At 37.7% G+C, this 119,505-nt stretch overlaps 3 protein-coding genes across 8 annotated transcripts; 1 reads left to right on the plus strand and 2 right to left on the minus strand.

Annotated features, from left to right (window-relative positions):
* Nucleotides 1-30,045: 30,045 nt before the first annotated feature.
* Nucleotides 30,046-35,454, minus strand: LOC306886131 (cell cycle control protein 50B-like). Of its 3 annotated transcripts, XM_079443020.1 has the most exons (9): nucleotides 35,325-35,443; nucleotides 34,413-34,500; nucleotides 33,141-33,337; nucleotides 32,709-32,816; nucleotides 32,515-32,622; nucleotides 32,315-32,405; nucleotides 32,082-32,225; nucleotides 31,786-31,992; nucleotides 30,049-30,919 (listed from the first exon to the last, which is right to left on the minus strand). In XM_079443020.1, the coding sequence occupies exons 3-9, from the start codon at nucleotides 33,324-33,326 to the stop codon at nucleotides 30,738-30,740; spliced, it is 1,026 nt and encodes a 341-aa protein (XP_079299146.1). In that variant the 5' UTR covers nucleotides 33,327-33,337; nucleotides 34,413-34,500; nucleotides 35,325-35,443; the 3' UTR covers nucleotides 30,049-30,737. The 3 variants fall into 3 exon arrangements, with proteins under 3 accessions (XP_079299145.1, XP_079299146.1, XP_079299147.1); XM_079443019.1 differs by lacking the exon at nucleotides 34,413-34,500 and having other exon boundaries at nucleotides 30,046-30,919; nucleotides 35,325-35,454; XM_079443021.1 differs by lacking the exon at nucleotides 34,413-34,500 and having other exon boundaries at nucleotides 33,141-33,327.
* A 1,652-nt stretch (nucleotides 35,455-37,106) lies between these two features.
* On the plus strand, nucleotides 37,107-49,557 carry LOC306885989 (lysine-specific histone demethylase 1A-like). 4 transcript variants are annotated; one of them, XM_079442834.1, is made up of 21 exons: nucleotides 37,107-37,165; nucleotides 38,076-38,360; nucleotides 38,719-38,884; nucleotides 38,996-39,129; nucleotides 40,020-40,098; nucleotides 40,240-40,332; nucleotides 40,742-40,848; nucleotides 40,922-41,003; nucleotides 41,131-41,225; nucleotides 41,572-41,589; nucleotides 42,096-42,238; nucleotides 42,375-42,465; nucleotides 42,550-42,684; nucleotides 44,715-44,788; nucleotides 44,892-45,003; nucleotides 45,191-45,323; nucleotides 45,417-45,604; nucleotides 46,625-46,739; nucleotides 47,484-47,611; nucleotides 47,846-47,992; nucleotides 48,078-49,557. In XM_079442834.1, exons 2-21 carry the CDS (start codon nucleotides 38,097-38,099, stop codon nucleotides 48,264-48,266), a joined length of 2,493 nt encoding a protein of 830 aa, XP_079298960.1. In that variant the 5' UTR covers nucleotides 37,107-37,165; nucleotides 38,076-38,096; the 3' UTR covers nucleotides 48,267-49,557. The 4 variants fall into 4 exon arrangements, with proteins under 4 accessions (XP_079298960.1, XP_079298959.1, XP_079298958.1 ...); XM_079442833.1 differs by having other exon boundaries at nucleotides 37,123-37,211; nucleotides 38,719-38,896; XM_079442832.1 differs by having other exon boundaries at nucleotides 37,124-37,165; nucleotides 38,719-38,896.
* A 2,289-nt stretch (nucleotides 49,558-51,846) lies between these two features.
* LOC306886164 (leucine zipper protein 1-like) lies at nucleotides 51,847-109,370 on the minus strand. Its single transcript, XM_079443071.1, has 4 exons — nucleotides 109,097-109,370; nucleotides 63,526-66,663; nucleotides 56,743-56,926; nucleotides 51,847-56,587 (listed from the first exon to the last, which is right to left on the minus strand). Exons 2-3 carry the CDS (start codon nucleotides 66,454-66,456, stop codon nucleotides 56,771-56,773), a joined length of 3,087 nt encoding a protein of 1,028 aa, XP_079299197.1. The 5' UTR covers nucleotides 66,457-66,663; nucleotides 109,097-109,370; the 3' UTR covers nucleotides 51,847-56,587; nucleotides 56,743-56,770.
* Nucleotides 109,371-119,505: the final 10,135 nt, after the last annotated feature.

The raw sequence follows: 119,505 nt of genomic DNA on the forward strand, positions 1-119,505 counted from the left end.
TGCCGTTTCGATGCTTTTGAACCTATCAATCTCCAGGAATTGAAGGAGGTGATTGGCAAGCTTAAACCCTCATTCTGTTCTAGCGATATCATTCACCCAAGATTTTTTTAATTAATTATCAATTCAAGTGTCTCCAAACTGGCTCTGTTCCTGCCAGTCTTAAAGTCGCTACGGTCACTCCTCTCCTCATGAAGCCTTCACTGGATTCCTCTGTCCTAAAACATTTTCGGCCAATTTCTGTCTTACCTTTCATTTCAAAAGTTTTGGAGAAAATTGTGCTGAATCAACTTCAATGTTTTCTGTCAAGTAATTGTATTTATGAGGTTTTTCAATCTGGTTTTAAGTCTGCTCACAGCACTGAGTCTGCCCTGTTGATAGTGTTAAATGATATTTACCTCTCTACTGATTCCGGAGACTCTGTGGTTCTTATTCTTCTAAATTTATCGGCCGCTTTTGATACTGTAGACCTCACTATTATCTAGATTGGAGTCTTGGGTAGGTCTAGAAGCTAACGTCCTGAAATGGTTTCAGTCATTCCTGTCTGACAGAAAGTTTTTAGTGAAGCTGGGTAATTTTACCTCTTCCCCTGCACCTCTGACCTGTGGCCTTCCACAAGGCTCTATTTTAGCTCCCTCTCTATTTTCTCTCTACATGCTACCTCTGGGCTCTATTCTGCGTAAACATGGCGTGTCTTTTCATTTCTACGCAGATGATACTCAGATCTATTTACCAATCAAAAGAAACAATTCCACTGCGATTACTTCTCTTCTGCAATGTCTAGAGGAGGTTAAATCATGGCTAGCCCAAAATTTCCTCTTCCTAAATGAAGACAAGACCGAGGTAATTGTTTTCGGTCCCAATGAGAACTCTCATTAATTCTCATATAAGCCCTGAGTTAGAAAGTTTATCAGTTTTTTTAGATCTTTGCGGGTTCGGAACCTAGGAGTTATTGTTGACCAGCATTTAAAATTTGATAAACATATCTCTTCTGTTATCGGATCCAGTTTTTATCAGCTTCGCTTACTGTCCAAAATTAAATATTTTCTCAATCCTAAAACTCTAGAAATGGCTGTTCACGCTTTTGTTATGTCTCGTCTAGATTACTGCAATTCTTTATACTGCGGTATATCTAAGTGTCAAATTGCACGTCTTCAGCTTGTTCAGAATGCTGCGGCCAGACTTCTTTTAAAGTGTCGTCAACATGAACACATCACCCCAGTTCTTAAATCCTTACACTGGTTGCCGGTTTGTCAGAGAATAAACTTTAAAATTCTCCTCTTTGTATATAAATCCCTACACAACCTAGCCCCTGTCTACCTCTCTGAACTTCTTCATCTCTACACTCCGTCCAGAAGCCTACGATCCTGTGAGCAGGTTTTGTTGGTAGTCCCTCACGTTAGGCTTAAGCGTAGAGGTGAGCGCGCATTTGCAGTGGCAGGGCCTCGACTTTGGAATGCCCTGCCTCTAGAGATTAGAATGGCCCCTTCACTTTCTGTTTTTAAGTCCCTGCTAAAAACGTATTTGTTTTCCTTAGTGTATTGACTACTGTGATATGGCCATTTTTCATTTTTAAACGGGTTGTATAAAATTTTTGTTGGGTCTGTTTTCTGTGTATGTGGTATAATCTGTAAAGCACTTTGGTCAGCCTGGTGGCTGTTGTAAATGTGCTATACAAATAAAATTAACTTGAACTTGAACTTGAACATGTGCGTCTGTAAAATTATAGAAACAAGCTGTCTTCGGGGTTGCCATGACAATACCTGCTATACAGGAGCATGGTGTGTGGGCAGCCAGCCCACCATTCACGCAGATCTGTGCTGTCTGTAAGGCATAAGTGATATTTTCTTTGAGTTGAAGAACCTTTGCTGTAAACTTTTGCTGACCCTTTTCATAACGTTGGACCTGTAATCCTGAATCCATACAGTCATTCTAAAATAACAGGATTTTCCTTTCTGCAATGACCCTGCCTCAGTGGGTCAGTCAAACATTGATATATGACTGTCAGACTGGCATTCATGTGAATGAATCACTGAAAATGACTAGAGTGCTGAAACTCATCGGACTAAGTTTACATAAACCCTTTATATAACATTTTATATGTATAAATATGGGTTTTAAATCAATTAAAACTTCCAATTTAGTTAAGCACAGGCTGATTAATTAAATCACAATGAACTGCATGTCAGTAATTGCTCAGAACAGCCCTAAGCTTTAACTAGGGCTGGACGATATGAGCAAAAATTCATATCTCAGTATTTTTTGGCTGATTTGCGGTATATATATATATATCACATTACATTCTAACATTGCAACATTGCAATCTAAAAACAAAATTAATGCTTTTAAAGAAGTTGTTAAATTTACTAAATTAAAAATGAAAATAATAAAAAAGCACAGACTAATTGAGTAAAAAGGCTGTTTTGATTACCCCATTACAGTCACTTTACAGTTAGTGCTATCATACAAATACACGTACTTGTAGGTTTAAAATTATACATATGTCACATTTATTGTTTATTAACTACAAATATTTCAGCAAAATGTATATTTAAGTAAGAATTATTGCGCTCCTATTACATTGCGCGTCTGTTCGGCCCTCGTTCTAAATGAAGTCTGTGAAGTTTAGCGGAGAATCTCAAAGCAGAAGGCACATGCACTTCTGACAGCAAAATGGAAATATTCCCATGGCTTTCTAACATTTACAGATGGAGAATATATCTGTGGAATGTAAGTTATGCATTTTGAAAACAGCCCATCTCAAACACGTTAAACAGCGTGAGTCTCTGTCAGCGGCACACGCAGCCTTTCTGTCAGAGCCCTTTTAAACTGAAACTAAACTATAGGCTTCTATATTTAACAAGTTTTTTAAAGCCCTTCATATAAAGTTTGTTACATGTTTAGAATAAATTGTACTATGCACTTTCTCCGCAGCAGCTCAGTCTGTGTCCTCCGCTATATTTCCAGATTTCAAACTACTGTATATGGAAAAGGTATCGCCTTATATCGTATCGCTTATAAAGAATATATCGATATATCGTACAAACTCAGTATACCGCACAGCCCTAGCTTTAACCCAAAAGTAATACAATTAATTTAATTAAGTGGAGTTAATTAATTAAAGCTTGATGCTAATGCATGCATGCAAATACCAAATGTTTAGCATATGGTGGAAATTTGCATATCGGGACAAAAAAAGAAACAGTAAATCACTACCTTATTTTACTCCCTTAAAGGCATAGTTAAACCTTAATATGAAATTCCTGTCATCATTTTTGCACCCTAATGTTGTTTTATATGATAAACAGATTTAATTTATTTTATATTGCTCAACAAGACTTGGATTAAACCACTCAATTTATATGGATTCATTTGCACAATGACTTTTTGAAGTTTTGGTTACCTTCCAGTGGAGGGACAGAAACCTTTTAGGTTTTAAATAAAAATATCTTAATTTGTGTTTCGCGGATGCACTTAGGGGTGAGATGTTAGTTTGAGTAAATAACACTGTTTTTTTTGGGTGAACCATCCCTTTAAACATATTCCACTGCAACACTGACTTATCACATCAATAATAAATTTGCTTGAAAGAAAAACAACAACTCAATTTTTTCCATCCCTGCACTGAGGCTATTCTACAGGGCACCAGACTAATTTACCAGGGCTCTAGACGAAAATTACTATAAATTACTAAATGAATTACTAAAATTACTGAGTTAGTGGCTCCTATTTCTAGACTGACCTGAACCATTCAACAATGAACTGACTGGAGCTGAAAAATAAGTGTATTTTCTTGCTACATACAGCTGCTTATCAGAATTTATCTCATTTTTGACAGTTGCACTGTTACTTTCCTGTTTAAAACTGTAGAACTGTCCTTTGTAATACTGTGAATCTCTATTGTATAAACACTATGAAAATAAGGGTGACTGGACTTGAATTGACTAAAAGGAAACATTTATAAGTCAAAAGAATTTGTAGTTGCAATATTCAAGAAATTGCCATATTGGCATTGCCCATTTTGAGAAGGTACTGTACTGTAATACTATTTTTACTCCCCCCATCACTTTTCAAAACACCAGCAAACATTTGCATAATATCATTATTGATCACACTGAATGTTTTCGAGTGGATCTCTGGGATTGGTGTGCTGGTGTACGATGCAGTAATTTTGAGATTACTGTCTTGATTCATTCTTAGCCAATATGAACTTCACATGCCCTTTTCTGAACTTTCAAATTCCCAGATGTGATTCATTGATTTCTTCATTGATATCTGTCCTCAGCCTTTTAGTGATTACTATTCTATTGCTCTTGCACACAATCAGAGCATTAACAGACAATTCAGCTCTGCAGTTCCAGAGCTCATGAACATTTGCAACAAGCAAGCTTAGCAGATGGTAAACATCTTATACAGTCATTCTGTGCTATCTTACAACTCATAATAGCTTCACACAGTAGCTTTTTTACTGAAACAACTGCACAACTTTATCAACACAGTACTCGAAACCTTGAGTAAGGTTGCCAGTACAATCTATAGAAGCCAGTTGTCACTACAAGCACTTGTGTAGTTTTCCTCATCAGCCGTTAAATCAAAATAGCCTATTTCATACATGTGTAGTCAACACCCAACATTTCCTTTACCTGAAATAGTCAACGAGACTCATTCTGTACAGGTAAAGTGAATGTTAAATGGGCAGAACATCTAGAATGGCAGAACAACTAAATATCTCTTACACAATAATGGCCAAATCCACATAGCAAAACAACATGTGAATTGTTTTATTCCCACTGGGCATCGGAGTGGTCATGTACTGCAAGAAATGCAAGCCTTCATTAATTTTGATCTCAGTTGGTGTTTCATTATGGTCCTTTGGGAGGTTGATGTGTTTGAACAGGCTCAGCTGATCTGCCTTTGTCTTGTGCTTTGTCCTTTAGAATAGCATCAGTAAGTTAAAGCAGCCAACCAGCAATGAATTTTACTGCATGTTAAAAAATAATGTAGTTTTGTGTAGAAACATCTACCCCTTACATGAAAAGTACCCTGTGAGAGAAGGCTTTGGGTACTGGATTAGCAGGTAAAGTGTGGAGATTCTGACATTCTCAGAGGCTGCTGGTGTGATAGTGATGCTCATTGGCGTCACTGCCACTGGGCTGGATCAAGGGGGCTTGACCCAGGAAGACTGGGAACTGACTGCATTGCTGATAGCATGTGGTACAGCACCAGAGAGAAAAAGTACAAATCGGTTAAGGAACACCATTTATGTATGATATATTTTACATGTGCAGTACATTACTTTTTTTAAATAAAATGTTATATATTATGAACTCTTGGGATTTTCACACAGAAAAGTGAGTATGGCTTGAAATACAAAATCATTCAGTAAGCGGCAGTTCTCTCTGGGCAAAAACACCTTGTTAGCGAGAGAGGTCAGAGATGAATGGGCAAATTGGTTCAAGCTAACTGTAAGATGACTAAAATAACCGCATGTTACAACAAAGCTGTGAAGAAGAACATCTTTGAACACACCAAACCTTAATGTGTATGACCTACAGCAGCAGAAGAGCACACCTGAGGCTACAGAAACTCTTCAAAACTGGACAGAAGCCTGACTGGTCCTAATTTCTGCTTGACATAAACCATGAAGCCTAGCTTAGTCTGGCAGTTATGGAAAGCTTGTTTCTGACACACAAAAATTCCTTTTTATCTCCCAATTCTAACTTGTTGTCTTGCAATTCTGAGAAAAGTAAGTCAGAATTGTGAGATGCAAATGGCTTGAGCATTATTTAAAAAAAAAAAAACCTTGATTGTTGCTGACCATGTGCATGCCTTTATGGCAACTCAAGAAGGATAATTGAAATATGATGATTTCAGTTTTAATGAGTCTTTGGCATGTGGCTGAAAATGTAAAGTATAAATGTACAACCAACACAACTACTGAAACTGAACTGTAGATTTGTCAGTTGAACTCACTTGAAAGTTGAATTTTTATAGAATAACCATTAGTTTACGTTACAGTGCTTCAAAACCATAATTTGTTACTTGCAAATGTTAATTGTTAATACTAATTCTCATTCTTGAGTACAAGATTGTCATTTTTTTAGCTAAACTGACTTGAAATTTAAATTTTAAATTTAACATTTATTAAATGTAATTTTATGCTTCCTTTTAAAAAATTTGCGGTCCGTAAGGTTTTTAATGTTTTGAAAGAAGTCTTTTATGCTTAACAAGTCTGCACTTATTTAATTACAGTAAATCCAAAGTTCTGTCATGGAATTCTGACAATCTCAATCTGATATAATGACATCTTTATTTATATGGCATAGCTGATTGGTTGTTTTTGTATCAGCAGCCAATACGCTTGCTGCTCAACATTCAAATACATAGTGTTTGCTGTTGCAGCGCACTTCAGAAATCCTCCACCTTCCCCAGCTCCACCTGTATAGATCTGGGGTGATTTAATGTGTTATATATGGGGGTTATTTTGTATATGTTATACTGAATGTGCAGCAGCAGTATTTCTTACATGCTCACAGCAGCATGTCTGTGGATGTATTGGCAGTAGCAAGTCTCAGTACTTGCAGTGGCGTGGCAGCAGCAACGTAGCAGATCAAAGACATTAACATTGTCATGATTCATGTACATTACCATGCTACTCTCTCAGAGATTTGTCATGACAGAAAAATAGTAATATTGTGAAATATTATACTTTAGAAAAAAAAACTGTTTTCTTTGAGAATATATTTTAAAATGTAATTTATTCCTGGGAGAGCAAAGCCGTTAATACAGTCTTCAATGTTACATAAGGTTTCAGAAATCACTTTGATTCTGATGAAATGCTCAAGAAACAAAAGCTTTTTTTTTTTTTTTTTTACTGATAGACATTAACTTAAGGCCACAATACTTTACATTTTGATGTCCACCAATGGGAGCACAGGAAGTAATTTGCCTCATGACAAATTTGAATACCACAGCAGACCTCACAGCAATATAATCACAGTCTGTTTGAACAGGGCTTAACAAACTGACACTTTAACAGCTGAAATCTCAGTGTTCTCAATCTCGATGAGGTTTGTGTGTGATAATCCTGACAGGGAAATGTTCTTGTTGGAAAAATCAGACACAGGCATTTACTCTCCCAGACACACTCTCTGAGATATATAATACATGTACATGCAATGGATGTTTTAAAATTGATCTTGAAGACATTCCATCATACTGAAGCTTTTAGAGAGGACCACAAAAGCTATTAAAGGTGCTCAAAAACCCACAGCAGCACACGTCTCTCTCCTGAACCCTGACCACTGTCTCACCTGGAATCAACACCTTTCCATTTAGCAGAGCCTCTTCTGAACTGAACACTTTAAATCTGCCTCTCTCTCGTGAAGAAGATCGGTTACAACTTTGGAGATTGCAGAAACCTTTGAAAGACCTCCTATAACTATATTCAGTTACATGTTAAAGTGCCATTTAAACATATTCACAATTACTGTCTTCTCTGTTAAACATATAAAATGTCTGGGATCTAACTCTGTCTACTCTGTGGAGTAATGTTTCCTAAAAACACAAATCCAAATTGCTTCAGAGCCAACAGTTCATAAATAAACTATGATGTGCTTAGACCCTTACAGAATATGTAATTTTTTTACACTGGACACACCTGCGCCAAATCACTTTAGATTCAGCTGCTCATGAATTAATCATCCTGGATATTTCTGCAGTGTGGTTTTTACAGTATGTGCAACATTTTCAATCCAGTCACACTTGCATTTGTGTTCAAGAGACTCAGGCACAATGTTCTCGTATAGATCCCAGGGCACACTGCACTGCATAAAAACTGATTTGAAGCACAAACAAGTTAAACGCATGCTTGAGGACTCCTGCTGCGCTGGTTTTGATGTTGTGTGAATTCCATTGTGTTTGAAGTAGCTTGTATCAAACGGTATCACTGACTGAAATGGAAAAACAGTGTGCCGTAATGCACTGATTTAAGTTCATAAAAGCATGAAAAGCTAAAACTGCAATTTTTTTAAGCAATAGAAGAGCTTTAGTTGGGCAGATTAGGTGTTGAATTTCCTCTGTTGTGACACCTGAGGAGAATGTAGACTGTTTGATAAGACACTTGGTCCCTTTTGTTTGTAAAAAAAAAAAAAAAAAGTATTAGGGTTGGATAAATAAGACTATGAAGGACTATACCAGGGTTGTCCAAACTCGGTCCTGGAGGGCCGGTGTCCTGCAGAGTTTAGCTCCAACCCTAATTAAACACACCTGAAGCAGCTAATCAAGCTCTTACTAGGCATACTAGAAGCTTCCATGCAGGTGTGTTGAGGCAAGTTAGAGCTAAACTCTGCAGGACACCGGCCCTCCAGGACTGAGTTTGGACAGCCCTGGACTATACTGTAAAGGTCAGGGTTAAAAGAATATTTGACCCAAAAATTTAAATTCGCTGAATATTTACTTACCCTCAACTTATCCAAAATATGCGTGTTACTTCATCGCAACAGATTTAGAGAAATTTAGCATTCCATCAGGATCCTCTGCAGTGAATGGATGCCGTCAGAATGAAAGCCCTGTTGATAAAAACATAACAATCCACAAGTAATCCAAATGACTCCATCAATTAACATCTTGTGAAGCAAAAGGCTGCGCATTTGTAAGAAACAAATCTATCATGAAGCCATTTTAACTTCAAACTTTCACTTGTATTTCAAAATACGAGTGTGCACTATCCATTATATGCCCTTCTTCCAAAGAAAAAGTCTACCCCTTTTGTCTTCTCACATCAAAATCCACTAACATTTTTAATTAGAATTGTTTTTGTGTGTAAACAGCAGTGCTCCATCTATCCATATTTCTCTTCCAATCAAGACAAAACAACTTTTTTCAGTGGAGAAAGCAATATTATTAAGGCAGGTCTTTAACTGAAAGCAATGATTCCAAATCTGTCGCACAAAATGAATAAACCCTTCTACATCTTGGATGGCTTGAGGGTGAGTACATTTTCAACCAATTTTTATTTTTAGGTGAACTATTCCTTTAACTAGAGACACAATTTCAACCACTGGCAATTTTCAGACAAATAATAAAAGAAACTCAAAATGAAATGCCATTTTTAATTTTCTGACTGAAGAAAAATTACCAGACATTTTGAAGAGGTAAGTTGAACGGAACCCATTACTTTGAAACATTGCCATGGAGAAAAAGCAGTGAGCATAAAATGATCCTATTTTAATGCACGTTTAATGCATAACAACACTCTGTATGTGGTGTGAGAGTCTTGTGGAAAAATATAGACATTCACAACAAACACAAAAGAATTTCCAAATTCAGTTTGTTTTAAAGGTCCTTACTGTACATTAGTTAGATATTGGTACAACATCAATAATGGTATTCACACGCTTGCACATACACACAGGTTGTACTATTCCCCATGCAATACTGTATATATTAAATAGTAATACAGCAATGAAAATGGGTTTGATTCTCAGGGAATGCATGAACTGGAACGTACACCTTGAATTGTAAGCTGCTTTGGATAGGAATGTCTGTCAAATGCATAAATGTAAATGTATATTATATAATATTTTTAAAAGCTGTTGGATACTAAATGACAGACTGACATCCTTTAGTAGCAGCATAATGTAATCATTTTTTTTTAATGACAGTACAGTTCTTAACATATTTGTACAGCATTTAGGTGTTTGGGAGTAAAAGTCAGAATTAATTGTCATAATTAATTTAATTAGTCATAACGAAAAGTAGAAAGTCTTAAGTTTATTACAAAGTGATTAGAAATGTATTTGCATAATTTGAATGAAAAATGTATCATACTGTTCTTGATGAGGTCTTGAAATGAGGAGCTAAAGCCACAAGTACATAATAATAAATAGCTTTTGATCAGTGAAGTTTTGTTTGATGCAATACAATCACACAACACAAAGTGTAATCATAAAAGAATTCATGGGTAATTATGTTTTGACACCAGTGATTATTATTCTAAATGAGCTTATTAGAATAAATTATCTTCTGCTAAGAAACCAGAATGTAAAAAATATATATATATATTTACACTACACATAGTGGAATATTATGCACTTGAAAAAATAATGAAGCACAGAGCAAACACACACACACACAGTCATACAATGCAAAATAAAAGGATCATCAATATTGAGTTTGTCACACCATCCTAATTAAACTAAAACCAAAACACTTGTTCCATGCATAAATATTGTCTTTCAGCATAGAAATCTCAAGCTGCATTATTGTATCGGCTGTTATACAGTACATCTCAGTACATGAAGCTCATTAATCACTTAGAAAGAGGTTCCATCATTAGGCTGCTGTCAGGCTGTAAAATTCCCAGTATTCTCTCCCTGGTCTGGTTTCCTGTCAGTGATCATCTCTCTCTCTGTGTGTGTGTGTCGCTCCCACTCTCTCTGCCTGTGGGTAGGTTTAAACATTGGTATGCACAGAGAGCAGTGTAGAGTCGTTCTGCTCTTATCTGCTGTGCGGATCTATCTATCTATCTATCTATCTATCTATCTATCTATCTATCTATCTATCTATCTATCTATCTATCTATCTATCTATCATGTATGTATGTATCTCTTATCTGTCTATCCCTCTTTTTATCTGTCTGTTCATCTGTTCGTCCATCTTTCAGTCAAAATTGTTAGAACACCTAAAAGATCTGAAAATATCTATCTATCTATCTATCTATCTATCTATCTATCTATCTATCTATCTATCTATCTATCTATCTATCTATCTATCTATCTATCTATCATGTATGTATGTATCTCTTATCTGTCTATCCCTCTTTTTATCTGTCTGTTCATCTGTTCGTCCATCTTTCAGTCAAAATTGTTAGAACACCTAAAAGATCTGAAAATATCTATCTATCTATCTATCTATCTATCTATCTATCTATCTATCTATCTATCTATCTATCTATCTATCTATCTATCGATAAAGGCACCAAAATAAAAATGCAAATGAAATAGCACATATTTACAGTATTAGTATTAAATATGTAAACATTTTTTGTTGCACAGTGAAAAGTGAACAAAGTGAGATCACTCTTCTTGTTCGCCCATTTCTCTGTCTCTTGCGAAACTGATTTAATGCTTAAGCCTGCAGGAACAGAGTTATTATGGAGAAAATATGAATTATGCTGCAACTGATGGAGGTGGAAAGTTGAAGTGCTGAAGTGCAAGATAGACAGAGACAGATGGAAAGAGAGAATACACAAAGTGATAACTTTATAATAGACCTTGATGTGAAACACATGGTCCAGAGCTCAGGTTAATTCATATGAACCCAGTTTGGCAATGGATGGTAGTTTAGGGAGCATCAGTATTACATATAAATGCTTTTGTATTGGCCTGCCATCCATCTGAGCTGAGGTCTGCTCCATATTAGATGATACAAGAGGAGGGATAAGGCGACTTCTGGCAAGCCCTTCATCAAAACCACCAGTCACAATAATGAATGAACTGCAGCCATCTGTTGTCAAACTTAGCTTGATGTTGTGCTGATTGGAGAAATCTCTGCTCCTTAGTGTCCATATTACTCCAGACAATAATCTCTAAAGCTGCACTTGAACTCAATGTGGTTTCAAATCAGGATTTCAAATCTTTGCAATCAAAAAGTCATACACATAATGACATGACTCAAGTCGCCATGTGGGACATCTGAGAATTTTAGAGTTTAGGTTTGTTTCACAAATATAAAAGAAGTTATCAAATTAAATTAACAAATTGTTAGTGGGAATAATTTGTATATTTTTGGCATCACATACCACAGGTGTGTTGCAGATCACCGCAGTGTTCCAGCACTGAGCTGCATGGAAAAACAAACCTAGAGATCATTTCACAACATATGACTCTTATGAATTCAAGATTTTTTATTTGTGACATACACAATTATACAGGGTATAACCAGCAGTGAAATGAATTGTGAATCGGTTCATTGAATGAATTACTCAAAAGACTCAAGACTTGCCAGTTTACTAAAGACTTGACAGTTTAAATAAATTTGATAAATCCTCCACTAGATAAACTAATAAATCCATTACAGCAGCAAGCGAATCAACACTGAACTGCAACTTACTCCAATATAGCCATTAGGCTACTATTACTTGCTATGCCAAGAAAAAAAAACAAAAAAAAAAACGTTTTTTTTCTCATTATGTATTTGATTTTTTATGTTTACTTTACATTCATGCATTTGTTTATGTTTATCTTCATTTTATAGCTTAAAGCACTCACGCTTAGGCAATGAAATTGATGAGCAGACCTACCCAATGTAATACTGTGACAAAGAAAATAAAAACACTAAGTTAAAATAGAACAAATGCATTTCCCTCATGTTTTATTAATGTTTTCATTGGGCCCCAGGCCCTGTACTTTTAAACATCAGCTCTGTGACTGTATAAACATGAATAAATTAATGTTTTTTTTTTATTTGTCTGTATTCAAGACAAGGCTATTGAACAAACACTGCACAGCAGACTCTGATCTGAAGTTTATGAATAATTCTGAACTAGACAAGAGTTGTCTTCTATTATATGGATTCCTTTTGAATACACAATAGATGGAGTTCATATCTATAAAAATAAATCTTTCTAATGAATTTACTGAAACATTAGCTCTGTTCCAAAACCTATTGAGCTGCCTCACTGTCTGTCCTTATGACTGCAAACTAACTGAAATGAAACCCATTGGTGATTGATTTGAAAGACTCTACATAACCATGAACTTCATACAAAAAGCACTCATGCTCCTTACAGATGAGAGGAACTGTACTGGGCATAAAAACATAGCATGCACAATTTAATTTTACATTATTAAAAATGTATTGTATATTTATCTACCTCCTCAGTCTTTTATGAATTAAGAGAGTAAAAGAGATAAGAGAATGCCTCTATTTCAAGTTTGTAACCTTACAGAAGGAAGTTATAAAGCAGTATTTATTTTCGTTTTGTATAATAATACATTAATACTTGTTGGATTGCGCTAGTCAGATGAAGTACAGAGCAGAGTTCAGACCAAGTCTGGATAAAGTTCAGACAAAGTAGGGATGAAGAAACATTCACAGCTAAGATTGTTCAATAAAAACTGTTCATTTATTATTATCACTTTGTTTTCAGCATCTTGCTACTTCAGAAATCTGCTGACGGTTTTGGAGACCAGACAATCTAACAGGATCTGGAAAAAAGACTATCAAATATTCCTGGTGTTGAGTTTGATCTAACATTTTTGTTCGACAGGATGTCTGCATGATCTAACACTACTTTTGGAACAGGCTTGTTGTTGGAAGCGTGCCTGTGATACCTCAAAATGCTGCCTTCAGAAGCAGATAACTTGGTTATTGACAGAGCTAATCTACGCTTAACAGAACTAACATGTTTCGCAGTGATGCATCATGAAGAGTGGGCTTGCATGTACTGAATCATTCTCATCTTGTTTGTTAAGGGCAAAGAGAGTGCAATTTTTCCAATCTATCGTGAAAATGTTGAACATATCTCCCCGGCAGAGACCCGCTGGCATGAGAGGAAATTACAGAAGCCTACCCTACTTTTCTACATGCATGTTATCGCCCACCTGCACAAACAGGAAATGAGGCATGCTGAAGATACAACTTCCATTATGGCGTCACAGATGAGTGTTCATGTGGAGACAGGGACGCTCACATACTTGACTCACCCTCACCATGAAAAAAAGACCTCACACTTCTTGTTTCCATCAGCATAATTGCCATGGAATTCTGATAACCTGCCATTTAGCATGATGGGATTAATTAGATTGAAACAGAGACTCGTTTGTTACTGTTACCCTTTTATTTTCCTGCTCATTTACCTCCATTCACCCTCTCAAAGTCAGTGCAGTCGTCGAAGACTGGCACTCCGTCAAACAACAATACTTCATCACTCAGACTAGGTCTGAACCTGAAAGTCCAGAGAGAGACAGAAAGGATTTATGCACTAAGCTCATGTTCAACCACAGCCAAATCTACCGAGAATCATGGAGTAAAGGCCAGTGTTTCATGTACAAAACACTTTTGGGATTCTACTGAATAATGATCGCAGAGCTTGAGAAAGTTGGAGTAGAGTCAAGCTTTAGATTTCAGGTAGTGGAAGTTGTTTCTGCCATTTTGCCCTAAAGTATTCTCAACTTTCCTTTTCCTCAAGCCTCCCTAATGGCGTCTGAGTGCAACAAATCATTATTAATTGGTTACAAGCCTCAGAGTTGGTAAACAACCTTCATGCAGGCTAAATATTCATCTGCCTCTAATGTGCTTCGCATTTAGGGGAAAGTGTAAAGAATGTGTCTGTCAAAGGACGCTGCAGGAGAGAAAGAAGCGCCATTCGCAGTGGCCACCTGAAGGCTGTTGTAAACAATAGGCATCCAAATAAGGCTCATCTATTGCATCTGAACTTTGTGGATAAAGCATTTGGAGAATGCTGTATGACAAAGATATTATAAATACATGAACATAGTCATCAATGCAAACACATTCAGTACTGAAAATCCTCAACAAAACAGCCTGAATAAAATGTTTGTGTGCTATTTAAAGTGAGTGAAGTGACATACTGCCAAGTATGGTGACCCATACTCGGAATTCGTGCTCTGCATTTAACCCATCCAACTTCCCCAATTTATTTGTGTGAATACAGCCTAATACACCAAATCCCAACAAATGTTAACCATATAGGTAATTGTTGGGTAAGTAAACATGAGAGTTTCTCAACATTCTATATCCAAAATCCAACTTTAAAATGATTGAACTGTTGTTATTTGTTTGGCCAGTTTGAGTCAGCATCAGAGTCTGTTATTAGCTTAGCCAAGGGCGTAGGTTTGCTTTAAACATTGGTCGGGACATAAACCGACTATCCCTTTAATCACACATCTCTTTATTTTAAGGCAGCGGCTATTTACACTAAGTGCAAATAGCAGTATTTTTTAACGATATGCTATTTACACTAAGTGCAAATAGCTATAGATTCTATTTACACTATGTTAAAATAGCAAGGTTTTCTGCTATTTATACTATTTATTCGTGATACCGGGTTGAATAGTGGCAATTATCTGCACCTCAGTATTGTAGTACATTATAAAACAGTATGCAATAATAACATATTGAGTGTAAATTATAGTTTTAATTCAAATCCCTCCCTAAACCTACCCTAACCCTACCCAATACTTTTATTTTCAAATTTTTGATTATTCCTTCATTTTTATTGAAAATAAATTACTTTCTGATGCAATGTGAGATTTTAAAAGGGAGAAAAAAAAAAGTTCGGCAAAAGATTTGGACTAGGTCGATCGCATCAAAAAGCACAAAAAGCCTTATATCATCTACAGCACTGAAACTGATGCACAGTGAGCGTCTTTTATTAATGTTAACTAATCCAATCAAACGTTAGTGTGCGGAGTTACTGTAGATAGCCTTTGCCAACAAGGTGGGCTATTTGCACTTAGTGTAAATAGACACTCCGTTATTTTAATATTAATTGAATTGGACCCAGGATGATTCTGAAAGAATACTCTGCTGTTGCTGTAGTAAGGAAACTCGTGCCCAACTGATTGACAGATAAACTGCACGCTCTTATATCAGTGTTGTTTTTTTATTTTGTGGGTATTTCAGCTAACAGTTTGATTTGTACATTCAGTTGAACAACATTAATTTAAAGTAAAAGACATTCCAAAATGTTCCAAATCCTGCTGCTGCACCTGTGCCACTTAAATAGTTTACCAAAAAAAAAACCAATAATAATCACATTATATTTGTTCCAAATTATTGTTGATGTTTATGACTTCATCCTAGGCTGAAAGATATTGTGTATCTTTCCGCACAACGTTTGTCTTTCTATCCGTATGCTTTAGGGAGCTAATATGTATTATTTACAGACTAATAGCCTAAATTACAGAATGTTTAGCAAACACTGAGGAATCAAATAAATAATATTTAAAAAAAATAATGAAAGCCTCTATAGCATAATGTGAGGTAAACAGCAAAGATAACAAGCTTTTCAAAACGAAAACTAAAAGAAAAGTAAAAACTAAACTGGCTGTTGCTGACAGGACTTGCATGTTCTTTTGTTTTGTTAACCTGTTAACCTTCTCTGTTTTAAGAAGCGGTCTTTTATTTAGTTTGAAAACCAAACTCTCCATTGCGCTCAGTCCTCTGCGCGCACCTTCACTGACTCTACACCTGAAGCGCTCGCGCTGAAAGCACCTCTCTTCACGTGATCAGTGAAATCTGACTCCTGCTACAATGTACCGCTCTGCAGCGCGCGCTGTATGAAGCAGAGGCTTTGGAGCAGGGCAGACCATGCACTCGCACAAGTGCAACCACGTCAAATTTTAACTCGCACATTCTCAAAAAATGGTCACAGTCTAGAGCCCTGCCATACTTGCTATATTGAATAAATGTTTGCAGGAATTTCCCTCATTATATACTTGAAAGCTGCGGGGATGAGTAAAACTGTGATATACACACAATCCCCCCAAAATTTTTAGACAGGAATAATTATAACTCTATTACAGAGTTTTGTGAAATAAAATTCCATTATTTTTTAGTAGCCTACCACCCCCTCCCCGGCCTGGAAATTGCTGTTTCAAAATTTCATGGCTTTTTCAAGTTTTTCATGTGCGAACCCTAATAAAACCAACTGATGCACGCTGTTAATCTCTTAAACTTGTCCACCAATGTGATCTGCTGAATGCTCCGTTACCTTTCCCTCCTCTAATCACATGCCGGATCCATCAACCCGCTTTGTTCCGGGACCTCGACATTTACAAATTAAGCACAGCATATATTTAATTATTTGATCAAAATATTGCTAGGGACAGTCTGGTAGGAACACGTCCCTAGGGTTTTCTGGCACTTTTTAGCTGGCCAAAACCAATTAATTCCACTTTACATCAGCTAAGCAAGTAACATTGCTACTTTTAGCAAGTTACTTGCCAGCAAAGGATTTGGAATGGAGGTTGTGTGTTTACTCAACACATCGAAGCAAACATATACTGAATCACGCCCATAAAGGGACTCAAGATATTTTTGTGTCCTGGCTGGTTATCATTTTTATAGGTCAAATACCACACTCCACACTTCCAATCTTCTGTCTGCCTCTTATCTATTTTGAAAGGCTGGCCATTGCTTAAACCTAAACTTCATAGCTTGCTGCACAACTCAGATTAGGCCAGACAGCCACTTAATCTCAGAGCCGAGAGCTCTATCGGCCAAGAGCCAATGAACATGTGATGAAACTCAAAATGACAGAGGAGAGACGGAAAGGAATGGTGAATTGGAGAAAGGAACTGAATAAACAGGAAAAGGAGAAAAAAGGGGAGATAGACTATGAGACAGCAGGACAGACTGAGAGCGGAGAGATGAAGGGGAGAGTCCGGGAAAGTGTAAATGGAAACTCAAATGACAGAGGGATAAAGAGATGGGCCATTACACAGATCAGAGGAGGGAGAGGGCAGGTGAGCAGTACTTTATAGTTTGTGAACTTTATCTGGGCGCAAAGAGCCCAGAACTTCACAGCGAAGACGAAACAGAGAGAAATCAATTCCACTATTTCCACTCCAACTGTGATCAAAACAACCTGGAGATATAGAGGACCACCAACACAACTACAACTACCAGGTTGACAACCATCCCATATAATACAAAATTTTCCCATAATTGAAAGCAAAGAAAATGGGTTCTGTATTAAATCCATCAAAATACCAAAATCAAACATTAAAATACACTGAACTGCACATACCTCTCTGCCAAAATGATTAACATGCCACAGGCTAAACAGGAAAATTGACAATTTTATAAATGCAAACAACAGCAGAAGTGTGATTGACATTCTTTATAGCATGTGTTTGGTTTGTAAATGTCAGTTGAATTTAAAACTTGATGCTCTTGGCAGCCAAACAAAATACTTTTTCATCAGGTTTGTCATCAGCACAAACCATGTTTAAAATTGGTGCAAGTGAACATATTTAATTTAAGGCCTGCTCACACCAAGAACGATATCTATAAAAATAACTATATCGTTTGTTTATTCTAAGCGCACACTCATCTGCCGCTTTAAATTGTCGAGCTGGTTATAGCAGGAATGATTTTGATTGGGTGTCATTTTTTTAATTGTTTATCAGCTAGAAAAAAATCGTCCTGAAAAAATCTGTGCCTTTATTGGTTTAGCTGTAGTGTGGACTATATCTTATCTTTATCATTATCTTATATTTCTCAGCTTTGGTATGAACAGGGCTGCGTTCAGCCCTGACAAAACGGTGCAAAACATTTAATTATTCCTAATTATTGTGATCCAACATTTGGCTTGCATTTCAGGATGAAAAGACAAACATTTCAGGAGAAGGATAATCCACTTCTTATCTCCGAGACTGTGTTATAGTCTATATGACCTTATTATTTTTATTGTGAGTATTAGGCTTATCATTATTGCTGATGTTGTTGTGCTATGATATTGTAATATTTACCATTATATAATCAGAGGAGCATAGAAAAGTTTATGAAAGTGTCGCTCCACAATACAATAGCAAAATATATAAATACAGTATTTTTATGTTACATTAATCAGTGTCTAGCCCACCTTCCTAAGGAAAGGAAATGGACCAGAAGACATTGCAATTACATGATATTTAGACAAACTTAAATAAGTTCCAGATCTATACTTGTGCTCTTATTATTTCAGTTATTTTGCCTTTAATGTAAATAAACATGTGCAAACAATGTAATTGCGCTTGTGAATTTATTTTGATGTTAATTACATTTACTTACAAATTCATCATCATCATGTTGATATGCTATGTTACTTTATACTACGGGGCCTTTGAATGCTTGAATCTGATTGGCTGAAGAACGTTCTAAGGTGTGCAATTATTTTCTGGGAAACGCACAGCGACTTAAAATAACGTGATAGAAGCTGCCTCAAACTCAGAACTATAAAGAAATTAAGAATGTTGTGTCTGAAAGCCCGGCGGTAATGGTACTGTCCAACACGAGCGCAAAACACAGAAATAAAGAATAATGAGTCATAAACCCACCCATCTCCACCCCTAAACCTACCAATCTCCACCCCCTAGATGTAGATCCAACCACGCCCCCTGGATCTTGTGGACTGCAGCGAGACCTACTTTGGGATGCGTTTAATACAAGATCTGGCAGCCGGACAAACTTGGAATATATTGACGTGATTATTCATATAATGAGGTTTGGACCATACAAATTACTGGAGTTTTTCCTGGAGGTGAATGTAGCAAACATAAAATATGCCCCCTGGGATTTTTTTTACGGGAGAAATACGGGAAAATATTTAAACGGGATGATAGCGGGATAGAATGGTATAGGCTACGGGAGAATCCCGGGAAAAACGGGAGGGTTGCCAGATATGCATATGTGACAAACACTGAGAAGTTCTGGGTTTTTTCATATTCATTTGTCATATTTAAGTTGGGATGTCATCAAAAAAAAAAAAAAAGAGGAATAAGTTTTTTTTCCTACTTCTACAAAATTATGAATAAAACGAATGTGCAACAGGCGTGTCTGTGCTTTTTTTATTCAATTTATGAAGGTTATGTAAACAGAACTGGTATTCAATCATAATTGTACAATACTATTATATTTACCACAAGAGCTGTATTCATTTGCACCCACCATGTTTTCTCATAGACACACCTCATCTCATGAAAATGAAGAGTTCCCCACTCGTAATGGCATTGTGGTGGCATTCATGTTTGTTCAACGTGAATATGATCTTTGCGACATGTCTCGAACACTCTATGGTTCTAAAGTCCTCTGATGTTATTTTAAGCTGAGCCAACTGAGATGGTACCACTTGTGTTTGTATGAAACGAAAAAGAGAGAGTGTGAGGCCGCAGTGTGATCAGATACAGGAGACATTATAATAGAGGCAGTTTCAGCAATCAAGCAAAATCATACTTATCAGAATCAGAAACATCTTAGAAGCAGTGGCTGACCAATCAGAATCAAGTATTCCAGTGTCTTGTATAATAAGCCTGTTTATTTAGCTATCCTACCTATACGTGTTTATATGGTTGAATTATTTGCATTTAAGGTCGATAATCCCTGCTGTCAGAGCAAGCCAGCACACCTGTATTTTCTCAGGAAAGAGCTATCATTTTTTATCTCTTCTGAGCTCAAACTGAGCACAACACAACAATAAACCTGCACTTCTCTCTTTCTCCATGTCTTTTAGGTCTTCACTGTGAAAGGTGAATAAAGATGGAGTCCTCGAAGAGTGAGTAAGACACACACGCACACCTTGCTGCTTTGGAGTCCAGGGGATTGATGCTTGACAGTTCTTGCCCAGTAAAGAAGAGGAGTTGTCATAACGCTGTTAAAAGACTGATGTCACGCTCATTGTGGTGAGCTCCTGCCAGATCTGAGCCCTTAACCAGAACGAGGGAAAGCCTGACCTCTGTGACACTGCTGTCAGCATGGAGGAAATACAGCTGTCCAGCTCTCCACTCACAGTGGTCCAGCATTCGTGCTGCAGTCAGGGGTTACATGGACTGCTGTGTACATGTGTGTGAAAACAGTGTTAATAGACTCGGGTCAAAGCCTTAGGTACTGCGGAGATGCAACACACACCACTTAGCATTCTTTCATGACTTACCCAAGGTAGCTGTTGCCTCTTTAACTATGTCTACTGGTCAGTATGGGATGTGCCACAGAGGCTCTTGGGTACGAGAATATGAATGTAACTCCATGCCCTAACCAGGCATGATAAATTTCCAGTGACAAGTAATTTATCTATGCACACTGTGTGCAAAAATACTGCATGACACAAAGTACTTTACATGCGCAGTTATAATCAAGCTGCAGTGGGTTTTGCATAGTTAAGTTTCATATGCTTGTCTAAATATACGTCACAATGCACAATTAAATATTTGAAAAATTAAATATACATTATGCACAAAATATTGCATTGCGCCAGTATGATTTCAGTCAGACTTGCTTGAATCACATTTAAGATTTATTGCGTTAGTTTGACTGAAATTAAACTCAAAATTTAAAAGTACTTAGACTCACAGCCAATCATGCATCAAAAAGATGCATCTTTCAAAGAAATGCTGTTCTTTTGAACTTTCTATTCATCAAAGGAGCCTGAAAAAAAGTAACATGGTTGGTATAAAAATATTAAGCAGCAGTTTTCTGTTTTCAAAATTGATAAAAACGAGATGTTTCTTGAGCACCAAATCAGCATATTAGAATGATTTTTGGTGGATCATGTGACACTGGAGACTAGATAATGGCTGCTGAAAATTCAGCTTTGCCATCATACGAATTAATTACATTTTAGAATATATTAAAATTGAAAATAGTTATTTAAATTGTAATATCTTATATAATAAAACTAAAACTAGTTATTTTAAATTGTAATAATATCTTATAATATTACTGTTTCCCCTTAATCAAATAAATGCAACTTTATCTTATTTATTGATTTATTTTATTATTATTATTTATTTTTTATTTTATTTTTTACAAAACATTAAAAAAAAATTAAAAGCATTAAAAACTCCAAAATATTGACTGGTAGTATATGTAAGAAATGTTATCAATTTATTACTTGTTGCATTTTCCTGCTAATTTGGATATGGCGTTAGGGTATAAACTAAACATTAATTGTCCAGATTATGAAAAACTGATATTATTTTGCAGGAAAGCTACTATTCTGTATTTTCCTGCCAGAGGGCAAAGCTGCTGGTGTTCACACCATTATACAGGTGTTGTACAGTGATCTCTTTAAAACTTTAAAACTTAATAGAGCAACAAAAACAAAAGAACACTGCTTTTTTTTTTTTAAGTGTAGGGAGGAAGATTTTTATGTTATAAAAAGGAGTAGAAGGCAATTCACCTGCTACCCACAGAAAAAAACAGTTGACAGCTCTTTGGGCTCATGTAAACAGACACTGGTGGGTTCATCAAAAGCTCTGGGCTGAAAATGCTTTAAAGGGATAGTATACCCAAAAATGACAATTCTGTCATCATTTACTCACCCTCATGTCACTCCAAACTTGTATGAATGTCTTTCTTGTTTTGAAGAGTATGCTGGTCACTCTTTTCAGTATAATGAAAGTCAATGAGTACTGGAACCGTCCAACTCCAAAATAATAAAAAGGCACCATAAAAGTGTTATACAATATTTCAAAACTTCTGAATTTATGCAGACCAAAAGTCACTATTCCTTGAAAATCAGTCATGAGAGAAGTAGCACAGTCTGACTGGTGAATGAATCATTCTTTGAATCAGATCTTTTCAGTGAATCGATTTCATCCAGTTTACAAAAGCACTGTGTATGATTTAAGAATCTACAGTAGTTCTTAAGTTCAACTCAAAGACTCAATGATCCAGTTGCAGCAATTAACAGCCCACTGTAGGGAAAGATTATGAGTGAACAACAACTTACATTTCAAAACTATCGTGTTTCTTATAAACACAAATGATTCGCTTGGACCACCTTTATGATAGTCTTATGGGCCTTTTATCCCCTTTTTGAAGTCTCCATTCATTGCAGTTTCATAGAAGGGCGCCCAACACATCACATCACTCAAAATTTCCAAAGAAGCAAGAAAGTCATGAGAGTGAATAACTCCTTTATTTTGGGTGAACTAATTCCTCAAATACAACTTTCCCCTCAATGCCTACTGATGTGGTTTCACAGTATCATACATTTCCCGCAATGTCACAGCATTTCTCTCTTTGCTGTCACTCCCTATAGCACTCCAGTCATTCTCCAAAATGCAACAACATGCCAACTGCTCCGTCAGTCCAATGGGACTGTTTGAGAGTGAGACAGCCTCAGGGTTGATGGGCAGAGGAAGACAGAGTGTGTGAAGGGCAGTGTTATCTGCTCAGCTCTGAGTGGATGTGGCAGCGTTTCCATGCTGCACACCATCAAACACTGGCACATAAATATAAAACTACACTTATGAGGCTCAGGAATACATGAGAGGTATGAAAATTGCAAAATGCGGAAAGATGAGCGAATCTATTCAAGGCTGTTGCATCACATAAGTATAAGAAAAATCCCAAATGAGACCTCTGTAATATCTCAATTGTTTCTCCTAGACAGCAATGACATCAAAAGGAGGACAAAATAAGAGATACTTGGAATAGTCCACCCAAATTCTATCATCATTTGAGTCACCGTCATGTTATTCCAAACCCATATGCTGTTATATTTTTCTGTGGAGCAAGAGACATTTGGGCTCTTGTCCACAAGTACAATTCATCTACAATTGCCATGCTCTAAAAAGGACCAAAAAAGGCTATAAAAACCTGTCTGTATGACTAATTGAAGCCATATGGCAGCTTTGTGAGGAATGGCCCATCAATATTCACAGAAAATATACCCTTTTGCTAAAACTCTAACATGTTATATGCATGTGTGCATAGATTGAAAACTTTCAACCTAAAAAAAAACTTTAACCTAAAAGATCTTAAAAGGTAAATATCAGCAACTCGTAAAGTGTGTGAAGCTGTGATGCACAAATAAAGATTCAGACAATGAATCTTTATCAATTTATCAAACCTTTGGCCAATTTCTACACAGTCTTCCCTGTTTGTGTTCAGAAAAATACTTGTAGACCTGAAGTCATTACCGATGTTATCGTAACACACTTATTGAGGGAGGCTATAGAAAAGAAAGGCAGCATCAGAGTGGGAGATAAATATCAGTCATGTAGTAGATTAAAAGCAGTGTGAACGAGAGATAAATGCACATAACACAGACACTGCATTGGCACAGAAATAGATTTTCTAATTAAAGATTTCAACTTGTAAATTGGCTTTCAATAATCGAGATTTCCACAAAGCAGCTTAGGATGTCAACCCTAAGCCCCCCGGTGACCAAGCACAAGGTCACTGCAATAAAAAGTCTAGAACTGCCAGAAAGAAACCTTGGGAGAAACGAGCCAAATTTGACAAATATAAAACCATTTTTAGCCCCGAAGCGAAGCTGTCTGTTCAGAATGATTACTGCTCTGAACTGCAGTAATCTTTGGGTCTGAAAAAGAAACAAAACAAAAAACAAAATCTATGACATTGCATCATATACCACTGGGTAAGTAATAACTAAAAGTTACATTTCCAATGCAACTTTATAAATGTGCAGCATTTGCTTCAAGTTCCACTGACTAAAAGAATATGACGATATCACACCAATAAATTAACTTGTTTTTATAGCTTATTTTCAAATAATAATTAATACATTAACATTTCATAATATAATGATTATAACATACATAAAATATAACAAACACATCTAATATGTTTATATTCTTTAATATTTAAATGTATTATATTAAAATAATATAGTAATATTAATACTTTTTAAATAACCTATTCCAAAGGATAGTGAAAGATCAGAAGGAATTGTTTGCAAAAGCACATTTACATCTCTTGGTGGCTTCATTTTTACTGTGGCCTGACTGAATTTTTATGCACATGATTATCAGTACAAACAGAGAAAGTCAAGTCAATATTATTTGTATTGCGCTTTTAACAATGCAAATTGAAGTAAAGCAAAGTACATCATGAAAACACTTTATACATAGATGCATACTAAATCTACTCTCTTACAGATTTGATAAGTGCATAAAAACAGCACAAAATCTCAGGAGGACTGCCACAAAAGCAGACAAAGTCACGAGGCAACCTAGAAACCACAAGGGCCTGAATCCCAAACTCAGCCAGCGAGTTTATGTCTATATCGAAGACAGTGAGGTGACACGAAGAAGCTAAATTTATCCATGCGGACTCGCTGCTTTGCATAGAGTCAGCCCATCTCTCTGGCTCTATGTGACATGAAAGAAACAGAACGCAAACACAACGATCAGTCCCTTATCTTAGAACAAACTTTTGTGTCCCTCAGCCATGCAATGAGGGGTAACCGTTGGGTTCTCGCAGGATCCAAAATAGAGATGCCAATTCTCATTACTGTCACACAGAGCAACGCAGCAAAGCACTTCCTCAAATCTGTTGTGTAGGTTTACTTACAGATTCACTCGGGAGAAAAAAATAACTAATTCAAATCAAGCAACTCCACATACAAACCTGAGGCCAATTCAAATAATTGAATTTAGGGCCACTGCAGCACTGTAACAGCGTTTCTGCGATGCCCTCTGAATCTGTATGACAGGGTGTTGTAAAACGCATAAATTGTGCCCTACTTTAAATCAATAATAATTTTAAAAACACACACACGGTCGACTGGCTGAATATAACTCAACCTCTCCTCTGCATTTGGGGGGCTGATGAAGTCAGAGCAGGCCAGTTATCAAGCACACCAAATGAGACCACAATTACAGTGATTAGCACTGAACTGCCAGCCATTTACTTCCAATTAGAGACAAATCAGGGTTTAATGAGAGAGACGATGTAGAAAGATGATACAAATCGAGAATGTTAATGCAAATTTAAGACTGTATCCAGACCTGCTTAAAATGGCGCCTGAGGTCAAGACTCTCAATCTTTCTTATTCCCACTGCTTAAAATGTATCATCCCTCTCCCAGTTTAAGCCTATCTTTCCTATCCATCACATCTCTTTCAGATCAAGTTCATATATTCATGTGTACATCATAAATTTGGCTACTTTGTCATAATGTCTAAGACACTTCTGTTCAGTTTATAATAATTATGGGCATTTATAATGTTTTATGACATTATGGAAAATGTCTTTCCCAAAGGGATGACCAGAGAGAGGAGTTCTTGTCCAAATGAAGGTCGCCAGAGGGTCTGAGGACCAGAGTCCACTTGTGTGGGAATCTTTCTCTAATTAACGTCAAGATTTATGATCACTTGCAAAACTCAGCTGCAGGGTGCAGTTCTCAGACATTTCATTTCGTATTAATGGAAAGCCATTTAAGAGGAATCTTTAAATACTTCAGGGTATTATGCGTATTTTAGGGTTTTTGTCATTTTTGTAACTTCACTTTAACTCTGATTGTCCTTTTGAAGCTATAAATCAGCATTGAACATGCAAATGAGTCAATGCTGACTGGAATACCACAATATCTAATCCAATTCATGAATAAATTGAGCTTTATTTACTCCACATTTTCGGTTAATAATTACATTATATATGCATGAAATGCAAATAATTGATCAAACTCAACCCCCAGTTCAAACGAGAAGGCAATGTATATAACCTTTTCTTATTTTAAGCATACGCTGCCATTCAAAAGTTTGTATAAGATTTTTTTTCTTCGTGTTTTTGAATTAAGTTACTTATGCTTACCTTATATGTTTGATCCAAAATACAATAAATATAGAAATATTTTCATTAACATTTCAAATTTAACATTTTAAAATGTGATTTATCTTTTAGAAATCATCATTATTAATTATCAAAAATAAATTAACATAAATTATTTAATACATATTTTTATGAAAATTGTAAGATGCTTGATGGAAAGAAAGTTAAAAACAGCATTTATTTTAAATAGATCTTTTGTAACAATGTAAAAATCTTTATGGTCAGCTTTGATAAATTATTTATATGTAACAAAATGTAGAGATGTTTATGCTTTTTAAAAAATAAAAATAAAAAAAACTTTCAAGGATCAAGTTTTTTGATCAGTTTTGCTTCTTAAGAAAATCTGGTTTTACAAATAAAGAGTTCAGATGCGAAAGCCTCTAAGTGCCATTTGAAATTTTCTTCTAAAATGGTCATTTTTATCAGGCTCCTATGTGTAGGCTCAGTTATTTCACTTTAATGGCAATGAATAGGTTCATTTCATTGCCATTAAACTGAAATGACTGAGCATAAACATAGGAGGCTGAGAACAATGCTAATTGTACAAGAAAATTTCAGACGACACTTAGAGGCTTTTGCATCTGAACTCTTAAAATGTTTAGATTGAAAAACAAGACACATAAACAAGACAGATACATTTTGACAGTCCAGTCAATACCCACATCTTCAGATGAGTGTTTCTCTCCTATCTGACATCCATTATTGTTAAAAAAATATATATGTATATATATATATTAAAAAAACGAGTAAAAAAGAGCAAGCTGTTATCTGTGTGGAACTGATGGGTGCTTCCAGACACCCAGACCATCACTGGATGCATCTGCTCATGTCTATTTTGCATAAAATGCCTGCAGTCACGTTGGCTGTCTAATTGTTCGACATTCTGCATTCTGTGATGCAGAATCCACACTAAAAACCCTCTCTAAACGTCACAGGCATCACAAAGTCGTCCCGTCACCTCAGAAACCATAAAATGGGTTCATAATTGCTTGATAATGTGGAATCAATCTATTATTAGAGCCTGAGGGAAGTTGTGCACTCATTTAAATAAGGGTGTTGTCGCGGTAGGATGTGCTTGAATTCTTTAGAATTGATGTTTGAATCATTGTGAAGACATAGGGCTAAATGTACACTCCATTGCGCTAAAATTTCCTCCACTCACTTCCAGCATCGATACCACCGACGTGCACTAATAAAGTCCTGGTGAGTCAGTAAAGATTCGACTTTTCACTTTCAGTTAAGTTGTCCGCTCTACCTTGCTTGGTAATAAAAACCTTTTGTGCTTGTTACAATCATGAAACTGGTCATTACATACAGGATCTGTCGTTATGGCAACACTTATCACTTAAATAATAACACAGTGGTTTGCATTATTGGTCGGGGTCCGACAAATTAAATGACTATGGAGAGTAAAACAATATATGGAGCTTTCCAGAAGGGCGGAAACAGTAGGATAATGTCTAATAAAAATCTGTTCTGTTCATAAAGATCCTCGCTCTCTAGAATAATTTTTTTTTTTTTAAACACCCACACATGAACCATCATCACTTACACTTATAATGCAATGCCTATATTAAGAAAAGAGAGAGGAAGAAATGAAAGAGAGAGATCCATCTCTGGCCTTGTTGTTGTTTTTTGCTCTCTCCTCTCAGCTTTTCCAATATCAGGCCTGCTTCAACCATCTGAAAGAACAGGAAATGAAGGCACCCATATCACAGGCTAATAATACAAAAACAGTGATAGCAGCCCGGCCAGAACAGTCGGTGTAGACGGTACAGAGTCATCATCGGGAGAACTGCCACTATACAGACACTCTCACACTCAACACATCCACATCCTGCTGCACCTCACATCTACAAACCTAACAGCCGAGCAAAGTGAGGCTTTCAATCCTTCTACTGAGGTTAAAAATCAAAAGATAGGGATTCAAACTCTAGCTTTAATAATAAAGCCATCATGTAAGGTAAAATGGTTAGTTAACACTTAAGATAGGCTATTTAAACAACAGTTACAAGTTTATAAAGAAGTGTAAAAGAAGTGAGAGATGGAAGTAGCCTATCTTTGCAGCAGGTGTACTAACACATCACCTTGACCCAAGCATGCCACCTAGTGCACATACTGCAGTGTTACGAATTTCATTGCACATCATCTCATTTGCTTCTTTATAATTTAGCAGCTATTAATCAAAATCCATTTACAGTTCTCTTACTATACAATACTGTTCCAAGGTTTGGGGTGAGTAAGATTTTTTATGAAATCAATACTTTTATTCAGAAAAGATGCATTAAATTGATCAAGTATGGGAGTAAAGAAATTTAGAAAGTTACAAAACATTTCTATTTCAAATAAATTCAGTGCTTTTGAATATTCTATTCATCAAATAATCCTGAAAAAATGAAATAATGATGGTCAGCACAACTGTTTTTAACATTGATAATTATAAGAAAAGTTTCTCAAGCACCAGCACATTAGCATGATTTCTGAAGAATCATGTGACACAGAGGACATAATAGCTGAATTTTCAAGGAGCATCTCGCTGTAGCCCACAAGATCCAGGGGGCGTGGTTGGATCCAGATCCAACTCCTCCCACCTTACATATACCTAAACCTACCCATCTCCACCCCCTGATCCCTAAACCCACCCATCTCCACCCCTAAACCTACCCATCTCCACCCCCTGATCCCTAAACCCACCCCATCTCCACCCCTAAACCTACCCATCTCCACCCCCTGATCCCTAAACCCACCCATCCCCACCCCTAAACCTACCAATCTCCACCCCTTGATCCCTAAACCTACCAATCTCCACCCCCTAGATGTGGATCCAAACACACCCCCTGGATCTTGTGGACTGCAGCGAGACCTACTTGGAATTTTCCAGTAGCCCCTCACTGCAGGACAAAGATCCGGGGGCGAGGTTGGATCCACATCTAGGGGGTAAGATGGTAGGTTTAGGGGTGGGGATGGGTGGGTTTAAGGATCAGGGGGTGGAGACGGGTAGGTTTAGGTACATGTAAAGTGGGAAAATTGGGACCTAGATCCAACCACGCCACCTGGATCTTGTGTTCTGCAGTGAGAACCATCTTGAATTTTCAGAAGCCTTAAAATGTAATGTTTTACAATAATACAATTTTTACTGTATTTATTTTTGATCAAGTAAATACAGCAATGGTGAGCATAAGACTAATTCATTAACCGATTACCAGCCCCAAACTTTTTTAGGGATAGTTACATTGTAAGTTCTTTCCGAAGCAGCCTAATGTTATATGATGTATACAAAGATGATGGGTTTCAGTAATTCACTAATACTTCTTTTGAATTTATCACAAATCTTGATAACGTCATCTTTACTTGCCAAACCCATGTGCAGACAATAGCCTTTTTTTATTATTATTATTTTAAGTTACATTAAAAAAATCAGGTCCAGTCCAAACTGTCAAAAGTTTTAAATTTTAAAATATAAACAAAGCAATATTTATGAGCAGATTTAATCTGAATATAGTTCTGTCCTCACTCTTCAAACATTTTACTTCAAAAGACACTGAAACAGAGTGCAGAATTAGAGCTAAACTCTGCACAGAATACTGCTCCCAAATAAGATCTGCTTCACTAACAGGGATCAATATCACCGATGCGTGCAAACAAAGTCAAGATTCGCCCTTCACTTTCATTTAAGTTGTCCAGTACAATTAGGCACTGTAAAAGCACACCATTCCCCTTGCTTGGAAATAAAATATGTCATGCTTGAAACAAAAACACTGCTTTAATATTATAAAACAGCATTTTTAGTTTATTACAGAAAATATGCAAGCAACAATACATTTTAATTCTCAATATATTAAACTAAACATACTGTACACAAAGCTTTAACCAAGCTATGCATCTGATAGGTAGATATGGCACCTGAGACGGTCTCTGCCCATATATCTGTTAAACATTTCCTGATTAGTCAAGAAATCTAAGTTTTAAGCAAATTTAAAAACCATTATTCGCTTTGTTTTATCTGTATTGTCCAGAAACTAAAAGTAACTGCTAATTTATATTTTATACCTGAGACAGTCAAAATAGAATAAAAGAAACCTGTAACATTCCCTGAATGATGACCTCCAATAATCATTTTGATCTTCAGATTCTAAGACATTTGAACAAACTCTTAGAATATTAGCCTATAGTTTTTTTCCCTTAAGCCTAAAGCATATCCTGTCATAGCCTTGTTCTTTTAGTAAACAAATAATTCCTGGTTTAAAATAAATAAATAACCTGAAGTTAAAACTTTCTAGCATGTGAATGCAAAATGATTGATTTAGACCATGATGTTTTTGTCTGAAAACATAATTTGGCTCCATCTTAATGAACCCCTTATTTCTTTTCTTTCTTGTTTTTAAGATGCATGTACAAGGCGGTCTTTATAAGCACAGCGGCCTTGCATTATCATGCATCACCATCTGAGAATTTGAATTTGGCATAAACTATTAGCATAACCACTGACATGACCACACACAAGGAGCCAACTACTAAATAAGCAATGCCCAAGAAGTCGTTCTTCCCTCCCATCCAAGACACGTTGCTGAAGACCACCTTCTTACGTCCATCAAAACTCAGTACTGGGTAGTCTGGAAATTATGTGGTTAAGGAACAAACATGCTGCATATGTATAAAAAAAGTGTTTTTTTTCTGAAAAAACAAGTGCTTCTGAAAACTTTGCCTTAAAGGTGCACTAAATGGGTTGTTAAGTTGCGCAGGCAGTCATTTTGGACAACATTTTTCAGTGTTTTCAGCCACTAATACCATAGTAGAAATCCTCTATTCATTAATAGCCATTAATAATTTATTCCACGTTCAAAAATGGCAATAACAGGGGGGTTAAAAATATAAAGGAAGATTTCAGCAGTCATGTGGTAATACTTGTCTCAGCAAGTATGAATTAAATTGATCAAAAGTGGTTGTAAAAATGTTACAAAAAAATCTTTAAAAAAAACTGTTCTTTTGAACTTGGTAAGCATAAGAAACTACTCTTAAAAACTTTTTAAAGAATCTTACAAACCCTAAACTTTTTCAGGGTAGTTTACATTTAAGTTCCTTTTAACTTGTGTAAAAGGGGGAAAAAAAATACAAAAGTGCACCTTTAAGACAAATTTCATCTGCTCTTTTGACTGTCACGCCCTTTCATCAATTTACATATTCAAAACCCTCTGTTTGTTGCTTCTGCACTCTGCTCTGTACCAGCTAAAAGCCACACCCAACCTGTAAGACCTGTTAGCCTGGATCACAGGCAAACATGGTCAAAAGAAAGACATCTACGAAACAGGACTGACAGCATATGCAGTCTTGAGACTAAAACATCTGAAGACTTCCTAATTGAAAGCATGATGAGGCTTTAAGTCCTACAAACTTCAGAACTTGGTAAGATGAATAAAACATGAAAATCCTATTATTAATCCCCGTCTTAAGTGAGCTTTGACTTTCATGAGAAGGATACTGTAATGGACTGTCAGAGAGTAGTTTCCAGCAGGGAGCCCCGTGGCATAATCCCCCTCTGTGATTCGCCGGTACAGCTTCCTGAACTGAGGAAGTGCAGCTCTCCTCATCCACACTAGAAAGTCCTGGTTCAGGAAACCGTTGTTGTTTGGGTCTGTGAGGTCCAGCTCATATGCTGCATTAGGCCAGTTTATGGGCTTCACTGTACCTGTTAATCAGCATTCATAAAAAATTTAAGTCTATTCCAAGTCTCAAATCCTATAGCTACATTTACATTACAACTTTAAGGCAAATTACCATCAAATGCGCTTGCAAAGGAGCCATTCACAGACGAAGGGTTCCTGTACTTTATGTTGTAATCAGTCCACCAGGAGATTCCTTTACCATCTAATGGAACCTTCTTCATCGTTCCATTGATTATTTGGTAGAGCTCAAATGTGTCTGCACAAGACACAAATAAATTATTAGTAGTCCATTTCAGAGCTTAATACATACATATGTAAAGTTAATCTACAAATCAGAAATGATACCATTGAACAAGCTATTCGCTATAGCTCCACAAGGGACAATGGGGTTATTTTTGGAGTCATGCGAAAATGGAGAACAAACACCTTGTGGACTCTGAAAAGTCAGATGAAAATAAAAACAAGGAAAGTGGGATTCAATACATAAAATGAAAGATCCAAAAGTTAAAACAACATTTAAAAGATTGTTCATGCCAAACCCAAACCTTGAAATATTGCGTATCGCCAGTGAGCTGATAATCGTCTTTTGACACACCATATTTTCTGAAGTTCTGGTAGTAATTAGACAGGCCATAATAAAAGAAGACAGGGCCCTGTAAGCACCACAGACGTTATTAGTCACTTTCTAACATTGAGGGAGAAATATCAGGCTTCAAAGAGTAAAACTCAAAGACTTTACCGTAAACAATGCGCTAAGGGAGAATTTGACTTCACAGGTGCAGTTTTGGAGACTTTGCATCGTACAGCGGAAACAGGGTGAATCCTTCTCAATGCCCGTGTAATCCATCTGTGACATGGTGAGAAAAGAGAGCATTAATGTTTAATTAATGTCTCTCACCTTGCACAAAACACCACGGTATGTCAACACCTCCAAACTAACTCAAATACTAGGTGGTAATGTGGAGTCAGGGGTTCATTAACTCTAAAACAGACTTGAATGTGTAAATAGTGTTGTCAATCCTTCAACAAACAAGCAATAACTGACCTCAATACATTTGTTTAAACTATTAGATATGCAACTTAACCAAAGGATGAACAAACTCTACTTAAAATGCAATGTGATACACCCAGAGAAGTCTTTTGCTGTTGTTGTCCCGCCGTAAACGCTTACCTCCAGCACTTGGATGGTCTGTGAGGTCAGAAAGAGGCCAATTCCGATGCCTATGAAAGCTAAACCAATGATTAGAAAGCCAGGAATGACGATGCCAGCGGAGAGTATGGGCTGCCATGCCGGGAGCCGTTGCTGCGTGAATGCCGTGTTGTCAGGCCTTTCAGTCGCCTCTCCCTCGTTCTTCATCCTGATGTCCTCTGAAAGAAAGGACAAGCTTACTGTGTGCACCTCAATTTCATAGATAGAATAAACAATACTAAAAAGCCCAATGGAAAAGAGATCAGAGTGCAATGCAACAAATAATGCATCAGACACTGGATCTTTCATCAACTTTGAAAACTTTTATAATCCAGGAATTTATATTTTATTAAAAAAGAACAGATTTTACCCTTTACCTTTTTGTTTTATGAAGGTTATTTAACCTCTGATGCATGAATTATTAAATCACAAAGTAATATTTTTTACATGTTTGTTTGTCATTATATTATACAGTATTTTGAGGGAGTTACGATTACTGGTGGGCTATTCATACACAGGTGAGCACAAATACAAACAAGCACACACACCCTCCCACCACACACTCGAACACAATCATGCACACATATATCTGCACTCATACAGTATATATGCCTGCAGTTTTATATGACCTAGTAAATAAATATAGACTGTAAGCATTGAAATAAATGATCAAATCTGAAGACTATTTAATATTTCTGTTCAATAAAAAGTGTAAATTATATCATAATTGTAATAAAACATACAAAATAAGGCAGAACCTACATATAGGCCCATAAGCAGAATTATACCCTTTGGTTCATGACGTCCACATAGTGGACAGATATATTTTCTGTCACAGAAAATTTTTTACAAGAAAAATATTGTTAAAATCTGTATGAATCTATTTCTGACATCCTATTTAACTGAAAAATATTTTTTGCATTTTTTTTTTTGAGAATAAAAGTATTTAACACTTATTCTCAAGGTACATGGTGCATCCCCTTTTCCCACCGCCTTTTTGAATATATTATGCAATATCTCAAAAAAAGATAAAGACAAAAATTAAATGGAATCGTAGACAACACTTTAGGGGTTCGCCAGTTGGTGACTGGGACATGATGCTGCATCTTAAATGGTTCAAAATAGCTTCCAAATATCTGTCCATTGTATTGACCGCAATGCATCAGAGGGTTAAAGATGTATTAGAAACTTTTTTACTATGCCTTCACCACTGATGACGGAAAAACCATGCACTAAGAGCCGGGGCGTGAAAACCTTTTGAATTTGAAGATCAAGGTAAATTTAACTTAATTCGTCTTCTGGAAAACATGTAAGTATCTTCTGTAGCTTCTGAAGGGCAGTACTAAATGAAAAAATATGATATTTAGGCAACTATCACTAAACAAAACAAAAAAAATCACAGCTGTGGATCATTCAGGTAACAATCAAGTGCATGTAAACTTTTGAACAGGGTAATTTTTATAAATTCAACTATTATTTTCTCTTGTGGACTATATGTAAACATCTTTTATGTGAAATCTTATTCAGGTCAGTACTAAATAAACAATAGCATGCATTTTGTATGATCCCTCTTATTTTGGTAAAATAATTAACATTTTGCAGTAAACATAAATGTGCATGTATTAAGCATAATTTCTAATCAAGATTTTTGCAACATTATGGGAAGAAAAAAAAACAGGCTAAATAAAGCATGAAAATGTAGTTTACCATTTTATTCCAAACATATTTAAAATATAATTTCCATCACAGAATATTATTAAATTGATTATTAATACATGATTTGAGATACGGTGAAAATTACTTAAAAATTGCAAATATTCCACGATGCATGTTTACTAATAATGTGTATTAACTGTAAAATGAAAACAAAAAAAAATAATCTAGAGACATTAAAACGTGTTTTAATATATTTGACTTAAACTAATGGAATTAGGCCTATATTAATCGACCCTCATAAATCTATTAACGGCCATGGTTATAAACAGCTCAAAAGTTTGGCTAACATGATAACGACTGAATAGGATGTTTGTAAGAATGACCTGCACTACAACAACAACGCGTGACGTCGCAGGAAAACAGAACCGTGCTTCATGAATCTCGATCACCAATCAATCACTTACTCTGAGATCAGAAACATTAAAGCTTTATAAACAGATCAAAACTCACCTGTAGAAAAAGATCAGCGCGCTCAGTTTAGCCTATTATAGGTGCCTGTTTCATAAAATCGGGAAGATTAGTACATCGACACGGACACACCTTCACACAGTCCCGTACCTGTTTTACCTGTCTCGCACCTAGATCAGCTTTTCCGCTTTGCGTTCGCACCTCCCACCGCGCCTACGACACATACCTGACTCCTCCCACTTCCACTCCAGTCCGCTGTAATAAATCATACGTCACTTCTTTTGTTGTGTGCCGTTGTCTCTGATGTTGCCTGTAGCAAAGTATGGCTGATTCCAAATAGATTCTTAATTACAAATAAGATAAAATAATTTTGCTTTCGAATTTTCCATCGTTATATATCCTGTTAATACATAACAATAAATATATTTAAAAAAGATATCGATACAAGCAGTTTTTATGTATGTATGTATGTATTGATTGCAACAGCGCCCGAGAGACTATAGCGCTAGTGCATTTATTTTGACACTGTCATTATCTAAATTGTTGTGGAAAGACCTCTCCTTTTTTTGTTATTGAGAATATTGATAAAGATTTTTCTTCACTTTAGGAAAATGTTTTGTTTAGATTTGTTCATTCAAAAAAGTGCATTTACAGAAAAACAAATTGGATTTACTTAATCTCCTTATCCTGTCTAGGAAATACACAAATGTTTTGCTTGCTGAAATACAGCATTACTTTGGGACTATTTTTAACACATGTAATAAAAAGGCTTTAAAAACAGTTGAAATTTGTAAACTGTTTAATCTCTTCCTTTGAATGTTTTGTTTAATTTTATACCCCTGTCTAGGAATATATTTGTTTTTTCATTATATATATATTTTTTAATTTTCTTTTTTATTATTATTATTATTATTATTATTATTAGTTTGTATGTTTGTTATGTAACTGCTTTTGTATTGGTTGACATAATGTTCGTAATAAAAATAAATGAAAAAATTATAAAAAACTTCAGTCCAGTGGATTCTTACGATGGTTTATAAGGCTATAGAAAAACATATAAAGCCTACATAATGTTTGTAAGTTTTAAACCTTGTTATTCATTGGGTGAATCTCATATTCATTAATATAACAAACTAATTTAACTAACATTAATACAACTAAAAAAAGAAACAATTTTTTTTTTTTACTATTTACAACGTTGACGAAGTTTTCTACAGAGTAGGCTAATTAATTAATGATGTCCATGTTGCACTTATATATTGTTTAGCAGATTTAGCATTTTAATTGTCGAATTATGCAAATATAAAACCTTTATTGTAAATAACTTCAAGACAATCTTTGTCTCCCTTGCAAATTAACCGAGGTCCTCTGGTGGGTCCTGATGGCCCCTGATTCAGTTAAGTCATTTTAAGGTATGGGACCTTTCCCCCCTGTTTCACAGACTTAAGCTAGTCCCAGATTGAAATGTATGTTTGAACTGTCTCAACTGAAAATATCTTGCTCTGACATATCTTAAAATAGGTCAGTGTCATTGTTCTGTCAAGATGCACACCTTATTGTTTTTTTTGTAAAAGTTGCTTAAATATCTTAATATAACCAAGGCCTAGTCCTGGCTAAAGCTAAGCCCCGTTTGTGAAACCGGGCCTTTATGTCATTGATTTAGGACATGAATTTTGCATACAGGTGAACGTTGCATAACAAATTTGCATAAAATGAACCTGACTTTATTAAACATTTGATAGATCGCTCTTATACCCAATTACAACGCTGGACAATTTAGATCCCGCCTTCTGTTCCCTCGTCGTCTATCCGGATTGGTGGAGCGACTCCGGCAGGGATAGGCGTCTGTTTCTTTGTGCTAGACTCCCCACAGCCGCGAGGAGGTAAATAGGAGTTATATATATAGATTTATAAACACAGCAGAAAACGGTAAATGAGACTAATGCATACAATTTATAAACGTTTAATACGGTATGTCATAATTAGAATAAATGAACTGTAAAGAAGAATTGCTGTTTTCCTGGAGTTTGATAAGCAGAGAAAACAGCTCGTGTCGCTAGCAGTAGCATATTAGCTAACCAGTGCATAAGCGCACCAGTTATTTTCTTATTTCTTCATATTTTCTAAATATTTGTAAATGTTTTAATAAAATACATTCTTTAACATCTTGGCCCACATTTAGAGCTGCGATTTGGTGTCGTGATCCGAAATATGTGCGGCACAGCGTTTATCTGCTAACGTTAGCTCTATTAACACAGTTAAACTTGTAAATTATATTCAAGCCGATTATTTATTGCCTTGGTGTCTGATTAAAAGAGTCGGTTTGCTTCAAATACACTATTAAATAGGTTCAGTACTGCCGAATTTGTGATCATGTTATAACAGTGCTTTCACGGACTATTGAGCAGAGAAATTATGCCTAAATAGCTTTAAAGTGAAAATCAATATACAAGATTTACCCTCATCTCTAATCTCATCACATACCCGAAAACCTTGTGTCTTTACAGCATTGCCTGTTTGTTCAGAGCAGGTGCACAAGTGCGACATTAAACTTCTGCAAACCTCATGTTGTTTTGAGCATTCACAGCCATTGGTTCATGTGATCTGTGTTAGAAAACAGTATATTAATAATTAGGTTAGGTATAGGACCAAACTGTGGAAGGGATCTAAGATGTTAATTATTAATATTTATGTAGATGTATATATAGACAGCATGTTTTATTGTCTCTGTTCAAATGCTCTGGTCATCTTTTGTTGGTACAACTGCTTTCAGCTCTTGTTTCTTCATTTTAGGAGAGGCTTCTTTCATCTGTAATGCTGTCCATTAAGAAGTCAGACCCAGGTTCCTCCTCTTCCTCAGGGGGTAACGGCGGAGACCGTGCTCCTGAAACCCTCTCTGCTCCTCAGGCTGGTCCAGCCGGTCCCTCTGGCCCAGGTTTAGCAGATGTGAAAAAGAAAGAGAGAGCCTCTCCAAGTGGAGAACCAGGTGGACCTCCTCTCTTGCACCCTCCTGGACCAGGAGCGGTTGATCAAGACTCTGCAGAAGGACGCAGGACCAGTCGCCGTAAAAGAGCAAAGGTAAACATCTCTATTAACTTTTCCTGTTCTTTGAACAGGGATAATTGAGCCAACCCTACATATTTAGACGAGTCGAACTGGGACTCATAAAATTATTTATTGGGACTAAAAATACACTACTTTTTATTGCTCTGAAACTTTAAGTCGCTCAAATTACTAATCTAAAAACTATATAGTAATTGTATGTTTTAAAAAAAAAAAATCCAACATAAAATCTTTAAGTAAAACCTGGATAGACAATTACTAAAAAAAACAACAGTTGTGATGTTTTGTCTGAGTAGGGAATAATTGTCATGTTTCACCCCAGGGGAAGCAGAACAAGGTTTTAATGAAGCTTTTATTGTGCCTCCTGCTGCAGGTGGAGTACAGGGAGATGGACGAGAGTCTCGCTAATCTGTCGGAGGATGAGTATTATTCGGAGGAAGAAAGGAACGCTAAAGCTGAGAAAGAAAGGAAGCAGGTGGTTCCTCCACCACCCCCACCAATAGAGGAGGAGAATGACAGTGAACCTGAGGAACCATCAGGTATGGAAAGAGGTTGGATTAATCAAATAATTTTCATCTTTTCCAGAATTTTAAAAACATTTTAAAAAATATTTCAGGATACTTTCGGTCATGAATGTTGTTACTTCTCAGGTGTAGAGGGGGCCGCCTTCCAGAGCCGACTCCCACATGACCGTATGACGTCTCAAGAAGCTGCATGCTTCCCTGACATTATTGGTGGACCACAGCATACTCAGAAAGTATTCTTGTACATCCGAAACCGAACGGTGAGTTTACAGCTATAGACATAATTTTTCTGATAATTAAAGTTTTTGAACTTAATTTTTTTAAAGCTGATAAGCAGGAACCAATATATAATAGAAACAGAAACTCTTCTAGAAGTCTTATTGACTAATAATACACTGTTCTAAAGTTTGAGGTCAGTAAGTTTTTTTTATTATTAATAATACTTTTAGCAAGACTAAATTGCATTAAATTGATCAAAAGTGACAGTAACATGTTCCAAAAGTTTTCTATTTCAAATAAATGCTGTTCTTTTGAACTTTCAATTTATCAAAGATGGTGAAAAAATGTATCATGTTAAACAGCACAACAAACACTGAAAAACACATCAGCTTGTTAGAATGATTTCTGAAGGATCATGTGACACTAAAGACTCGAGTAATGACTGCTGAAAATTCAGCTTTGACATCACAGAAATAAATGACATTGTAAAATATTAAAATAGAAAGTTTTAAATTTGTAATTAATATTTCACGAAATGTGTTTTTACTGTATTTTTGATCAAACAAATCAAAGCGGCTTTGGTGAGCATAAGACACTTTTTTCCCAGAAGCATTAGACCAGGGGTCTCCAAGCTCGGTCCTGGAGAGCCGATGTCCTGCCGAGTTTAGCTTTAACCCGAATGAAACGCACCAGAACCAGCTAATGAAGGTCTTACTAGGCATTCTAGAAACTTCCAGGCTGGTGTGTTGAGGAAAATTGGAGCTAAACTCTGCAGGACACCGGCCCTCCAGGACTGACTTTGGAGACCCCTGCAGAAAGTTACTGACCCCAAACTTTTAAATCATAGTGTAGATTATATTCAAATAGAAGCGTTTCAGAATCAACAAGAATCATGCGATGGTTGTGAAACTGTCTTTTCCCAAATGTTCAGCTTCAACTATGGTTGGACAACCCCAAAATCCAGCTGACCTTTGAGGCCACTGTGCAGCAGCTAGAAGCTCCATACAACAGTGAGTCTATTTCACCTGACATTCCAAAATCCTTTCTCTGAGAGTTCTGATGTTATTACACTTCACCAAATATATAGATTAAATTGTGTGTTTTAATATTTATGTGTATCTTTTTAATTTGTCTTTGGTTCTTCTCTGCAGGTGATGCTGTCCTGGTGCACCGGATACACAGCTACCTGGAGAGACACGGGTTCATCAACTTTGGAATCTACAAGAGAGTAAAGCCTCTGCCAAGTAATTGAGACACTCGATGTTACAACAGAGCAGGGGGCTGTTTCATAAAACAAGTTTACCAAATAAGCCAGGCTTATTTCAGTTAGTCTGACTTATTTTCAGTTGATTTGGTTCAAAATAAGTCAGACTAACTGAAATAAGCCTGGCTTATTTGGTAAACTTGTTTTATGAAACAGGCCCCAGATCTAGATATATTAATGTCCAAACAAACAGAATGACAACAGTACAAGTCTTTTTCCACAATCACATTTAATTTGTCTGGTGTAGAGAACAATGACAGCTTGTTTGCAGCAGGAATTTAAACAGACAAATGGCACTAATACAAAGACAGAAAGGGTAACAAACCACAACACAGAAAGCACTCTGTTCTCAAGTGTTGTTTTAATTATACTCGCTTATGTTCTTGTAGCAAAGAAAACTGGAAAAGTCATAGTGATTGGAGGTGGGGTGTCAGGGTTGGCAGCAGCAAGACAACTGCAGAGTTTTGGGATGGATGTGACTGTTCTGGAAGCAAGAGTAAGTACATGCTGCTTTGAAACTACAGCTGAGACAAGTTTTTTATTTTACAAACCTTAAATTTTCTTGGTAGGATCGTGTTGGAGGGAGAGTGGCCACTTTCAGGAAAGGGAACTATGTAGCTGACTTGGGTGCCATGGTGGTGACTGGACTGGGTAAGAACGATCAAATACTCTTCTCTCCAGGAGGTGGCACTGTTGACCATGAAAAATACTCATATGTTCAGGCAGATATCTCTGAGGTTTTGCAATAGTTTGAAATGGAAATGCACATCTCTTTTAGGTGGAAACCCTATGGCTGTAGTCAGCAAACAGGTCAACATGGAGCTGGCCAAGATTAAGCAGAAGTGTCCGCTCTATGAGGCTAATGGACAAGCTGTGAGTGCTTTTAAAACATGAAAATAGACGCACATCATATAAGGGTTCATACATTTTAATAATATTACATATGCGCTAATGTCCTGATCTTAGGTAGAAATATAAGTATGAAGTAATATAATAAAAGTAATTATTAAAATAAGGATATAACGTGAAAACTTAAAGTCAAGCACTCAGACTAACGAAGAACAATCTAACGGTCTCTTTCTCTCTCTCACTCTCTGCCCCCTCTTAACCCTGGACATTTTCTCTTTGCTACATCCCATCCTTCCTTTTTGTTTTTATCTCTCACTCGCTTTCACTCCATTTTCATTTCTTAAACTGATGAATTGCCCTGGTTATACAGGGAGAGCGCTGCACAAGTGTAAGTATTTCTTTTTATAATACCATTCGACATGTAATTAGAGGAATTGTTCTAATGGATTAATTTGCACACTTAGAAGCAACACCCAGTGATAACTGCATATTCAATACAGGTTTATGACTTATGAACACCTTCCTGTTCAATACAGTTTGCTACCAAAAAAACTTGATGGAAATGAACTCCTGTTTAATAGCAGACATCCTGCTTTCATAATGGATTCTGATCCTGTAAATGCGCCAAGTTAATTATCTGAATTGTTTAGTGATACAACTGAAATTATGAATTAAGTTCTGTTTGTCAGGTAAGGTCAGTGTAATCCCTCAGGGAAAATGGGTCTCCATTAATAAAATGACACAATTTGCTTCTTTCCAAACATAGCATTGCTCCAACACAGATATGTATCACATATTAAAACTATGACAATGTATTTGTGGATAGATTATCCTTCATAATGTCAAGTGTTTTGAGTTTGATTGATGCTCATTTAATGGTTGTAATTGCTCAAGGTCCCTAAAGAGAAGGATGAGATGGTAGAGCAAGAGTTCAATCGCCTGTTAGAGGCGACATCATACCTCAGCCACCAGCTCGACTTCAACTTTCTGAACAACAAACCTGTGTCTCTGGGACAAGCACTGGAAGTAGTCATACAGTGAGTGAACTCTGTGTTTATTTGCTTCATATTTTGTTTCTGAGAGTTGAGAATCAAGCCTCAGAGTAAAAGCAATTCTTGTCATTAAAAGTGAAAAGATAATAGTGTGCCATTGGCGTTGCTCATCTCTGTTCAGACTGCAGGAGAAACATGTGAAAGATGAACAGATTGAACACTGGAAGAAGATTGTGAAGACTCAAGAGGAGCTTAGAGACCTTCTGAACAAGGTCTTTGCATGCATGTACTTACCTCCCTCTGTCACAGCTTACTCATCACACACAATTAATTTAATTGTGCCTGCTCTTGTTCAGATGGTGGCTACTAAGGAGAAAGTGAAGGAGCTGCATCAGCAGTATAAAGAGGCCAGTGAGGTAAAGCCACCCAGAGACATCACAGCTGAGTTCCTGGTGAAGAGCAAACACCGAGACCTCACAGCACTTTGCAAGGTAGTAGACCAAACTCACCACATTGACCGAATCCACATGACCTCACACCACACTGACCATATAAACATTGTGCATGCTTGCGTATATAGAAACTCATATAGGAAACCACATCAACGACAAATTCAGATTCTGGCTTGGTTAATTTCTCTCTCCCATTCTAGTAGCCAATAAAATTGTAAAAATGGTTTGTGAAAACTGTATTTCTGTTCCTTTCATCTTATTTTTTTTTTTGTCAAATTAAAGCTGAAGTCTAATTTAAACAAAAGTCTGAAGCCTTAAACTCATTCGTTGTTCTAGAAACTGACTAACTTGCATGCAATGCTGATCGCACATTCAGCAGCCAAGCATCTCTCACAATGTATCTTCAGGTAGTGACTGCCGACACCTCTGGATCCGTCATGCTTAATCTTAATATCTTTTTACTGCACAGCAGTGTTTTCCAGCCATGCCAAACACCTCTGTGCTTGGTAATGGAGCATAATAACATTTCAGCCTGCTGTTTCAGTTAGGTTGTTTTAGTATTTTTTCCAAACCGCAGTCTAACACTGTCGTACTCCCTTTAGCGCCCACAGAGCTGAAAGTTAAATTCCTAACTTAAACGGTCTTAACTGGTGAGATTTTAACGTTAATTCACATAATCACTCTCAATTGTAGCCCATTAGAGGCGTTCAGACCATTTATGGTTGAAACATGAATTTCGACGCTTGCACAAGGGTTTGACTTCATTTGAAACTTTTGAGACACTTTTAGTACATGACTCATGTAGATATAGCGATAAACCTTTCAGATGAGCAAAAACTGAAATGAAATGTCCTTTTTACAGTGTAGTTTTACATTGAAGTATTGAATAAAATTAATTAACTACATGTACTATATGGTTTGGATTAGGGTTTGACTTGGGTTACTTGCATGTAATTATGCATAATTTATTGTAATTATAATAGTAAGTATTTGTAAGCTGTGTAACAAGAACTCCTTAAAATAAAGTGTTACCAAATTGTATTTATATTGTAACAAAATTTGGTGGAATATTATTACAATTTAAAAGAACTATTCTGAATTTTAAATTATTTTCTGATGTAATTGATTCTTGAGTTGGCAAAGCTGAATTTTCAGCACTTATTACTGCAGTCAGAAATCATTCTATTATGCAGATTTGGTAATCAAGAAGCATTTATCAACGTTGTAAACCACTGTGCCACATAATATTTGAAGTTTAAAAGAACAGCTTTTATTTGAAATAGACTTTTATGTAATGTTGTCTTTACTATCACTTTTGATTAAATTAATACGGCAAGTCAATATTATTTGTATAGAGCTTTTAACAATGCAAATTGTGTCAAAGCAGCTTTACATCGGCTTGATGTAAAGCTGGGTGGCTTTATATCAGCTTTACAGTATTTAGACAGGGAAATAGTTTGTCCTTGCTGAATACAAGAATTAGTGAATATGCTTTCACCTTGTGTTGAGAATAATACCATAGAGTGTGCTTGTTGATTTTGTGCGACTTGAAGCATGTTCTTGCAGACTGTAACCGTCTGACAGACAGAGAAACTATAGCAGGATATTACAGAATTGTGTGATGTGGTTTTGGGGGAGGGTTTTCTTTAAATAGTCATGTGCAGGTTAGATGGGTGAACGGCTGGCTTGCTCAGAGAGGGATGACTCTGCCCTCTGGGATGAAACCACTGCCGTTGCCCTCAGCCGTTCAGCAATGTGTACACCTCCGAAAACCTCACACTCAGGTGCTGGGGAGAGAGGAAGGTCTTATTTTGAACTGTTCCATGTTCATTAAGAATAAACTTCTGGTCATACAAATTTTGTGACACAAATTGTCTTTTTTTTTTTTTTTTATTGAACTGTGTAAAAAGTGTGCATTTGATTCAGTGTTGCGTCACACATGCTTTCTTTAAAATGTATTATCTGCATTGTCAGCTATTGGCCACCCTGCTCTCTAGATAAAGGTATCACCATCTTTCATTTAAAAACCCACATGTGTGCTGATTTGTGATCCTGTCCTGTTGCTGCAGGAGTATGATGAGCTGGTGGAGATGCAGGTAAAATTAGAGGAGAGACTGCAAGAGCTGGAGGCTAACCCACCCAGGTAATCAAATACAACCCATGCAAGCAATAAGAGGTCGCATTAACATACCTGTCTATCCTTCCAAATGGAGTCCAAGTAATGCCATTCTGGATCTCTATTTCAGTGATGTTTATCTTTCTTCGAGAGACCGACAGATTCTTGACTGGCACTTTGCAAACCTTGAGTTTGCCAACGCTACACCTCTTTCAACACTCTCGCTCAAACACTGGGATCAGGTACAGCATGGCCTTTTTATTTAGCAAAGCATCTTTCATGTCTTAATAGTGTTTAACTCAACTTGTAGAGAATGGTACTTAATATGGAAATGGCATGGGTTTGATTCCCAGTCAAATCCAAATCAGAATTTAAAGAAAACAAAGCTTGCTTCTGCAACCTGTCCTTTTTCCTTCTGTGTTTGAGTAGGATGATGATTTTGAGTTCACGGGCAGTCACCTAACGGTGCGAAACGGATACTCATGCGTCCCAGTGGCACTTGCAGAGGGTTTGGATATCAAACTCAACACTGCAGTGAGACAGGTCCGATACACATCATCTGGTGAGTCAGTCAGTCCAGCTCCTGCTGTTTGGGACTATATTTTGGTGTGATTGTGTATTTACATTTATGACCATCATTTCCTGCATGTCTCAGGTTGTGAGGTGATTGCGGTGAATACCCGCTCCACTACCCAGACATTCATTTATAAGTGTGACGCCGTGTTGTGCACTCTTCCTTTGGGAGTGCTGAAGCAGCAGCCGCCAGCCGTGCAGTTTGTGCCGCCTCTGCCAGAGTGGAAGACGGCTGCCATCCAGAGAATGGGCTTTGGGAACCTCAACAAGGTGTGGATAATTTCTGTTTATTGTTTTGCAGACGGGAGGGTGTTGATGTAATGACAATGCTGGCCTGTATCAGCATGGGACATTTTATGTGCATATCTAACTAATCCACTTTGACTAAAACAGAGTGAAGCTCAGGGTTGGGCTGGTTAGGTCAAGTCATTTTAATATGATAGATATAGGTGTGTATTCAGTGAGTACTTAATGAATTTACCCCCTCACATATTGAGTGTCCAAGATGCGTCATCCTCTTCCTCGTCTGCACTCTCTCTCTCTCTCCCCCCTCACTTCATCTCCTAGTTCAGCTGCAGCAGAAAAATACTGCAGTATTATGCAATTGTCCCGCTCCATTTCTCTGTTTTTGTCACAAGAGGGCACAGTGTGGTACCGGATTCATTCACAGTTATGCTATATCAGAAACAGCTGTCTGCATACACCGCAGGATGTGAGAAATGTTCACTGAAACGCTTTTTCATTGACTCCATTGAAAACAAGCGTAATTTTAGACTGCATGTGCTTTTTAGTTTTTATCATTTTGTAACTAATCTCATGGTAGTAGCTTTAGGCTTCTTTGTGGCATTTTTCATTGTATTGTTGTATAAGTTGTTTTGCTTTGTAAACATCTGCCAAAATGTTTTTGTGATTAAAAAAAAAATTGCATTATGATGGTGGTGTCATTTAAAGAGGTGGACTTGAATACATTTGAGTTATGTTGATGTAGCATTGAACTGTGTTTGAATGGGGTTTAATTAAAGGGTTAGTTTACCCCAAAATGAAAATTCAGTCAGTTTCTTCACCCTCATGCCATTCCAAACCTATATGACTTACTTTATATACTTTATATTACACAGATATTTTGAAAACCTTTGGTAACCAAACAGATTTGGTGCCCATTGACTTCAGTTGTATAGGCAAAAAAAGAAGGAACTTTGCACAGGAAAATTTTATGTTCCACAGAAGAAAGTCAATCAGCTTAATTTAAAAAGGCCCATTCTGTCTTAATTTTTGTTGTCCTTGTCCAAGGTGGTGTTGTGTTTTGATAGAGTATTCTGGGACCCCAGTGTTAACCTCTTTGGCCATGTGGGAAGTACCACGGCCAGTCGAGGGGAACTGTTTCTCTTCTGGAATCTCTACAAAGGTAATCATCCTTCAGTTTAGGGATACTTCTGGCTATTGTGACGACCTTGAATTAAAGTGTTTGTTGTGGTTGTATTTGTAATTTCTTTATTTTCTTTATTATTCCTAGACATATGAATATTATCATTTCTGGCAGTTGATGTATTAGTTAAATTAAATAAAACCATTTACATTGGTTAGACTTTGTTGTCTGATCCCTCTTTTATGTTGCGGCTTTAAACGAGTCATAACATAGAATCGGGGGCTCTACTGGGATTGCTACATGTATAAATAAATGCATAAAGTTTTTTGTGTGTTCAACTGTCTAAATGTGTAGTATTCAAGTAGTTAAAGTGTCCTTAGCTGGGTTTATAATCCTTACTTTGAGGCAATGTTTGTTATTTTAGTTTATTTTTTCTTATTTTTTATTTTTTTGATTTTATGGGTGATATTGCATTTAGTTTTTTTTTTATACATTAAGTAAATTTAATCATCACAACATTATTTTAAACACAAACAACAGATATTCATTTTGATGTTTGCTAAAGACTACATCTTACCATGTTATTCACCTATTAGTGTATTTAAGCGCCAAGTGATGATAAAAATAAAAAAAATTAAAGATGGGAAGAAATGAGCTTTCACAAAGTTTCCAATACTGACCATATATCAATAATAAAAATATTGGTTGAAAAATTCTCTCTGATAATTGTGTATAATTGTCATTTAGACCTCACTTTGAATCTGAGTTTTTGTGTCTTCTCAGCTCCCATTCTGCTGGCTCTGATGGCGGGAGAGGCCGCAGGCATTATGGAGAATATCAGTGATGATGTCATCGTTGGCCGTTGTCTGGCAATTCTCAAGGGCATCTTTGGAAGCAGCGCAGTACCTCAGGTGAGCTCATATGTGCCAGAATATCTTACTTAATTTGTAGTTCTTCAATGTGCAACAAAAGCTTGTGTGAATAGCCGTCATGAGAGGAAACGCCAACCTAAATCTAATGAAAAGAGTTCAGTTCTCTAATATATCACACACTGAGACTCTGCGGCTCTTTCCCGTGGTATGGAGCGTCTGGCTCTGCTCCAATGACAACAAACCGACTATGTGTTGTGTCTGTCGTCATGGCAGCCAAAGGAGACGGTGGTGAGTCGCTGGCGTGCTGACCCTTGGGCCCGTGGGTCTTACTCGTACGTAGCAGCCGGTTCATCTGGTAATGACTATGATCTCATGGCCCAGCCCATCACACCTGGTCCTGCCATACCTGGAGCCTCACAGGTGAGTGTCATAACTTATTGCTTATTTCCTCTGAGATGCTCTTGTCAGCAGAAGTAGATGTCATGCTGACTGTGTGCGTTTGCAGCCTGTTCCACGTCTGTTCTTCGGTGGTGAACACACGATCAGAAACTACCCCGCCACGGTCCACGGTGCTCTGCTGAGTGGGCTGAGGGAGGCAGGAAGGATCGCCGATCAGTTCCTGGGAGCCATGTACACTATGCCACGCCAAGCCACTGCCAATCCAAACCCCCAGCCATCCCCCAGCATCCAATAAACATCTAAACCCACACATGATGCGCTCAGAGAGAGAATGTGAGTTGGGCATTTTCAGCAAAGGAATGTCTTGCTAGATAAAGAGCAGGCGGGTCAAGTAAGGATACCGGGTGACTCCTTAGACTGGGAATGTGTGTGTGTGTTTATCGGAGAGTTTGTCTGCGTGTAAGAACATGCCTTTAGGGAAATCATTCACTAATCTAGGAGCTGGAGAGTTAAAGCAACCCTTCACTCATTTACTTTCTGCTGCTGTAGCTTTTCTGACTAACTTCTAAGACATCTAATAGGACAGGTGGATGGTTCCAGAAGAATTCCCAGGGAAATTTTGGAATTGACCTGGAATGGTTTGTTCCCCACTGAGGCTTATATAAGAAAAGGGACAGTTATTCACATGTAACGCAGCACATGTGAAGTCCACAGATGTTTCAAGGCAGAGCATTAAAATTACTATTGTAAAAACCAGATTGGAGATGGATATGGATGCATTAGTTGAAATCAAGCTGCCTACCCAACCTATTCCTTTTTATTTTTTCAGAATATTAAAAAAAGAACAAAAAGAAAATCAAAAGCAAATGTTATGACTTTGCTATGTCTCTCACTTTGTAGCTTGAATGTTTTTGTTAGGAAAAACTGCTTATTAGCTGGAATGCACATGAAGTGTTGCTAATAAGTCTGTTTCTGTTCAAATAGAATATCAGTTACAGCTTTGTGTCTTTCTTGATTAGCTCATGTTTTTCTTAAGTTTTATTATTTGCTTATTTTCATTGCAATCGTTTTTATATTTGTGTTTTATGTAGGAAAAATAAATATGAAGTCTGCTTCATACCCCCAGCTTTCTGGTAGTTTATGGTTCTTTGTGGAATTTTTTAATTTTTTATTTTATTTATTAATTTCAGTATCAGGTTTGCCTTTAATAAAGATCTGGTGTAGCATGAATGCATACTTTGTGTTCCACTGTGATGCTTTTATTTATGTAAACGTTAAATGTACATCTTTCACATTCTCCTTTAAAACATGTTGAGAAACTTCAGTTTTTTTCCATTTTTCAGTGCTGCGTCTCACATTGTCTGTGAACAACCTCACAAGTATGCCGCCTTAGGTCAGTTTCATACCAAACACATTTATGCGTTCCACCGTTATAATGAAAATTCTAAATGAATGTTCTTGTTCTTGCTGTAAATAATTAATCTATGCAGGTTTCATTTTTAATCAGAATGGTCTTCGTTCTGGCAATGTATGCAGGACAACTCCAATCATTCTCCAACATTAAAGATAAAAAACAAATGCATCTCAACCTTGCACTCCTTTCTGTTCCTTGATGTGCATTCCATTTACCATTGTTTTGTGAAATTTTGTGCGTAATCCATAATTTCTATAGGGATCATAGAATACACAATATTTTGGTCAAACACTCTCTTAACCAACTTCTTTAGCCCCTTTTCATGGTCTCATTTTTCTTCTTTTTTGGTTATGGACATTTCCTTCCCATTTCTGTCTGCTTTGCTTTTTTATTCTTAGTTTATCCAGTCTCTTCACGTCATGCTGCCCAAAGGGCTTTTTTGGCCTCTCTTTTGGCTCTCTCTGTTCTCGCTATAACCCCTCCAGGCCTCTGGCCTCAGCCCCAGTTTGTGTGGTGTGGGCCCTGGCAGCTGCACTGCATTGTGGGAGTCTGAGGGACCTGAGCTGATATTGGTCCCAGCAGTTTGGTTCATGATTAGAGCCTTGAGCAGCCTGCACCACGATGCCACAACCGTACTTTAATTCATAATACTGCAGTCGTCCAGTGGTTTTGATAATGTGAGTACATTCGGCTCATTGACCGCAGAGCCGAATTGCCCTCAAATCATGTCTATTAGATATTATGGTATTTTGTGGATGCTTTTATGTTGAACTGTTAACTGCAGGCAACTTCAAGACCAGTCCATCTAGATTTATTGACTTTTCTAGAGCCGCAATTTTAGCTGGTAGCAGGAAATGATGCGTGAGCCGCACCGCCTCAGCCGCACTCCATAACCATAATCTGGTTGCATAATATTAAAATTGATTAACAATTCAACTCGTATTTGAACACCTTTGACGTACTGCAATATTCTCAAAGACTCCTGGATGCCCTCTGGGATCTCTGATCAATATTTTATTGCATTAGACTCGAGTAAGTCTTTTTGAATGTGATTTCTGATGCTCAGGCATTGCAGTAATGGGTACACGAGCATGTCAGAACTCAAATCTGGCTCATCCTGTTCACAGGCAGATGCTACTTTTAGTCACCCACACACTACAACATCTTCACAATCTGCCCTTCAACACAGAAACCCCCACACACCCTGCAGGCCAGAGTGCAGAAACATACTTCCCATGGACTAAAATACTCACGCATGTGCACAGACACTCATAAAACACCTTCACACTCAGATAGGCTATCTAAGGTTTCATCACCTAGTCAGTATCATGTTAATGCTCTTCTTCAGTAATGCTGATGAATGTTCTACACTGGAAGAAAAGGCGGGAACAAGACTTACCTCACTGTCTCGACTTATCTAACTTATCCATTTTGAATGTCTTTCAAAAAACTGTCCTATTAGGTTGATAATTCTCAGTCTCAGAACAGGATTAAACCTTTAAGAGCCGTTTCAAGGACTTGGACAAACAATAGTGAATTCTGATGCTGAGTGAACTCTCGAAGTCTAGTTTTAGAGTTAATTGCAGCATCCTGCCAGATTTATGGTATCTTTCCCTCTAAAGTCTGTTACTTTAAGTCACTGAAATAGTCAATGTTACTTATCAGTACCAAGCCATAAAATGCAGAACATTATATTTATTATGTACTGATGCCTTAAAAAGGAACCATTCACAAGTCATTTACTAAACCTTGTGGTGTTCAAAACTGTTCACATATTTGTGTTCACTTCAAACCAACAGACGATAACATTCTAGTAAGTATAATTTTACGGGTGCAATTATGTTGCCAACCTCTAAAAAATGCTCACTTTCTTTACCGTTGTCTGGATTCTGATTGGCTGTCAATGTTTTAATCTTTTATCAGCTGGAAAATAAAATGTTCTGAAAGTGATTCCAGTAATAATGCTGCTGTGTGTCATTATCAGTATAGTTGTGGTGTGGACTTAACTATTCTCATTATACTTATCGTTCTTGGGAGTAAACGGGCCTTCAAATTCCCCGTGAATGTTTGCATAATATCCAGGATTTATTTATTTAGTTTTTCTTATAAAATGTGAATCGGGCTCTCAAGCTTCAAAATGGTAAACCCCTCATTTTTAGGCATACACCTAATTTTTACTGTCCTGACTGGACTATAGTGTTGCTTATTCTTAACTGAGGAGTTGTATTTAAATGAATCTATCTGGCACCACACAAAGAATGTTCCGCCAACTGAAATCAAAGGGGTGTGACAATATACTGAAAATCTATCAAATTTCTTTGGTTTATTGTTTTTATTGCGCCGTTATCACCAATAAATGTATTAAATGATGGCAGAGCTTCTTGGATGTACATTGTCCATCATGTCTACTAACCATCTGCCAGCAGATGAAATGACAAAAGAGACTAGACAAAAACACAAACCTGTTACAAACAAGTTGCTTTTATTATATTAGCTGGAGAATACATTTAGTCTGCAGTTCAGCCTAAAGAGATGTCTAGCTCATGCACAATGCTGAAACATATTAACCTGAAACATGCACAGATATTACAGTACAAAGGTGTAAGTGCGTTATTGCTGACACCGAGAGGCTGAATACAATGAGCATGTTCACCTGTGTCCTCACTGCAGGTTCACGCTATACCAACATCTGCTTGATAACCATTCTGTCACCCTTCTTTAACGATGCAGGCCTGTATTTATATGTGGTGTCTTTGAGAGACTGTAAGCAAATATCAGTGAACTTTAATTCAGTTACTGTGTGTATTACAGCATGTTTGCGTATGTGTGTTTAAGGCCTGAAATCTGTCTTTGGCAGCGCTTTTAATACGGCACAGGAGATGAATGAACCCTGAATGAACAGAAGGGAAACCCACAGTCTGAGCGGTTAATAAAAGATGAGAACAGTACAGAACTGAACCATACTGAGACTCTGGCTCAACATATCTATCTTTACATAAACACTTCCCTTAGAATGAAAGGAAATAAAGCAATGTTTTAAAAGCTGGTGAGTTAACACTTTTAACTGAGTCTGCTAACTGTAATAGTTCAAACAAATTATGAATAAAACATATTGAAATTAATAATTAAAAAAAAAAACTCTCCAGGAGCCCAATAAGGTACACATCTACACATTAAACAAAACAAAAAAAAAAGAGGGGGGGGGGGATTAAAATATCTTAAACATGGCCCACTTTACAAAATAAGATGCATTTAAATAAAACCTATCCGATTGTAGTTTGAGGGGGAAAAAAAGCAGATAAAGGAGGAAAAGCTTGACAGAAATATTTACCCTTTTAATTTCAATGCTTAAGAAGCTGTTCGTTTCCTTGTAAACTACAAAAATATATTGGAATGACTTTTGGCACATTACATGTCAACTGAAACAGCACTTGGCCATACAGAAAAAAAGAATATGGACAAATTAAAATAAAACACTTTGCAGTCTATACAAATAATGTGGACAGTCCATTTGTCAACCCCAAAAATACAAGATCTGTCTCACAGTTGCTGCAGGTGAACTCATTCTTTTATTTTGGCCAGTGCACAAACACGTACATATATACACATCTTTGATGGCTGTACATTCAATTAATTAAGGGGAAGTGAATTAGGGGAAAAACAAGCATATTAGAAAATGAAATCCATGAAGGTTAAGGAAAAGGTTAAGAGTCATTTACGTTAAGTGCTGGTTAAGTGCAGATTCTGGAGTGATATTTCATGACACCGTGACCTATTTTTGACCTTTCAGGACCAATGCCGGCTCACAATGCGGGTATAACACAGCCTTCAAAATTTCTCTTCTGTACATTCAATATTACTTTATTGCTTATAAATGACACTTAGAAAAAAAAAAATACAACAACTCTCCTCAATAAGGCTTAGAAAATTATCACTAAAAATGATTAAAAACCATTCTGAGTCATCACCAACTGTCAGAAGATAAACATGGTTAGGCTTACTGACTGGTGTCATAACTAGGTTAAGATTGACCTCATAAATGTACACAGAAGTGATGTAGATGGGAAAACCTTGATGTAGGGAGATCTATTTTCATGATTTCGTTCTTTCAAACGGGCAGTATGTGAAACCATATAACCTTTGATCTGTTCTGAGACGGGCAATCGAAGCTCACAGCCATTATTTCCACAGAGAGCCAAAGACAGAGGTGGAGGAATGAAAATCAGAGACGTGTTAGATGACTTCTGAGGGCGAACGGCACACTGACACATTAGTAAATGGGGTTGAGAAATGAGGAAGAATTCCTTGAGAATTGCGGTTTTAGTTGGCCTCTTTAAAAAGACCTCTTTCAAAAACTTTGGACTGTCTTGCGAGCACATAAAAAAACTACGTTTTCCGACAGCTGCGGTTGTGCGTTGAAGCCACAGAGCAGCCGAGAGACCTTTGCCTGGCCGGGGGGTTGGGAGGGAAGAGTCTGCTGGTGTTTCCAGTACAGACTCACACTATATCATCACATCCATTTGGGTCATGCTGCAGTTTTAGGATCATGTTTGCAAGCTTTGAGCGGGCACAATTTTATTATAGAGGGATTTACAGTTCATAATGCCTAAAACTATTTGTGGAAGTTGAGAAATGGCTAAAACTCTACAGAATCCAGGCTGACCCTCCTGGTTCTTCTTGGTACCACACATGGACACCATCCCAAAGAGTTGGCCGTTCACCCTTTCTGCTTGCTCTTTTGCTTTCTGCTGCAAGCTGGTCTCACTTCCTCCCTCACAAGTTATACGCCCATCAAATGCAGCACTGACCTCCGACCTGCAACCAACTTGGGGGTCGTATATCAGGCCTGCTGCCACTGCTTTAGCCAGCTAATAAAATGGCTTTAGGGACCGGCAGCTTGGATTACAGCAGCCCAGAGCACTAAGGTATTCTGGGAAAGCAAGGGCATGAGATACAGGAACCAGCATGCTCACAGACCCCTGAACAGGAAGTAAAGGTGAAATCTGGGGAATGCATTTGGAAAGACGCATGCTTGGCTTTACTGTGCAGAACAAAGCAGAAACCAAAATTTGTCAAGTACAAAGCCACATCACCGCCTGATGTCTAACAAGTTATTGAAAAACTTTCAGAAATTAATGAAAAAATCTAAACTATAAATGCTATATGGTGTAGAAAATGAAATCTTAGTTTTATGTTGGGTGGTAAAATCATTACATTATTCGTTACACGTTACATTTTTTGCTGCTAAGCCACATCAGTTATGTGTAGTGTCTCCATTTCTGAGGCATAATCCAAACCAAAGCTGTAAAAGCATTATTTATACATCAGATATGACTGATTTTCAGAAGGATCTAGTCTGTTTTTGTACTTTATAAAACTGTTTTAATGATTTAAGTGCAATTACAAATTCATTAGAATGACTTAAATAAAATAGATTAATCGACAGACAAAAATACATTTCCACTCGTGTTTCAAAGACTCCATCCAGCCCAAGCAGAGGGATGAATTCAGGACACAGAAGCACATGTAACCAGAACGAAGCAAAACTGACCATGATGGTGAGGCGTGGATCTTTTTAAAGCTGTAATAACCAAGTGAGATGCTGCGAAGAAAGCAAACTGCCCACCTGAACATCAACTCCCAGAACTTTACATGTACAGCATTAGATAAAAACAAACAGAAAAATAAAACATCCCACATTCCAGTGACATTGGAGACTGAGATCATCTGGCAGTCCGATGGATAATGGACCCTTCGTTGTCATCGTCGGGTTCAATCGAGACACGGTATTGTATAAGAGAGATATTAATACACAGACACTTTAGAGTATTCAAGGACAAGAGGAATCTGAGCCTGAATGAGAAAATTAATCATTGGCGGCACTAGAGTTTAAAACCTAATAGAAACAGTACAAGACATTGCAGCAGCTCTATTCAATAATATTTCCGCATGAGGACAAAGTGATGGGCATTCCGATGGTGAGGTCGTTTATCCAGGCACAGGCATTCCTAACTTAAGCATTCTGGATCTTCTGTGGCGTCATGCTAGCCACCTTCAAGGCTCAACAAGCTTTAAAGCTGAAATAACTGAAAACACGACCCATCTAGGGTTTTTTTTTTTTTAGACTGACTCGGACCAGCAGAATCCCTAATGCTGGTTTCCTGTGACACACTGAGAATTCGGATCAATGTCTTTCTGTGCAAAGTTTGCGAGTAGAGTCAAGAGTGGCTGTGAGGAGTCCGCTCTGTAAATCCTCCATAAATGTCCAGCATTTGGGTTAATCCCGGTTAGCTACCCAGATGGACAAGGTCCCATCCAGCTGAGCTCTAGATGATTGGATTCTTCTCTAGCTGGTTTGGAATCCAAAGCCAACATCCCTTCAGAGCTACTGAGATGGGGAAGAGTCAACATGCAGATGCGTTTCCCAGCTTTTTAGTGTTGGTGGTCCTGTGCATTCGCTATGCTGGTTGTGAGACCATCAAATCCATTTAAAGAGATGAAGATGAAGGAATTACACAAACTAGTAAAAGAGTACAGTTCAATAGACATGATCAGATACAAGGAGCAAATTACAAATGAGATCAAATAAACTTGGGCACCAGGCATGAAAAACTGGGTATATGTAAATTAATGCATACTGAAAACTTAGCATGTGGCTGACTACTGGCTCTATGTGTGAACGCCTGGATAATCAATGAATTTTAGCTGTGTGCAATAATCCCAATGAATTCCTGAATTAAACACCATCCAGAAAAAAAAGTGAGATTGTCAAACTACTTAAAAAGCCACAAGATGTAACTTGCTCCTTGTGGAAACACATGAAACTCAAGTTTGGACCTGTGGCACCAGAGAGGATTGTGTGGGGTTGTCAAAATGCTGATCCAAAGCCCCTTTCACATCCTCCAAACACCAAGACAGTCACATGTCTGCACCTCTCCCTTGTCACATCTGAAGACTTTAATACACTACGAGGAGCAGAAGAGGATTCATCGCTGTAGGAACATGTGACTTCTGCTCCCAAACGACAGCTGGAAGATGGTGAATCAATACAGGTGTTGTTGATGTAAGGGCACGACGAGGAGGTTCCCAGGGGTCACTGCCTGGAAATCTGTTCATCTGATGATCTTTAAAGATATGGTGTAATTGAAGAGATGAGATGAGCTTCATTCCTTACGCTCAAGAGCCGCTTTGAGATGTAAGAACTGAGGCAATAAAAACACACGAGGATACTTTAGGTCAAGACTCATTAACATGTGAGTAATTAGCTTCTAGCTTTCTTTAATTAAGTATAACCCAGAATCCTCTATGGTATCTAGATTTAGATAAGTTTAACTAAATAAGTTTATAAGAAAAACACCTCTAGTTGGAAATGTGGGTTATCTGGGTCAGTTGTCCAGATGGCGATTTAACCACGACCGGCTTCCTTCAGCTGTGCGGTTTCTGCTAGACCATGCTCCACGACTCCCAGACCCACTCAGGTCCACGTCACCTGCGGGCTGCCTTCGCCATGAGGATGGAGCAGTTTCTCGATCATCTGTAGACTGGGAAGAGAACAAACATACAACAAATGCGATAAAGCATACTAATGGTTTCAATTGATTAATTTAGCCACCAAATTCTGTCATGTTCTGAAGGGATATAGGCCGGTCACAATCACATAATTGCCTGACTGTGAAATGTTCATCTTATTATATGCAATATGACTGATTAGTGTATATTGTGGACATAAAATCCCTTTATTTGAATGGCAATGTGTAACTGGCATTTAAAGCAAATAAAGAAATGCCATGAAATGCAATTTTTATTTCTCTCTTTAGGGTTCAGTAATATATTATACAATATTACTTTTCCACTCAATAGTGATTATTGTATAAGATTCATTAAAAAATAAAACTACAGACTGACAAAGAGCATATTCTAATGGATATAATAAATACATTTATAGAAATTTTGAAGACATTCCGTGACTCTTTCATATATTGTCAGTTTCCACAAATTTTCCAGGCTGATATTTACAGGTTTTACACAACTGTAGGAACATGTATATATGTGACCCTGGACCACAAAACCAGTCTTAAGTAGCACAGGTATATTTGTAGCAATAGCCAAGAAATTGTATGGGTCAAAATTATTTATTTTTCTTTTATGCCAAAAATCATTCATATTGAGTAAAGATTATGTTCCATGAAGATATTTTGTAAATTTTCTACTGTAAATATACCAAAGATTTTTGATTAGTAATATGCGTTGCTAAGGACTTTATTTGGACAACTTTAAAGTTTTTTTTGCACTCTCAAATTCCAGATATTCAAATAGCTGAATCTCGGCCAAATATTGTCCTATCCTAAAAAAAAAACATACATCAATGGAAAGCTTATCAGCTTTCACATGATGTATAAATTTCAATTAAAAAACATTGACCCTTATGATCAGTTTTGTGGTCCAGGGTCACATATATCATGCAAGTTTGGGTTCCAAAATGTAAAAAGAAAGAAACGGTGTGAACAACCGAGCTAGGACCTAAAGAGAACTATTTTTAAACATTACATTTAAACAGTCCTAGATGTTTAATTCAAATCTTTATTGTTAATTGCAACAAAGATATAAGTATCAGACCAAACATTTATTAGACACTTCAGGAGGAGAGGAATTGCTCAGACCGCAGAACAAGTCCTAATATAGAACGACTAGTGTCTCTTTTCTTTACCATGAAGGTGGAGACTTTGCACAGCCAACCAAATGGTTCATGACGTCAGTTATAAAAAGTTCCCAAATGAGGCAGCAGGATATGCCACACACTGCTGTGGAATTTCGTACACAGCAGACAGATGCTAATTGTCCATAATAGGGCTTGAGGCCTGCTGGGATATGAGAAGTGGGTGTACAGGAAACCAGTTACGATGCATCGGCTGCCAAATGGGCAGGCACAACCTTGCAACTTCCTGTGTCACTCAGGAAGGGGCAACGGGTGGAAACGACCCAAGCGCAATCTTACAGAAAGATGTCATGACGGAATGGGTTCTATCCGTGGTACAGGAAAACATTATGTGAATAATGTGAAGGTATCGCTTGTAACTGTAACTTGCTTCTTGTGATAGTCCTGAAATAGCATATGTCTAGAGTTTTGTAATTGATTTTTGAAATTTCTTTTTCTTTTTCTTTTTATTAATAATTGGCCAACACAGATCAAGCGTTTGTGTACTCCGTAACAAGAGCAGAACATGTGGCCTGTTACAAAAAGATTTTGAAATTCTATCTTTAAAAAAAGCTAATGAAATAAATTCCATTGTTTTATATTCAGTGCGATTTATGTGACTCAAGTATGTAATTGATTATGTGAGTTAAATATCCTTTTAAAAGCATTTATTTAAAACAAATCTAAAATTCAGTTGTTGTTTTTTTTTATAAAAAAAAAAAAAACATTAGCTAGGTAATTTTAAAATACAATGAAAAAAGAAACCAAGGTAACAATAACATGGTATTCTTTAAATGAACATTATCATTCAAAACCATGGCATACTGCATAAAGTACTACAGTATTACCTTCTGATATACTTACTGTACACATTTAATTTGTGTATGCAATATTTTTATGAATACTACAAATGATTAAAAATTAATAACCAATTCTATTTAGTGCTACTTTTTTCTTCATGTAGTTGGAAGTGTATTCTTTAAGAAACATTAAACAAGATAGAAGCACACCCAAAGTGAAGGAATTATGAATTCAAATGCAAAAATGTACAAGGTGATTCTGTCCAAGCTGTTAAAATATCTTTTTTTTTTTTTTAAATCACACTACACAGATGTGTTATTATATTATGTAAGCAAAGTGTTATATTAATAAGTAGCTAATGGTTTCCTCCCTAAGCACAACTGTCCCATATTAATTTCCAGTAAAAAAAACAAACCTGTGATCAAAATTCCTCCATAAATCCCTCCAGATTTGTGTATTTTTATATGCAGGGATGAAAAGTCATTCCAGCTCTAAACATAACACGACATCTGGCCAACCAGGATTACTTTACTTTATACTGCTCTCCACGCAGCAGGAGTATTAATGACTTTAGCACATATATTTGACTCCCATAGGCTTTGTGTCAGAGACGTGAAACAGATGACCTTGATCTGTGAGGAGTCCTGGACATGTGCCTTCATTAATAATGGAGGAGATAATACCTCTGCCCCATCAGCACAATGACTAACATCATTGATGGACAGATTGAATCTCCCTCTAATCACTGTGGTATTGATCTTATATAAGACACAGTCTGGAAATCCGTCTGAAGGTTTAAATAAAGACATCCACGGTCAAACTATTCCACTGTAGATACACAGAGATAAAAAAAGGAACCATGTGGTGTGATACAGGTCCAGATAATTAAATAGAAATAATGAAATCAACAATTCAATACTGCATTCACAGCCTGTGACCACAATTAACTTAGCAGATCTGTTTTACTAGCTGAAGTCTGAGGAGTTTTACAATGCAACTCATAATTATCTACAAACAGCTAAAAAAAGGAACAAATTCTCAGTTTATAGGGTTTCTTCATTTAAACATTGATCATGTTGAGTATCACAATCATAGTTATAACCCTGAGTGAGGTATTTACTGAGATGATTAGTATACATTCAAAGTAAAAAAAAAAGGAACATAACGAGTTGGAGATAAAATTGAATGCATGCCTGACCATGGCTGATTAGATAAATCCTTCCTAATGGACTCCAGATTGAGTGGGAATGGATAAAGTTTGCTTTCAGTCAGTTGCTAGACTGAGAATATGTAGTTGCTTCTTTGACTATCGACGTTTTTATGTCCTAGGAGTTGACTTGTATTCAAACTAAACATTTCATTTTTTGCTATATTTTTTTGCTATATAAGGCTATATTTATGCTACTTTTCAAATTTAATGTGTTTTATTATTTTAGACTTGACCCAGACCCAGACATTCAATCTTAAACTATGCAAATCCATTATAAAATATATTTTACATATTTTAAAAATACTATTTATCCAAACAAAGGGCGATACTTTCTCTTACTCTTTACACAAAAAAAGTATGAAAATATTATTCCGTAATGTGTATTTAGTACACATACAAATTCTAGCTATGAAATTAGCATTATCAAGACAAAGGAGTGAGTTATTTTATTCAAAAAAATGTCATTCACTATTAAAAATTTGCCATCACCATTAAGGCAAAAATTACACTCTAGTGGAAATGAAAACGACTGAATTCTTCTGTGACGTACAAGTAAACACTGTTGGATGTAGTAGAAAAATAAAACAAACTCCCGAGAGAGTGTTTTGAATTTTTACCACAAGGCAAAAAATGCACACAGTTGAAGAAAGGGCCATGTATACATATTTTTATCCGTTTTTTTCCCTTTCAATTTTAAAGGTTTATGGTACAAATCATATTTACTTCTACAGATGGAAAGACGCTTTAAAGCTGAAAGAGATAAAAGATTAATGACAGAGAATCCCTGACAGAGAGAAATAAGAGTGAATGAAAGATTGTGTGATCACAATAGAAGTATATTAACTTACAGCTGCAATGAGAGCATAAAGAGCCATCTGTAGTACAAAGAAAACTAACCTTCTAGCGATAGAGAGAAGAGAGTAAGACAAATGATCTGACCTCTGGTTAAGCAAGTGGTAGAATTCAATTGTGCATTAATCTTTCGACTTTCTCAGATAACACACAGATAACACATTTACCATTCATCAGAGCAATAGACAAAAAAAAAACATGGCATGAAATAGAAGGTGAGAGAAAGATTGAAGAAAAAGGGGCAGTTTTTGTTTTTGAAGTCGTGTGCCAGGAAGGGGCCATGTTTGAAGGCCATCTCAGTGATTTAATTAGGTCTTTGTGGGTAAATTTGTGGGCAGGGCTGTTTGAGATGTTTAATGAGAGGATGATGGTAATTGGTGCGTGCGCTGATAGGATGCAGCTCTATTCTCTTACTTGTATTCTCAGTAAGTGAAAAAGGCTGAAAGCTAGTGAAAAGGGCCTGCTTTCCCTGTTTTGTTTTGACTGCTGGGGTGACACCAGACTCAAACCCGTTCACCTGACTAACAGTTTTGCTGAAAACAAAGGCATGGCCTCTGACCAGTCCTTCATTAGCTTTCAACACTCTTTACATGTATCAATATCTTACAAAGAAATATTACTTCCAAAAAATGCTTTATTCATATAGGCCTAAATATAAAAAAACGTGTAGGGACCTGATCTCACTTTTAGGGATGGATATTTGGTAAGGTATAAAGATGCTCCCTCTATGCTTGTTCGAGAGGAGCTGGGGTCATTGGGATAGAAGGTGATACTGCTGGTCATCTTGCTAGTCAATACTGGCTTAGTGGAAATCTTGGGTTTCCCACTGGTGGTCAAAGACTCTGTGACTCCCCCTGACATCACTTCCTTTCTTTCAATCTCAACAATGGCTTGCTTGATGATAGCTTTTGACCGGAGGGCTTCACGAGGGCTGCATACCCTGCGGACCTCAATACCTGAGGTAGAATGCGTAGTTTCCTGGGTATCCCCTTCCACCGTAAGAGGCCTGTGTTGCTCCTCGCTGAAGGGGACCTTTGAGGAACCATCAGAGTAAGATTCTTGCAGCTGTGAGTATCTAGTGGATTTTCTTCCACTTGACATCAGGGGGTCATTTTGCTCACCTGCCGATCGTCTGGAGCCAGTGGATTCTGTTTCAGAGGCTGAGGAGTGACCATCAGAACCATGGTCACTTAGAACAGATGGAGATACATGGGATCTGTAAGCAGTATAGGAACCATTTGCTTTGGACATACTCAACATTGCAGAAGCATCCTGATCTAGACTCTCAGGTTCGGTTAGTCCTTTCTCAGATGAAGCAATGACAGCAGCACTGGCTGAAATTAGGAGTGACCCATCAAGAGTTGTTTGACTCACTATCATTTCCAGGGTACCTGGACAACTTCTCTGTTCGATTCTTATTGCTATCACTGTCGTTTTGCTTGACCGATGGCTTCCAAGACTTTTGGTCATTAGCAGATGGAGGATAGCGACTAAGGACTGAAACTTTCTTGCTTTCACTGAGAGTACTTGATGAGGCACTTCCAATTTTTTCTTCTTTCTTTCCATCTTTTGTCCCATTATCAGAAGTAGTATTGGAAGCACCAGTCCTCATACCTTTCCTAACATTATGTGCTGGACTAAGAGTCCTTCGTACAGTCTTTGGGGAGTTTTCTGCGGAGTGACACAGGTCTTTGTGTTTTCTGCGGAGTGACGTGTAGGGACTGGCTGAACCCATTAATTAGGAGGGGTCCGCATAATTTTCGCCATTCATGTGGTGTATTATACCACTTTAAAAGGAAGCAAAAATATTAACTTGAAGACTTCAACCTGATCATAAAGTTCCATACTCTGCAAATAGCGAAGTCAAGGAAAAAGGGGGAAGAAAACAGGTTTAAACTACTAATTAAAACAATAAGAGCCTAGTTTATTAATTCACACTTCAGCTCAGTCTTGCATGTAATGTATTCAAATGACTGAAGACATAGACTTGCTACAACTGGAAAACACAGTTTCCTGGTTAGGATTCCATATAAAGAAAAACAGAAGAGAAAATCCACGGACACTTCTGATGATGAAAACTCCATCACAAGGACAGTGTACAGACCGTCGCAGAAAGCTGCAGAATACAGACGGCCGAAGTTTGGGCTTAAGGTCGTGTCACATACAGCTCAAGAAAGCAGGATTGTGCTGGGTGTAAGCTATTGTGCAACAATTGCCCCATTATAAAAACAAAAATCCTCATCGGAGCACCATTAAATTTTATACACCTGTTTAACTTTATCTTCATCGATCTAAACTGACCATGTTGAAAAACATCCATCAGTGGACTGAGCAGTACAAATTTAAATTTGCAAGCAATATAATGCATTCATACTAACAAACTAGTGTATATCATCATAAGAATTCAAAATAAACATGAAACTGCTAAACACCTGAACCTTTAAAAAGGTCAAATAAGTTTATAAAATGTATTTAAAGGTTAAATTAATTTAGAAAATTATCTATGGCTATGCTTGTCCAGTCTGTGAATGGAATCTACATTATTATTGAATATGGTCAAAAGGTAAAAAGTCAGTACTCACCATGGGGTGTTTACGGCCTCTTGGCTGAAGTTGCTGAGCACTGACAGGCTCATGTGCAATAGCCCTCTCTGGTGAAGGAGTCTTCTTGTTCCGTCGTCCCAGACCAGGGACCGATGGTGCTGCAGTGTTGATCCTACGCATGTATACATCGACTGGACTTGGTTTACCTCCACAATTAGCAACAGTGCTGGAGTTCGATGGAGTTTCCATCACTGTAGTTGCCCTATACGCTCTCCAGGTGGTTGCAGACTCGCCCTCATCCTCTGAGCCATCTTGCCTTAGTGCTCGAGCAGATTCATCCACAGAAGCTGTCCCACGGCTCCTCCAAGTGCTCCTGACAGTGACGTTTCTCATTTCTGGCAAACTGTCATCATATGAGTGGTGGTTGTGGTAGCTTCTCCAGCTGGTCTTGGTGGTGCTGCTACTGCTGCTCTCAAAGCCAGACTCAATGTCATTGTTTAAGTCTGAAGCTTCTGAAGTCTGGAGGCTGAAGCTGCTTTGCGATACGAGGGCTACCTCCACAGGAGCAGTCTCAAGGTAACTGTGAGATTCAGAGATGTCAGCATCAGCCTCACTTTGACGTAGAGTGATCTCACTTTTAGGGATGGATATTTGGTAAGGTATAGAGATGCTCCCTCTGTGCTCAATACTGGGGCTGATGACAATATTACTTGTGGAAGTGTGCCTTTCCTTGGAAGGGGGCTCGCTTGATAAACTACTGCTCCGACTGCTTGTTCGAGAGGAGCTGGGGTCATTGGGATAGAAGGTGATACTGCTGGTCATCTTGCTAGTCAATACTGGCTTAGTGGAAATCTTGGGTTTCCCACTGGTGGTCAAAGGCCCTGTGACTCCCCCTGACATCACTTCCTTTCTTTCAATCTCAACAATGGCTTGCTTGATGATAGCTTTTGACCGGAGGGCTTCACGAGGGCTGCATACCCTGCGGACCTCAATACCTGAGGTAGAATGCGTAGTTTCCTGGGTATCCCCTTCCACCGTAAGAGGCCTGTGTTGCTCCTCGCTGAAGGGGACCTTTGAGGAACCATCAGAGTAAGATTCTTGCAGCTGTGAGTATCTAGTGGATTTTCTTCCACTTGACATCAGGGGGTCATTTTGCTCACCTGCCGATCGTCTGGAGCCAGTGGATTCTGTTTCAGAGGCTGAGGAGTGACCATCAGAACCATGGTCACTTAGAACAGATGGAGATACATAGGATCTGTAAGCAGTATAGGAACCATTTGCTTTGGACATACTCAACATTGCAGAAGCATCCTGATCTAGACTCTCAGGTTCGGTTAGTCCTTTCTCAGATGAAGCAATAACAGCAGCACTGGCTGAAATTAGGAGTGACCCATCAGAGTTGTTTGACTCACTATCATTTCCAGGGTACCTGGACAACTTCTCTGTTCGACTCTTATTGCTATCACTGTCGTTTTGCTTGACCGATGGCTTCCAAGACTTTTGGTCATTAGCAGCTGGAGGATAGCGACTAAGGACTGAAACTTTCTTGCTTTCACTGAGAGTACTTGATGAGGCACTTCCAATTTTTTCATCTTTCTTTCCATCTTTTGTCCCATTATCAGAAGTAGTACTGGAAGCACCAGTCCTCATACCTTTCCTAACATTATGTGCTGGACTAAGAGTCCTTCGTACAGTCTTTGGGGAGTTTTCTGCGGAGTGACATGGGTCTTTGCTCCTCTGCTTAGTTTCTCGCCTCTGCTGAGGAGATGCCTCTCTGCTTTTGTACTTTGAGGTGACTGGTTCAGAAGCAGCAGGACTCCTATTTAGCAATTTAGGTTTCTCCTGTCTGAAGCCTCGTACATGGATCTCTTCATTTTCTGCCTTGCCATTCTCCAGGACCTTTGTAGTGCTGGTAATTGCAGCATTTCCATTACTACTGCTGCAACCATTGAGCTGCATTTTCATCTGCTCAACCTGGTCATGGAGAGCTTGACTACGGTTTCTCTCCTGCTGGTACTTTTCTATCAATTCAGCATTCTTGGATTCCATGTTCTTCAAGTCCTCCTCCACTAACTCCATCTGCTTCAAACGATTCTTCAGTCTTTCCACTTCCTGGCTGAGGTCTTTAACCTTATTATCTTCTTGCCCTTCTAAGCTATTTTTCTCATTCTCTGACTCATTTCTCAAATCTAGGTCACCTGAATGCTTCAAGTAGTCAAGACTCTTCTTCCTGGCCAGTTTGCATGTAAGGCCTGCTGAGAACTCATCTTCGATTCGAAGATCTCTAGAATCAAATCGGCTGTGGTCTGCTGGGTCTAGTTCGTTTTTCTGACGTTCAAGCTTCTCAGTCAGCTTGAGTATGATTTTCTCATCCTCTCTCTGCCTTTCCAGAAGTCTTTTGTGTTCAGTCACAAAAGTCTGAGTGAGACTCTTTAGTTTCTCCATCTCTGCAGTAAGGGATTTTTCTGCCCTGTCTAGTCGAGCTTCAGAGTTATCCACTTCCTTGACACGGGCCTTCAAGGCATCAAGCTCTGCTGCAAGCTTTTTGGTCAGGTTTTTCTCTTCATTAAGACTAAGGCACAACTGGGTACAGTCTGACTTGCTTTTACCAAAAGCCTCTTCAAGCTTCTCAAGTTCAGCCATTCTACGCTGAAGATGTTCAATCTCTGCTTTAAGATCTTTGGTAAGTTTCTCTTCCTGATCTAATTTTTCCCTAACCTCACGACAAAGATCCTCCGCTTTCCTGACCTCTTCATCTTTGCCTTCAATTTTGAGCAATCTCTTCCGCATTGTCTCCACATCGGCGAGCAGTGAGGAATTGCTCCCCTCAGCCTGAATGATTTTGTCCTGAATGTCAAGAAGTTCATCTTCAGCTTTCTGTAGTTTGCCTCTGGCCTCTTCAAGCTCATCCAGACGTCGTCCTAGACTCTGCAATTTGTGTCTCAGATGGCGACTTGTTGTGTCTGTCATTTTTTCTTTCTGATACTAATCTACTGTGAGGTCTTTATGATTGTTTGATGGAGGGGTACACATTTGTATGGTGGTGTTTTCTAAGTGATTCCGGGACTCTTAAAAAGAAATTATAAAGGACAGGTCCACGGTTTCCTCCTACTTTCAGGAGGATGTTTTGAAAACTTGTCTCCACTATCACTGGTGATCCAAGTGAGTTTTGACCACCTGCAAGAAAAAAAAAAGAACAAAGCTTTTTAAGCTTTTCTAAATTAAGTGTTAATTGTTTCACATTTATAAACCTTCAGTTTCAACATTCACCCTAACCAATTTTTGTGATTTTTAAAAATCAAAGCACACATTAAGCCAATAAGCCTATGGAAAGATCTGGCCACTAAACTAAGGAAGACCTTGGAAGGGGGAAGCGGATGACAAAGGAGATGGGACATGCACTGCTTCATTGGCCCTCACCACCAATGATAACTGCAGCATCGATTTCTTGCTGCACTTTTGCTGACAGCAGCACAACTCACTGGTATCGCCCCAGTGTTAATTTTGGCAGGCATTTTTGATGTAGTCTTAGTCTTTATCTTGAGACGAAAATGCTTAGTAGTCTTAGTCACATTTTAGTCATTGAGTCTATCAAAGTTTTAGTCGACGAAAAGTCATTGCATTTTTGTCAACTTTTAGTCATTACTTTTAGTCAAACTGCAGTTACCAACATTTATTTTGGTAGCTATTTTATATGTGGTATTCTAACAAAAATAGTCATCAATACTTCTCTCTTTAGACCAAAACAATTAAGCTTAGTTATGAGATTGAATCAAGGATTAAATTTGGAAAAACTGGAATACATTTTTATTTTTTGGTAGAAATATAAATTAAACTCATTTTTCAGATACAGTAGGTTTACTCAAGTATACAATTATTTAACATCTTTTGTTGGTTAACATTTATGACAGATAATTAGGAATGCTGTCCATTTAAGACGGAAGGTATGTATGTAATAGCCTACTGACATACATTCAGTTTTCACCCACCTGTTTAAGCTCCCTTAAACCATAACGGACTGTATTTCCGTGAGATACTCTACATGAGAGACATGTGGACTGCTGTGTGTGTATTTGAGCACTGAGAACTGATCGCGCGCTGTATGAGAACTGAAGAAGTGGAGCGTGCGCGATAGAGAGCACTTCTATCAGCGCGTTTCCGCCTATCGCACCTTCACTGACTAAGTTAATCGACAATGAATTGTGACTCCCGGGAAAAACGGGACGTCTGGTCACCCACTCCCTAACCCTTCGGTTGCTGAGGCCATTGTTTCAGATCGCTAGTTCGCGTTTTGGTAGGCTATCCGTCCACTGCGGCTGCCATACTGAGACTAGATATGCAAACGCACCTTTTCCAATGACAGAGAAGCACATTTTGAAAGACAAGACAGTTAACTTAGCCTATAGGATGTATTTTGAATGTCCGGTAGTCCTCAAATAACATTTTAGTCCCGTCTCGTCTTGTTAACGAAAACGCGCATAAATTTCGTCATAGTTTTTATCATCAGATATTAGTTTTAGCTCGTCAACGTCTCGTCTTAGTCACAGAAAAAAGGTTCGTTGACGAATATTTTTCATCGTCGTCTTCTTCAACGAAATTAACACTGTATCGCCCTCTGTCTCTATGGCAACATTCATAGTGACAGCCACCCCTAATCACATCCTCAGGATGCTGAGCAAGATTTAGAACGTCTTACACGCCAAGGACAGTTCTGGACACAGCAACACACACTAGAATAGCCTACAGGACAGTGCTACGCAAAATTAAAAATAAAACTTGTGTAGCCATTTTTAATTATAAATTTGATGCGAGCCACTACCTCTTACGAATTTACTGCTTTTATTTTTAATTTGCCAATCAAAATCTCATGTATATTCAAAATGACTCTTATTAAGTCTAATGCAACATGTCTTAATAGCAGTTGTCTGTTTAGTCACCAGTTGTTTGGTAAAACCTCAAGCCTTATTAAATATTCCACTAAATGCAACAAAAGCACTCACAGTAACAGCAGGTCCAGAAGTAATAGAGCATTTTATACAACTTAATCTAAAGTGAATTTCAATCTGACCGTTCGACTGGCAGGCCCACCAAGATGGAGACGGCCCAAATAAATGAGCTGCTGTGTGTGGATTGCAGGAATTCTGTCATAATACTTTCATAATCCCATAATTTTATGGTGTGCGAGGCACAGGCAGCAGTACTTCTGGGTTTTAGGAAAGGAAATGAGTCATACAGTAAATGTACCAGCCAAGCAGGAAGGAGATCCAGCACATTTAAGGCAGATTTCCATGACACATGACATTCATAATCATTCAGGCAAGATCTCCCAGTAAAGGGGCTTCTAAAGTCAGGATTACACACACAATGATTCACATGCACACAAGAGCAAACTAACATAAGCACGTCTATAATGCGCATCTACCATGGATGATGATTCAACAACACATGCAAAGAAACTTGCACAGTATGAATCTACAACATGGGTGTCAAACTACCGGCTCAAGGGCCTGTCAAGTGTTGCATCCTTAAATCCAGTCTGCAACTAATTTTTCAATTTCTGCATTTTGATCTTTAAATATCATCCTGAGATCTCTTAAGGATTATTAAACAGATTTATATGTATTTTTCCCACATGACCTAAAAAGAAATGTGTCAACATGCAACTGTAACCTGCATTTTTGAATCACTCAAAGACGTTTAGGTATACGCATGTGTCACATAAATGTTGCCATCTACACAGGGACACAGAACACACAATGATGGTTAGACTAACTATTTTAGACATGCATAGTATGGGTTAAGTTTATGACAACATTTGGCGTTTGATATCATTTTTAACTATGTAATGAAGGACACTAAAAACAGTAGAGGTGACATGAGTGAGAGGTGGTTATCACAGAAACTCTAGATCAGGGCTATTCAATTGGCGGCCCGCCAATCATCTTCATCTGGCCCAGGGGAGAGTACGCGCTGCTTGCGCACATGCCTCAAATTGTTTTTGCACCAAGTAGTTTGTCCACAAGGTGGCAACACTGGCGCGGGCTCTTGTTTCACAGCCGAGAAAGAAAAGGAAGACGCTCAACAACCACAATCTACCGGAGACTGCAACATCAATAGACGGCAGCATTGACAAGCGCTCATATGAGGGGATTATGAGATATTCGCAACTCTAGTTTAAACTAGTATAATGACAGTGTTATCAGTCATATCTTCTGGTGAGAAATAGCGTAGAGACTGGACGAAGATGTTTATCAAAAGGAGTATGAAAGGGTGCTGAGCAGCTTCAGTGGACAATAAAGCACACAATTATGTCAAAATGCGCGGTTATGGCGAGTTACCTCAGAAACAAGGTCTTAAATAAGTTATAAAGTCCTAAATGACCTTGGGAGAGTTTGGGAGAAAACCGAATGTGTCAGATCCATGTCATGTGCATCAGATTTTAAAGAGACAGTACTGCTTTTAAAGTGAAGTCTGTCATTGATGGAAATCAAAGAACAAAAGAAAAAGGAGAAATCACTCCACTGCTCTAGTCGCGGATTGACTTTTGATTAAAGATTAATTTATATTCATTTTATAGTTTCTACATGTAAAATTGATAGTTTATGTGAAGATTGTTTTAAGTTCACTTAAATTAAAAGTTGTAATTTTCCGTAGCCTATTAAGTGTTAAAAATAATGTCTTTCAATAACACTAATGTTGAATGGCTATAATTAATGGCTACAATTGAGGGGAAATGCATTTAATAGAGATATCAGTAATATTATTAGTATCAATGATACTGGCCTTCATTAATAGTATGCTACTTACTAAAAAGATGCCATTAAACTGTATTTAAAATATACCATCTTTACGTTGTTTCTACATTAATTTGGAAGTTCAATGTGAAATTATAATAACATAAATGGATTAATATGCAATTAATTACAGAAAAAAAGAGATGGCGGCAATGCCCAACCCCCAACCCCTGCAAATGCACAAACATGATTTCACCTAATCAGGCAGTTAGGAAGAAAAGTCATATTGAAAGAGCTTTATGGTGGATCAATAACTGGGCTCAAATTTTGCACTGCCTTGAACCAGAGATTGAGGAGCAAACAAGGAGCATAAAATGTCTCATGTAATATCTTTAGAGCTCAAGCTAGAGTACATTTCGCATGACAAGTAGAAAACCTAAATTTTTTCTTGAGGCAACTATAGTGGTGAGAAAGAAATGAAAAACACACCCATAAAGAAAAACATCACCAAAACAAAAGCCATAGTAATGTACCTGAATGCAAAGGAAATACTTCTAGTCTCTCATGCACACACTTTCTCTTTCCTCCTCAAGAGCAGCACACATGCAATCATGCACCATATCATTAGTCCAAGCCACACTAAGCGACTCGTCCTTCTCCTGAACATTCTGTTCCCCTGAAGAAAAGGGGGGAAAAGACTTTCCCCTGCACTTGACATCAATTTGGTAGGCCAGCCTGAACCGCTTTATTCTTTATAAACATCCCTTAATAATCCCTCAAACCCAGAAATCATGCCAATCACAACCAACAAGAGACAGAGGGAGTGCACGTTTTACAAACATGGCTTCCAGATGAAATTTTTTTGTGATCACTACAAGGTGAGGTTTAAAGCCACACAAATGTCAAGATGCAAGAAAAAAAAAAAGAATTAACGTAAAAATAGAATATATTTTAATCATTAAAATAACATTATTCTACTTTGAAAAGCAAATCAATTTATTTGCACCTAAAACATTTAAGTGTATGAGAATAATTTGCAGTTTGTTTCTGTGTGCGGACAGAAACCACACAGAATAGTGAAATGATTTATAGTCACATCAATTTCTCCTCCATTTGCCAACACGTGGTCCTGTAACTTCATTTTTATTGGAAGTCATTGCATCATGTCTTTTCTTATCAGATCGCTAACTGTCATGGTTGCTCTTGACTAATTTGCAGTAAAAAGAATGACTTCAATGACTGTTTGCTTTGCTGCTGCACACCGGTGTTGTGCATGAACCTTCCTACCACTGCTGATCCTGTATTGATTGTATGCTTTGTCAATATTGCACGGTTAAAAGTAATGCCAAGACAGCACACTGAACTGAAAAGAGAGACAGAGAGAGCAAGGGAGAGAGAAAGAGATGATGATGAGTGTGTGTTTGGCCTCCTCTGAACTCGTGCAGTTCTGGCAGAAACTGACAAACCACAATATAGTGGCAACCTGAATCTTGAAGCAGCAATTTTTTACATTTTTCCATGAAAGCGAAAACCAGCCTATAATGTTCAGTTTGTTGTTTCCTGTGCAGTCATGTCATTTTCTTCTCCCTCTCTTCACCGCATTTGGAGAAATGGAAAAGTAAGGACAGGAAGTCTAATGTTTTAGTGGGGCTGTACGTCTGAACGGCCGAGCAGACAGCAGGGCTACAAAAAGACTCTGGTGAGAAAAGAACGGTCTAGTGTTTAAAATAAAGACATGTTGAACTCAGATTTGTTTGGTCTTTCAAAAGAGTTAAATATATAAAAAAGTAAATCGCTCAAAGGGCTCATTTAAGCCCCATCAGACCAAAGGAAGACACAAATCACTATATAAGCAAACAAACCCTTCATCATAAAAACTAAGACAATTTGGTTTATGCAACAGCTTTAATGCCAAAATACCAAGATGTTCATCTGCAGTCTAAATAAGAAAAAGATTACCCAATTTTATTGAATATAAATATACAGTGAAAGTATTCAGAAAGTATCTTAAAAGACACTTCAAAATATCTGAATGTTATTGCTTTAGATAAAAACATATCAAACCAAGTGGCATCAAGTGACGCTAGAGCTTTTCTCAGAACTTTAAAGACATGTTTTTCCTGTTACATTTAACAAACTAAATGTCGGAGTAACCACAGGTGTAGTTTATCACATTAACTTAAAGGGACAGTACACCCAAAAGTTTCTTTCATTTACTCGTCCTCGTGTCGTTCTAAACCTGAATGCATTTCTTTCCTCTGCTGAACATACATGAAGATACTGTAAAGAATATTGGTAACTAAACAGTTTCAGTTCCTACTGACTTCCAGTGTGTTTTTTGTCCATACAGTGGAAGTCACTGAGAACCAAAACTGTTTGTTACCAACATACTTCAAAATACCTTCTTTTATGTTTTACAAAAGAATTTGGAATGACATGAGGTTGAGTAAATGAAATAAATTTTTATTTTTGGGAGGACTACCTCTTTAATATGTTAATTTTACTGACATCTAACAACCAGACTGTATAACCAGAATAATTTGAAACAACGTATCTGTATTTTATAATTCCATATCTAACAAGCTACTACTTGTAAAAAAAAAAATGCTTTGAAAAATTATGATGTGCGCTTTCTTTCAACTACTTAGTTTTTTTTTTTTAGACTTTTATTTTGACGACGCTGACAACGGCAGCGCCTGAGCACATAGCGCTTACATTTCCCCTCTTGTTCCCTGACATCATTCTGTCTAATACGGAAATAAGTTTGTCTAATAATCCGATAGAACGATTAAACAAAAGAATTAAAATGCAAACAAAAGTATTAACGATTGCTTTTATTTTATTGGTAAAAGAAAGGCAAACATTATAATATTTTCTCTTGCCGTCAGCATTTAGCAAATACGCATTTACATCATTTAAACAAATCTTTGAATGTCTAATGAACATTTAATTTCACAAACCTTGCAAACTTAGTCGAATCCAGCTGTGAGATCTTATAAAGTGTGCATTTGTATCCTGCATGATCGCGTACACTCTTTGAGACGGTTGGCCCATGCGAATTGAATGCTGACAGGAGGAGAGTTCAGCTTCACTGGAGACGCGCGTTCGACAAACGTTAAGATGTGATTTAAAATTATGCTGCGCTTATACGCATTTGTCCACTGTCATATTCATGTCATTTTCAATGTGTGCTGTATGTAAAATGAGTGTTACCTTGGTTTTATTCGAAAAATATGATTCCAAATGAACACAAACTTCCCAGAATACTGAGAGCCCTGTTGGTTACAGTGTTTACTTTTTTAATTATATTTTCTATTAAATATTTATTTGTAAAAAATACTTTGCCATCTGAAGTATAAGTATGTTTATTTTACACATTTATTTTTTAATCCATTTTCAAATTTCTTAAATATTAAAATAAAATTATATCGGCCATCGGCCACCATGCTTTCCAAGATATCAGCACTGGCTGTCAAAAACCCAATATCGGTCGACCACTAAAGACAATGTCTTTTTTTTTTATTAATCACACTTTGGAAAAATAGACATTTCAAATCATACATTTGAAATTTCAAAACGTTTTTCTTACTAGCTACAATTGTAATGAGGAAATGCTAAATATTCTACATAAGAAATGAAAGGCAGAGAGAGAGAATGAAGGGTAAAGTTATTGGCAGATTATTTTAATTATTAGCAGAATGGTAAAAGGTGCTTAGCCACATCTCATCTGCGACCACATCTTGTGTGTGTCTACATAAAAGTGTTATTTCGAAATTCAAATTAGTGCAAAAATCTATGCGGCATTACTGCAGTAATGGTGAACAGGAGCAGTAGGTTAAATATACACAGAGCTGCTCTACTCTTTAATAATCTTTCCTGTATCAGAACATCCCAGACACACTGTCCCTCCATCTCCCGGGCAACAGGGACAAATACGTTAAACAACAAACAGTTAAAAAAAAAAAAAATTATTTACCTCCGTATTTTGAGGTTTATAGCTCCTGACTTACAGCAAGCAAACATTTATCTGTCAATTTTGATTTAGTAAAGAGACAAATCATCACACCAGTCAAGGAACCCAGCAGACACAAACAAACCGTTTTCAGCCCAGCATAAACACTTAACTAACAGGAAAGGCCGGAGAGAGCAAGAGAGAGATTAGTCACATATGTTTGTTATAAACTCAGGTACTTGAGAAGAATTTATTCTGTTATTTGAGTTTCTGTGGAGATTTTGAGTGAGATCTAGGACTCACTCACTGTGTGTATGTTTGCAATTGTCTTTTGATTATGTGTGCATTTCTGAGAATACAAGTTTAGGTCCCTATAAAGCAGGGATACAAAATTTCACTGGCGTTTCTGAAGCGCTGCATGCTGTGTCAGTGTATTTCAAGATGCTAAGCTAAACTCTAAAGCATTTGTCCTCAGGATCAGCAGATTGAACACAGCAGACGCATAACTGAAAACCGTGCATAATTGCAGTTTACAATCATCCAAAGGGCTACAAAACCCTGTGAGTCTGTATAACACGTCTCTGTGCCATATAACAGCTGTTAGAGAAGGTTTGCCTGTTTAAAAAAATATTATGACATCAGAGCGAGATTAATTGTTTCTCATTATTAGTTTTGGCAGTGTGAACAGGAAAGGAAAGGAACTAAATGAAACAATGTCTGTTATATCATTAACTAGTGTTTTTCAACTGGTAGGTCACAACCTAAAAAATGTACCTGTTCTGATAGGACTATGGACAGTGAAGTACACTAATAAATAAAAGCAACTAACCACATATGCGTGCATAGTTTAAATAGCAAATTAAGAGGCTTTTAAACTTTTAAAAGGGAACTTTTAAAAATGCTTTCCGTAGTCGTCTGTTGTTAATAATGAAATGTCAATTACACACACACACATATATGTGCATGTGTGTGTGTGTTTGTTTGTGTGCGAGCCAATATGTATATGAATTTCAATGTTTGAGTGAAAGGATATTCTCGTACAGTCTTGTACAATAAACATCAAATATAAAATCTTGGTCCTGAAGCAAAACTTGTCGAGAATCACTGTCATAAATCCCTCACCTGAAAACTGAACAACTGTAATATGACACTAACTGAATGGCTTTGTCACAAGTACTTGCAGACACCACCTGTTTTCACAAAATACCGAATTAATGAAAAACATGAAGCGGTACAGTGACGATCAAATCATTCAATGAAATAGACATGTGTGAATTTCATTGTGCTTCGCAAACAAGTGTAACACTGACGTAAGCTTTAAAGGTGGGGCAGTGATAAAGCAGGACTGGGAAAGACAGGAACTTTCCAGGCTGATCTTATCACTCAAGTCACAAAAAAAAACATACTATAATAATACTTCACAATATTACTGTATTTTGCTAAAATAAATGCAGCCTTGGTAAATAAAGTCAATGTGATAGTCAATGTGAACTCGTGACCACATTTCCTGATCCCACTCTGGATGGCACAGAAATCAAGTGTCTGCTCTGTTTAGGTGACCTGCTTTTGCTGCTTGTGGATTACAGCACAGCAGGATATAATGCAGCAGGACTTACCTAAATAAAACCACAGTCCCACAAATATTACCTTAAATAAAGATCTAGATTTCACTGGAATTTTGAGTTTTAGTCCATGAGGTCTACTAACATTTATTAACCCCAAAGAATTAATGCCAGTTATCACTGCCTCAAACAATATGGATAACCACCAGGACAAAGTACAGACTCTCAGAACATAACCTAGCAACAAAGATGCCACAAAACATGGCATCATAGATTCATCCTAGTGTTTTGAACAAGGTACCAGAAAATCTTATGCCAACAATGCAAAACAAAACAATCTTGAGACTTGAGAATCAAAGGTCAAAGGTTACTGTCCACAGAGAAAAAGACTGTGATCTTCATTATCTTGTTTGTTATGTGTGTGTTTACAGCTCTACGGTACTAATAACTGAATTATCCTCACTGACACACTCTGAAAGGATGCATTCCAGGAAAGTGTGTGTGCGTGTTTTATTCTTTTATTTTGACATCCAGATAACCACAGGTTCACTGCTAGTGTAAAATCAGTTAAAGTGTTCACAATGTGTGCGAGTTTGTAGGGAGGAAATGGTTTGTTAGTGTGTATACAGTCCCAGAGTCCATCTGAAGCCTTTGTGAGTGACTTCCTTTAAACCCGGCGCCACTGTTCCTTCCCTTTACACAGCTATGAAGTATTGAGTTCAAGCTTTGGTGTGTCTCACTCATTTTCATTATTATACATATCAATTTTTTACTCTTCCTTTTGGACGGACCAAAAAAATCCGTGAATCACCTTACTATCATCAGTCACCACAACCTGCTATGGCACAAACATCAACTGACTCAATATCTATGACCTTAATTAGGTTTAATTAGGAGATGATTAAAACTATATCATTAATACTGTCACTATGCAAACAAAAAGAAACATTCAAACATTTGGAGTCTGTAAAATGATTTTAATATTTCTGAAAGAAATCTCTTGTGCTCACCAATGCTGCATTTATTTGAGATAGATTAGATGATAGATAGATAGATAGATAGATAGATAGATAGATAGATAGATAGATAGATAGATAGATAGATAGATAGATAGATAGATAGATAGATAGATAGATAGATAGATAGATAGATAGATAGATAGATAGATAGATAGATAGATAGATAGATAGATAGATAGATAGATAGATAGATAGATAGATAGATAGAGCTGCTTTGTTGTACGTTTTTCTTCCTCTAGCTGTATCATTCTTTCATTTCAATTCCATATCTCTCACTCACAAACACACAAACAAGCAGGAATGCACAGATCATTAATTATTAATAGCGAAGACCTGTAATTACACTAGAAATGAGGTAAACCCAAAGAAAACCACACCATCAACATAAAGTAACAAAATCATGTACAGTTCATAAAGACTGAATTTAAAGACCTGAGTGATTTTTATCAGTCGACTATCATTGGTATTTCTGCTCGTCACTTTACAACAATATATGACCACAGTATGCGACAACAGACCATTCAGAATAGAGTATTCCAGGGAGCGTTGCAAAAACAATACATCATTGAACAAGAAACATTATTTAGACAAAGACTTTCATAACTATCTGTTCACTAATGTGTCCATCTGGATAAGAACTGGAAGCCTAAAAGCAGATTATGGACGTGCAGATATGAGCAAACCCAGCTTAGTATGCAAACAAAAAATGAGCTGATTGGAACAAAAACCAACCTATCAGGAACCACACTCTGAAACCAGTTTCAAACACTACACAAACTAAATTAAAATACACACTAATAAAAACTTTAAAGCAAACTTATAACTCACAAAACCTACCGGAGCACAAACAATCATCGTCTCCATGAACTCAGAAGCACCACACGATATATCCAAAGCTTGTTTTTGCCCTCTTTCTCTCATGCTGTACAGGAGCCCATTTCCTGTGAGTGATTAGAAAGGGGAGATCACGGTCCAGAGAATTTTCTCTCTTTGTTGTTGTTGTTTTGTCTGCGAGCGAAGGGAAGGAATGCCCAAATCAAACACGTGGAATTCAGGACGCCCAAAGACGTACGAGGTTCAAAAGATGGCACGAAAGACAGAGTGTGTGCGTGAGAGAGAACGAAGGAGAGAGAAAGAAAGAGTGCAAGAGAATTGAGGGGGGAGGGAAGAGTGAGTGGATCTGTGATTAAAGAGAAGAAAAGAAAAACCTTGTAACATCTTTGGAATCCATTTTTTTATTGTCTACTGGCACATCAGGCTGGCAGCTGAATGTTTGTATTCATCTTCGTATTTTCTAACAGGCAGGAATGTTGAATAAAACGCCTGAGTCCGACCTGAAGAACGTGTTCTCCAATGCGTTATTAACACACACACATTCTGTGCAGCATGCAAAACACTCACACCCACCTCCTGAGGAATTAACCTGAGTGTGATTTCAAATGACAGGCTGCATTCACAACTGGATGAGCAATTACTGAAGACTGATGAAGGTGAAGAAAAACAAAAAAGCTTGGGTCAATGACATGACAGTCATGTTTTGTCCAAAATGTCAGGGTAATACAACTGTCCTGACGTCAATGTAAAAAGCCTTATCGGAAGTATGATTTTTTAAAAGAAATTCTTAAGCAGTTTAGCATAATTTTTATTATTATTATACATGCTGATATTATCGGAACACTACCGGCCAATATTGTCAAAAAGACTCTTAAAATATCAGATAATTTGCCCTTTTTATCATAAAGCATATCACAAAGTCACGTGACACCTCAAAACTAATGATTTATGAATTAATACAAGATTTATTGTGATTTTTATGTTCAGTATTGTGTGTATGTATGAGTTTTTTTTTATATCATATCATATATATATATATATATATATATATATATATATATATATATATATATATATATATATAAAAATTAGAATATGGTGAAAAAGTTCATTTTTTTTCTTGTAACATTTCAAAAAGTGAAACTTGTAAAGAAAATGTAAAGACGTAATTTTTTGTTTTAATTTTGATGATTAGAGCTTACAGCTCATGAAAGTAAAAAAATCAGCATCTCAAAATATTAGAATATTTATATTTGAGTTTCAATTAATGACCATCCCTACAGTATAAATTCAGGGTATCTCTTGTTCTTTGAAACCACAATAACGGGGAAGACTGCTGACTTGGCAATGACCCAGAAGACTAACATTGACGCCCTCCACAAAGAGGGTAAGTCACAGAGGGTCATTACTGAAAGGTGTGGCTGTTTACAGAGTGCTGTATCAAAGCATATTAAATGCAAAGTTGACTGGAAGAATTTGGGTAGGAAAAGGTGCACAAGCAACAGGGATGACTGCAAGCTTGAGAATACTGTCAAGCAAAGCTGATTCAAACACTTGGGAGAGCTTCACTAGGAGTGGACTGAAGCTGGAGTCAGTGCATCAAGAGTCACCACGCTCAGACGTCTTCAGGAAAAGGGCTACCAAGCCACTTCTGAACCAGAGACAACGTCAGAAGAATCTTACCTGGGCTAAGGAGAAAAAGAACTGGACTGTTGCTCAGTGGTCCAAAGTCCTCTTTTCAGATTAAAGTAAATTTTGATCAAGGTTCAAATCAAGGTCCCAGAGTCTGGAGGAAGAGTGGAGAGGCACAGAATCCATGTTGCTTGAGGTCCAGTGTGATGTTTCCACAGTCAGTGATGATTTGGGCTGCCATGTCATCTGCTGGTGTTGGTCCACTGTGTTTTCTGAAGTCCACAGTCAACGCAGCCATCTACCAGGAAATTTTAGAGCACTTCATGCTTCCTTCTGCTGACAATCTTTATGGAGAATACGCCTGACCTGAACCCCATAGAGAATCTATGGGGTATTGTCAAGAGGAAGATGAGAGACAGCAGACCCAACTGAAGACCCAATCCAATGAAGATGACCTGAAGGCCGTTATCAAAGCAACCTGGGCTTCCATTACACCTGATCAGTGCCACAGGCTGATTGCTTCCATGCCACGCCGCATTGATGCAGTAATGCATGCAAAAGGAAGCCCAACCAAGTATTGAGTGCATAGAAATTAATAATACTTTTCAGAAGCCTGACATTTCTGTTTAAAATATCCTTTTTTATTGATCTTATGTAATATTCTAATTTTCTGAGACACTGAATTTTGGGTTTTCATTATCTGCAAGCCATAATCATCAAAATTCCAAGAAATAAAGGCTTGAAATATTTCACTCTGTGTAATGAATATAATATATGTTTTTTGTAATTATAACCACCGTTAATAAATTATAATGCTTCATAATAATTAACATAACTGCTCTATTTTTTTTTACACTTATTTTTATAATTAACATAATTATTTAATAGTTTTTGCACAAGTGTCAGGCAGGCTTATATAATCCATGTGAAGTGCCTGGCTGTAGTAGAGGGAGAGTGGATAAAACCAGAGAGCAAGAGAGATGCCAAGAGCAAATGGTAAATGTGAGATTTGACTGCATCATGTCCTTATAAGGCCTGAATAAAGAGCCTTTTCCCTCTAAATCCATCTGGTTGGCATGACCTACAAACACAATACCAACAGACCAAAATGATAAAACGACATCATTTACACTGCATTCTCCAGAGCAAGAATGAAAAAAGAGAGAGAGTGGGATGAATATATCAAAGTGGGTGGGCGTTTAATATGCTTGACCTTTGGCACCGTTTTCTGTCTTGACTTTGGGGTAGAAAACAGACGGAAAGCAAACGAACAGAAAAAAAGAATGGCTTGTATGTGTGGTATGTTTGTGCAGACCTCTCCAAACTGCCCTCAATAATTGGGTGGACACACACATACACACTGAAAACATACACACACATTAGGGGCAGTGTTGGGGAAAGTTACTTTTAAAAGTAATGCATTACAATCAGTGTTGGGAAGTAACTAGTTACATGTAACAGAATTACATAATTTAATTACAAAATAAAAGTAATTGTAATCAGTTACAGTTACTAAGAAAAATGTGTACTTCAATTACATTTACTTATGAAAATGTTAAGGATTACAAAGGGGGTTACATCTGATTTTTTTCACCATAACTCCCACATACATATTTAATTGATTTCTTTCATAAATTGCAGTGACTAAAATTTGAAAAACCAACGTTTCAGAAGTTTAGAACATTCTTATTCGATAACTCTTTTATTTCCTATATGCTTCCTGTCACAGCTGAGCAAAGATTTGAAAAAACAGTATCATAACCAATAAAATATTTATTATGATTTTAAATATGTATTTAACCTCAAAATGATCACAAAGTAAGTCTGATTTTGTGGTGGCTGTGCTTCAAAGGGGACACTGGATGCCCATCTTCCACAAGACGTTAGGGTCTTAATGAAAGGTTTGCAACATACTTTGGTTAAAATTCCTCAGTGGTTGTGTAAAACCAAACCCCTTTTTCCCTTGCTCTGTTCACAGCGACTCGTTTGTGCCTTTAAATGCTAATGAGCTCTGCTCACCCGCCCCACTCTTCCTTGGAAGAGCAAAGGCGACTAGCAAATAATCATAAAACTATAAAGTGTGATACTTCCTTCTTCTGGAGGTGCAACTGGATCACAAACAATGGGTACAGATCTATCCTTGAGTTTTTACTTTTTAGCAAAACCTGCCTTGAATTGTGCCTCGTTCAGAAAGCAGTCTGGAGTAAAATTAGTTTTGTAGACAAACCAATTTAGGTGTATTCGTTGGCGCATTACCATCAAAAACAAAACTAATGCACTGCATCCTCAGTGGCTCTGATGTAGGGAGAAAATTAACACTCGTGTTCTTCTACATCACAAAACCACAAAACACATCCATTGCTTACAAGACATTGTTGCTACAGAAAATAATGGACTTCATACAACTGGCTGAGGGCGAAAATATTCTAATACTGGACAGTACTTAAGCTGTTGTGACCCGAGTAATTACTGCTCAGAAAATCAAAACGGCTTGTTCACGAGTTCACACTTACATATATTTAGCACGAGTTACGTAAGGCGTATTTGGCGAGTATGATAATACGTAGTTGGCGTGCTGTCCTGGGGAAGGGCTCTGAGCTCGGGAATGGCCCGAACCCAGAGTATCCCCCCGTGGTATGGTGAGAACTTAGTGATATTGGTGGAGAAGGGGTGGTGGAGGGATGCTGATAGACCGTCAAATGAGTGGAGGTATGTCAGCTGTATTTATGTCCGTGAGTTGATTGACTTGATTACGTACCACTTGTGTTTAATTAGGCTAAGTATCTGACGTGCTCCTCCCGAACTTTGTTAATAAAACATCATATAATTGAGACTTTAGGTTTAGGTGTTTGGGGGATTAAAAAAAAAGCTTGTTGTGGACAACCACCCTACAATGATAAAAATGTACTCCTTTTTTTAATCCCCCAAACCACTGCTGAGATATTATCTACCAAGATAATATATGCAAACACCATGTAAATGTGAATTTTGTATCCAATGTCTCCTTTAAAATTTAAATATTATAATCTTAATTCAAGTGATAAAGGATTTCAAAAGTCTGACAGTAATCAGTGTTGAGTACTACCATAAGCTTAACCCTCCCTGGTTTACATGTTTGAAAATAATTAGGCTAACAGTTGAAAACATTAGAAATTTAGAAAGTAATCAAATGTAATCAGTAACATTCCTTTAATAAAGTAATTGAAAAGTTACACTACTTATTACATTTTAAATAGAGTAACTTATAATCTGTAACCTATTACATTTTCAAAGTAACCTTCCCAACACTGATTACAATATTGCGTTACTCTTAAAAAAAAAAAAAAAAAAGAAAAAAAAAAAAAAGGAACTAATTGTACTTTTTGTACTGTATTACTAAGTTACTTTTTTATGGAAAGTAATTTGTTACGTTTGTCACCTGGGCTGGGCTTGCTCATTTGTTTTTTAAAGGGATAGTTCATCCAAAATTAAAATTCTGTCATTAATTACTCTCCATCATGCCGCTCCAAACCTGTAAGACCTTCGTTCATCTTTGGAACACAAATTAAGATATTTTTTATGAAATCTGAGAACTTTCTGTCCCTCCATTAGACAGCAAGAGTCCTACCAGGTTCAAGGCCCAGAAAGGAACCAAGACCATCGACAATATAGTACGTGCATCAGTGGTTCAACCATAATATTACGAAAATACTTTGTGCCCAAAAAAACAAAAATAACGACGTTAACAATTCTTCTCCTTAGAGTCACCCTGTGCCTCCATTCTGGAGAGTACATGAGCGTACATTCCTCTGCATGTAAACAAGGCGCAGTGCCTGCATGTTCTTCTATCAGCAGCACCACGCGCAGTTGCGCATGCCTTGTTTACGTGCAGGAAAGTATGCACATGCATCGTGGTACTCTCCAAAATGGTGCCTAGGGTGACTTGGGGCAGAAGAACTGTTGAATAAAGTTATTTTTGTTTTGGTTTTTGCACACAAAAAGTATTCTCGTAGCTTCATAAAATTACGGTTGAAACACTGATGTCACATGGACTATTTAAACGATGTCCTTACTACATTTCTGAGCCTTGACCGTGGAAGTATCCTTGCTGTCTATGGAGGGTCAGAAGGCTCTCGGATTTCATTAAAAATATCTTAATTTGTGTTCAGAAAGTGAACGAAGGTCTTACTGGTTTGGAACAACATGAGGGTGAGTAATTAATGACAGAATTTTAATTTGGGGTGAACTAAACCTTTATAACCAAAAATATATTTTTGGCAACTGTAAAGGCCCTTTCACACCAGAAATTTTATTTATATTTTTTTCTCATTAAGGGATATGAGATGTGTCAGTGAATAAACTGAAGGAAAAAAAAAAAGTTACTTCCAATACTTATTTGAAAAAGTAACTATAAAAGTAAATATAAGATATTTGTTGTAGAAAATAAATAAAATACAAGTATGTTAGTCACTTGAAAATGATTACGCAAGTCGCGTTACCCCCAACACTGAGAGCCTCTATTCAGTGACAGAATATGTGGAATACATTAAAAAAACAAAAAACAATGGCTTTCACAACAAAAGTTTGACAACTATATTGACATGGTAACACTACCCACACACTACTGCCTGCAGATGAAGGGAATTCCTGCGCAGAAAACTGCCTCATCTTGTGAAGCTACTGGACATTTGGAAACAGTCTGGGAATTCTGATACCCATCAGGACTTGGGCCGCCTCTCTCTCCAAAAGAATTCCTTATTCTGTTTGTCAACGTGTGTGTGCTTAGTAGGACAAAGACAGAGACTTCTGCATAAGGCACCGATGCCGCAGCAGGAGGTCATGTCCATATCCTATTATGGGTGGGAATGAGTCAGGTCAGAGTCATGCTGACATAGTTCCAGGCAGCACGGCTGACAGACTGACAGCTTTGGGGCCGCAGGTAGAAACTGGAATAATAATTGTTAACTGACTGATTGCACCATTTATGGGAGACTGATGACTGCTTTATTTGTCATATGACCAGAGTTTGACATGATGAGACAGAGCGAGTGTTGTCCCTGTACAAAATACAACTAAAATTCTTAAGAATCACACATTCTTTTCATTATTTACTCTGTTCATTAGGACTAGGTCTGTCAAACTCCAAAGTATCAGGAAAGCACTATAAAAGTACCACAAAAGTGGTCCATACAAAATGTGCGCTATATTCCAAGTCATACAACATCTATTTATAAGGATCAGACTTAAATTTAAGTTGCTATTCACTCAAAATATTGCCATTTTCTTTATTAGCATTCCTGAGATGCCCGGTTAGTGAATGAATTGTTCTTTTGAGTCAGATCTTTAATAAATCAGCTGACACACATTCATAAATCATTCAAAACTAGTCTGAATGATTCAGAAATTGGACTGATCCAAGTTTTCAAGTTTAGCTCAATGATGCAACAGCACTGGAAGGTAAATACAAAAAAAATAAAAATCTCCATTTGTGTTTCACAGAAAAAAAGTAAGGCATACGTGTTTGTTGAACAGGCTTGAACTATCCATTTAATAAGCAACAGAAATTTTTTTAAATTCCATTTCAATACATTTAGATGTCAAGCTTCCATATTTCTTTTTTTTTAAATAACACATAATTGCCTACAGGTTTCTCTCTAATTAAGACATATGTAATGTATTAAAAATCTAAAAGATATGTATCGCACAAGATAATTATATGCCTTTTTGCAAAGGCATTACAAGCCGATATTCCGACATCTTAACCAAGGGTTTCCACAGTTCTAAATGACATAATGTGGTATGGAATTCAACCAACTGAGCACAGGTATTTTTTGGTTATAAATATCAAAAAGCAACTAATGACAGGGAAAAAGACGTAGAACACTTTTAATCTGCTAGACAAGACAGACTTTGATTTAGCCACAGTGACGTCAGGCATAAAGGAAATTAATGAACTACTTTAAATGGATTGAGAAGATAGTCATAAAAAGGGATGAAGAAGAAATGATGAGTGTGTTGTGGGGGAGAGAAGGAGCCTGATAAAGAATGAGTGTGCAACAGAGGAAGAGGAATGTTGAAAATGAGATGCATCGTCATCCAGATGATCAGACCATGAAGATTGTTGATGAATCGGTGTGTGTGTGCAGACACAGCAAACCTCACTTAACAAGCCAAAATCAACAACATCCTTCTTTTAGGCGCATCAGCGGTGCCAAAAGCCCCTCAAACTATTCACAAACCAAACGCCTCGTCACAAGGGCCTAAACCACCACATTTATCAGACTGAAAAGAGGGGGAGAGAGTAGAAGGCCTGCTAAGCCCATGCTGCTTTATACTTTATAAGAAAAACAGAGACAAAAAGAAGAGGCAGAAGACCTGCAACATGTTAGCCTGTACATTCCTCTCCCTGAGAACATGTATATTTTCACTGATCAAAGAGAAAAACAATCCAGCACAGAAGGGCCATGGGATCACATGCTTGGAGAGAGAGAAACAGAGGAAGAAGAAAAAAAATATGGGTCTTTCAAGCACACAAAGCATCAGTCACCTCCAAGAACCTCAAAGTGAACCAAACCAGAGCTTTTCTACTAGCTATATAAGAAATATGAAGATGGTAATAATAAACATTTGGGTCCGCACATATGAGACCAATTGATCTATTTTGCATTTTTAAAATAAAATAAAAAACATAAGTTAAATGTTTAAAGCTGCAGTCCGCAACTTTGTTTGGTTAAAAATTATTCTAAATTAATATTTGAGCAATTATATAACCAGCCAGTGTTCAAAACTATTGCCTTACTTTAGTCCGATTCACAAAGGTTAGCTTATAATAATGTTTTCTAATTTGAGTGGTACGGGTAGGTTTTCGCGGGAAATGTGAGCATGGCACTGCGTCATTACGTCACGTCTGTAGACATAAAGAAGTTGTCCCGGCTAGTAGGCTATCGCATGTGAGGATCCTGCAGGTGCCGGATCGTTTAGCCTTTTCTCACAGCAGCTAGAATAATTAAATGTATATTTTGATGGCGAATTGTAATCCAGAAAGGATTGTGTGTTTATGAAACACATGTGAATGAAATTTAATTATATTCCCGTTTTAAATGCTTCCGATTACAGATAGCCTGGGATTAAACAAGATTAGTTTTTTTATTTTAAAGAAAACCAGTTCGATGGGAGCATAGTTTGCTTTTTGGGTTAAAATAATTTATTAATATGAAATTTGAATGGCATGACAAGATTAGACTGTACAGAAATTGAAATCGACACGCTAATACACACTATACTCATAGTCACGCAATGCTCATGTTGTTAACATTAATAATTTGAGAATAAAGTATAACAATAATAATACTTTGCACGGTTTGATGTGATATGAGCTAACCGATCGTTAGATTTAATCACCATTGGTAGCGCAATTTATTGTAATGCTTTTTTCCTCAGTTGGGCAGAACAAACGTGACAGACTTGTTACTTGTTCAATATACAGTGAAAATTCTTATTTGGGCATATTTCCAAGACATAGGCTAGAATCTGTGATTGTGAAGTACAGTAAACATCTACACTGGTGCGGTGATTGACAGCTACACATTCAACCTCAAAACATTAGATTCATCCGCGCTGAAGCCATGCCGACTCACAAACCCACGCAAGCAAGATAATTCCGAAGGAAACTGCAATTTCAGGTTTTCAAACAGAGATGGCGACAAAGAGGCAAAACTTACGGACTGCAGCTTAATATATAAAAAAATTAACATGAATTTTTGAATGTCTTAGTATTTGGTGCATCTATCATTTGCTATCAAGAACTCCAAATATATGTAAAACCTGATCATGTTATCCAACAGAAAACTATTTTATTTATTTCCAGATTTATAGAAGATCAGGTTATTGTGGAGCTCACTGTATAAGCCCAGGCTATAGACAAAAGGAAAGCTCCAATGGCAGTGACTCATCTTAAAAGATTTGAGAAGGTTTCAGGACTTCAAGATTATGATGATGGAGGTTCTTCTCATGTATGATAAAATTACACCTCATTCAAATTTTCCACCATTTTTGGTTTGAGCATGTATAAGGGACCAGAACAAAGCCAATTTATTTTAATGCAGCCAATCTACCCGGACCACTTTTTTCTTCTGTGTTGGTGAAATTAGAATACAAGAGTGACAACAAGCTCTTATTTTTTTTTTTTTTTCAGCTCTGTTTACAATTAATCATGAAGTTAATAAGCTCTTAAATCAACGTGAACATGTTGCTCTATACATGCTAACAAATGCTGAAATACTTCACAAAAGCGCTGCTGACACTCAATCAGGCGAATCAAAACAAATCGTCTGAACATTGTGTGTCTAATGAGGTTTTTAATCATAGAGCAACTGTTGACAGATGGAAAGCTGGACGTGAGAAACAGACATGGAGTTATTGTCCCACTCTTGGACTGAGAGTTGATGACGAATGATGACATAAGGACTGACAAGCGGAGCAGGAATCCAACCGCTGAGTAAAACACAGGCCAAGTTTGAGCTCTGATTTCTCTTATTATTCACCCATTGCTTTATTTTTTCTCTTTACATTTATATTCACACTTTCTTTCTCATTCTGTCTCTTTGTTGTTAGAGACATAGCTACTAAAGCATGTTTCTTGTTCAGAGGCGAGGAGAGTGATTGGAATTTAATTTCCCCGTGTTTCTCCATGCTAACACGCTGCTTCCTGTTTCAGTGTGTCTGCACTGATACCCCCCTCCCCCTCAATCAATCCCACCAACCACAGCACAGGATTTATGAAAGTCAGCTTCAGAATGTTGATACAGGTGCCTGTGCCGCCCCTATTTCTCCCTCTCTCACATACATCCCAGACACTCTTAACCTTTTTCAACCCATTTGATTTCTATCATTTCATATAGTTGTGTCTCACATGTGTCTTTGTTGTAGGGAGAGAAGTCTTTGCAGACCAGATACAAGACAATGAAATTTTTGAATTAATACTTTAGTAAGGACACATTATAAATGAATCAAAAGTGGCAGTAAGAACTTTTATATTGTTACAAAACAAATCTATTCTTTTGAACTATATAAATCAAAGAATCATCCTAAAGTTACCACGGTTTCCACAAAAATATTAAAACTGGTTTGAATAACAACAAAATAAATAATACAATTATTTTAAAAAGAAAGAGTCTCATCTACCTAAAACTGTAAATAAAGATCAAAAAAGAAGAAATACAGTCTCTATATTCAGGCCTTTAGTCCCGTAGATACTCAGACAGACTGACAGCTCTAGGTCCAATCACTTTGTCACCAATTGACAGCAAGTGGGATGGTCAGAATATGTGCGGCAGCCTTTCCTATGGAAATGCAGGTCACCAGGCACCGCCAAAGGCTTTGAGAGCTTGGTCTGATCTTGTGTGTTGTCAGGGTGACCATGACATCAGTGATTGCTTTTTTGATAATTTTATTCAGTGGAAGCAGCAAAGAGCAGTCTTGTTGGAGACGGCAAGATATTAACTAAACACCAGAATACAGCGTCTAAACTACATAGAAGAACATTTACTATACCAACACTATTTTAGTGAGTAATTGACACGGTCAATTTGTCAAGATGTATTAATTTATTTTGAAAAAAATAATTCAAAAATTTATACATACAAATTGTAGGTGTTTTAAATGATTTTTTTAAACTAAATGATACAATATCTTGAAATCACCTCTGTTATAATGTTTCTAACTTCTGAATTAAATAAAAAAAACTGCTTCACTGCTACTAACATTTGAAATATATTGACTGCCAAATCAGATTAATTTGAATAACCCCCTCACCCAACCCCCCAAAAAATAAATAGGCAATCAACATGTAGGAATAATAAAACAAAACAGGAAATGATATCATAGAGAGCATCCCCTGAGACCCACTTGACTGTGCCACAGTCAAGATGTCTCTTAAAAATGATTATTTGCCTAAGGCATGTCATGTAGTGCGACTCCCCAAGAAACTTATCTTGAAAATGGTCTAAAAGGTTTTGAAATCTATATGAAAACAATATTAATACAAAGAGTGCATGTCACAAGTACACTGAACATTTTAAAGGAGTCATAAGATGCCTATTTTTCACAAGTTATGATTCTTTAGTTAAAATTTCTCAATGGTAGTGTAAAACAACACCCTTTTTACCTTGTCAAAATCCACTCTGCAGAAATCAACCCGTTTTTTGCATGTTGCTTTAAATACTAATGAGCTCTGCTGACCCCACCCCTCTCTTCTGTGGGATGATGAGCCGTGCTCTAAGAGACTGTTTAGGGCTGTCAAAACATATTTGAATTTAAAGTATTCGTCGAATTTAAAATAAAAATCCACATTCGAATGCAAAACGTTGCATTCGGATTTTAGGTGTGTGTCAGGCAGCCTTATCTGCGATGCGATGAAGATGTAGGTAGGCGTCATTGCATTTTAATGCTCTTTTTTAGCCTATCCAGTAAAACCCACTGGATACGTTGTTCATTCAAATTACTGCGGAAAAAGAGAACATCAATGCGGAGATGATGTTGTTTATGTCAAAACTGGAACCAATCCGTTCACACAGAAAGCATTTTTTGCACATTTTCTAGAGGGACATCTATCACCGTTGCACTCGCATCTTGCAAAAAAGAGTCGGATATTTAGAAAGCCATTTAAAATTATTGTAAGTTCAACTTTGAAAAAAAGTAAAAATATGTCTCAAAACTTAATGGTGGGGCGGGTTTCTCCCCATTCCACTGCATCTCATGTTTTTAAAAGTAACGTTACTCTTTGTGACTGGTTTTCCGTGCTTTGTATTAATCTGTGTATACATGATGCTGTTTTGTTTCTAATTGTTTAAGCAACTTAATTATATATGGTTAAACATTATTTTAAACATTATGCACATTTTTCAAAGATAGTCGTGTTATTTTATGCTTTGAAGAACCGAGGATTAGTAATATTTTTCTCGATGTGCCCTCTTGTGGCCTCAGGAGGCCTCTTGTGGCCCTCTTTTTCCCCCTAACTGAAATTATGCCTTTTAAATTTGAATATAATTCGAATTTTGATAATATTTAAGTACAAAATTTTAATTTAGTTTTTCAGCCATTTTGACAGCCCTAAGAATGTTTACTTTACTGTGAAACTTGCCAGCTAGCATACTATTAGGAATAGCGATTGCAAAGATTCATAAACAACGTTTATACTCACTTCAGCTAAGTGAAGCTGGATCATGAATGATTCGCGTGAACAAACACATTTAGGTAGATCGGGGCGCATTTCCTTCACAAACAGAAGTAATCCACTGTGTCTTCAGCAGCTCAGATGTCGGGAGTAAATGACAACTGCTATGTTCATCATTACATCCAACAACAAAACACCTCAATCGCTATGGAGCCATTCTTGTCTACATCTGCTCCAGCGGTGAAACAATGGTGGTTGGGCTGATGACAGCTCACTCAGGGCGGGTCAAATGTAAGATGCCACTGTCACTCAACAATCATGGGAGCGGTCTTCATCCGTGAGATGTCACACAGACAAAAAGTTGAGAACGGCCTGATTTGAAAAAGGGGATATTATTTTTAGGGATTAAATAAAAACCACTGGGTGGATTTTTATCATTACAGGGTAGATGTGTACACACATTTATGTTCAAACAACATGATAAAGTAAATTTAGCATCCGATGACCCCTTTAAGTAAATTTTACTGCTACCGCCACTGTTATTGTCAAGTAAAATTGACTTACTATTGAACTTAACATTCATAAAGAAATTAGGCAAATATTACATAACTATGTTTTATGTACTTACCTAAATTAAGAAAATTTAACAAAGAAAATAAGTAACTTTAGCTTGGCCAGTAAAAGTTTGAGTAATTTTTACTTTGTCAAAGCTTACTTAGCAATACTTTGATTTTACTCAATATAGCACTGAATTAAAGCATGCTTTTAAAAGTGCATGTGTAAATAATACAATAGATATCAAGTAGACACCATATCTACATAATTAGTAATGCAGCCCTCACCCGAAGACAGAGACTTCAATACTTGGTGCAATGACAGAAACAACAGTTTTTGAGTATGAATGTGTCATTTTGAGTAGAAAATGAACTCCATATGTGAAAAGTTATTAAACCTAACAACAGGTTTGAGGTTAGTTTATAATGTTGATATTTAGCTTGGATTGAGTATTAATATAGAATTCACTTTGTTTTGTTTTGTTTTTAATTATTGCCAGAACTAACTTTTTCATGGAGTAATTACATTTGTTTTTCTATAGTATTTACTTGACCACAGAATCATTTTTATCAGTGTACTTGTTACACGGTTTTACCTTTTTATTTTTCCTTTATTAAAAATATATATATTTTTACGTTGTCTTTATCATGAACACTCTAAAATGAAATCAACCCTTACAAATGAACCTCTAACAAAGTTTAACAATTGCACTTGTCGTTTTCTCTCTGCCACACACAAAGGCAGCACACAAAATCAACCTCAAACAAACAGACTCATTTCTGCAACTCCCATACTATAATTCATCACAATTATAGATAATAATCATGGAAAACCACCAATATGCTCCAATCTCAACAATAATCTTTCCTTCATCCATTCTTTAATAATAATGTAAATGGCCTGTAACGGAGTCACCCAGTTAAAATACTTCTTTATGAACTGAGTACAATTTCCAGAATAATAGGGGATTATACATGGGAAAAACACAAGAAAGAGATCAGTATCCACATGATGAGCTGTTAAAACCCAAGGATTCTGCTGAGACAGAGAGATTCATTTAATGGGCAAAACTCATGCTGTTTTTCTCTAGTAAATGCTCTTTTAAATTACTTTCAAGTCCTCAGTACAGAACAGGATTTTGAGTGTTACACAAGCCTCTTCCATAGCATGTCCCAGTGGGCAAAAAGTGAACCTTAAGCGAGCTGGAAAGGCTTCTAAAAAATGCTAACTATGCCCCTTTTCCTCTCTCCCTCCCCAAAGATTGAGTCCAGCCCAACTTAACCATCCAACCCAGAGCATTCCTGTGTTCTCCAGCCCCTTTAACAAAACACAGTGTGAGAGAGAGACGTCAAACACATTAATAACACAACTTTCCACTCAGCTGACCCAGACATCCCTTTTAAGGCCAAGCTGTTCAGATTTGTCTTTTCATTAAGTTACAAAAATACCTCAAGAACACAGAGAGCGAGCGAAGGGAAGAGAAATCATTGCACTGCCCAGTTTGAGCTGACATCTCCTGGCTTTGATGACTAGAAGAGAAAGAGAACAGCCTTTACCGATTTGGACTGACCTGATAAAAACCCTCAGAGGCCTCAGACATACATATATGAGACAGTCTAGAGGATTCAGACTCACAAAGGTAATGTGATGGGAATTTATATTTTAACCTTTTCCTCCTCTTCCAGAAGTATAACGATTCCTGCCCAAGAGCAACAATTTACACATTTTAGTTGCCATCTTGTTCCCTTTTTTGCCTAACAATCTTCTTTAAGCTGTTTTTTAAGAACAAACTTTTGAGGGATGTAGTAGTGAAACTTAGTATTCAATTAATCATAAATAAAACAATCCAGATGGAGAAAATCTATTTTGACTGTGAAAGAAGGAAGTCTTGTTCCATCTAGTCACACATTATTCCTAATGTTCCTATTTCATCCATTTCTCAAAAAAATTTTCTTCAGAAAAGGGAAAACAATAGTCTGAACATCTGTACACAATGTGCACATTCCTAGAGGTCATTTCTATTTTGTTATGCCTTAAAAGAGCTTTTGTAGAACATTCTTGGAAAATTTCCTGAATATGTTTGGCTTTGTCTACACTAAAAACAAAAAGTTGGTTCCGAGATATTACACTGCTTTTTGTGACGTTTTATCCACCTTCATAGTATCTTTTTGACAGAAAAACGTCTACAACTAATAACATAACTGCATTTTTTTTTACATTGCTTTACAGGTGTAAAAGTAAAAGCAGAATAAGTTTTATCATGCATGAAGGACAGGAATGGACATGCAGGGCAGAGTTTTCAGTCTAAAAGCTTGAAATGCCCTTTCAAACAGCAAACATTCCCAACCATATGTAAGCCATTACAGAACTCAGGAAAATGTTTACAATCGAGTGTCACAGTAGAAACATGTTTTCTATCAGAGATAAGGGAGAAAAGGCCATGAACCAGAGAGACCAAATGTGCATCAGCCTCAGTTTAACTTCCTCAAAGTGTTTGCACAATTCACAGGTCACAGCTATCCTGCCTCTAATAAAAGATAGTGCAGTTCTGCTGCTCCGGATAAACCACACTAGAGACGCCTTGCATTTAGCTCTGGTGCATCAGTGTGCAAAAGTCAAGAATGAGATAAAGGATGTGTTATGTAGTTCCTCAGAATTAATCGTTCTATATAATGTTACAGTATGATGCTGAATTATCACCAGTAAGTGAATGCAGCCGATACAGTTCTCCGTCTTCTACCCTAATGCTAAGCAGTACTTTAAAATGCCAATCAAATGCTAGCATGTTTCCATTAGCTTGATATGTGGTGTCCCTCTAGGCAACGTTCTAGGCCCCTTGATTTTTAAACAGATTAAGGGTTCAAGCATTTCTTTTAATAATTGCCATAAAATACAAATGGTTATCAAGAGTAGGCCACTGAAAAAGCAGGGGTGTACTGAAATTTTGGCCACCAAAAAAAAGAGAAAGGTGGATTTTTTTTTTTTTACTAAAAAAGGAACTATTTTTATCTGATCTGATCTGAAACAGATATACTAACAAAAGAAAGCCTCAATGTCAAATGACCCTAGTTTAATTACATTACTCCATCGTACATACATCAGCTCAAACAATGTCCCAAATGGTGAATTTGTGGATGTCATAATAGCCAAGGACCAATATTAATCTAACTAACCAGCATTATGTCAAAGTGTGGACTTTGGAGGCACATTGCAAGGCTTGAGGTTGCATTCTGAACAGGGCTCAAGTACACTCAAACATTTTAACATTGCTATCCTCTATATAGAGCACAAATGCATGATGGGTGATGGCAGATGTTCAAGATAAAGGAAAATCTGATTCTCCTAAATTCTCCTTGCTGCATTACTCGCGGATTGCAGTAAACACGAGTATTACGAAAGCAATGGCTCACTCTCCAAAAAAATCTTTCGTCAGATGTTTGACAAATGGGTCCATTCAATGTTTATTCAATAACACTCACTCTGAACTTACAGTACTGTGTGTAGACATCAACGTGGCTAAAACTAGAGTTCATGCATCAGTGAGAAACAGTGCGGAGGGAGGCAGTGCACAGCCTCTTTCCCTGCCCATGCCTGAACCTCTCTGCTAGACTGGAAATCAGGTCAGCGCTGGACCCGAGAATCGCTGCTTGTGTTTCCATGTGGAGGGTAAAAATAGGCAGCGCAGAGCAGAATTAAAAAAGCAACAGCCTCACAGTAAACGAAGAGGTGAAATGTGAAGGAGTCCTGAAAGCAGGAAATTTGTAAGTCTGGGTGATATTTTGTTACAAAAGTATTGAGCATAAATATAATGCAGAAAAAGAAACAAATCTTTTTTCAGCCTGTCATATTCTTGCATTTTCTGAGAAATTGTTTAAAAAAGTGATTTTATCTTCAATCAGAGGAGCCATCATCTTAACCAAACAACTATAGGCAATTAGATTGAAAATTATTTTAAAAAATTATTAAATAAAAAATTAAATGAGGGAAAATTATATTTAATCATTTTCATTTATATGGACCAATATAACAATATATGTGACAACTATTTTACTATTAGAAAAATGAGACGTCAAACAGAGACATGAATATTTTTGAGTGACAACACAAACGGATTACTGAATTTTTCGAGTTCATAATTAAAATAGGCAGTTAACTTGGAACAGATTCATAAAAATGACAAAACCAGTCTAACATTTTTATCTGGCCATTACATTTCTTAATTAACATCCATTAGATTTCTTTCTTAATGTCCATAAAAAAAAATGCATTCTAATCACTTATTAACTGTAAACAAATCAAATCAAGGCAAGTATATTGTGAATACCCAGTATCTTGTCCAGTCCTAGTGATTCATAGACTAAAGGTGGAAAAAAAACTCTGTAAGAGGCCTTTTAGCCCTCTGTAGCACACTAGACTTTACAACACAGGAGAAGGAAATCAGGACAGTGCTTGAGAGCCATCAGCCAGATCCCTGTTGGAATTCCCCATCTCCACCCAATACAAACACGCACAGAAGCTAATGAACTTAAATATAACCATTTGGTTCTGCAGAGGCAGAGTGCTGCAGCTGTGTCCGGCGTGCCGTCTAGGATACAGAGAGAGCATTACACCATCGCAGAGCATGTGGGCTGCTGTGAGTGCATCACTCCGGTTCCGCTGAGCTATTTCAGGAGACCTTAGAGATATTTCACACACACTCCCACTCTCGCACCCACACTCCTCAATAGCAGCATGGATACTGTCATACATGAGGAGGGAGAAAAAAACAGGGTCAAAGATCAATGAGGAATCATTTACCAAATTTTGCCATAAGTCAAACATATTAAGGTTCTGCAATATATAAATATATTGTGGAAACTTACATTCCTGTAGAGCTGCTTTGCAACGATTTGTTTCGTAAAAAGCGCTATACAAATAAACTTAAATTGAATTGAATTTGCTGAATGACAAGCATTTCAGATGCACACCAATAACCAGGTGTGAACAGCGATCTGTCTCGGCTGACCACTTGCGATCTGGTCACCGACACGGATCCAGGTGTAAAAATACCATATAAATACACACCTACACTTTAACACACACTAAATCATCTGTAATCTATACACATGCTCAAATGTAAACACGGGTGTGTTTGTGCGCAGGTGAGAAAGTGAAAGGGTGGGGCGCTTTTAAGGAGAAAAGACATTTGGCATCCTTTACAGATGACTGAGTGCTTAGAACTGGAGAATCTGATGAGTTCTTCTCACAAGTATTTTCTATGATGCAAAACATCACAGAAGGAGCATGTTTGAGCAGATCCAAGCACAAATCAGCAATCCCAGACGCAGTGCAGTACTTGGGATATCAGTTCTGGCTGTGTGCCTCTTTATTACTTAACTGCTGAGAGTTCTTGCATGCTAATAGTGGTCAACTGGCGTGGGGTTTTTAATAGCCAATGCCTATAACAAGGGTCGCCAATAGCCAATACAAGCAATACAATTTAATCACAGCAAATAGAATATACTAAAAATTGCAGTTTTGTATTTAAAACTGAACTGAAATCTATTCAGAAAAAAAACATACACATTTAAAGACTGTCGTCTGTCTTACAGCAGACAGAATGATGGCGAATGTTTGTCTGGGTCAAAATATGCCAAAAAACTCCAACTAGACATCAACTAGACCTGTAGGAACCTGGATTGCAGACCATCAGACACACTTTCTCTTTCCACTTCCACAAAAAGTAACTCTTTCTCCCTTGAACCCAAAGTATACTTCATTTTTGTATACGTGCTAGAGTATGCGCGTGCACAAACACAAGCGGTTGACACGCACTCTAGAAAGGTTTTTCTTAGTCCAATGTCTGCGCTATTTTTCTTCAAAAGTTATGACAGATAAAAATGTCATTGTACTCTTTTAAACTAAAGTTGTGGGTATCTCATAACCCATTCACACAAGCGCTTATCAATGCAATTTTCTACTGTGAAACATCGGCCCCTGGCCAGTGTTGCCACCTTGTGGAACAACCAATTAATGCTAAACAAATTCAATGTGCATGTGTGCAAGTTTTCAAGGAAAAGTTCAGACTACTCGCAAATTTGTTCATGTGAAAACCACAACCCAAATATCATCAACAAATTAAATAAATGTATTGTTTAGATCAAACTAATTCTACAGGCCCTGCTTGCATTACAGTGTTTCCCATACGTTGATTTATTTGTGGCAGCCCGCCACAATATCCACATCGACCGCCACAAATACCCAGCGCCCGTTGCCATCAGCTCCCGCGTCTCACACACACACACAAGCACAACTTTAGCATATTTAACTTTCAGACCCTTTTAGCAGCTTTTTTCCATAAAAGGTACATACTGACAAACCTAGTGACTTTTTTTGAAAAAACCTTAGCATTCATTCAGTTGGAAGATGCCGCAAGTACTGCCCCGTGAGTGCAAGATCTGACTCTCCCGGCGTAGTGTTACCCCCATAGTGTTCTATGCAGTGAGTTGCAGAGAAGCAGAGCATTCAATAAAGTGCCAAAACTTGTCTGAACGCAAACTTGGCGCAATGACGTCATAAATATGAAAATTAATATGTGACGTCACCTGCCTCCACAAGTGTCACAAAATCCTGTGGGAAACACTGCATTAAGATGTATTAAGATCCATTTCGGGTGTTCCAAATGCGATTTACACCTGGTATTAATACGCCTATCAAATGGACAGAGAGATAAGGTGCAGATCAAATTTGAAAACAAAAAAGTTCCAGTGTCTATTGTCCATAGTGTAATGATATAAGAAGCACAGCTCACACAGAAGCCACTTTCAAACAAATAGCTTTCTGTGAATCCATATGAATCAAATCTCAGTGGAGAAATCTTTCACCCAGAACACAAAATTCCCAATCGATTGGATCCCTTTTGAAATTAATAGATGATGCCTACAAAAATTCATAGACCAATGCTAAAATGGAACCATGTGATTTGATGACATACATTTTCGACAAAATATACTAGACCATTTTTACATATGAATTTAGCACACTTGTGATCAGATGGCCAACCAAATTAGATTCTGGAACTTTTAAGAACATATTTATTCAAATGTCTATACATAGAATGTCAATGAAGTCTAGCGTTGTTTTGTATAGATGAAAACAGTTCATCAAAATACCCTTCCTTGCACTGCGGAATTTTCATAATCCCTTTAAAACCAGGTGTAAACAGTCACAAAAGAAACACCCTTGCTTTGAGTCCTGTGGTACTGTGTGAAGGTCAGTCCTCAGGGCAGACTGGGGCAGCTGGACTGGTTAAGTGAATGTTTGTGAGTGGGAGGAGCTGCTATAATCTTTTTGTGTTCACACTTTAACACCTCTTCCTCAAGCTAAATGTCTGTCAGCAAGCTCTCCCACTCCCTGACATCACAAAACTGAAGCGTGACCCAGCTGTGCACCAGATCTGGTCACCCTTCCCCATGAACACCTCATTATATGTCAGAGTTCACAGGAACACCAATAATTACTGAAAAAGTTGTCTAATTTCTTTCAAGATTGTGTGTATCCACCACCATTTTCAAGATAATTTTTAATGTCAAGGGTAGTGTTGTCAAAAGATCTGTTAAATGTAGCTGTAGATTTAGCAGCACAGTACTGTAATAACCTACAGTACAATACTGCATTTGTATATTACAGTAAAGTACCGTAATTTGGATTGTATTGTGGGTAATTTTGTTTGAGCGGGAACATTTTACAGTGAATTTTAGTGTTGCTGTAACCTAGCTGTAACCTGGCTGTAAAATGCCTGGCAATAATACAGGGCTGCTGTAAACAGAGAGCGCGCGCGCCGCCCGACTGACGTCAGAGCACAACTGCAGGCAGATGCAGATCACTCGCTGGGTGGATGGATCTCACTCTCTGCGGATATTTGGACATTTGGTAAGTTAATTTACAATTTTATAATAAGGTTTTAGGATTTTACACAATAGTGTACAAATGACAGTGGAAGTTTAGCCAGCGACGGTTGCAAAAACACCATTAGTTAGATCTGCTCTTTCACCCCGTTGCTTGTCCGACATTTTCAAATCTAACTCGAGTTTTGAACATTGAATTAACTTTACCTCACGGTTTATTTCGATCAAAACAGACTTGGTGATTGTTGGAACGGTGGAAGGACAAATCGAGGTGGTTAATTAACGTTAAATGTGTTATACGATGGTCTGCGAGATAAAATTACTGCACGTTACGTTTGAAGGATCTTATGATAACAAAAATGGCTAACTTAGGGATCCTTTCCATTACATCCGATCCTGTCAGTGGTAAAAACAAGCACGTTATTTTGCTCAAACTGCTATATTTGCAGTCCGTTTCTCGGATGGCGAACTTGATGATTTTATGATTTTACGAACTTTTATGATAAATGTAACAGACGTAGGCAAGTAAGTGCTGGTGCGTGTAAACCTCACTCCCCTGATCTCAAAAAGAGGCGCTCTGGCGACTGACGCTAGAGGCCGTGGTCTCCTCGGAGCGCCCGCCTCCCGCACCGGAGACCGCGGTTCGAATCCCGCTCGGAGTGAGGCGAAGTAGAACCGGTGACATAAATACTGGACTAAATTTAATAAGTCGTTTAAACATGTAAAAACAAGGGTTAAAAATACTGCACTTTCCTTTTCAATGCAAAATGGGTGATTTGGGCTTAGAGAGATTGGCTATTGGTACCAGTTTAGCATTTTACTTCATTTCTATTTAGGCGGGAGACTGTAGCATTGTGATTTGTAATGACAAATAATGATTATTATAATAATTAAAAATATGAATAAAAGTGTAAATTGTTCAAAAAACTATCAGAGTTAATAATGATCTATTAGGCAACAAAGACAAGTAAAATGCATGCCAAAAAAGCAAGTTAGAATATTTAGAGAGGTCAAGCGAAGCTTAATGTGAAGCTTATTTTTATTAACCTAGATGTATAAGCAGATGTATGAAGTCCTCAACAAGAAACATAACAGTTAACTGAATAATATGTATTTTGATTTCTTACAGCTCTACAGTGCTGCCTGGGAAGGAGTTTTCTGTAAGTATTTGTCATGTTAATACAATGTTTTAAACTTAAAGTTTTAAAATCTAAAGGTTACATTTTTATTTTTTTAATTGGCTGTTTTTTTTTTATTTCTAAAGAATTTTCTTTTACAATTTCTCTCTTACACAGTCTGCTCATCTTTATTGGTGCTGTGGATAACAGGTTTTGTCATACGTGTTTTTGTTTGTCATGTCTTTTTCAGTTTTGGTCACCGCCAGGTTCCAGTACCACCTCAGCAAAGTTCCAGCCAAATTTTAAAGTATGTCCAGCTACAGCTGCAAGTCATGCAGTTTCTCAACCTCCCTTTTAAATGCGTTCACCATACATGCAAAAGTTCACCGAAATGTGGCTAAGTACCTCTTTGCATGTGGGGTACCTGAGTGCCCTTGCACTTTTAAGAATTTTCAATCTTTTAAGTCACATATGTATCGACACCATGGCAAGGCAAGACTGGTGCCGACTAAAAGCAGATTACAATATTTGACGAGTTATACTCATGTTTTATGTAGTTGCTTCATATTCTGTACTTTGCTTCGTGTTGTTTTAATATGTTTAGGTCACTGCAACCCAGGCAGACATTGAGGCACAGCAGGTGATACCAGACACACCCAGGCTCATTATGCTTGGTAAGTATGTGGTTTTCCCCTTCAATTTATTATTTATGTAGACACACACACACACTCTCACACATACCCATACATATTAAAGGGTTAGTTCACCCAAAAATGAAAATTCTGTCAGTAATTACTCTCCTTCATGTTGTTCCAACCCCGTAAGACTTTCGTTCATCTTTGTTACACAAATTAAGATATTTTTGATTAAATCTGAGAGCTGTCTCACTCCTCCATAGGCTTCTATGGAATTGAAACTTGCCAGCCCAGAAAGTTAGAAAAGACAATGTTTAAAATAGTCCAAGTGACTACAGTGGCTCAACCTTAAGTTTATCAAGCAACGAGAATACTTTTTGTGCTCAAAAAAATAAAAAAAAATAACGACGAACAGTGAGCCTACCTGTTCGTTCTGACGTACAACCCAGAAGCGATGCGCTGTTACACTACGTGAACTTATTCAGGCCCACACAGAAGAAAATTATTAGTTGAAGAAAGTCGTTATTTTTGTTTTGCTTTTTTTTTGTCACTTGATAAACTTAAGGTTGAGCCACTGTAATCACTTGGACTATTTTAACGATGTCTTTACTATCTTTCTGGGCCGGCAAGTTTCAGAATAAAACATTGTAGGTAATTAACGTTGTGTTCTTTAATTTTCAGGACATTCAGTCATGACAGCATCCAGGTGGATGCTGTCCATCGAGGGAAAGGTTCTATTGACGCTGGACAACAGTGACAATTTTATACTCGCCTTTGCAGTGCTCTTTGCAAGCTACTACATTTTTAACATCGAGTACCAGGAGTCTGCTGCATGTACACTAGAGCTTGTTCAGAGGCAAGTAAATTTCTTTCTGCATTTCGCTTTTGAATTTTTATTAAATCGGGTGTGCAACAGAAGAACTAAAAGTTGCAGGATGGGAGGAATTTTAGGACAAAGTTGAGTGCATTATTCCTTTTTTAAGCATATTTATTGACTGGTATGATATTGCTAACAGGTTCCTGGTCAGAATCAACCCTGAAGACAGCAATGCCAGTCAGAGAGTTACTGCCAGACAGGGAGTCAGCAAGAAGACCAAGAGGGTGGTGCAGAGGAAGGTGACGACCATCAACCCTCATGTAAATAGCTTCATTCAGTCCTTGATGGAGTTTGAGTGGAAAACCTCAAACTAAACTGTTGGTGGGACACTTGTTCTTGTTTTTGTTTTAGTTGTTTACTTGTAATTCTTTTGTATAACCCAATCCTGAAGTTCACCCAAAAATGAAATTTGTGATCACTTACTCACCCTCATGTTGTTCCAAATCTGTACGAGTTTCTTTCTTCTGCTGAACACAAAAAGAAGATATTTTGAAGAATCTTGGTAATCAAACAGTTGATGGTAGCCATTGACTTCCGTAGTATTTATTTTGTTCCTACTGTGGAAGTCAATAGCTACCATCAACTGTTTTGATTACCAAGATTCTTTAAAATATCATCTTTAAAGGAACACGCTGAATTTTTGGGACTTTAGCTTATTCACCGTATCCCACAGAGTTAGATAAGTCCATACATACCCTTTTCATCTCAGTGCGTGCCGTAACTCTGTCTGATGCACCACCGCTAGGCCTAACTTAGCACAAAGACTGGAGGTAAACGGCTCAAGCTAGCATACGGCTCACAATAAGTGACAAAATAACACCAACATTTTCCTATTTACATGTTGTGATTTGTATAGTCACAGCGTGTACAAATAACAAGGTCACATGAGACACAGCCATCTTCTAACCGTATACAAACTGAGAACTATACTCTCAGAAGGCGAAGCACTGCTACTTCTGCAGAGTGATTAGTGCAACACTCTGAGCGAACTCTGCTCCTCACCACGGGGCTTCTCAGGTGCTGCGAGCAAATCACTCCGCAGAAGTAGCAGTGCTTCGCCTTCTGAGAATATAGTTCCCAGTATGTATACGGTTAGAAGATGGCTGTGTCTCATGTGACCTTGTTATTTATACACGCTGTGACTATACAAATCACAGCATGTAAATAGGAAAATGTTGGTGTTATTTTGTCACTTATTGGGAGCAGTAGGCTAGCTGGAGCCATTTACCTCCAGTCTTTGTGCTAAGCTAGGCTAGCGGTGGGTGCGTCAGACAGAGTTACGGCACGCACTGATGAGAAGGGTGTGTGTGGACTTATCTAACTCTGGGGGATACGGTGAATAAGCTAAAGTCCCAAAAAGTCAGCGTGTTCCTTTAACTATCCCTTTAAAAACTGTTTACCTGTAAAGTGCTGGTGTACTGGACATGCAATGTTCCTAAATTAAATGTTTTTTTCATAAATACACAATAGTGTAATTGATTAATAAAACATTTTTTGGACAATAACATTGTTTGGATTGATTGATTGCAGTTATTTTGAAGTTGCATTATAATATTACCTGTAAATGTATATACTGTAATAACTACATATTATATAATATTATCATTATTAGTAATTTGAAAATTATAATATTTAGTAATAATGTATCAATATAGATATTACAGTACAATACTGTATAATTAATTACAGCAGAAGCAGAAACATTACAAAAAATACAGTAAAAATACAGTAAAGTACTGTTTTGTAGTTTACAGTACTGATCCTGTGTACTGTAAAGTAAATTACAGTACAGTTACTGTAAATCAAAATACAGTAACTTGCTGGCAACCTTGCTGCCAGTACTGTACTGTAAAAATACAAGAAAATCGTTAACAGTGAGGTTTATTCAAGTACCGGTGGTACAGAGTACCCGGTCAACCCGGTTCTTGACCCGTACAGCCCTATAATTTCCACGATGCAGAAAATGCGGACAGAATCTCGGAATCCAGTTATAAAACGGAATTTACTGTTTAACACAGAATGTCACGGAATTTGTCAAAGTTTAGACAAATTAATCAAAAGAAGGTCATTGCACTTCAATCAAATCGCCATATGGACTAGTGTCTGTAAATATTAAGCCGCAAAAGTCAATTCAAATATGAATTATTTGCATATTCTGTGTCTCTGTGTGAATGAATTAATGGCAGAGACACGCGGTTTTGTTTAATACATAGACTGAAGCGCCTGAGATGCTCACAATGATTTCAGCATCTGCCGTCTCAATGAGGACATAAATACATAAACAACATCTCCAGAACTGTTCACTTCACGAGCATTTAACAGTTTCATTTGAGTAAAACCATTGTCAATTTAAAGGTATTCACGGCAACCCGTCAAAATAAAAGTTCGTTTTTAAAAGACATTGTGCCAGATATATATTACTATTATTTAGCAGAATGTATGTGATACTACTACTACTGTTGAATGAAATTAATAAAACTTAATTTTTAAGAAATAATGTCACAATAATTCTTCCATGTTTTAATTTTTAATCGTAAATCCCCTTTATTTACCAAAAAATTAAATGTTTAAATTTCGTTAATTAAAAGACAAATTCAATTTGGGTGAAACTTGTTTACAGTTTTTCACACTTTTATTACTTGTGGAAAAACTTGAAACACAATTTTAAATAAGTATAAAGAATGACATTGATTTTTGTACATTTTCTTTTGTTTGACTTTATTAATAAAAAGTGTGTTTTTATAATTATCATGTTTCTGTGTTTTTCTTTGGTACCGAAATTGGTACCGAGAACCGTGGATTTTCACTGGTATAGGTACAGAATGCAGAAATTTTGGTACCGTGACAACACTAGTCAAGGGCAGTGCTGCGAATACGTTTGCTGGACGCCAAAAGCTAATCCGCCAATGACGTTTACAATGACCCTATACCGTTTGACATGTAAAGAGTACATCTATGTGGTAAAACACACAACAAATTTCACTTCCTTTTTCATTTAAGGAGAAGTGCCAAATCACATCCTTGTCACAGAGACAAAGTGGTGTCAGAATCTGTCGGTTCATTTGAGTGAGAAAGAAAGAGAGAAGATTACCAGAGGGAACACCAGGACTGAACCGCAATATTCAATTTAAACCTCAAACTAGTCATTTAGCCTCTCCATAATCCTCGGGTCTGGTGCTAAATCTGGTAATTAATCTTATTGGACACAGATAACCATCACAAGAGTTTCGCTGCATGCTTCCTCCAAGTGGAAAAGCAATCAGTAGACTGGCAAAACCAGAAGCAGGGCCTGCTCATAAAGAAAAGTGGAGAGGGAGGGCAGGAATTACAGCGCACCGGCATTCATCACTTGATCGTTGTGCAAACGGTCTCCTAACTTTCTCTTGAGTGAGAACTGCCCCTGCCTTCACTCTCTCGTAAACACCCGCCCATCCTGTTTCAGCTGACAAAGTTCACATGTACTGTTGTATAACCAACAATAACAGCTCATCAGAAATCAACCTTTGCCCGTCTTAAGGTGAAAGACATGTGAAAAGGCATAGCAGGTCATAAAACACATGAGAGACTGAGAGAGAGATAAGCTACAATAGAAACGGACAAATAACAACACAAGAGTGTCTGCTGGCTTTTGGCAGAAAGCAAATACATCCAGCTCTAGAATGTGGTCCAAATCTCCAGCTGAACATACTCTAGAGCAGTGACTGTCAGCTGGTTTTGCTTCAGGACCCAGATTTTACAAGTGACAACCAAACACAGCACCTATATTTAATGCTTAATGTAAACAGGGACAGGGTTGTATTTTCTTTGACGCTATGTAGATTTGTTGATGGTTTTTGAGGATGAGGGCATCTCAAACATCATTTCAATGTTGATATCTGACTAATTTGCTTTTAAGTCATTGTTTTTTTTGTTTTGAAGGCAGGAAACTAATACTCTAATTGAGCAAGAATGCAGTGACAGTAAAGTTAAGTCAATAAAGTCAAATTAATGCATTGATTCGCATAACCTTTATCAAAGCAACTCACAAGAAAGTGCAAATATTTAATACTAATTCCTGTATCAACACAAAGGCAGGGCTATAGCAAGATACTATCAAGTGGAAGAAAACTGTAGTGGTATTTAGTTGAGTGAGCTACTTCACTATTCATACTAAAACACACACAGACAAGTGTTCTAGAGCCTTACTGGAAATCCGCCAATGCATTAGAATCTGGGACAGGTCATGGCAGGTCCTCTCTGTAGTCGTCTTCCCTCTCTCTTGCTTTATGGGCCCCACCTGCCTAATGTAATGGAGCTTGTATGGGGGTTGCTGTTCTTTCTGTGCTTAGCGTTTCATTTTTCTGTCAGCTCCCCAACCCCCCAACCTTCACCACTGCTGCGTACCTGACAAATGAATACTGATGTGTATATATTTTCTAGTGGGCTATATTTGATAGATTTTTCATGAATTAATCTTTTAATTAAACAAATCATTACCACTTTATTTCACAAATATTTTTTTTTTACATTCAATTAAATATTCCGTTTTTGAGGCATAAAACTGCTTTCCTGCCTATTGGATACCAATATAGATGAACTATAGTGCAAACCAATAACATCTGAGTACGCGCTGTAAAGAAGCAACACCATTGGTTGGATCTATTGAATGAACACGCCCCCTTTACTTAATGAGTAATTAGTTGTGCACCAAATTACATACTATAGGCTACATTATGTACTCTAGTGTCTAGTTAAGCATGTGAAGTGATCAACATTCCAACTTTGTATTTTTGATATAACAAGTGCATTATCGGACACTTTAAAGTGTACTTTTTCTTGTTGGAATTTTCACTGTGAACACGCATGCATTATTTATACGACAAAATAGAACTGAATAGTGCGTAAGCACGAAAATTGAAACACACCTACTGTTTTGAACATTGAACAAGTCATTTCAGTTCAGTTTATAATTTAGAAAAAAAAAAAGAATATTCATGAACAACCAAATTTACTAGGAAATTTTTCGTTTGTGAGCAAAAAAGTAATTGGGACATTGTGTGTTTTAACTTTTTAAATCTGATTAAGTAATTGCCATGTTTAAGTAGTAATGCATTTTTGGTGACTGGTTCATAAATATTATGTATTATTCAGCCAATTTAAATACTTTTTGCATACTATGTAGTAGACCAGTTTTTCAAACCCTGGGTCGTGACCAAAATGGGTCGCCAGGATGATTTAAGGAAAACGTATGTATGTAACCAAGTTCAAGACTCAGGAAAGAAGCAACCAAAGGAAGTCGTGGCCTAATGGTTAGAGAGTCGGACTCGTAATCCAAAGGTTGCGGGTTTGAGTCTCGGGCCGGCAGGGATTGTAGGTGGGGGGAGTGAATGTCCAGCGCTCTCTCCACCCTCAATACCACAACTGAGGTGCCCTTGAGCAAGGCACCGAACCCCAAACTGCTCCCTGGGCGCCGCAGCATAAATGGCTGCCCACTGCTCCGGGTGTGTTTTCACGGTGTGTGTGTGTTCACTGCTGTGTGTGTGTGCACGTTGGATGGGTTAAATGCAGAGCACGAATTCCAAGTATGGGTCACCATACTTGGCTGAATGTCATTTCATTTTCACTTTCTTCAAATAAACAAACAACAAAACGAAAGCAGCCGCCTCAGGTCAGAATCAAATGTGGATGTGTGTTTGCGCTCTGTTTTGGCAGCGTTGTACATTGTAGCAAATCGGAGACATATCTGCTGATTTCTATAACGCAATGGCCAATCAGAGGAGTTTTAGCGAGTCAGAATCCACTCATCGCTCAGAACGCGAGTGTTTATGTTCGAAGCTCGCTACGCGAATCCTCTGATTATAATGAACAAAATGTAGAGGTGATGTAAATAAGACATTAATTGTGCCGTGTTGACAGATTGATTATAGCGGAATTAGCGAACGCGATAAACTGAAACGAGTGCAGCTTTTTAAGGAAGCGCGCTTTATTTGCTGTATATAGCTTATTCTCCATTCAGAATTTGAATAAAAGTTTTGTTTTTCATGCTGCTAAGAGGACCAATGTGGCGTACTTGCAACAATCTTTCGGAAGTGACATCCTCATATTCTCGCGAAATCGCAATGGCATTGTGATAATCATAACGATGGACTGGACTAAATATGATATGTCAGAATAGATGTGCATGAAGGCAAGCACCCTCACTAATTTCAGAAGCACCAACAGATTTGATTTTGGAACAGAGCATCCTTCCAGAGCTCTACGGTGGGGCTCGAGATCAGTCTGTAGCGCAGTTGTCTTTCCTTCCGAAATATATATATGGGTCGCGTCAATTTAAAAATAATAAAATAGGGTCGCTCTTCAAAAAGTTTGAAAACCACTGTAGTAGACAAGCGTGGACTCAATTCTCGCCACCTACTGGCGGAACGAAGTAACCTGCAGAAAGAGTCACTGAACAAACCTTTGGTGAAAGGGTTAAAAAGATTCAAATAACTTGAGATGAAACTAATTTGAGTGTGTGTATGTATTCTCGGCTGGGACATGAACATACACTAATATGCACAGACTGCCAAAACCAATGAGGAAAGCATCAGTCTTCCTGACCTCTACTCGACATCCCACCGTTCTTACAGCACGCAAGTCAAAAATAAACACCTGATTTCTAGGCCAAGGCAAAAACAGGACTTTCCATTTCTAATATAAGCCTAAATATGAGCCATGTAAGGTTTGGAGTATGTTTAAAGACATCAAACACGTTTAATTGTGTCTGTCACCGTGTGTGAACGCACCTCGCATCTCTAATAGCGGCTGTCAACAATAATAACCACGGCTTGAAATACATTTTCTATTCGCGTCCGACAGTAGTGCAGGTCGGGACGCACACTGCGTCAATAAAGCTACACGTTACGATACAGAAATCCAAATTTAACACGGGATATCTGACAGGCGAACATGAGCTTCATAACCGAAGCCCTTAACATAGTCCCACACCAGAACGAGTCTTGTTTGCTTATTCGGCAGCAACGTGCGAAAAACGCGTTCAAGGTTAAGCACATAGAAAACTGCTTTCTGTAAGACTGACACTATTTAGACCCTGGCTTGCAACAGGCCCAAATTCCCTCAAAGTCTGCGGTTTTGTTTTTAGAGAAGGCGACTGTTCCTGTTTGAAAACTCACAATAATCTTGGGAACGTCTGATGTACGTGGCGAGGAATTTAATTCGGTTTGACATTTCAGTGCTCGAGTGCAACATCTAAAGTGCAAATCGAGCTTAAGTGCAGTAAACTTAAACTTTATTTCGCTACATAGAGCGATGCTGCTGATGTAGAACACCTCAATCACAATACAGAGGGAATCTCTGGTAAAGCCCCCTAAAAATCAGAACATACGCGATTATGTTTTAGTTACCTCTCGGCTACTAAACATCCACCGTTTGGAAAGTCCCGGAGAAGTTTACTCTCGCATCTCTACGACGCTATCATTCCGACATCAGTCACAAAATAGCTCGACTAAAATCGCCGCAGTCCGGTTTATCGAGCACCTCCGCTGCAGAGAACAGGAGGGGGAGGAGGGTGGCAAAGTTGCCGCAGTTTAGAGTTGTGTCTAGGGGTCAAGATTCCACCATTCAGCTCCCCTTCCACTAAACCCAGCTAAATAGCCCAACTTCGTTTTTCTCTTACCTTGAGCACAACGGTGACAATTTGTCGGAGGTAGCTCTCTGGAAGGGCAAAGTACTTTTTTTTTTTTGCGTTTGACTTTTTGAGGATGAATAGAGCAGCTCTCAGCAGGGTCCTCGCTAGTTCCTTCTCTCACCCCCCTCTCTTGCGCCGCAAAATCAAACCATCACATTCCTTCGAGATCCAAACAATGAAAAAGGTAGGTTTTCCTTTGCCAAGAAAGACCCACCCCTAGAACGACTACGCCGCCTGTGACCGCAGAAAGAACGCCCTGCCCGGCTAATACAGTCCCGCCTTCCCCGATGAGAGCGAAAGAGCGACGGTTGCTGAGCTCCAGAGGAAGCTTGGGGAATAACGGAAGCCCAGTTCACACGTAGAGCTGGACTTTTTTAGCGCTACAATTAATAAAGGTGTTAAATCATTTTAAAAAATGTAAATAAACACAAAAATAAATGTAAAAATTAAATACAAAATGTAAATAAAAAACATGACAACGGCAATATTTTCTGTATTGAATTAATGTGACGTCACAGCACAAGGTAAGCAATATGTAGTAGTCTCATCTAAAACAGAATATAATAATAATATTAATATAATATATAATATAAATCTAATCTCAATATCTATATCACAATTTCTTGTAGCATACAAATAGTTTATATGAAATAATTTAATCACAAACAAATTGAAATTGTAGCCTATTTAATTCAATTATAATTATATTAATTAGTGCACCATGCCAAAAAGATATTAACATTTTTAACATCCATGCATAGTGAAAACAACATCAGCAACAACAATAATTGTTACCTTTAACTTTACTAGTTTATTTAAAGTCATATCTCCATTATCATCTGTTTCTGTGTAAAAAAAAAAATCATGTTGTATGTAGGCCTATATTGTGCTTGCAACAACAACAACAAAAGTTACCCAGAGGCAACAGTGCAGTAGAGGGTTAAATTAAACTTATTTCCATTTACATATATAGAATGGCGTGATATTAGGTGTTTCAGTTAAACACTTTTATAAAAAGAGTGGTCAGAAATAGTTCAAGCACTGTTGAAAGGGCAGCAGTCCAAAAGAAAGTTGACTTCCTTGGGTTTCCAAAGCAGGATATGAACCAGCATCTGATTGCTGGTTTACAGCCTCAGCCCACAAGCTACCACCAAAATCACAAACACCCTTATATTTTTAGGACCCACACTGTTTTAGGTTACAGTCTTTTTACTCTTCATTAGAGTAATTTCAAAGCAATGCATTGTGGTTTCTCATTAGAAAAACTCTCTCGCTCCACTTTGTTTGCTAGATGTTGCAATGAAAGAACACGTGACAGTGTTATTTTCTATGGTGAATTCAGTGCAAACATTTATATCCACTCCAAATGCAGACAGTCCTGTTTTTGGTCCAAAAGGAACGGAAAACATTTAATTCTGAGAGCAACAGTATGTTAGTGTGGTGGCAAAGTTTCATCCTAGTTCTGCAATTTACTATTTTAGCACTCAGTGAACTCAGTGAACCAGGCATACATTTAGTATTATTACAACATGAAAATGTGTAAAAAGTAAACGCTGCCCTCCATGGTAAGGCAAACACCCCTAGACTGTAATCCACAATCAGACATAGACTCTTCTAAGCTGGTGTTTACAAGTCCATGTCCTGCATATGGACTGATAACTTGAATTATGAACATGTTTTGTTTCGTTCAAGCTATTGGAATAAGATAAGAGTGACTCTAATCATGACAAATGTGTATGTATCAAGTCAGTAGACATCAATGAACCAGGCTCACTTCATTACAGTCCAAGCTTCATATAGCTACACTCTTTTTATAGCAGTTAAAATTACTCTTTCTCTAGTGGCAGTGATCCTGAATAAGCACATGGCAGAAATAAAATTATAAAAACAGTCTAGTGACCTCAGAGTGGTTGAAGTGTAACCAAACAATAGTTACACCTGCAGTAGTCAAGGATAATCTTCACCATATGACTTTGATCTGCCTGTTTTAGGAGAATTATGCTGTACTTTATTAGTGTCTGTAATTGCCATATAACAGCATTTATATATCTATATTCATGTTGCAAGTACAACCTGAAATTCCGGAAATGTTGGGATGTTTTTTTAAATTTGAATAAAATGAAAACTAAAAGAATTTCAAATCACATGAGCCAATATTTAATGCACAATAGAACATAGAGAACATAAATGTTTAGACTGAGAAATTTTACATTTTTATCCACTAATGAGCTCATTTCAAATTTGATGCCTGCTACAGGTCTCAAAAAAGTTGGCACGGGGGCAACAAAGGGCTGAAAAAGCAAGAAATTTAGAAAAGATTCAGCTGGGAGAACATCTAGCAACTAATTAAGTTAATTGACACCAATTCCAACACCAAAACTCCAGAAATTCAACACCTTGATGCCCAGACATCTTCAAACTGTTTTGAAATGAAGAGGAGATGCTACACCATGGTAAACATGCTCCCGTCCCAACTTTTTTGAGACCTGTAGCAGGCATCAAATTTGAAATGAGCTCATTTTGTGCATGAAATTGTAACATTTCTCAGTTTAAACATTTATGTTGTTATCTATGTTCTATTGTGCATTAAATATTGGCTCATGTGATTTGAAATTCTTTTAGTTTTCATTTTATTAAAATTGAAAAAACATCCCAACATTTCCGGAATTCAGGTTGTATCAAACAGGTTAGCAGGGATGCCAGATAGGATACAACAATACTCAGTAATGACTACTACAGAAAGGTTTGGACAAATTTTGAAATAAATTACTAGCAAAATATGTATATATCAAGATATTATAGCAAGGTATTTGTTTTTTTACTTTTTTTATTTTTATCTGCACATCTGAACACCTGTAAAGAGTTTGAATGTCAGGGGATAAAGCACAAGTGGCTTTCAGATCTTTCACTCCTACACAAGCTGTCATCGGTTAAATCAAAACAAAGTCCTTCACTCTTTAATTATTTTTGCATAAGGCCACTGCATGTAACAGCAGGAAAAGCTGTAGGTGGGAGAATATCAGGAGCTCACACTTTGGCAAACGGTGAGCTAAATATGGGAAAATAGACTTTTACATAATATAGACACTTTGTCATATGACCACCCCAGTTATTTAGGTTTTTGCCTTGCAAAGAACAGTTAATATGTTTTATGCTTTGCTTGCAAGGTGCAATTACTTTGTATAAATAAAATGAAAGACGTATAGAGATCACAAACAAAATATCTATTCATTCAAGTTATTCATTGCATTCATTTGTATCCCAAAAATCTGTTAAATCATTCTGATGTTAAATCATTTAAAAGAACAGCCTCAGCCATGTGAAATGCATGATACAAAAGCAAGGCATGCTGGGACATGCCCCGGTATCAGTGTGTCACAACACCATGGGGAAGTTTTGAGTATTCTTGCGGTTCTGACGCTTTATCTCTTTCTCTTGTGCTGGTATATTTTTCACTCTCTCCCACATTCAAATGCGGGCTTGCAGATGTTAGGAGAAGAGATTTATATGAGTGAAATTTTATCATGCTTTATCATTTGCTTTATGTTTTTTTTTTTTTTTTACAGATACTTATACAAGCTGTTTTATCTGAAGTGCAGAGTTGTGAATCATCCATAATATAATCCATAGTATTAACACTCTCAGCCAATTAGAATCTAGAGTGAGACCAGACATAAGACGGCTCATTTGTCTTTTTCACTATTGTCAACGGCGTAGTCCTGAGATGTAAGAAAACCGTGTTGTTATGCCAACTAATTGTGAGGGGATGTATGCAGTGAAAGATTTTTCAGATTCTTTTGGAATGTGGCTCTGTCTATCTCCACAATATCGCATGAAGACTTTGGGCTGCAGGCCAACATTCCCCAAAGAGCACCTGGGTCCATTTGCCCCATTTCTTTCCCAGATTTCATCTGCAGGACCGAATGATTGAAGTTTTAGGAAATGCAATGAAAATAATGGTGTGTTGCCCAGACAGAGTGCATTTTAAAAGTATTCACTCAACAAGTGACATAGCTCCGGATTTATATGAGATTCCAATTTTTTTTTTACCAACAACACGATTGTGAGTGTGATACAAAATGTAGCTACTGAGTAACCTACATTAACTTATTGAATCAACACTGAGTTTGAGCCTTCTCTAAAGCTGCTTATAGCTGAATTGAGATAATTATATAATTACATTCATAATTGGTAAACTTCGCAACAATTGAATGAACTAAATTAAAACAATTAAATTGATCTGAACAATGACACATCTTCTGTACAGTTGCTTTACAGCTGAAAATGAATTTGTTTTATGATTGTCAAATTTTATAACACTGTTTTTATTTTCTTGTTATTAATGTGATGCTGCTTTGAAATCATATTTACTGTATAAAGAGCTTCATAAATAAATGTGACTTGTCATTTTAGACACACTATTGCCAGTTATTTCTGTGATCAAAAATGGTTCCATACAAAGCCACAGCAGAATAAAGTGTATGCGTGTCTGAGCCACACGCAGGACTGATTTTATTCCAGAAAGAATCAGTGTTTTTGAGTGAATCTGTTCAGAGAATGATTCAGAGACTCACAAATAATGACAGTAATTATCTTGTAACTCTATAACCTGCCGTTGGACTGTATATCAGCAGTGTTAAAACAATGACCAGAACAAAGACAGATGTGAGTTACGATTATGATATTTCATAGGAAACGATGCCATCTAGAGAACTTTGCATGCATGCAGGCCAACATTGAGTAAAAAAAAACACAAATCCCACATTTGCTGAAATCATATGAAACTACATCCAAGACCCCCTTTCGTTATCCTGATTCTGTGCCACAAGTGTAAAGTCCTGAACATTTAAAAAAAAAAATTATCTCAGAGACCATAAAAACCACAGTGAGAATGTTTCATAAAGATGGCTCATAGATAAGAGCGTGGTTTGTTCTGCTCCATCAGTATGTTTCTCCTCTCTGTTGCAGGCACACTGTCAGAAAAAAAAGGGTACGGTTGGGGTCCGTTTGTGAACACTTAGGGTACAAATGGTGGAGTAAGCCAAAAGGAGTAAGCCAAAGTGTATGAAACGGTCACCTAAAATAGCAAGATAATAATTTTCATGAGTTGTTGGTTATTTGGAAGAGAAGCACAAAATAACCACATATTTAAGAGACGCATCTTTACTGACCATTTCTGAACCATACACAAGCACATGACATTTTATTAATTATGCAGAGCATCAAGATAACTTTTAAACAAAGCAAATGTATTAAAGTATGCCTGTATTTTTAATTGAATTCTAAACTGATATAAGAGCAGTTTTAATTTTTTGTTTTAATTTAGAGTTACAGAATACATGTACTAATCTTTCTTAGCAAAAGTACAATGTAGACAAAATTTCACGTTTATTTAACATTATGGTGTACTTTTACTTTGCCTCAAAGTTCAAGTACGCATCTTCTATAAATTTGCGTCGTCCAATGGGATTGTAGCCCGCGCGGTCCATATTATGCGCGCGAAGGAGAAGAGAATGTGCACCGTCCGTTACGGTTATTCGACGTCATGGCTGCCTCTACAGACGTTGTCGACGGAGGATCTTCTTGAAAAATTGAAAGAAGATGGAATACATGTCACTGAAGACGAAGAAATTCAGAGGTAAGTTTATTTTTTAAGTAACGTTACTGGGAAAATCTTTTGGTTCCCTTTCTATTTGTTGACATTGCGTCTGTAGCAAGGCCTGAGGTAAACATTTATTCGAAAACACTGACCTGACAAAACCAACCCGTTGTTATTACATTAAGCTTAGTATCATTATTTTGTTTTCATATTTAGCCAGAAATTGTTACGGGGCTGACGAGACGTGAGACGTGCGGATCCATATGCAAAGCTTTATTCTAAAACATGGTCAGTAAACAGGCAGGGTCAGATAGTGGCAAAAAGGTATGGCAAGGGCAAGACAAAGCAGTCCGTGGAGCAAGCGTGGGTAGTCCAGGAGGGCGGTGGAGCGGAGGCGGAACAGGGGGAGGGAACAGAGGGCCAGGTCCGTGAGGAAGTGGGAAGACCGGGGACTGAGGCAGAACCGGCAGAGCAGGCGAGACCAGAGCCCAACAGGGCGGAGCAGGCGAGACCAGAGCCCACCAGGGCGGAGCAGGCGAGACCAGAGCCCACCAGGGCGGAGCAGATGACCAGAACGGAGCAGAGGACTGCCACGGCGGAGCAGATGACCACCAGACCCGAGCATAAGACCACCACGGCGGGGCAGACAACCACCAGACCCGAGCAGAAGACCACCATGGCAGGGCAGAGGACCACCACAGGGAGGCAGACAGGGCAGGAACCGATGACGGAGACTGGGATCTGGGCAGAACAAGGACAGACAACACAGAGAGAGCAGGGACAGACAACACTGAGAGAGTCCTTGTTGCAGGGCAGGACGGGACCAGAGTGCACCTGGGCGAAGCAGGAGACCCCCAGAACCAGACAGCTGACCACCACCGCTGAGCAGACAAAGCCAGAGCCCACCAGTGTGGCGTAGACTGGGTAGAGAATCTCCACTGTAGAGTGGACTGGTCAGGAAGCCAGGGCAGGATCAGGGATCTGGGGAGAGCAGAGACAGACACCACAGGGAGAACAGAGACAGACAACACAGAGAGAGTCTTCATGGTCTCAGGAGCTGGGACCGGGCAGGTCGAGAGCTCGTAAACTGTCTCCATGGCCGTGGCAGGACAGGAGGAGGATATGCAGACGGCCTCCATGGCCGTGACAGGACAGGGCGCGAGTTCGCAGACGGCCTCCTTGGCCGTGACAGGAAAGGGCGTGAGTTCGCAGGCGGCCTCCTTGGCCGTGACAGGACAGGGCGTGAGTTCACAGGCGGCCTCTTTGGGGCGCACAGGAGGAGTGGGCACTTGAGGGTGCTCCGGAGGAGCGGGCACTTGAGGGCGCTCTTGCAGCGCCCTCAAGTGCCCGGTACTCACTGAACTCACTGTCTAAAGTATCGGTACTTTTTGTTTTACTTTGTTTCTTTGTTCATATTCTTACAGTATCTTATCTTATGTATATAAAACACTAAAAATGCCTGCACTTCATCAATTTGTAAATGCACCAGTGTGCAGGTATTTTTAGTGTTTTATATATAAGATAAGATACAGTAACAGCATGAACAAAGAAACAAAGTAAAACAAACTGACAAATACAATAAAACAAACACACAAACGAAATGAAATAAACAGTGCTTTCATTTTTCCATGAAGGTCTACTAATATTAATGTTCAGGTAAGTAATAGTTACAAAAGTAATCAAATGTAAATGAGCACTGCATAGTTTTCACTGTATGTACTGATCGATTTATGTTTATTAAAGCTATAACGTTGTTCAGATTAAGAGCTGTGGGTGATTTTCTCTTTGCATTTTGTTCTTTGATTAACATTGATGGCTCAAGCTCCAGTCTGACACTTTAAGACAATATACTGACACGCATCGGATTTTCTCCCAACTGTTCTCGTCCACTTAAAACAAAAGTGAAGACTCTCATAACCGGCCATTTTGACACATTGTGTGTGTATTTTTTGCCATATTTTTGTGTTTTATTTCGACGCGCACGAAGCTCAAAGTGTACTTTGCTTGTCCGTTTTGGAGCACGCCGCCGCGCAGGCACACGCGCGCACACACATTTCAGCCTGGGGAACAGCAGATTGTACTTTCAACGTTTTACGATCAAATATGTCCTGCAATGTAGCAACAGTAAAGACGGTATTTTATAACAATCACTGATTGAGCTGATTCAGATGTTAAGTTTTGGTTCGGAGGAACGAATCCGCGCCGCTATGAAGGGAAGGGGGTTGTGCTAGAAGAAATGCGGCTATAATCCTTGGAAGCCAAAATAAAAAAATAAAAAATAAAAATACTTAGCTTAATATAACAGTCACAGGCCTAAAGTGTGAGCAGATGTTTGAATAGTTGGTTCTCTCTTCTATCATAATTAATCAGGACTTTCATGTTGCGTGCGCTGAAGCTCCTCGGCGTGAGCGCGATCTGGCTTCTGAATTGCGCATAGCAAAAATGCATCATAGACAAATGTTTGAATATTATTGCACATAAAAACAGCTGGCGACATTCTCTCTCTCTCTCTCTCTATATATATATATATATATATATATATATATATATATATATATATATATATATATATATATAGAGATAGAGATAGAGAGAGAGGAGAGAGAGAGCGCAACAATAAATGTATGTGTGTTTTCTTAATTTCTCCAATACCGACAGAAGTACCGATAACGTCAGAGCTTATCGATACTCCGGTCTTTCATAATTTAGCCCCGAGACCGATTAAATACCGAGTTTCGGTACCCATCCCTACTCCTGGCCGTGACATGGTAAACAGGGAGTTCGGGAATGGCCTCCGTGGTCGTAACAGGGCAGACAGTGAGTTCAGGGAGGGCCTCTGTGGTCGTGACAGGGTAGACAGTGAGTTCAGGGACGGCCTCCGTGGCCGTGACAGGGCAGACAGTGAGTTCAGGGACGGCCTCTGTGGCCGTGACAGGGCAGACCGTGAGTTCAGGAACGGGTGCCACCACTTCGGAAGGTTCTGCAGCGAAAGCCGCCACCTCTGCAGGCACTGGAGCAGACTCGTGGACAGGAGAGGCCTCAGGAGCAGACTCGTGGACAGGAGAGGCCTCAGGAGCACAGTATGCAGCCCACACACTCAAAATGGCAACCGCCATAACGGGAAGCACTGAGGTCAGGGGAACAGTCTCTGTAACAGCCAGGGTTGAGGCCCTGGGAATGCCAGCTACTCGCACTGACATCAGTGGTGGGTCCATCACACTGGATATCAGAACTCGAAGGACTGACCTTGAATCTGTGGTAACAGACTCTGGCTTGACGTGAGCAGACTCTGGCTTGACGTGAGCAGACTCTGGCTTGACGTGAGCAGACTCTGGCTTGACGTGAGCAGACTCTGGCTTGACAGCGGAGACGTGAGCAGACTCTGGCTTGACAGCGGAGACATGAAGGGGTGTTGTTGTTACCGCCTTTTCGCGAGTGAGTGCGGTGTCGCGTTCCTCCGCGACACCCACAGTGAACGGAGAGCCCACACACAGTAAAGCATAATCTATGAACTGACTAAGAGATGAACGGGGACCCTCGCGGATTAACTGTGATTTGAGCGGCTGATTAATGCCCTCACAAAAAAAGTCTATGAGTGCGTAGTCCGGCAGATCAGAAAAATAGGCAAGGTCTAAGTACTCTTGTACATAGACTTTGAGCGGTCGCGAACCCTGCTCAAGGGTTAAAAGCATCCATGCAATGTCCATACCTGGCCAATGTTCCTCTGAATAGCTGCTGGATCCTTGTTTGGCCGAGTATTCTGTTACGGCGCTGACAAGACGTGAGACGTGCGGATCCATATGCAAAGCTTTATTCTAAAACATGGTCAGTAAACAGGCAGGGTCAGATAGTGGCAAACAGGTATGGCAAGGGCAAGACAAAGCAGTCCGTGGAGCAAGCGTGGGTCGACGATCAAAGAACAGTATCCAAAGGGGCAAGGCAGAGAGATAATCCAGAGACGAGAGCAATAATCCAAACGGGGAGCGAACAGAGTCCAAACAGCAAGGCAAAGGGGTAAATCCAGGAAACAAGGCAGGTATCAAAACACAGGTAAACAGGCTAGGCAAGATTAGGACTAGGGCTCCGTAGAGTAGCTATCGCTATGCGAGTGATAAACGCTAAACAATACTCGGCCCTGAGCAATAGCAAGTCCCAGACTTAAATAGTGAGTGAGTGATAATCAGGTGTGGGTGAGATAATGGTGAACAGCTGTGCGTATCGTCAGTGCAATGGATTGTGGGAAATGGAGTTCAGTGTGTTGTGAGTGAAAAAGTCAATGTGGTGAACGGGTGACCTCTAGTGGTGGTTGACCGGGAGAGCATGGACCAGATTCGTGACAGAAATAGTGAATGACATCAATTTTTTATTTTTTTATTTTAAAGAGAATTACGACTATTTTATTAATTACCATCTTCAAAAAAATGGGTTCAACATTTTAGAATGTCCTGAAATAAGAGAAATGGTACAGTCAAGGGATTTTTTTGAAGAAGCTTCCAAAATTGTTAGCTCTCCACACATGTTAAAAGAACATTGTAAATCTAAGCTTAGGCTGGTTGAACCGGTACATCATATTTTGAGGTCACCGAGTGGACACAAAATAGGCACACATTCATATGTACCCATCACTGAGGTTTTAAGTAACTATTGCTCACATGAGGACATATTTGATGAAATTCAGGCAAACCACTATCTAGACAGAGATCCAGATTATTTAAGTGACTACACGGATGGTACATGTTTCATGGAACATCACTTCTTTAAAGTTAATTTGCATGCCTTACGAAGTTGTGAATCCTCT

This window comes from Barbus barbus (assembly GCF_936440315.1).
Source record: "Barbus barbus genome assembly, chromosome: 20".
NCBI classification, from domain to species: domain Eukaryota; kingdom Metazoa; phylum Chordata; class Actinopteri; order Cypriniformes; family Cyprinidae; genus Barbus; species Barbus barbus.

Bases quoted from the DNA above. Each gene is read 5' to 3' on its own strand.
- LOC306885989 (XM_079442833.1), top strand. From the start codon at position 38,097: ATGCTGTCCATTAAGAAGTCAGACCCAGGTTCCTCCTCTTCCTCAGGG. The intron at 38,361-38,718 runs GTAAACATCTCT...CTCCTGCTGCAG, and splicing joins GTCGCCGTAAAAGAGCAAAG to GTGGAGTACAGGGAGATGGA. The intron at 42,239-42,374 runs GTGAGTGAACTC...ATCTCTGTTCAG, and splicing joins GCACTGGAAGTAGTCATACA to ACTGCAGGAGAAACATGTGA.
- LOC306886164 (XM_079443071.1), bottom strand. From the start codon at position 66,456: ATGACAGACACAACAAGTCGCCATCTGAGACACAAATTGCAGAGTCTA. The intron at 56,927-63,525 runs GTGAGTACTGAC...TTCTCTTCCCAG, and splicing joins GAGGCCGTAAACACCCCATG to TCTACAGATGATCGAGAAAC.
- LOC306886131 (XM_079443019.1), bottom strand. From the start codon at position 33,326: ATGAAGAACGAGGGAGAGGCGACTGAAAGGCCTGACAACACGGCATTC. The intron at 32,406-32,514 runs GTTTGGGTTTGG...CTGACTTTTCAG, and splicing joins GCGATACGCAATATTTCAAG to AGTCCACAAGGTGTTTGTTC. The intron at 31,993-32,081 runs GTAATTTGCCTT...GCTGATTAACAG, and splicing joins CTTTGCAAGCGCATTTGATG to GTACAGTGAAGCCCATAAAC.